Here is a 139872-nt window from a genome sequence, read left to right on the forward strand (position 1 = left end):
TCACTACCCCGAGATCAAGAGTCACATGCTCTTTGGATTGAGCCAGCCAGGCGCCCCTTCCCTATTGTTTTTGATTTAGTATCCAAACTCCTCTGCCAGGCCCACAGGTTCTTCAAGATGTGGCCTCTGTGTACCTCTTTCACTCATCATTTATCACCACTGTCCACCCCTGCACGTCCACAGACCAGCCAGCCAGAACCACTTGCAATTCCTGGCACTTGGCTCTCTCGTAGTCTTTGCAAATACAGCCCTTTCTGCCTGATATACATCCTGGGCCTAATTCCTGTTTTTTCTTCAAAATTCAGTTTAGGAGGTATTTCCTTCAGGAAGCCTTCGTTAATACCCCGTCTACCCTTCATGTGAGCTAGGTGCTTTTACTCTGTTTTCAGAGCGCCCTCTGCATCCTCCCATTCTAGCACATTCAGTAGTCATTGGAATTAAAGGTTTGTACTGCCCCTTTTGTGAGACTGCAGCTCCTGGAGGGCAGGGGCCATCAAAATTCCTATTTCTCTACCTCCAGGCCTTCCAGGGCCTGACATGGAGTAGAACTCAGGAGATGGCAGTTGAATGAAGAATGCATGCATGCGTGAATGAATGAATTGATGGTACAAACTTAAGGGGGGCAATGATGAGCAACACTTTTTGTATTTCCATCTTAATTGTACACCCAATTGTAAAATAAATAAAAAAATAGGAAGAACAATCTAGAAGTTTCCCCCATCCCTAACCCAATTCTCTCCTGCGATTGCACATGCCCATCATCTCCTCCTCTGGGTTGCCTTCCTCAATGTTCATACTGATCGGCTGAATCATTTTTAGTCACGAAGGAGTTTTTATTCCTTTAACCTTGCTTGTTTGGACTTATCCAGAGAGCTCCATGACCCTCGATATCTAGAGTTGAGTGTACAATTACTCATAGTATAACGAAGAGAGATGACCTCATGTCTTTTTTCTGACCTGAAGGTGTTAATTCTGAACGTATCTCTCTACCTCCACCCCAACTTGTTCCTCCTCCTGTTCCCTACCACAGGGAATGATACCACTATCTGACCACTTCTCTAAGTGGGAAACTCAGAATTCACTTCTCACTCTTCCTTAGCTCCTCCCTTCCAAATTGGTCACTCCATCTTGCCCAGTCTACCACGGAAGTATCTCAGGGATCTCTTCACTTACCTCTGACTTCACAGCTCCAACCTAAGTCCAGGCCACTGTGATCTCTCACCAGAATGATTGCATTGGCCACCAAATTGGTCTCCCTGCTTTTAGGCACCTCTCATCTCCATACATTCTTCATACTGCAGCCTGAAGATGCAAATGTGACCTTCCTTTAAAATCCTCTGGCTTCCCAGTGCCCTCAAGATAAAGCACAAACCCTAATGCAGTGTATTTTACAAGGTATGGACTATTTAGCCCTCTACTTTTCTGGCCTCATCTACCGTTCTCCCCTGGAGGGTAAACTCCAAAATACAGAATTACTTGTTTTACAACCAGTCGAAAGCCCTTTCCCCACTTCACTTGGTCTCTGGCTTGACTCAGATGTTGCATTGCCATCGGGCAAAATGTCCTTGTGTGCTCTCTGAGCTTTCACAGCCTCATTTCATCCTCTAGAGCTCCAGCCCCCACTAGGCAATGCAGCATAAGGGTTAAACCCCACAGGCAATGGTTGGTATCTGGTTACTAGGATTCGAATTCCACGTTGGCCATTTACTAGTTGTGCGACCTAGGGCAAATGAATAATCACGCCCGTAACGTCGGGATAATATTTCATCAGTGTGTTGTGAGAATTAAATGAGATGATGTAAGGTGCCTGATAATTAGAGTTGGCCATTACAACAGCACTTAAAACCGAAGCTCGACCTCCCACCCACTATATTCTCAAGGCCGGGTTTGTGTGTGGTTTCGTTTTAATGCATACGTTTGTTCCAGTATCACCTTGTAGTCTCTGTTTTACTTGACAAGATAGTTAGACCGGGAGGCGATCACGACTTTCTGTCCCCGAGCTCGGCGACACCCAACGCCCCCAGATGGCTTCAGCTGTCTGCAACCAAAGCTGAGCGAACTAGGGCATACCACTCTAAATCTTAGGGGAAGAAAGGCCTTTTCTAACCAAATGGTCTGTGTTTATAAGGCCTCCCCTCTTTCGCTTCCTAACCTTGAATTCTATCAGACACGATAAGAGTCAGAAATAGGACTGTAATTGGGACCGAGAAAGTAGGCTCAGCTTCCTCCCCCATGCTAATGGCGGCATTGGTACTTTCTCCTCTCGATTCCCTCTCAATAATGGTACCGTTCGCGGAGGGGAGAACAGAGAGGGGTTCTGAAGACTTCAGGTTTCAGAGGCTGGTACTCGTACAGGAACCACCCCTCGCGCCGTGGCGCGGTGGTACCGCCCACTGTCCTCTGATTGGCTGCCGAGGCCCCGCAGTCGGGCTCAGCCCGCCGCGCCGCCCTCAGTACAGCTCCGGCCGCCGCGCCGCTTGGCTCTCGTATCCCTTGTTCTCGGCGGGCTCTGGGGGCTCCGCGCTGCGGCCGTTAGTCATGTCGGGTAGGTGACTCCTTCAGCGAGCAGCGGCAGCGGCGAGAAGGGGCCTGGCGGGGTTGGGCCGTCTTCCCGCCCACCGGAGGGCCCCGAGGGAGAGCCTCCGGCCCTGAGGGAGGCTGGGGGGGGGGGGGCGGCCGCGGCAGCCGCCATGTTGGACTGAAGGGACGCACGCTCCCAACGCTCTCCGTCTGCAAATCTCGGCGGGAGTGCTTCGGGCCCCCTGTTTCTTGACCCTGTCCTTGGAACCTGAGGAGACGTGCCGCTCCCGGGGAGGGTGTGTGAGTTGGGGGGGGGGGCGGAGGCCGTCTACGCCATCACGGGGGCGGGGGGAGCCCGTGATTAGAGCATCCGCTGAGAGAATCGGTGCTTCTGGTTCTCCGCTCCGCCTCAGATCTTTCAGCGAGGCCTCGGGCCACTCGTCTCGCCGCCTCGTACCTCAGTTTCCCCATCTGTGAAGTGGAGCTGGGCCTTCCTGACTCACCCATTCATCAGGTGGGGGTCTTGACGCTCTGGGAGCCCTGTCAAAGGACGTTGCCTTGCACGAAACCCTACTTACCGTCATTCCCTCTACCGTCACCACCCGGATTCGAATGGGGGTGTTTGCATATAATTCAGCTTCCTCCTCAGCCTCCTCTCATTTTTCTCCCTTCTCCAGTTCATCTCCTGCAAGAGCCCTGAAAATGAGCCTTTTCTATTCTGGATAGACTTCTGTAGGTACATGTGGCATTTACCTTAAAGTATACAGGCCGAAGGAAAGGCAGTCTTACACCAAACATTTAAAGTGACCGACACCTCCACCCCCTCCCTTGTGTGGAAGAGGGGGAAAAAAAAGGCATCAATCTCTTTAGGACAGTCAGTTTAGGTCCTGCTAATAAACCCGAATATAAAGTCTGGAACACGAATGTTCTCTAGATTTAGCAGTCCTAGCTAACCACGCAAGGTCCTCTGTTGTGGGTCCCTCACAGGCTGCAAAGACCCAGCTGTCCACTTTCTAGAAAACATGAGAGATCACGTTTCATGTGAAAAAGCAGAACATTTCCTTGAAGCCATATGATGGGGATCAAAGTGATGGCTGGCACAGTCTTTCACATTTTTTAAGGGAGTTGGTACTTAAAAAACAAACACAACCCCCCCCCCCCCAGTGCATTCTTGCAGAAGGATGGAAATGTGTGACAAAAAGCAAGTAGCAGGCTGAGATGAGGCCAAAGTAACAAGACTGGCTGGACAGGAGAATAATAAACCTTCCTTAGATTAACCTTAATATTAAGTCTGAATATTGAGCTTTTGTGGAACGGGGCACCTACCTGACGGAAGAGGCTGTTAACTGCACAGGATTTCTCTCTTGCTTCTTTCAGTATTTAATCCTTGCTCCAAGGAAAAATAATTTCTTACTCCAAGTAGACATTGGTACATCTTTTACCAGGTGCATAATTTGGAATGAAGTCTGGTAAAGCTCCACAGAAGTATGTAGAAGTATGTCCTTAGGAGGTGTGTAACCCATCCATGGTTTAGATTCTCCTACCCTCATGGGGAGATTTACCGTTTCAATGGACATTAAAAACTATTGGCGTTGTCTTGAATTTTAACATCTTTATTGGTGTGAAACAATGGCTAGTCTTATAGGACTGCGTAGCTTTTATGGAAGATTAAATTTTAGAGGTTACCATCTGTAAAATCCAGGATTTTCAGTGTGTCATATTAGTGTGTGAGCTGGTTTATCCATTAGTACTGGTCTTCAAAGTACCAAGACACTAGATTAATTTGTCACTTTGTAAGTTAAGTTTTTTAAATATCAAGATTGGCTTAGACATGTGAAAAGAACTTTATATAAAAATTGTTTCTAAATTAAGTCCATTAAAGCGAGAATCTTTTAAGTTCTACTTAGTGTTGTTATATGCTGTTTATACATTTTGTAAAATGTGTATAAAAATATTTTTGATTTTGTATAAAAATAGTATGCTTTTGACTTGTTTTTTGGTGAATGTTTCAATTAATAAATTAACAGTAAACCCCCCTAAACAGCTGATTGCATTAAGTTTAGTTAAATCCTTTAAACATTCCAAACTCAACCACTCCAGATGCCTGATAAAGCAGACTTATAAACTTAATAAAATATAAGTGCTTACATAGTCAATAAATAAGTAAAAATTGTAAATATTTTAAATCAAACTCATTCGAATATTGTTTACAAATGTGAATTATCTGACACCTTCAAGTTAGAATCAAACGTATCAGTTATACATACAAAAATTAAAGTTAAGATACTTCTCATTTTGGCAATATTGCAGACCAAAATAAATTGAAAATCCTCTATCTACGAACACCAGAAATGCAAGAATTTACAAAAAAAGGGCAAGACCTAACTGCCAGAAATGAAGTAGAAGCCAGCATAGAGCTAGCTTGACAGTTGCCCTGAAGAGGCAGGTATAGGTCTCATCATTTAGAGACTTGGGGTTTTTGTTTGTTTTTTAAGATTTTATTTGAGAGAGGACAAGCAGGGGTTGGTGGGGCAGAGGGAGAAGTAGGCCCCCTGCTGAGCAGGGAGCCTGACTTGGAGCTCATTCCCAGGACTCTGGGATCAAGGCCCCCTGCTGAAGGCACACACTTAACTGAGCCACCCAGGTGCCCCGAGACTTGGGTTTTATTACCCAAGTACCCAAGGAGATGAAGCCTTGAGACTATTAGAGCCAGATAATGGGAACTGAGACCTTATATAAAACCTAGATGTTTGGGGCGCCTTGGTGGCTCAGCTGTTACGCGTCTGCCTTCGGCTCAGGTCATGATCCCAGGGTCCTGGGATCTAGTACTGCATGGGGCTCCCTGCTCTGCGGGAGGCCTGCTTCTCCCTCTCCCACTCCCCCTGCTTGTGTTCCCTCTCTCGCAGTGTCTGTCTCTGTCAAATAAATAAATAAAATCTTAAAAAAAAAAAAAAAGCAAAAAACCTAGATGTTTGAAAGATTGTCTTTAGTGAAAAAGTGAACTAGAAAAAAACCTTTGTATCAGCATAACAGATAACAAGGAAGCTTGGGCCCTGAGTGAGGTAGGTCTGTCCTGAGAATTTGTAACCTGGGAACTGCTTCATACAATTTGGGTGTACATTTAGGCTAATTATGGGGGTCCAGGAAAACTTAAGCCAAGAAATTAACATAAAAATTGGTTCTGGGCTGGTAATAACCTTGGGGCTCCTGGTAGAAACAAATGAACAACCTTTTCTGGAGGAAATTTCACAGCCTAGGTCACAGGAATCTTCTAGAAAAAATAGGCCTTGCAAAAGGTAGATTCACATTAAAAAATTGTAGAACTCGAGGAGACAGTTCACCAAAATGAGAGTTTGTGACAAATGGGGTTAGAACCCCTAATAGGTAATCTGAAAGCAAATAAGTTTGAAATTACTAAAAACCTAAAGGAAGGAATCAACCCTAAGACCAAGATGTTACGAAGAAAGGCCATATAGATTTAAAAAGAACCTAGTATGAGATAGAAACAGTGGTTAAGTTGAATTGCAGACCTAGCAGAAGAAGTAATTAGTGAAGTGGAAGACAGATACAATTACCCACAATTCAATTCAGGAGATGAAAAGCAAGATTTAGAAACAGATGGAGAAGTCCTGTCATACATCTAATATGTATATAATATGTCTCCTAAGAAAATGTGGGAGGAATCAGGATTATAGTTGAGATTTTTCCAAGATTGATGAATATTTTGGATCAAAAAACAGTAGTTTCAAACATGAGATACCATGTTCAATTCATCCTAGATACATTGATGTGAAACTGCAGATTATGAAATACCGATTACTTACCAGAGGAAAACAGGGAAATGGTAAGATTGGTAGACTTAAAAATTCTAAGAAGCTGGAAAATAATGAAATGATATCGAGTCTAAAGATTAAGAGTACCACTTTTAGGCCTTTGCCAAAAGAACTAAAAAATGTAAATCCAGAAAGGAGAGATAGGATGCAAAAAACAATAGAAGGAGCAAACACAGTAAATAAAAAGCAAATACTAACAGTATGGAACATTGAAGATTAAAGTGATTACATTTGGAAGTTAAAAAATGGAAGCAAAAAGAACAAAAATTGAATGTTTTACTACTAAAGCAATAGGGGAAAAGGGAGTAAAGAAAATCCAGTAGGAGGCAGAAAAGGGGTTAAAAGAAAAAAACCCTAGTAAGTAGAAAAATCTAATATAGGCGTATAGGAATAAGTGAAAAGTAAAAATACGAAAACGCCAATTGAAATAGTTTCACATTGGGAAAAGAAATTATCTCTGTGTTGTTCAGAAATTAGATACCTGAAACATAAGATTAAGAAATGTTGGACGTATATAGAGATAGAAAAAGATGAACCGGACAAACACCAACCGAAAGCAAGATTGATTGTTTAGTTGTTACCAGTCAAAATAAAGTTTGGACATTTTTAATCATAATGTAATGTTAAAAGAGGATTCATCATGAATATATAAATCTGTACTTTTATGTGCCTAACAAAATAGCCTCAGAATATAGAAACCAAAAAAATATAATTGACAAGTCTGGTCAAATGGAGTTTTTTTAAGCACACCTTTCTGTGTGATTAATAGATGGGGCAGACCAAATGTTGGAGTATGAATGGTATAACCAAGTTATCATCTAGACTTACAGAATTTACTCAACATTTAGGAAATGCACAGTTCTGGGGTGCCTGGGTGGCTCAGTCGTTAAGTGTCGGCCTTCGGCTCAGGTCATGATCCCAGGGTCCTGGGATCGAGCCCCGCATCAGGCTCCCTGCCCCCAGCGGGAAGCCTGCTATTCCCTCTCCCACTCCCCCTGCTTGTGTTCCCTCTCTCGCTGTGTCTCTGTCAAATAAATAAGTAAAATCTTAAAAAAAAAAAAATACACAGTTCTTTTCAAGCACATAAGGGGTGTTTATGCAAGTAAAATATTTACCAAGGGGAAAAGCAAAAAACAGCAAATCCTAATAAGTACCAGGAATAATAGAGAAAATACCTTTTCTGACTGCAATGGAATGTAATTAGAAAACAACAGAATCAAAACCCTATACACTTGGAAATGAAAGCATTTCTAAATCATGGATTCAGACAAGGCTCAAGTGTCAAGTACTCATAATGACCAGTAGTTTGAAATGCCATAAATAACATTTACAAACTGATTTTCTCTAATGAATATAAAACATTTGTACTTTCTCACTTAAATATATTTATACTAAGGGCCGTACTTATTGGTCAATATTATATCTTCTAGAGTTTTAATGTCAGCCAACTAAAGATTTATAATTTCAGAGAACCAAAGTGACTGGGTTAAGTTATGGACTCTCATATAGATTTGAGCCAGGGTCACATGACCTATATGCTGTGTACGTCTATAATTTTGCTTGAGCGAAAGGGAAATAAGCAGGTCTTAGACTCCACTCTCAGTGGAAGAACCCTCATCCATGCCTTGGGATATAATTGAAGCGAAATCTTCATTTATCCTCAGGATACTTTAAGTTTTACTCATACATTCCCCCCCCCCTTCATAATCCTTTTCAGTTTCTGATTTAGTTGAAGCTAATTTCCTTTCTCATTTGGTAGATGTATCTAATCTCTTTGTGGTCCAATTAGATTCTGTGTGCTTTTCATATTTTATTTGGTTATTAGCGATAGATCTATGGTCATTTTTTCATGGGTGTGGTAGTGATACACAATTTTTTCTTCATCTTAGCCTTATGTTCTTCACATTCATAGAAGTAGTTTGTCAGGATTTCATTCAATATTCTTAACGATTAAGGATTTAAAAAAATCTTGTTCAGTCTGATTGTAGATCTCTGCTGCAGAAAAGTGGCAAATCTGATGTTATCTACTTATACTGCCAATGGCGATGTTTTTATATTGTAGCTTTATGTGAATTGAATGCAAATGTCACTAATTTGATTTCTGGTGGGTTTTCAGAACTGTTTGACAGCAAATGATTTTGTTTCATGTTGGATGAGATTGGGCCTAATGGTCAGCTGTTTCAGATGGAGTTATTTTTTGCAGTTGAAAGAATATTTCGTATAATATTACTCTTATTCATCACTAATAAACTTTGACTCTGAGTAGAAACCCAAAGGATAGAGCCTCTTCAAAAGTTTTTGATATAACTGATGTTTTGAGGTGTTGAGAAAAGCTCAGAGTTTAAAAAAAAAATTTTTTTTAAAAAAGATTTTATTTATTTATTTGACAGAGAGAGACAAAGCGAGAGAAGGAACACAAGCAGGGGGAGTGGGAGAGGGAGAAGCAGGCTTCCTGCTGGGCAGGGAGCCCGATGCGGGGCTCCATCCCAGGACCCCCGAGATCATGACCTGAACCGAAGGCCGACGCTTAACGACTGAGCTACCCAGGCACCCCTAAAAAAGTTTTTTTGACGTTATTTAATTCATGCCTTCCTTGGTAGTTTTTATTGCCGAAAAGGAAGCTGGAAGTAGGTCTTGCTGAGTTGGTATGCCGATTGGCCAAGTCTCTGAAACCTTGGTAAAGTTGGAGATAAACAACTAACTTAGATGCTTTTACCAAAGTCTTCAGAGATCTGTTTGTTGCTGCTGATGGCCAGAGCGGTCCAGTACAGGGGAATGGTGTGTATGTTGGGCTGGTGAGGATTTGCAAGTCAGTGTAATCCTGGGGGTTTATCTTGTCAGAGTGTATGTCTCACCCCCCCCTTTTAGTCTTGATTAGTTTCAATAGATGCCTTTTTGTATGTAAAGATAACTTGAGTTTTTGTTAAAAAGATGGATTTTTCACTGCTTGTTTTATGGTTGTTCACTTGGTTCTTGTGACCATCAGGACACATTTGTAAAGTAGTTGTTTTTCAAAGACGTAGTTACTGTAAACAAATCCTTGCACAGAATTTTAACTAGTTTTTTTTTTCTGTAGGTAGTTTTTATTACACTTTCTTACTGCATTCCATCTTTAAAAGCTAAAGTCAGCCTTTGAGGGAAGCATAATTTTAAATAAGATTTAAAATTCTTTTTATGTGTTTTAGATTCTGGAACTTACGGTCAGTCTGGGGGTGAGCAGCAAAGGTAAAGTATACATACATTTTAATGATACCATGTAAGAGTAGAACTGAGGGAAAAAAAGATGAATTGAGTCAAGCGTTCCTTTTGAGATTTGGTATCTGGATTTCTTAGAGTTAAATGTTAGCTTGTCAAGGGGGAAAGGCCTGTGTACATACATACTGAAACATTTTTTCTTTTTTTTAAAAAGCCTGCTTGAATCAGTAAATACAGATGCCCCCTAGAGATTAAGACAAATCTCATAGGTATTTTAAAGGTTTTCTTTAAGAATTTTTTTAAATGAAACTATTAAAAGGATTTAGACAATTGAACTATATAACAGGTTCTTAGAGAAAGCATTTAAATTTTTGATTGTATGTAATATGCTATTTTTTTTCAGAGCGGATTTTCTTTAAGCACTATATTAGAAATGCTTAGCATTTTAAAAACACTCCTTATAATAAAAAGAAAAGTCTGTTTTTATGTGACTGAAGACATGCAGTAGGGTTCTCTTACTTGCCAGAAACACAGCCTTTAACTTACACTATAAACGTTTGCAGCTCAATGTGAGATATTCAGAATAGCATCTCAGGTATCTTCTGTCTTCAGGTTTTAAGCTTCATGAAAACAAAACTGGTTTGACTTTTCTATTCTCATAGGGTAGTGCTAACTTCATAATAGGCAACTAGCAAATGTTTATTCAGTGAAATATATAAAGTTAAAGTCTGTTAGCACTTGATAGCTCTAGAATAATAAAAATTTTTTTTTTTTTCCAAATATTTTTTTGGGGGCATATATTCAGAAAGTTTGTTTCTGACTTGTTAGAATTTACATGCTATAAAACTAAGGTTCAAATCTGAGGGAGGTACATTTATTCAGTCAACAAACTATATGCCAGGCTGTGCTGTGTTACGGGGATACAATATAATTATTAAAGGCAGATTTAGGGCAGATGGTAGGAAGAAATTAATCTGTCGAAACATAGCTAATTTGATTAAAGTGCTAACTTAAAAAATTATTTTTCATTTTTATTATGGGTCTTACTTCCATGTAGTCAGTCCCCACACCCAAGTATAATTCTCTTGAGATTTTCTAGTTCTACTCAAGTTTTATTTGTGTGAGATTGTCAAAGCTAAACTTTTGGTGCTTGTTTGGTATTTAAGAGGTCTGGGAGTGACTTCATTTATGTCTTAACAGTCTTTGGTCATCACCTTTCAATTTAGACTCTAAGAAACAGGCAAATTGGCAATTTCTCAGAAGAGAAGCTTGTATGGATTTGAAAGTTGAAGATAGGGTTTTTTTTAAGCTTTTAAATTCTAGCACATCTCTTTCAAGGAGTACATTTTTCTTTTACAGTTATTCTTCCTATGGAAATCAAGGCAGCCAAGGTTATGGACAAGCACCACAAGTAGGTTAAAATATAAATTGTGCTTTTTGTAAATATTTATTTTTATCTTAAGTAGGTGATAAAACTTGTATTTACCTAAATTTCAGAGCTATTCTGGCTATGGACAAACTACTGATTCCTCATATGGACAAAACTATGGCGGCTACTCCAGCTATGGACAAAGCCAATCAGGTTGGACTGGTTTGTTAATTTGCTGTTTTAGAAATAAAAAAATCAGAACATTTACTAAATGGTATATCCATCCAATCTTTAGGTTATTCACAATCTTACAGTGGTTATGAGAATCAAAAGCAGAGCTCATATGGCCAGCAGTCTTACAATAACCAGGGACCGCAAAACACGGAATCATCAGGAGGGTAAGGAATCAGTAAAAGCACAGAGATTGTGTTGGGTAATGGAAATAACACTTTGGGTATTAAATAGATTTCACCATCAAATCCTAGCTTTACACATTTTTTTTCAGAAAAGTTTTGAAGGGTGAATTTCATAGTTCTGTGTTAGGAAGAATGTGGAAATTGTCAGCATTGTCATTTGATTCTTATGATGTGTTATTTGTAATATTACTGTTTAGCTGTATGAATGCAAATGATTTATTTATTTTTAAAGATTTTATTTATTTGAGAGAGAGCAAGTGAGCAAGCATGAGTAGCAGGGAGGGGCAAAGGGAGAAGCAGACTCCCTGCTCAGCAGGGAGTCTGATGCAGGGCTCGATCCCAGGACCCTGGGATCATGACCTGAGCTGAAGGCAGATGCTTAAGCTACAGAGCCACCCAGGCACCCTGCAGCACATGATTTAAATGTTAAAAAAACATTTGGAGCTCTGCTTTATACCTGAGATTAAATAAGAACCTAGCTATGCAAGGAGACTTTTAGTGCTTGCTTTTATTTCCATTTTATTTTTTAGCCATTTTTTAATGTATTACCTTTTCAGGGACAAAAATATTAAAAAAGTGCCAAAACCTATCCACACATTTCAGATACTCAAAATATGTTTTATTTGTTAACATAGGTAGATGAATATTTACCAACAAGTTTACAGGTTTTATAGCTTTTTTGTTTTGTTTTTATAGTTTTTTTAAAGTTTCAGATGTGTGGAGCTTGTTCTTGTTACTAATTTTAATAATAGCAGCTTAATTTTTTTAAATTATGCTTTACATTTTGTGAAATGCTTTTGCATTCTCGAATTGATCCTTAGCCATTATGAGAGAGTGTCAGTAATTGTCCCCAGTTTGTAGAGGTAAAGAGAAAATAAGATTATGTAGCCTGTTAAGTTACATAGCTAAAAAATTACGCAAAAACTGAGATCACAAGTATTCTTTCTGCAGTGAAAAAAATTATTCTAAGTGAAATTCGGTTAAATAAAACCACTGGGGAAGGATTTGTGAGGTCACATTGTCAGTCTTATAGATATGAGAGTGTTTTGAAAAGTAGAAACTGGAGTACACATGTAGAGAATAATTTTCAGAAAGCATGTTATAGTAGAAGGAAGAACTCTTTAAGTCCTGTTGGTTAGTTTTAAAGTTAGGAGAATCCTTTTATAAGGATGAATTTTTGGAAGCGTGAGATATAAATGCAGACCAAAGAAAAGTGTTAGATTTGGTTTGACAACCATTTTATTTTTTTTATTTTAACTTTTTATTATTTTATTATTTTTAAATTTGTAAAAATTTATTTGAGACACAGAGCACATGTGCATGTGTGCAAGTGGGGGGGAGGGGCAGAGAGAGAGGGAGAGAATCTCAAGCTGACTCCCCGCTGAGTGTGGAGCCCAACGTGGGGCTCCATCCCATGACCGTGAGATGCTTAACTGACTGAGCCACCCAGCTGCCCCTAATTTTTTTTTGACAACAATTTTAAAGTGAAGCACTAGAGTTTTGACTCTTGATGTGATGTGCTTTGGGTAAGGAGTTGGAGGAACATACTGATCTTTATTATTTATTAGATTGCTTTGGTCATCTGATGGAGAATAAGGTGTGACTATTAAGTTATGAGACTTTTTGTTCCCTTTTTAAAACATTAGAACTCAAATCCAATTAAATATTCCTTTCAACATTCCCATCCTGAGAACAGGTAATTAATAGTCATATTGCTTAGAACATACTTAGAAATTTCTTTTTGAATTGCCAGAGATAATAAAGCAGTCTCACTTTTTGGTAGACTAGTTTCAGATAAAAAATGGCATCACAAAGCAAGTTCCTTCCTCTAAAAATCCGATTTACTATTTTTTTCTTTTTTTTGTAAGATCCTGTTTTTTAAGTAATCTCTAAACCCACAACTCTGAGATCAAAGGCGCATGCTCCACCTAAGCCAGCTAGGCGCCCCTTACTGTTTTCTGAAATTTATCTTTGAAGATATTTAGGGGAATGTACTATAGGTTCTAAAGATAATTATAAGAAAATAGTACCCTGGGGTGCCTGGGTGGCTCAGTTGGTTGGGCGTCTGTCTGCCTTTGGCTCAGGTCATGATCCCAGGGTCCTGGGATTGAGCCCTACATTGGGCTCCCCACTCAGCGGGAAGCCTTGTTCTCCCTCTACCACTCCCCCTGCTTGTGTTCCCTCTTTCACTGTGTCTCTCTCTGTCAAAAAAATAAAATCTTTAAAAAAAAAATAAGAAAGAAAATAGTACCCCAAATATTATGAGATAACATTGTTAAAATTAAGTAGTAGAGAGCCTTTTAATGTAACTGTTAAAAAGACTCAGCACTTGGGGCACTTGGGTGGCTTAGTCGGTTAAGCGTCTGCCTTCGGCTCAGGTCATGATCCCAGGGTCCTGGGATCGAACCCCGTATCAGGCTCCCTGCTTGTCAGGGAGTCTCCTTCTCCTCCCTCTCCCCCATCTCGTGTTCCCTCTCTCCCTCTTCTCTCAAATAAATAAATAAAATCTTTTTTTTTTTTTTTAAAGATTTTATTGATTTATTTGACAGAGACACAGCGAGAGAAGGAACACAAGCAGGGGAGGCGGGGGAGGGTGAAGCAGGCTTCCCGTGGAGCAGGGAGCCCAATGTGGGGCTCGATCCCAGGACCCTGGGATCATGACCTGAACCGAAGGCAGACGCTTAACGACTGAGCCACCCAGGTGCCCCAATAAATAAAATCTTTAAAAAGAAAGAAGACCCAGCACTGGTTGTGATATATTTGTTAAAGAATGAGACATATTAGTGTATTTTGTGGCACCTTTAATTTTTTTTTTAAGTTCAAGGGGATGGTAAAAGCCATAGTGACTTTTTGTTTCACTAATGTTTTCAAAGGTGTGTGTGGTTTTTCTCATAATGTGGCACCTCTTCAGTGATAGTGAATTGTTTGAAGGTCATTCCATTGCTGATAAGGAGATTTTGTAGATAAAATAACTAAATGATTTGCACCAGAAAGTGGTAGTAGGGCTGTCTGGATGGCTCAGTCAGTTAAGCATCCGACTCTAGATTTCGGCTCAGGTCATAATCTCAGGGTCATGGGATCGAGCCCTGTGTTGGGCTTGGGGCTCCGTGCTCACTGGGGGAAGTCTGCTTGAGATTCTCTTCCTCTGCCCCTCCCCTCTGCATTCTCTCTCTTTCTTTTACTCTCTCTCTAGCAAATAAATAAATCTTAAAAAAAAAAAAAAGTAAGTAGTATTAAATATGGTTGAGGTCTACCTGGTCAGGCCTCTCAGTCTCAGTCAATTTACTACAGTGAACATAATCCTTCTATAAAATTTCAAATTCTTGATTTCTGTTTAGCCAAGGTGGAAGAGCGCCTTCATATGACCAGTCAGACTATGGTCAACAAGAGTCGTATGACCAACAGTCAGGCTATGATCAACATCAAGGTTCATATGATGAGCAGTCAAATTATGGTCAGCAGCATGATTCCTATAATCAAAATCAACAGCCCTACCATTCACAAAGGGAGAATTACAGCCACCACACACAAGGTATGATATATTGACCTATTATTTTTATTTTTTCCCCTCATAGAATTATATTGAGTTTTAGATTAAAAGACCTGTGTAGGATTTCAACTGTTTGTAAACATTCAGAGTGACCTTGAATATACATGCTTCTCTCTCATGGCCATCAAAGCTAGTTTATTAGACTTCTGTTTCTGAACTTCTCAGACTCCCAAATGGTCATGTGACTTTTTGATGGCTGATGACATGAATTTCCTTTGTTGTGTCACTTAACTCTGATCATTTGACAATGCTGCTGCTGCCAGTTGTATTGATAGTGTTGGTATACTTGATTTAGGGAATTTATGATCCTATTTTAGCCTTTTCACTTCATCTAAGAAGGACTAGCCATTCTTTCACTTGTTCTCTTATAGCATTTGGAATATACTACTGATACTTAGGAATCGGTCTGTGCCATGGACATGAATACTTCAAGGGCACAAGTCTTGTTTTACTCATTTATACTCTCCATTGCCTAGTATAGGGCCTGGGTCATAGTAAGTGCTTAATAAATATTTGTTGAATAATTGAATGAATGAATAAGTGAATGAGTAAACGTGGAAGCCCATTCACTGAATATCTTCAGTGAATATAGTCACTAAATATGTCTCAGTTTGAAAATCCAGTTATTTCTTGTCCATGCTTGATTTACATTTAAGTATTTTTGAGGTAAAGAAATAACTTGTAAGATTAGGGTTATGCTTTTCATCTAATTACTAAGATTCTGTACCTAATATTGTACTGTAACTCAAACTATTCTTTATCACCATCACATCAAATGGTTATATCCATGTCACCATTTTGCTTTCTGACTATAGCAGAGTGGAATTTGACACAGATATAATTCTCAAACATATTTAATTCCAGATAGTTTTATGATAACTTGCATTTGAGTTCACATTGAGTGTACATGTGCCATTTTCCAAAGGACATAATGTGTGAGCCAAAGAGCCATTTAAGTTTATATTATGGGAAGCCTTTATCAGAAATGACAATGGTTATTTATTCACGTATATATTCTTTCCTTTTTTTTTTTTTTTTTTTTTTGTAGATGACCGTCGTGATGTGAGTAGGTATGGAGAAGATAATAGAGGATATGGCGGGTCACAGGGAGGAGGTAGAGGGCGTGGGGGATATGACAAGGATGGAAGAGGTCCTATGACAGGATCAAGGTAAGTATTTAGGTATAGGTGTCTACATTTCTTCTCTATCTCTTTTTTTAATTTTAAAAAAGTTTTTGTTGTTTTACTTAGCTGGTTTGATTCCAGCATCTGATTTAGGTAAGAGGCTTAAATAGATTATGTTGTAGGGAAGAAGGCAGAAATTCAAAATTTATTTTCAGTCTTAAGATGTCAGTAAATTACCTCAGAATAGGCTATGTTAGCAGTTAGTTTATGTGGTGTATATTAAACACCAGTGGAGAAAATTCCCCTATTATGGTTGTGATTAAACCACTTAACTATGTTTTTCCTGCCAGAGCTATAGAGTCTAAACTCCTTTAAAAGATGACTCTGAGAAATCCAAGTATATTATATGTAAAACATAAAAGGTAAGTTAATTTTAGATTGGAGTGCAGAGAGGCTATTCCTTAATCTTGAATCCCCTTGGGAAGGGAAAATATTAGGAGGCGATAGCAGAGTATATAAAGGTGGGGATGGCAAATGAGAAAGATTTTATGTAATTTAACTATTGGGTCTTCCTTCTTAAGTAAATAATTATTGAAATAATTAGTGCAACATCTCCTATCATTGCATATTTTGTTCAGACTAAGCTGTGGAAAAGATTACTTTTTAATTCAACCTTTCTTTTCCCCATTGCTAGTATTATCAGGTTTTGGTACTTAATTTTGGCATATGTTAAGAAAGCTGGTTATAAAATTACTTTTAAATATATCTGTAAATATAGCACTTTGGCCCTAAAAACAAGAATGAAAAAATAACTGACATTTGTTGTCCTCAGTTGAGGTTTGCAGGTTGCAAATTTATGTGTAAAATACACAGGCTTAAAAGATAATTTGTGTTCCTTGGGAATTGGAATTGTTAGTGGCCTGTTAACTTAATAACATACCAGTACCAGTTTACTCTTCTGCTCCTTAGGGGCTCTTTGTTCCCTGAGGTGACTTGAGAAACAAAACTAGTTACATACAGCGCTGTTATTTCTTCAACTGAGCCAGGAATTTGATCACCGACTTGTATTTCTCTGTGTTTAGTGTACAGTACTTCGATATTAGGGCAAAACTAAAGCCTAACCATATTTGATGAACTTTTATAAGACTGAACATTAAGTCTTTCGATTGGTAGCAAAGTCAGTTTACAATATATAAATATATTATTGTATGCTCTTCATTATCAAAGTGAGCAGCCTGCCATCATGTGGATATAAATGAACAATGTAAAGTGACATGGTGCTTACTTTCTACCTAATAGCCTCCTTCCCATCTCAAACAGAATCCCAAACAAGATAGCCAACAGGTATATTTAATTTTCCAGTTAATATGTTTTAGATAATTGGCTTCTTTGGAATACTGTATGTTTTATAGTATATCGTAGGTTTCATTTTCTTCATAAGGAAGTTATATCCTATACATTACTTATTAAACTGTGACAATGTGTGAGAATGATAGAATCCCACTTTTTAAGAGGAGGAGGGTAGGGAAATCTTTAAAAATGTGTTTTCATCTTTGAGAGATGACTCATCTTAGAGATTTGAAAGGACCTTGAGTGAATCTCCTAATAAAACAGGGGAGCTCCATACCTTAACCATCTTGAGAGTCCCATTTTTAATAACTTTTATAACCTCCTTGGCATCATATTTCAATATGATTTTTGGTCCAGATACTTGATCTGGACCAAAGTTTTTGATTTTCAAATGGTTTTATTTAGCCTTAGAACCTCTTCACACACTATGTTTTGCAGAAACCCACTATATATTAGGTCAAAATGATACTGATCTGGTTCAAGGTAGGATTGGGGGAGGGGGATCTTGCCCAATTGCTATCTGTACCCTGCTCTGCCTCCTCCCCCCAGCCAATAAATGGGATATGCACAAAAGGCCTTTTTTAGGAATCCATGTGGATGATGATGATTATATTGGTTTGGTAAATTTTTTATGTGAAAGGCCGTGTAGTAAATATTTTAGGCTTTTTGGGCCATATGGTTTCTTTTATAACTGCTCACCTCTGCCCTTGTAGCACCAAAGCAGCCATAGACAATATATAAATAAATATGGTTGTGTTCCAGTAAAACTTCATTTATGGGTGTGGAAATTTGAAGTTCATACAATTTTCACATGTCAATATCTTACTCAAGATGTGCTTTTTAGCTTATTTATAGGGGTAAAGTATTTTGAATTAGAGTTTTAATGCCCAGTTTCAGGATATTTTTTTCACACTTGGTTTTACATTTAAGTACCAAAAATATCCAGACATTTTTTGTTAGTCTTCATCAACACTCCCATTTGTGTTTCTAATCATCTTACTTAAAAAATTATATCAAGGTTGAAAATACGATCTTTTCAGGGCTGTTTGAAGAATATCTGGCATTGGTTAGGTTTTTATTTAAAGAAGAAGGGGCATAGTTTGTGGGTGAGGGTGGGATAAGTGGTAAAGGATGGGACATTCTTAAACTCAAGTCGTATGATTGCTTGGCTGGAGGAAGAATACAGACCAAAAGGAAGCTGCTAGCTTTCCAAATATGGAAGAAAAACGTGTGAAAATTATAGGGACTTTAGGAACCAATGTTTTTCTTTGAAAAAGCAGTTATAGCAAAAAAGATTGAATTTCTAATTGTCATCTAAAATTGATCACTGACCTCTTAGTGGACTGGAAGCTTAAGGCCGTAAGTTCTCTCAGTGTTTTTAACTTCAGCATTGTGATGAATGCATTGCAAAATTGCCAGAACTTTATAGATAACCATTTTTCATGATTAAGTCATCGAGTTATGTAGCTTTTTCCAGGCTTTAATATCTCAAACCTAAAAAAGTCATCTTGAATTTTGACTGTCTTAGAAGAGTTTTTGAGTAGCTCCATTTGAATTGTACATATGTTCTGGTGATAGTCTAGAATAGCACTGCCCAATAGAAATGTAATATGGGTCACAAATGTGAGCCACATATGTAATTTTAAATTTTGTAGTAGGCACGTTAAAAAAACGTAGACAGGTAAAATTAATAATATATTTTATTTAATCTAATATACCCCAAATATTTTATCATATAATCAGTATAAAATTACTGAATATTGTATATTGAGTTTTTCATACTAAGACTTTGAAATCCATTTTGCATTTTATATTTCGAGTACATCTTAGTTTAGACTGTCCACATGTGAAATGGTCAACAGCCACGTGTGGCTAATGAATACTATATTGGACATGTAGCTCTAGAATGACAGATTCTTGGCTTCTTGAAATGTGGGTAAATGTTGAATCCAGAGAGCCTTTTTACCACACATACAAGACATGGGAGGAAATAAGACATAAGTACAGCTACTGTTGAGAATGATATTTAAATCCATTGAGTCATTTACATTTGGAATTCATGTTAGTCTTCTTCACACCCAAAAAAATTGTATTTTGGATTTACTATGAAAATTCAAGCATAGCACAGTTTGTTTGTTTTTTAACTAATCTTTTCTAATTTTTAGCTAGTCCCTTTTTCTGTCTAGATAATGGATTTTCTGGAAACAAAGATTCCTATATTGTCCTTTTACTTTTTCTCAGTTTAAGTCCTTGAATAGATATATTTAGATTTTTCTTAAAATGAAAGATTTGGAGTAGAGATTCTGTCAAAGAACTTTTTCTTGACAAGCACCTGAAATTAAATGACCATCAAGTTAAATGACTGTCTTCTCCTCTACATATGTAATACTGTAACAATGAAAGAACCCTCAGTCTACCTTAGGGTAGGCTGTTCATTGTGGTTTTGAACTTGGGACAATTTCCATAGTTGAGTCAAGAATATATAGTTGGTTTTCTTATGCAGGGGACACTCAGCCATACATTTGAGGATGTTTAATCTCTAAATATCTCTACTACTTTACCTTCAGATGTCCTTACTTCAGGAATTCTTTATGTGTACACATTTGCTGCTTTTTCTGGGAGGAAGACAAATTGTTGTGGCAACATCTTGACCCAGATGTTCCTGTATCTTTATTGTCTTAATTGACTAGTGAAGCCTCAACTTGGTTTATGGAAAAGGGACTTGTAACCTGACTGTAGGTTTGAAAGATTCTTAACCACAGGCCCATCTTTTGTTAAATATTTAATAGTGAGTACTACTTGAGGTTTATTTAGTGTATTTAATATAATAAATTTACTTATAAGGGATTGTAATATAACTAGTTCATATGGAATTTCTTAATAAGTGAAGAGAAAAATAATTGAAACATTTGAACTTGAAAGAAAACTTCACGTAGGATTGTAGATCATCTAGACTGGTGCTTCCCAAACTTTACATATGAATTCCTTGGGGATCTTATTAAAATGCAGATTCTGATTCAGTAGGTATGGGGTGGGGCCTGCCATCCTGCTTTTCTGAGTTGCTCTCAGGCTCTGCCTGTGCTGCTATTCCCTGGACCACTCTTTGAGTAGCGGGAATGTAAACCCTTATTCTGTGAAGGAGGAAACTGAAGCCTAGGGAGAATTACTGACTTGTCCAAATTTTCAAGATTGATTAGTGATAGTAAAGAGTATACCCTGAGTCTCTGAGTTTGAAGACTAGTACTTTTTCAAATGCACTGTGATGTTTTCATATTTATGGCCATTGTGTTGAAATCTTCAGCTGCCGTATTTTTAAAGGAAATGCTCAATGAAGGTGATTTAAGTTAAAATGTCATTATATGGAGAAATAGGAAATAATAAACGTATTCAAATGTCATTTGTTTTATAGCACTTTTATTTTGCAGTGGTATATCCTTTTTTTATTGTTCAAAGTTATATTGCCGGCCAGAATAGAAAATACAAGAATTAGCTGTTATATGTAATTGCATATTTTCTCTCCACTGTGGCCAGATAAACAGTTTGGTACTTGGTTTAAGATGACACAGACACTACATCAAAAACTAATGATGTAATGTATGGTGATTAACATAACAATAAAAAATTAAAAAAAAAAGATGACAGCAAAATAAGTAAGAGGTATCTCTTAGAGCACTTACTTGTAAAAATTTCCTATTTAAAGAATCTACTTTATCCTGGGGACTTTAACCACCTGACAGGAATGCGGGCTTAATATTTTCACTGGTTCTTTCCTCTTTTTTTTTTTTGAGTTCTCATGATCATCTTTGAAGAAACCTGAGATATCTTGGTTTCTAGTAATAAGATTTTTAGCAGATGAATCTCAAGAACTCTGTTGGCTTTCCTTTCTTAAAAGAGTTAAGCAGTGATACACAGGTCAGTGAGAAGTGTAGGAAGGGCTTGGGTACTGTTCTGAAAAGAGGGGTCTTAGAGACTGAATAGGAGACTATATGTATATAAAGTGGACCTGAGCTTTATATTGTCGACATAGCCTTGAAATAGCCTTATTCTCCTTATAGTCTTCCTGGAAATTAAATAAAATTAATAACGAATTAAGATGCATGTGTCTATACCTAAGCTGGTTGCAAGGGGAGATTTTACATCAAGGTAGTAGAATAGACTTATAAAAGAAGACTGCTTTCTCATTTAGTTAGAGCGGTTTTTCTCAGGATGGCTCAGAAAAGCCATCTATCTAGAGGCTAGAGGGGGCAGTGTTATCATTACAGGAGAAGCTTTTAAGCATTGAAGAGAGCTTAGTGTATTGGATTAGTTTCTTGGATTATAGTAGAAGATGATTAATAGTAGTAGAATATTAGGTGTCACCGTCTGAAAACTGGGTGTTTTTATTTCCACGACAGCATGTGAATCTTGGAGGATTACTTAGTTCAGGCAAGAGAAACAAGCTTTTAATGTATGAATATTTAAACAGTTTCTTGATGAGAGAGATCTTAGATTTCTTACATAGATTTATGCACACAAAGACCATTGACTTATCTGTCAGTGGAAATTTGCCTAGTCATTTTCTTGTGGGCACCTGCGATATTGGAGTATGTTGCATTCTGTCTCTGATAACGGTCTACTGATTGGTGTACAGAGCATTTGGCAGCATGAATCTCAGTAGCTCTGATATGAAGAGATCTCGTATATTAAAGTGGGTATAGAGTAAGAGAGCAGTTTTAAGTTATGCTTTCTTTTAGTGTTCATTTTTTCAGATTTCTGAATGATTTGAGATTTTTTAAGACTACTTTCATTCAGGCTCACTTTTGTGTATATATGTACCTCGCTTTTTTTCTTCATCTCATAAAACCCACAATTTGATATCAAAATAGAACATACTACTGAAATTTTTATCTCCCATTCTGCTATCAGAATCTTAACCTAGGGGCGCCTGGGTGGCTCAGTCGTTAAGCGTCTGCCTTCAGCTCAGGTCATGGTCTCAGGGTCCTGGGATCGAGCCCCGCATCGGGCTCCCTGCTCTGCGGAAAGCCTGCTTCTCCCTCTCCCACTCCCCCTGCTTGTGTTCCCTCTCTCGCTGTGTCTCTCTCTGTCAAATAAATAAATAAAATCTTTAAAAAAAAAAAAAAAAAAAAAAAAAGAATCTTAACCTAGCTTTATATTGTTCTTCTAGTCTTTTTCCTCATATTTAAAAAAATACCCCCTTGGAAAGAATGTTTGCTCCAGTTTAGCATTCTTCATTCTGTGCCTCCAGCTTTTAAGTTATGATATGAATAGTATCCCTTTGGCTTGGGGTTGGGAAGATTTTAAAATAAGAGTATATGAGATACATTCTGTGATAAGCTTGAAAAGGCAACCTTGTGGAAATAGATCCTTGGGAAAACACTTAGGTGAAAACAACATTTTGGAGTCTATGAAATGGAATTTACTGGAAAGTTAGAGGTGCTACTGTTTCCCTAGGCGCTCTACTTGTGACAGTTAAGTGTAGATTGAGCCCAGGGCTCAGCACATTAGAGACTTAAGGAAGAAATCATTTCTTCAATTTTTCCTCTGCAGTGGTGGTGACCGCGGTGGCTTCAAAAATTTTGGTGGTAAGTGCTGAGTATCCCAAAATGTTTCAGTGGAAATGCTATATAAATCTAAAAGCCACCAATATCCCGCAGACGCAGTCTAAGCCCTTTCTTACCCTGTTGAGGCTGGTGTGTGTTGTGTGCTTTAAAAAAAAATTATATGTATATACATATATATCAAAGAAAACATTTTAAAAAGTCAAAGTTGATCTCAAACAGTCCAATGGGTTTCTACACAGTGAATTTGCATGAAAGAGTCTGTGGTGACCGATGAATGAGACTTTCACTGGATCTTGACAATACATTTTTTTAATAAAGGTAGCTGACATGGTGTTGTTAAATTATTAGGGTTTTCCAATCAGCCTTCACAACCAGAGCTTAACAAAAGTGATACTAGCATAATGCCAAAGTGGCGGGTACCGTCTGGGACAAATTTAAGGAAATAATTGACTTTCATCTTGATTTCTTAAACTTAATAAAACTTAATTTATATATTTACTTTGTAAATCTGTGATGGTTGACTTTCAAGGATTTTGGAAGTATTGACTTTCATGCCTTGGTTTTTATTACTATTTTTTTCATGATTTCTAATGAGTTGCCTTAAATAGCTTTTTTTCTTTTTCTTTTTCTTTTTTTTTCCCTTAGGTCACAGGGATTATGGACCCAGACCAGATGCTGGTAAGGTTTATGGTAGTTTGTGACTTTGCCATTAAGAGAGTATTAGTTTTCCAACTTTTCAAGGGAAAAGTGTGTCTGTTTGGAGGAGTTAGGGCAGGAGGAAGATTTAATTGGTAGTGTTTCTGGAATTAGGGAGCTTCACTTCTAAAAACATACCGGAAAGAAAAATTCAGGGAAATTGGAAAGTTTGCTGGGGAAAATTGCTATGTTTGTGGTTTCCTATGCTCTGCTTTTTCTTTTGTGAAAAAATACTTGATCTTGTATTGCTAATTAACATTACTTATTTAAATAACTACAAATCAGATTTGAGAGAGTTGGTATCATTGGGCATTTGAAGTAGAAAAACTATGTTTAAGAAAATTTTACATCGGATTGGTAGTCCCCTTAGTGGGCCTAAGAAACCTGAATTCATACATGGGGAGAATTGTCTTACTCTGGGCAGAGGTCACTAATTTCATGTGGCTTTTATTTTTAAATGAAATTCAGGGCTACCTGGAGCCTTTTGGAAGTTATAATTTAGATATTAAAAATCTATTTGAGCCAAAAAATTTTAATATATATTGAAATCAGAACTTCTGTTTTTATTAAGATGCCAAAGTATTCTATATGGATGGCAATTTCTGAATTATCCCTTGATGGACTGAATTTTTGTACATCTTTCTTACTTTGTTGTACTAATCCAAAAGTGTGCGTGTAAGGTAAGGTGTGTGTCAAGGTGCCCCTACCCTCTGGTATATACAAAGCTTATTGCAATGATTGGGAAACCAGCAGTTGTGCTTGGCTTGCTTGGAAGTCCAAAGTGTCAGATTTGGGGAATTTTCTACTGAGAGCCTTAAAAGTACTGATTAGCCATAAAAGTGTTAAAGCTCTCCAAAGAAAGGAATGCTAATTAATACTAACTGTCTTCATCTCTTCATGAGCTTCAGCCCTGTATCTGAATCTAAAGAGTAAGATATCTAAGATCTCCCTTAATTGGTCTGTATTTCACAGAGTGTGGACTTGATCCACTTTAACTGAAGTTTATTTGTAAGGATTGATCTACTACCAAATAACTATGGTGACCACTTTGCATGTTGATACAAGATTTTTTGTATATTGGTCCTTTTTCCTTTTGGTCATAGAAACAGTTGAATATTGGACAATAAATTACTGCTCTTGATTACTGAACAGGATGTAAAACCAAGGAATATGTAAAATTAACCATAATTTTTTTCCCCCTTAGATTCAGAATCTGATAATTCAGATAACAACACAATCTTTGTGCAAGGACTTGGGGAGGGTGTGTCTACAGATCAAGTGGGGGAGTTCTTTAAACAAATAGGAATTATCAAGGTGAGTAGAAAGTATGGCTTATGTTGAAAATCTCCTAATTATTAACATACTATAGTTAAGATACATAGATTACATAAGATTATATCTCTTAAAATTCCCTGATACACATGCCCAACTGTGTCTGTAGGCCTTTTGCTAAATTTGCTAAATACATGAAAATTTTATTCCTTACTTGTTTATCTTTCCACAGCCTTCTACAGCTTTAGCTTTCAGTCTTCGGCTCTAAAAATAGTCTCTGCCTAGCTCCTAAAATTGTGAGAACCAAATGAGATTGTGAGAACATTTTATAGATTCTGAAAGGCCATTATATGCAAACTGCGTTACATATTAGCCCAGTATCTGATGCTTTATTTCATAATTGTATTGTTTATTGTGTATTTAACTTGTATCCTGCACCATTTGTTTCATGCACGTATTTCTCCTCTCTTCAACTTAGAAAGCAGCAGTTAGAGTAGTGTTAGTAGATTGTAGCATTTACCTGAAATCAGTTTGCAGTTGTCCTTATTTTGGTGTCTGTGGAATTACTCATTTACCCATGACATGTAAAAAATTCATACAGTTCTGAAGAGTAAACATTCTTATTTGTCTTCCACTCCCATCCCAGCCAGCTGCAGTGTGTATACCTTAGTGGTAATCTGTTAATTTGCCTGGTGTACATTCTTCCTGACTTTTTTTTTATGTTTTACAAGGTATATATTTACATGAAGCATTATCTAAAAGAAATTATACATAGATAAAACAGTATACTATGTATCATTTTCGTAGCTTGGGTTCACTTAATATATCTTAAGAGAGTTTTCAGAACCTATAGGTAACTTAATTTTTATATTAGGTACATAATATTTGTAGTACGGATATGTGAATTCCTTTAAAAAATCTTTAATTGTGTGGTTTATGATCACTTTTTTTTTAAAAAGCTAATACCAACTTGTTTGTTCCTCAGACAAATAAGAAGACGGGAAAACCAATGATAAATCTGTATACAGACAAGGACACAGGGAAGCCAAAAGGAGAGGCAACAGTGTCATTTGATGACCCTCCTTCAGCTAAGGCAGCCATTGACTGGTTTGATGGTATATCTTATTCATACAGTTTCAATATGCAGTTTGGATAAATGTTTTCTAGCCTTGAAGTCAAAATATATTCTGGTAGACTGGTTATTTTCATGTTTACTTTTGTGGATATTTTATTAAAAATAAAGGGCAGAGTTTTTACATACATTTAGAAATGAAGTAGATGAGCTTTCTCGTTTGTCCTCAATATTTCCTTATTATTCTACCTTGTGCTTGAAGCCACCCTGATGGAGATTTCGAGGGTTGGCCTGCTTAACTCTCTTTGTAAATTTAGATTAATTTCCCTTCAAATACAAAGCTAATACATACTTGGAAGAAATATTAAGACGTTTCCCCCCCCAAAAACGAGAAAATACGGGAAAGTAGAAGAAAGCAGTAAAGCATCCGTAGTCCTCTACTCAGAAATAACCATTGATAATATTTTTTATTAAATTTAACTCCACTCTTTTAAAAGCATTTTAAAAAGTTTGTCATTATACTCCAAATGTAGTTTTGTCTCATGCTTTTTTCACTTAACATTTTAACAGTCATTTCCCCACGTTACTAGAAATTCATTGTTTTGTTCTCTAATAAAAACCAACACTTACTGCATGTTTACTGTGGTTTATAGGCTAGGCATAGTTCTAAAAGTTTTATATGCATTAATTCAGTTTGATCCTCATAGTAACCCTATGAGACAGCCTATTATTACTGTTTTTTAGATGTTGAAACTGAGGCACAGAGAAGCTGTATAATTTCCAGGATCATAGCATAACTGGTAGAGTCAGGATTCAAACTCAGGTAGTCTGGATCCACAGTCTCTGAAGGACTTAACCATGCTAGATTAGATTGACAGACACCTGAGGTCCCTTCTGGTTCTGAGATTATTGTACCTGTGTCTTTAAAACATAATTGCATTTCTTCAAAAATGAGATTGTGATACTCTGTCTTCACCTTCATATTCTTTTTTTAAATTTTTTTTTAAAATTTTTAAAAAATTTTATTATGTTATGTTAGTCACCATACAATACATTCATTGGTTTTTGATGTGGTGATCCACGACCCATTGTTTTTGTATAACACCAGTGCTCCATGCAGTATGTGCCCTCCTTAATACCCATCACCGGGCTAACTAATCCCCCCTCCCCCCTCCCCTCTAAAACCCTGTTTGTTTCTCAGAGTCCATAGTCTCATGGTTCATCTCTCCCTCCAATTCCCCCCCCCCATTTTTCCCTTCCTTCTCCTAATGCCCTCCATGCTATTTCTTATGTTCCACAAATAAGTGAAACCATATGATAATTGACTTTCTCTGCTTGATTTATTTCACTTAGCATAATCTCCTCCAGTCCCATCCATGTTGATGTAAAAGTTGGGTATTCATCCTTTCTGATGGCTGAGTAATATTCCATTGTATATATGGACCACATCTTCTTTATCCATTCATCTGTTGAAGGGCATCTCGGCTCTTTCCACAGTTTGGCTATTGCGGACGTTGCTGCTGTGAACATTGGGGTGCATATGGCCCTTCTTTTCACTACATCTGCGTCTTTGGGGTAAATACCCAGGAGTGCAATTGCTGGGTCATAGGGTAGCTCTATTTTTAAATTTTTGAGGAACCTCCACACTGTTTTCCAAAGTGGCTGTACCAACTTGCATTCCCACCAACAGTGTAAGAGGGTTCCCCTTTCTCCACAACCTCTCCAACATTTGTTGTTTCTTTCCCTGTCCATTTTTGCCATTCTTAACTTCACCTTCATATTCTTTACCTTTTTTGCATTATTCTGTCAGGCCTCATCATCTTGCTCTTGAAGGCTAGGTCCTTTCTTCCTCACTTGAGGAATTAAATTCACTTGTGAATTAAAAAACAATCTCTTTTGCTCATATGTTCAAAAATAATTGTGCTTTTTGCCCACAGGTCATATGAGCCTCTTAAACCTAACTCCATAGTTCAGGTCATTCTACAGCTTTGAAAATACTGATCCATGAGTGGCTTCCTAGGTCCTACTGTCTGATACTCTGTAAAGTTGCCAGCCATAATAATAAGTGCTTTGATTAGGGAGCTAAGGCTCCTGGAATTGTGACCATTTTATGAATCCTCTTGTTTAATATAAAGTAAAAAGATTAGTTACTGTCTCTAAGGCCCTGGGGCTGCAGAATAGAGGTGTGTGTGCATGTGTGTAAGTAATCACATATGCTTTCATTTTTCTGGCATGTATTATTTTTAAAGATACTACTTGCATATAGTAAAAGAGTTTCAAACTGTACCAGAAGTATAGAATAAAAAATGAGCTTTCTTTCTACCTTTGACCCCCAGTGATCTCTTTTCCCCTCCTGAGAGTTGAGCATAATAGGCAGTGTATATATAGCATGTATGTGCATGTAAAGGCACGTGTGCACACATGTGTGCACACCCACACATTCATTCCCTTTATAAAGCAGAAGTGGTGACACACTACACACATGGTTCTGCACTTGGCTCTTTTCATATTACAAATATTAGATGTGGGCGTTTTTTTGCTTGGTAAGAAGTAACTGCATCTCAGTGACAGATCTGCTCTATTCAATAGATTGTATCATGTTTTAGCACTGTTACCTTGACTTCTTAGGGAACACTGGTGTGTTTGAATTTGTGTGAGGATGTCCGTTACTGCTCTGAAACTGAAAATTTTCAGGACAGTTTTATATTTTTGTTGAGAGGTGGAGATGTGGAGTAGCATTTCTTCAAAACTTTTTTTTTTCTTCTTAGGAAAAGAATTCCATGGCAACATCATTAAAGTGTCCTTTGCTACCAGAAGACCTGAATTCATGAGAGGGGGTGGAAGTGGAGGTGGGCGACGAGGTAAGACACTTGTCGCTCACAGGCCTGGATATTGTACAAAGGGTTTGAATTTGAGTCCATGTTCTGTCTCTGTTGTGTGAACTACTACCTCTTTCTCCCCGTAGGTTTTTTTCCTTCTATCTTAAAGTGAGAGTGGGTACTGAAAGGAGATTGGGTAAATAAGGTGTCATAATAGCTAAGAAAGTAGTTGGAAGAAGGTTCTAGAAATCCCTTTGGAAAGCTTCGTGGCAGTTTGTTATTCACCTGGAGATCAGGAGGCAGTTGTTTAAATGATACCTAATTAGGTAATCTGACCAGTTTATAAGTTCTCTGATAGAGTTGCTGCCACCTTGTTCATTTCCATTGTGTTTAGTTCCTTAAATTTGAAATATGTCTTCTCTACCTTTATCACTGAGATTCTCAAACCAGGGAGGGTATTATAATAGAAAGTGGACTTTGAAGTTTTTTAGTGCATTGTTTGCACTGTAATATGTGCCTGGGATCTTTTCCCACATTTTTTGGATTTACTAACTAAAGCGTCAAATGAAAGAATCAGAGTTCTACCATAGGGGTTAATTTTGGGGGTGGCCACCAAGTTATTGATGGTTACTTGCTCTTAATTCTTTCATCTGGTGCTTTTCTTCTGCTGTGTTAATGTCGGGTGCTGATTTTTCTCTCCCACCTTTCTTAACCCCAGGCCGTGGAGGATATAGAGGTCGTGGAGGCTTTCAGGGGAGAGGTGGAGACCCCAAAAGTGGGGACTGGGTTTGCCCTAATCCGTAAGTATCCTTATTAACTCTGGCGGTAGTAGGAGTTGGGATTGGGGTTGGAGGATGCAAGAGGGGGTTCTGATTCAATTGGAAACTATTGAACATTTTTATTTTCCCCCTTTCTCAGGTCATGTGGAAATATGAACTTTGCTCGAAGGAATTCCTGCAACCAGTGTAATGAGCCCAGACCAGAGGACTCTCGTCCCTCAGGAGGAGGTGGGTTGCTTTTTAACAGCATCTGCATGGCATTTATCTTTTGACTAGCATTAAGGGTGGTTTACATTATCCTGTTGACCTCACTGGTTTGCATCTCTACCTTGCAGACTTCCGGGGAAGAGGCTATGGTGGAGAGAGGGGCTACAGAGGTCGTGGGGGCAGAGGAGGAGACCGAGGTGGCTACGGAGGAGACAGAAGTGGCGGTGGCGGCTACGGAGGAGACAGAAGTGGCGGTGGCGGCTACGGAGGAGACAGAAGTGGCGGCGGCGGCTACGGAGGAGATAGAAGTGGGGGTGGCTATGGTGGAGACAGAAGTGGGGGCGGCTATGGTGGGGACCGAGGAGGTGGTTACGGTGGGGACCGAGGAGGCGGTTATGGAGGAGACCGAGGCGGAGGCTACGGTGGAGACCGAGGAGGCGGTTATGGAGGAGACCGAGGAGGCGGCTATGGTGGAGACCGAGGAGGAGGCTATGGTGGAGACCGAGGAGGAGGCTACGGTGGAGACCGAGGCGGCTATGGAGGAGACCGCAGTGGGGGGGGCTATGGAGGAGACCGCGGTGGCGGCGGGGGCTACGGTGGAGACCGAGGTGGCGGCTATGGAGGTGACAGGAGTGGGGGCGGCTATGGAGGAGACCGAGGCGGCTATGGAGGCAAAATGGGAGGAAGGTGAGTATTAGAATGTACTTGTTAACCATTTTACCTCAACCGCTCCTAGGCTTTAGGATCTGAACCCTTTTTGTCACATTTTCTTAAGGTCCAGTTTTTTGGAACTTGAATTTTTCATTGGAAGCGCTCTCAGTGAGGATGGGGAAGGTTCATTTAGTTTCCCGTTTAGAAATTTCTAAAACTCACTGTGTTTCGGAAATTCTGTTTCACAAATCTTTATATTGGTGTGAGTGTGTGTATATGAATATGTGTTATTCTTCCTCATGGCTAAAGATAATTGAGAGATAATTTAAAATTGTACGTAAATCAGAGGTTCTTAATTTAAGTGAGGGGGAGCACACCTTTCATGGGGGTAGGGGTATGTTTTCTGAAATCTTATGTGTTGTGCCACCCTGTAGTTGTTTCTCTGGAGATTCTGGTAATACCTTTTCCAGATGAAAATCACTGATGGTACTGATAGGAGTGTGTTGTGCATGTGAATGGCGTAGAGGCAGAAAAAGTTGAACCACCAGTTATTACACTAAGCATCTGTATGCCAGAGGCAGTATAAGGTATGAGAATTAGTATAGCATGGAGTTCAGAGACAAGACTTCTCTGGGTTCAAATTCTGGCTCCACCATTTACTATGTGACCTTAGGCAAGTTACTTAATCCTATGGAGCATCAGTGTTCTCATCTATAAAATGGAGCCAATAATACCTCCTTCGAGGAGTCATATTAGATTACTACACTATGGCAGTTCCTGGCCCATGGTAAATGCTATGTAATTGTTAGCTCTTAGTAATTACTATCTTTTGAACCCTTCTTACTGTGTGGCAAATCCTGCGGAAGTATCTGTATTCTTTAGTTCTAGTCCTTCTCTCAACCCCATGAGGTAGATGTATTTCCCATTTTGTGGAGTAAGAAACACTGAGTAACTTTTCCAGGGTCACATAGTAAGTGGCAGACCCAGAATTCTTACATGACAATGTTCGCTTGCTTAATTCTGTTATGCCACTCTTCTGTTTAGAGAGCTGGAATAGGCACAGTCTCTGACCTCCTGAAATACCACAGTGGTTTGGAGTCCTTATTCTAGATGGGAAGTTTTTAAGAGTTAGTGATAGCAAAAAGCTTCTTCTAGGAACTTTCTGGGTCTTAAAGCTGTTAAATTAGGCCTTTATTAATAAGCACCTTCTAGGAGTAGAGAAATAAATTAGGTATGGTGTCATTCTTACAGAAATTGTCAAACAGACGCCAGTCACCAGCACCCTGAGGAAGTGTCTGATGCTCTCCCTTGGTAGAAAATTAGAATTTAGTCTGGCTCTTTATTTTTCATTCCTAGAAACGACTACAGAAATGATCAGCGCAACCGACCATACTGATGACTGTTTTGAATGTTCCTTTGTCTCTGACATGATCCATAGTGAAATTGCCAGAGTTTTGCCTGCTGCTTTCCTCGTGGCCTCTTCTTGGGTAGTGAAATTAAGTGACATTTGGATTTTTATTTGGGTGGGAGGGCTGGGACAGTTTTTCTTTTAGAAATGTCCATTGAAATTTTCCCGTTTAGTTTCCAACCTCCCTTGAGGCTAAGTGCGTTGTAAAATATTGCCAAAATGGAAAGTGTTTTGTATTACTGCAATAAAGGCTGCTTGTTTTGTGGACTTTTGTACATTAGTGCATTGTTCTGTCACACTCAGGATTCAGCTACAGCAGACTCTAACCCTAAAGAATTAAGTGCATTGTTTCATGAACTGATAATGTTACTTTCAACAATACTGAACTCCTACTCTGTTTAGAGTAGTAGTTTGCAAGAATGACTGCATGTCAGAATTACCTGAAGAGGTTGTCAAAATTACAGATTCCTAGGCCTCACCCCAGGTCTAATTGATCAGAACTTGTTAAGTGTGGGAAGCTAGGCCTAGGCATCTATATCAAGTTTACCAGGTGGTTTTGATAGTCAGTTTAATTGCAGTTTACAGTTGTGAACCATTTATTTAGGGCAGTGCTGTAGATGCTAGGAATGTGAGGTCTAAGGGCCAGGTAGGAAGAGGAAGGACAAGCCAGGGTCCAGATACAGTGTGCATGGTGTGTTACTTAAAGAACTACCTCTCCTACCCGTACCAAGGGTGAGACATTGCACGAGATGCTGGATATGTTGCCCATCAAGCAAACAGTATACAGTCTGACAAGTACTCCAATAAGAATAAGTACAAGTTGTTTTGAAGGCTGATTGAAAGGACACTTAATCCAGTCACGTGGGGTCAAGAAGGCTTGGTAAGTCTTGAGGGAAGAGTAGGAGTTGGCCAAGTACGAAGGCTGGGTGAGGAAATGGTGTTCCCAGCAGAAAATGAACGACATGAACAAATAAGTCAGGAATTAAGAGAAGAAAGAGTGAAGAACAAGCTCTGTGTTTGAGAATTGTATGTAGTGCATTGGATTAGAGGGAGGAGTTCAAGGAGGGGCCTGCAAAAGGTAAGACTGGAGAGGTAAGCAAGCTTGGTGAGAAGGTCCTTGCATTTCATTTTTACTCTGCCTCCGAATAGGGAGCTATTAAAAGATTTTAACCAGGGGAGTGGCCTGACCTGAGTGGCGTCAACTGAAACATGCTTATGGCTGCCTTGTGGAGACACTGGATTGGAAACAGAATGATAAGCCAGGTGAGAGAGATTCTGGTCTGAGCTCAGACAGTGACTGGATGAGGAGGAGAGAACTAAATTGATTTGAGAAATGAGGGAGGGACATTTGACAGGATTTGGCTGGATGTCAGAAATTGTGGGGAGAGAAGTCAGGTTTCTGGCCTGGTAATGGGTAGATGTGCTATTCATTTAAATAGGAGACGCTGGGAAAAGGAACAGGTTTGGGAGCAAGATGAGGGGAGTGATTTCAGTAGGCAGCTGGGTGTGTAAATCTGCAGCTTAGAAAACAGTGGCATTCAATATTTATGCACCCTGATTTTTTTTCTTTACTGACTTCTGTCTCCTTTGCTAATTTCTCTACTTGACCTTCACATGTTGGAAGTTTCTCAGGGCTTGTTCTGATCACCTTTGTCTTTCTGTTTACACCCATTTTTATCCTGGAAGAACTCATTCAGACTGTGGCTTTAAATACCATCTAATACAGTGATGACTACCAAATTTAAGTCTCTAGTCTTGACTTCTGCCCTTAACTCTGGATTATATTCACCTTCCTACTTGACCTAGTCTTTTTTTTTTTTTTTTTTAAAGATTTTTTTTATTTGAGTGTGAGAGAGAGCGCACTTGCACGCGCATAAGTTGGGGGGAGGGGCAGAGAGAGAAGCAGACTCCCCCTGAGCGGGGAGCTGGACATGGGGCTTGACCCCGGGACTCCAGGATCATGATCTGAGCCGAAGGCAGACACTTAACCAACTGATCCACCTAGGTGCCTCTCTACTTGACCTTTTCATTAGGATGCACTGAACAGAACATTTTTTTTTTCTTTTGGTCACTGCCAGGACTAATTAGAACTTTTGATCTCCCTTTCCAGATCAGTTTCTCTTTTCCTAGGCTTCCTCATCTCAGTAAATGTCTTCACTGTCCTCCCAGACCAGAAAGAAAACTTAAGAGTTTACACTTGATTTCTCTTTCATTCATCCTGTACCTGCAGGTCTTTTTAATTCAATCTCCAAAATATATCCCGAAACCATCTTTATATTCTTGGTTACAATCCTGGTACGAACTATAATTCTTTCTCTTCTGTACAGTTGCAAAGCCTATTAATAGGTCCCCCTACACAATCTTGTTCCTCTAAAATCTGTTTTTCCCATAGCAGCCAAATGATACTGTAAAGATGTGAATTGAATGACTGTGTCGTGCCTTAAAAGCCTTTCATTGACTTTTTTTTTTTTAATTTTTATTTTCAGTAGTCTCCATGCCCGATGTGGGACTTAAATTCACGACCCTGAGATTAAGAGTCACATGCTCTACCGACTGAACCAGCTAGGCACCCCATTGACTTTTATTACATGTAGGCTATGTTGGCTATAAATTCCTTACCCTGGCTTGCAAAGCCCTTATGATCTGGCCTCTGTCTCCCTCTCCAACCTTATTATGTAACATTTATCCATACTTACCTTGCTTTAACCACATTGGTCATATTCTTGATGGTACCAAATATGCTTCTGCTTCAGTATCTTTGCATATGCTTAGTCTAGGATTCTCCTTCCTCAAATATTCACATGGCTGACTCCTTTTCACTGCAATGTTGGGTCAGATTCCAGCCCCCGTCCCTGGCCTTCCTATTTTTTTTTTTTTTTTTAAGATTTTATTTATTTATTTGACAGAGACAGAGAGGAACACAAGCAGGGGGAGTGGGAGAGGATGAAGCAGGCTTCCCGTGGAGCAGGGAGCCCGATGTGGGGCTCGATCCCAGGACCCTGAGATCATGACCTGCGCTGAAGGCAGACGCTTAAGGACTGAGCCACCCAGGCGCCCCCATCCCTGGCCTTCCAATTTAAAACACTGCCTCTCTCTAAAAAAAACAAAACAAAAAACACTGTCTCTCTCCAGTGACTCTCATATTTCCTCTTATAATGTCATCACAGTATCTATCACTATTTGGAATGATCTTTTTGTGGTTGTCAATTTCTCTCTTCTCCATTAGAATATGAACTCCAGGAGAGTAGGGAACCTTGTCTCTCTTTCAGTGTTCTACCCTACTGCCTAGAACAGTGTTAGGCTCAGAGTAGGTACTCAATGAATATTGACTAAATAAATGAATCTGTTATAGATACAGATTTGAGATTAATGAGAGCTATTAATATATAAATGGTAAAGTGCTGAGTGGATACAATTACAGTAAGACTGTCTAGAGTACTGTTCACCATCCAAGCTGTATATTAGAATTAGTGAGGAAGTTTTTTAAAACACAAGGATGCTGGGTTCCACTCCAAGACAGTGAAATCTGTTAGGCCTGGGCATTTAAAAAACCAAAAGAGCCTCAGTTGATTTTAATGGTTTGGGGAGATAGTATGTAGAGAGAGAAGAGCCTAGGACAGGACCCTGAGAAATGCTAATATTTGAGATAATAGAAGAAGATCCTGAGATAGAGACTGGGAATGTCCAGTGAGGTATTGGTAGAACCCAAGGGAAGAGTGGATTTTAAGGAGGGAGAAGCTAGTGGTGTCAAGTGCTCAAGCCAGGCCAAGTCTGTTACAAAGGATAGAAAGCACTCCTATTTAGTGATATGGAGGTTGTAAATTATCTTACCACAGGGTTTCTCAACCTTGGTACTACTGACATTTGGATTGGATAATTCTTTGCTGTGGGGGGCTGCCCTGTGCATTGTAGGATGTTTAGCAGCATCCCTGACCTCTACCACAAGACACCAGTAGCAGCCCCCAGTTGTGACAATTAAAAATGTCTCCCAACATTGCCAAATGTCCTTTTGGGGGCACAATTGCCCCTTTTGAGAACCACTGCCTTAGCAAAAGCCTTTTTGTTAGAGAATTGAATTCTGAACTCAAAATGAAGTGGGATGGTGAATAATGGAAATTAGAGAAATGGAGACCAGTAATATGAGCAACTAAGAATCATGATTATGAAGGGTGGTTAGAGGGGGGGTGAGTTAAGAGGAGGAGGCATCTAGGCAGGGATGTGGGTTTGTGGGAGATTATTTTTTAAGATGGGTGAGTATTAAGCATGTTTATACACTCCTTGCAAGGAAATGGGGATAGTTAATATTCACATCCCTTGAAGGAATGGTGACCAGAACACTGGTGAAGGATTTGCCTTAGAAGAGGAGAATGCTGCTTGCGTTGTTACTGGAGGTAAGGATAGTTGCAGATGCTGGTAATAATGGTAACAGACGATTAACATCTATGGGGAGGTTACCATGTGCCAGGCACTGTTACAAGCAGTCTGTGTGTTAACTAATTCTCACAATAATGCTGTGAAAGGAGGTAAAGGAAACCTTTCAGAGAAGAGGTGAATGGTATAAATGATTTTGATTGCCACTTGGAAGGGGCTTTTCCTAGGGTACAGTGAGGAACAGAGGTACTGAGGCTGAGCAACTTGCTCAGGGTCACATCTCTAGTGCGTGGCAGAGTCAGGATTCTAATCCAAGGATCTGGCCTTAGAGCCTATGCTCTTTACTATGTAGAAGGATGCTTATAAAAGAGGTGGCAGGAAGTTGAGGTAATTCCATCTGATGTCTTTTTCCCTTCCAAGTATAGTAAAGTATAATGGTCTGCTGAGAGTTACGGAATATGATAGAAGGTTTGAAGAGACTGTAGTAAATGTGAGGCTAGCAGAGAAGGCTTGAAACAACCATTGTAGGAAATAGGAAAGTATGGAACCCATAAAATTGCCAGGCAACAATACGAGCTCAGTTAACATAGGGAACAAGTGTTCTGTGGGTACAGTCTGTATGGATATGTGATTTTTCTCCATCTTTAATCAGCAACCTGCTTATAGGAACAGAGGCAGTTTGATCCAGGGTTAGGGATTTTACTAGTCAGAAACTAGTAATCTGAAGAAAAATTTCAAATTTGTCTCATACCTAGTAGAGGTATGAGAAGAGTGAGGTTAATGGTTGATGGATGAAGTTCAGGCTGAGTAGGAAGAAAAAAAGGAAGTTAATGAAGAATGTAGGGACATCAAGAGCATAGTGTTATTGATGAGATTCAAAGAACTGGTAGTGGGGATCAAAAGAGCTGGATAGCTAGCTTTGGGTCCACAAGTAGATGTTCAGCATTTTGGAGATGAAGCAATTCCTGGGGATGACAGGGGCTAGGTGTGGCCATGGAAGTGGGTGGCTGAAGTGAATGGAAGGGAGAAGCCTCTGTAGTTGAGATCAAGAACCGAGGAGATGGGGTGTTGGATGGTTGTTACCATCATGGTGATAGGAACACTAAGGTTCAGGCGATGAATGAGAGAAAATAGAGAAGTGGACCAGAGGGTGGGATAATTAAGAGCCAAGACCCTCAGAGAAGCAGTGATTTTTATATGAAGGCACAGGGCAATGGTGACATTGAAAGGAATGGAGGAGGTTGAGCAACACCTAAGACTTTGGGAAGAGGCTAGTTCAAGGGAGAGCGCCAGATTTCAGTTATAGCACAGAGATGGATGAGAATGTTGGAAGAGGAGGAGGGTGTATATGCCTTTTGTTGTTGTTTCTGCTGCCATCGGAGGGTGTATTCAGGGGTTTCATTAGAAAGAGAGGAGAGAGAAGAGGGGGGGAACTTATATTTTGGATGGTGTCCAAAGAGCAATACCAACAGATCCTGTTGGCTGAGAGAAGTGGGCTTTCAGGCTTCAGAGAGAAACTGGCCACAGCTTGGATTAAGCATTTTTGTCAGAGTGTTGAATCTAGGTGGCTTTGGTACTGGGAATGCTCTAGTACATTGGTGGTGTACCACATGGTGGGTGCTCTCTGCAGAGCTTTTTTTTTTTTAATTTTTTATTGTTATGTTAATCACCATACATCACATCATTAGTTTTTGATGTAGTGTTCCATGATTCATTGTTTGTGCATAACACCCAGTGCTCCATGCAGAACGTGCCCTCCTCAATACCCATCACCAGGATAACCCATCCTCCCACCCCCCTCCCCTCTAGAACCCTCAGTTTGTTTTTCAGAGTCCATCGTCTCTCATGGTTCGTCTCCCCCTCCGATTCCCCCCCTTCATTCTTCCCCTCCTGCTATCTTCTTTTTTTTTCTTTCTTAACATATATTGCATTATTTGTTTCAGAGGTACAAATCTGTGATTCAACAGTCTTGCACAATTGACAGCGCTTACCAGAGCACGTACCCTCCCCAGTGTCTATCACCCAGCCACCCCATCCCTCCCACCCACCCCCACTCCAGCAACCCTCAGTTTGTTTGCTGAGATTAAGAATTCCTCATATCAGTGAGGTCATATGATACATGTCTGCAGAGCTTTATGTTCAGTGCTGTCTTAAATCTTCTGATATGAGGATTGATGAAACTAGGATTGAGGTGTTGAGCAGAGACTGGTATCTGGTCAAGTAATAAGACCATCCTCTAGAGAGCCAGAAATATGGAGGAGGAGGAGCAGGGGTTGGAGATCTGTGGGCAGGATTTTGTAGGAGTTGAGAGCCTGAATTATGTAGTTATTAAGCCCTTGTTTGTACCCACAGGCTGTTAAGGCCCAGGGAAATTTGGATTAGATTGTTCATTGGCCCAAAGGTGCAGAGTGGGCAAGAGAGAAAGATCATTTTTGCCATCTTTGGTCTTCGTGCCACACTCGTGGAGGCAGTGTTGCTTATACTCCAGAATAGTTTCACTGCTCTTTTGGTTTTTACTTACAACTCTATGAGGCAAAGCATGTATCTGGAAGTGGTGGGGTAGGTAGGAAGATACATCTGAGTGACACACACCATTTTGGATTCAGAAGAACTGGACTACTCTAGAACCTAGAGTGTGGGGAAATGGAAAGGAGAATCTATTTTACTTTGACCTTTTTCTGCTTAATGGGAAGAAGTTGACCTCACATTAGATCACTTCAATCAGATTGGGGGAATTAATAGGGGTGGCGGGACGTTTTTAACCTCTGGTGGTCACAGGCTCACATGACCACACTGAAGAGAGGAAAAGAGAGAAAAGCAGCTCACATTTGGGTGCTTACTATGTGATGCTAGGCACTCTATTAGGATTTATATTATTGTTTACTCCTCAGAAGAGCTCTCTGAAGTAGTGTACATTACTCTCATTTTATTATAGGTGAGGAAACAGGAAGATTAACTTGTCCAAAGTCAAAGTTCAAGAAAGTGATGGACCCTAGGATTTAGACTTCAGATTTTTCTGACTACACAAAGTCTGGGCTTTTTCTTTTTTTTTTCTTTTTTTTTAAGATTTTATTTATTTATTTGAGAGAATGAGATAGAGACAGAGAGAGCATGAGAGGGGGGAGCATCAGAGGGAGAAGCAGACTTCCTGCTGAGCAGGGAGCCCGATGTGGGACTTGATCCCAGGACTCCAGGATCATGACCTGAGCTGAAGGCAGTCGCTTAACCAACTGAGCCACCCAGGCGCCCTGGGCTTTTTCTTTTTAATGGAGGACGTAGATTGTTGGGATTGGTGTGGCTTGATTTAGGGAGGCAGGTTGGCCACTAGAGCAGCTCTGGCTCTTTCCCTTTGTGAAAAGGACATGTGGCTTGAGTGAATTAACACTCAACCAGGAGTGAGGAGACCTGAGTTTCCATGCAGCCTCTGACAAAGGGACCAGCAGTGATAGGTAGAGTGACACTCATTTATTCACGGAAGATAGGTATAGATTGTTTTCTCAGGGGAGCCTGAGAAGCAACGTCAGGGAGAGAGTGGGAACTTGGGCCGAAGAACTGACCTATTGGGAGGTTTTAGCAAGAATCTGGAGCTGCTTCCTGATCCTTGGCACCCAGGGCCCTGTGGCTGGTTCCTTGTGTTTCAGTTTAGAGAAACAGGGTGGGAAGGCAGAGGTGAGGTAGAAGGCAGAGCGTCTCTGGGCACTCAGCTTTTTCTGTTGGTCTGATGTGGCTCTGGACTTTGCAATAAACAAGGGGTTCAGCTGTGCAAGTTGAAAGTCTTGGATAGTTAACTCTTCTGGGTTCTCAGGCTCTTTCCGGAACCTTGTAGGCCCTTCCTCCTCATTAGTCTTAAGTGCCTCATATACAAAGAGAACCTTGTTCTTCAGCTTGTTTTGGATCCAGGGATCAGTTGAGGCCAAGAGAGTTAATGTTTCTTGTAGCTGCATTGAAACAAAGGTCCTATGGCTGGCTCACTTCAGGCTAAGGCTGGGAGCGGAGGGGGCGCCTCAGGGAGGGATGCTCTGGCCACAGGCCACTATGGCCCCAGGTAATGAAGTCAAGGGATAATGTCCGAGGCTCATTCCCCTTTCCTCCCTCCTGACAAAGAGGAAGTGGTGAGGATGGGTGGGAGAGGCTTAGAGGAGGGGTAGGGAAGTGGAGGAGGTGGGCAGGAATGCCTTACGCTTTTCTTCACAGCCTGGCTCTTTTCTGTGTCTAGCATGTCCAGGAGCAAGTGGAACACTTGTGGGTTGCGGATCCCCAGGACACCCTGGCAGAGGCAGAATGAGAGTGACTAAGTAGCCAGCCTAGGAAGATGCACATCTGTGCTCTTTTCCATTCTAGTCCCCCTCTGATAACCCTGTGGCCTGGAGAGAGGGGGCGTTATAGCTCCCCAGCTGAGGTATCCCTTTCTTTCCCTTTTGGGGCCACTGCATTGGGTTCCAGTGCATACTGTTCACCAGGAAGAGTCAAGACAATTCCTGCAAATTCTAAGCAACATCTCTTATACCCATCTCCTGTCCCTTATCCCACATACCTCCAATCCTGAAGAAGAGGTTACCCCTGAATTCCTGGTAGGGCCAGAATTCTAAAACAAGCCAGCACACCTCCCCAAACTTTATAGCCCTTTCTGCCGCTAAGTAATTGTGCTCAGTTGCCTACTCCCCCGGCCACCAAGACATCTGGCCAGAGAAGCAGAGCTGGCCTTACCAAAGAGATGACTGCTTCCTGGCGTGCAGTGGCATTTGAGTTCATCAGTTGCCTATGTAGAAGGGAATGAGTGTGTTATCCAATTAGAGGGTAGGGGAGAAAGGCTGGTGGTTTCTTCTTGCAGCCCAGAGTGAGTCAGGCTTAAGGTCAATGAGTGATGCTAATTTCATCAATTGCTCCCTCTTGTTACTTGGGTCAGGAAAGGGGCTAGGAAGGGAAAGGCAGGTACTGCAATTTGCCGGGAGGCACTGAATGACAATTAGGACTCACATCTGTCCAGAACTCTACCTTCTTTAGATGCCTTTCATGTCCTCATCTTAATTTGAGCTCTTATATTTTATAGCAACCCTGAGTGGTAGGTATTATCGGCCCCCTTTTACAGATAAAGAAAAATCCTAGGGGTCAAAGAGTGATTTGGCCAGGGGCATGGGCAAGTGAGAAGTAAGAACTGGGATCAGATTCTCAGCTCTTTCCGATCCCGTGCCCCTTTCCCACAGCCTAGGATTTGGCTCTGGCAGCTCCCAGCCTGAGCCACTCACGCCTCCACCAAGTTCATCATCGTAGGCTTCATCTTGAGCTCTTCCACAGTTTCAGCCACAGCCTGCCTCATAGCCTGAAGAAGAATTAAGGTGGGACAACAGAGAAAAAGAATACAGGAGTGTACCTTGAAGTGCTCACAAACCTTTACCGAATGTTGACCTTGTGCTACATATGGTCCTTGTCTTGAGGAACTCATGGTCTGGTAGGGGAAGCAGACAAGTGAGTAGGCAGTCACACTACTGTTTTAAGTGTTACAACTGAACTAACTATAGGGTGAACATAGGAGGGTCTCCTCAGTCCGAGTATCAGCAAGATTTGCTGGAAGAAGTGATGCCTCAGCTGAAGCCTGAAGGGTGGATGGCAGTTAACCAGTAGAGGGCTGGGGACGGGATGACTTTTTGGGCAGAGTGGAGGGCATGTACAAAAGCTTAGAGGCAGGAGAGAGCACACAGAGGTTGGGGAACAGAAAATATTTCAGTTTAGCTAGGTGACCACACTGAGACTCTTCAAAGTGGGGTGCTCTGAGGAATTACACTGGGATAACAGGTATAAATGAGGACAAGGTCATTTTAAGCATAGCTGGTGTGTGGCCCTGAGCAGGAGTGGGGAGAGATGAAGCTAGAGAGGGAAGCAGGCCTTGGGTGGTAAAGGGCAATGTAAGCCTTCCTGAGGGCATTGGGGAGCTACTGAAAAGTTTTATGCAGAGGTGAGACACAATCTGATTTACATTTTAGAAAAATGTCTTTAGAAGTTCTGTGGCTGGTTCTGTAACAAGCTACAAAAAGATGAAAGCAAAGGAGCACAGAGGGAAAGCAGGATTCATTCTGTTGGAGGTGATTTGGGAAAGGTTCCCATAGAAGGTGTTTGGACTGGCCTCGCAGGAGCAGTCACTGTGACAGGCAGGAGGGAGGAGTGAATAATAGCATGAGGCAAATTTTTCACCTTGCAGAGGGAGGGAGGGATGACTCGGCACTTTTCGCTGAGAGAACCGTCTGAGCAAAAGCAAGGTGGCTTGAAAACATGGGCCGTATTAGGGGAACAGGGAGTGCTTTAGTGCCTTAGAGTGACTATGATACTTTGTGGGGCAGTGTGGTGGGAGCCAAGCTGGGGGAGGTCTTCAGAGAAGAGAAAGGAGGGGGGTTTGGGCTGCCGGGCTTGGGAGCTTTGGTCTCACTTACAAGGAAAGGTTCATTATACGTCTTCCTCCAGAGCAGGTCAAATGTGAATCCCTCCAGCCCTTGTGCCTGGATCTTTTCCAGCCCAATGGTCTTGAGCATCTGGGTGGCTTCAAAGCGGTGCTGAGAGCAGAGGTGGGAAGGTATAAAGGATAGACTCTCTTCCTTATCCCTCACCCCTGTGCTAGTGCTGGAGAAGGAAGGGTCCTAGGCAGTCTGAGAGCTTACCTCCAGGACACTAGAATAGCACAGCTGGTCTAGGATGGCCCTGGTGACTGTGGCTGTGTGTACATGCATCATCTTGACCAGCATGCTGAGTGCCTGTGGGGGGGCAGGCAGGGTAGGGTGGGGTGTACAGGGCCAAGAGGCATCTGGACGGCCAGGTAGGCTTGAGGGCTGAGCCTAAAACTCATGGGGAACAGATGGGGTCCATCTCCTGCCTCTTCACCTTTTGAGTGAGAACCTAAGTTCATGTGTGCACATATGTGCACATTTATAAATGAACATTCATACAAATCAAATATATACAGAGACATGTACACTTACACATCTATGTGACCCCATACTCATGCATATACATATTCGTAGACACACAGGGCCCCGCAGTGCTCCCTGCTGAAGCTTCTTTTCTCTGGTTGAGTATGACGGGGTCCAGGCTATACCAAAGTCAGCACTGGCCTCTGGTCCCCCAGTGCTCCCCAGGGAGCCCAGCCTCCTGCCCTTCACACCTTCATCTGCTGGGTTTTGGACCCTTGGCTCAGGCACTGCAACAAGAACTCTTGGGCTATGTCGCTGCAGGGCCTCAGGAAACCCAAGCACAGGGCTGCCTCCAGAGCTGCTTCATTCGATGACTTATTTATCAGCATCTGCAGCACAGGTACCAACTTCTCTTCATCCCCGACTTGAGTCCTCTGAGGGAGACAAGAAGTGAAATGGGCAGGGGGACTATGTCTTCAGCCAGGCTTTGTTAAGAGGGCAATTCACTGCTACTTCCAGAGCATTGTCCCTCCTCCCCAGAATGAATCTCATGTCCTCAGATTATTTTACCCACTTCCCCTTATTTTTGCTCTCCTCTACTTGCTCCTAGGTCTTATCTCATTTCTCTACAACTTTATCTTGTGGATGGATGACTGTCACTCTCGAACACTTCTGCTATCTTAATTCCTGATATTTAAAAAAATATACATGTCATTGATCCTACTCCTGTTCTCCAATAATCTTGTCCTTGTCCTCCATTCTATGTCAGCCATTAATTTTCACAGAGAGGTTTTTATCATTATCCATTACTGTGACTTCTCCATGATCTCCATTTCATGGATCCCACTCTCTGACCATCACCTCCTATCTTTCCAGCTCCTATCTTGCCAATAATTATTGGACTCCACAAGGATTAACAGTCCACTGAGCACCTTTTCACTGCTCCTCATTTTCTTCCCTCTCTACCCAGCTTAAACTCCATGGTCCTACTATAGTCACTTGCTTGCCTCACTCAACTCCTTTACCTCCTCTTGCTTCATTGTAGTCAACTCTCGACTTACTCTGTGCCTGCGCTTCCTGGATAAAAGCACACAGTTATGGTGACTGATCTTGCTTTGAATGTGTGAACACAAACCTCGTGTAGACCCTTAGTGCTACCTAGTAACCATACTGTTTTTCCATGGGCAATTCTTTTTCCCGCCCTCCTGATTCACACCCTGTCCTCTGGAACCTCCAACACTTCTTCCTCCATTCTTAACTCTCAGCTGATGACCTTGCTTCCTACTTCACTGAGCAAATATAAGCAACTGGAAAAGAAGTTCCAGAGGCACCTACCACCATTTCTTTCCAATACCTGCACCCATATATTCTTCCCTGCTCTTATTAGTATAGACTCTGGCCATCTGTCTGAAGTTAGTCTTTCCACTTGTGTGTTAGACCTCATCTCTTCTCACCTAATCACAACTCTTTATTCTCTCTTCAAAGTTATCATTTTTCTAACTACTGGACCATAGAAACATGCTATTATTTTTCTTTTTTCTAAAATCCACCGCTGGTGCCAGCTACAGCCCTTGCCAGCAAAACTTGGAAAGTTGTCCATTCTTGCCATCTCTAATTTCTTTCCTCCTGTTCACTCTTAAACTCCTTCTGTCAGACCTACACCGCCATGACCCCACCAAAATTGTTCTTGTTAAGATAATCAAGGATTCCTACATTGTTAATCTGTGTATCAGTTCTCAGTCCTTATATTATTTGATGTGGGTGATTTGTTTCCTTTCCTTGATATATGTTCTTCACTTGATTTTCAGAATACCACACTCTTGGGTTGTCTTCCTACCTAATGGCCAGCTGTCATTATTTACTGGTTCTTCCTCTTCTCCCTGAGCTCTTAATATTGGGATGCCCTAAGATTTCCTACTTGGTCCTTAGTGATCTCATCTAATTGAATGACATTAAAGGCTGTCTATATGCCAACAACTCATAAATTCCTTTCTCTGGTTCAGACTTCTAAACTCAAAATTGTACATACAACTCTACCTGCTGTCTCCCTTGGAGGTCCAGTAACATCTCAAACATAACTTGTCCAAAACTGGACTTCTGATATTACCTCCAAACCTGTTCCACTTGCAACTTTCTCCATCTTAGTTAATAACAACTCCATCCTTTCAGCCACTAGGCCAAAAACCTTGGCTTCATCCTTGTTTCCTCACTGGCTTTTGTAGCTCACATTCTACCTGTCAAGAGTTTTACTAATCCCACTACGACCACCGTGATCCATGCCACCATTACATCTCACCAGGATTGCTTCAGTAGCCCCTAATTGGTCCACCTGCTTCCACCTGATGCCCCACCCCCACCTCCCATCTTTTCTCAGCACAGCAGAGTGAACCTTTTGAAATGTAAGTTAGATTATGTCACTGCTTTGTTCCTTACTTCAGGCAAAGTAAAAGTCCAAGTACTTGAAGTCGTCCAGAAAGCAATGACTTAGTATGATTTAGTCGATCTAGATCTAGTATAATTGAGTCTCCTGTTAACTACTTTGACCTACCTTCATTTTTACTACTTTCTCTATTTCCACTCCACTGCAGCCACACTGGCCTCCTTGCTGTCCCTGGACCAGGCCAAGCACCCTCCTGCCTTAGAGCCTTTGCACTGATTGGCCCTTCCCCCGGGAATGCCTTCTCTTAGATATCTACAAGGCTAACGCCTTCGCCTTCTTCGTGTCTTTGCTCAAATGACACCTTCTAAATGAAGCCTTCCCTCCCTTCTGTGTTTAAAACTGCAGCTTAGTCCCATCCCCACTTGGCATTTCTGATCATCCTCACCCTGCTACCTAATTTTTCCACTGCACTTGTCACCTCTAACATACTATATAATTAAGTTTACTGGTTATTATATGTCTCCCCAACTAGAAGGTAAGCTCCACAAGAGCAGGGGATCTTTGTCTCTTTGGTTCACTGATGTATCTTAAGGGCCTGGGACAGTGCCTGGCATGTGATAGCTGATTTAAAATATATACATTTGTTGAGTAAATGGATGAATGATGACTTCTATTTCACACGGAACAGTGATGGGCTCAAAGTAAGAGGACCCTAAAAGGAAAAAATTTGAGTAGTGCTGCAGACTCTCTTGATCCCTTTCCCCTCTTGAGAGAGGTTTTTTCTTTAGTAGGTTATTTTAAGGATGATAATGGTTACCATTTAAAAAGCGCAGGCATTGAACGAGGTGCTTTACATACATTATCTCATTTAATCTTCTCAACAATGCTATAATTACTATCCATTTTGTTTAATCTGTTCATGAATTTTTATTGAAAAATAGCATACAGTGTTGTATTAGTATAGTTAACGTACAGCGTTCTATTAGTTTCAATTTAGTGATTTAGCAGTTCTGTACATTACTCAGTGCTCATCCTGATGAGTGTGACTCTCCCCCATTTTGGAAATGAACAGACCATGGCTCTGAAAGCCAGCTTGTCAGGGGTTGTGTGACTCCTACGTGGCCCTGCCAGCGCTTCTATTCAGGGAAGCTGTTCCACAGGGAACTCCACGAGGACAGTGTCTTCTCCCATCAAGGCTAGGAGCTAGGGGCTAACCCCAGCCAGCACCACCAATTACCTTGTCCTACCTGCCCCAGTTACTGACTCTTCTCCCAATCACCTTGTCTTTGGGGACAGCAGCCCAGGAGTTCAGAGCCGCTCGTAGCCCTGTCAGAGAATCCATCCTTTGCCCCTCATTTTGCCCCTTCAGCTGTGTGATGAGAACCTGGATCACGTGCTTACTCAGGCAGCCTGGACAAGGGAGGTCCTCGGGTCAGGGCAGAGCCTCAGGGACTGTCCCTCTCTGCCAGGACCCATTTGACTCCACTGTGCCCTCAAGACAGAAGTTCTAAGTCCTGGATCCCCAGGTGCTGCCCGTCCTCCCAGGACACTGCTGCAGCTGGCTGAGCATGGCTGGGGTTCCAGGGACCCACCCACTCCCTCCCAATCTCTTCTCCTTTTCACCCCACTTTCCTCTCTCTGCCCACAGTACTAGGTTAGCTCCCAGCTCCTGCCAAATGCTAGGTAGAAGTGGGTGTCCTTACCCAAAGGGGACAGGGGCTGCACTGCTTCCTTTCTCACTTTCTCCCACTCGCCCCTCAGGGAGGGGACATACTCACCCAGCATGGCCAGGCTTCGACAGGCCTCATACTTCACTTTCTCTGGACCAGTTTGGGCCTGATTTAAGAGGCAGGTGGTGGAGATATGCCGTAAGGTGATGGAATGTCAGAGCGTTAAGAATCATCTCAGCTTAACTTTTCATTTACAAGTGAGGAAACCGAGGCCTAGAGAGTGACCTCCTATGCTCAAACACAGAGTACAACAGGCAGGATGGTGCAATGGAAGGAACACAACTCGGGAGTAAGACTTTTGTTCCGATCCCTATCTGGTATCTAGTAGCCATGGGACCTTGGGCAAGTCACTTGGCTCACTCTCAGAGCTTCCATTTTATCATTAGAAAAACACAGATACTACTGTCTATTCCCAGTTTGTAAGATTTAAATGAGAATATGGATAAGAACGCATGTTCCCCATTATAAATTGGCCTATAAGCATGGGGCATTGATTCAGTTAAGGTAGAGAATGAACTCAGTCCCAGTTCTTTTCTGCTTTTCAGTTGAGGGTCTTTTCTGTTTGACAGAGGGGAACTTCAGATTCCCCCAGCCCCACCAAGCTGCCCTTCAAGAAAGCCAAGGGCATGAGATGGGGCATGCCGCACACTGGCAGCTCTCTCCTCACTGCATCTGACCCAGCATCCTTGCACCTTGGCGAGCCTTGTCTGTGCCCCTGTGCCCATGCTCCACATACCTCAGACCCTGTTTCCTCCTCTCACGAGCTCCATGCAGCCCTAGACTCACCACCTGCTGTAGGGCCTCTATGACAAACTTGTCACTGACGCCCAGGCATCCCAGAGCCTGCAAGAACAGGGGTGGAAGAAAGGGAAGAGAGCTCAGATACCACCCCCACGAGTTACAGCCTCTGGACACAGCTGGAGTTTTGTCTTGGAATACACCCCCCACCCCCACCCCAAGCATCTTTCTACTCCCCAGCTCAGCCAACTCCTACCTGTGGCCATACTCCACCACCCTTGCCACCTCTCACCTGTGCTGCATAGAACTGCTCATGCTCTCTGGGAGATTCCAGGCTTTTGGTGAGTTCCTGCCCATCCAAGGGAGCCAGTGGAGAGGAAGAAAGGGATAAATATAGTTGTAGAACTTCAAACAGAGAGGAGCTCATCCAATCCCTTTTCCTTTCCTCCCTCCATTTTGTAGGCAGGGACTGAGGGCTGAAGGATAATGTGAGCCCAAGGTAAGGGCACCCACAGAAAGGGAGTCTCCCCATTCTCCCTCCCACCGTGGTCCCTGACCTTTAATCTTTGCCGCTTCAGGGCGTTCCCAGTAGAGTCTGAGGGCTTGGATACCGTCCGAGGTTTTATAGTCAACTTGCTCATAGGGAGATGGAATTTTTGGATGGGCGTGCCCTCTTTGAGTTGCCTGTGTGAGAAATTGCATAGGCAGCCTTGGTCCCCTTGTTCCCTCCCTCGTACTTCACAAACTTTCCTCTGCCCTTCTTAGCCCAGCTCAGAGATGGGACCAGAGGAAGACAGATGCACCTCCTCCTACCCCAGGCTTCTCTCTGGGATCTGTAAGCTGGATTTGTCCCACCCCCTACCCCACTCCTTCCTTCTCCTTCCTCTCTTTCCTAGAAGGTATGAAGGGTGTGGAGAATAGGGAGGGGCAAAGCACACCTAGGGTGATCTCTCATTTTCTGCAGCATTTTCTGGGCATCCCGTTCTTGTCGCTGATCATACAGAGCGTGCCAGTGTGTGTAGATCTCAGGCTTCTTGAAGTAGCAGTAAGGCACTGAATGTGGCTTGCTCGGGTGCTGCCTCCAGCACTCTGGGCTTGGGGGAAACTCTTCCTTTGGCATCTGGGGGGTGTGAATGGCACAGCAGTGGGAGGGGATATTCCTCAGCCAGGAAAAAGACCAGGATAAGAAGGGACTAGGTGAGAGGGACGCCCTTTAGTCTCTCATCTCAGCTAGAGTCAGAGACCTCCTACCCATTGTGTGACTTGGGCAAGTGACTTCACCCACCAAGATCTCAGTCGTCTTCTCATCTGCAGAATGGAGCTAATAATCCTTTTTTCTGTAGCCCTTGTTGCAAGAACAAATGAGATCAAGATTGTGAAGCCCTTGTTGATCTGTAAGCCAATCCGAGCACACCGTTTGGTTATTTGAGGATTTCAGAGCACTTTGAAAAGGCCATCTGGGCAAGGAGATGAAAAGGCAAGGGGTGGGACGCCTGGGTGGCTCAGTTGTTAAGCGTCTGCCTTCCACTCAGGTCATGATCCCAGGATCCTGGGATCGAGCCCCGCATCGGGCTCCTTGCTCGGCAAAGGAGCCTGCTTCTCCCTCTGCCTACTTCTCCCTCTGCCTGCCGCTCCCCCTGCTTGTGCTCTTTCACTCTCTCTCTGACAAATAAATAAATAAATCTTAAAAAAAAAAAAAGGCAAGGGGTGAGGGAGATGTGGAGTGAAAAGGGGAAAGACAGGCTATTGCCCCTTCAGGCATGCAGCAGATACTCACCGAGCACCTGCTAAGTGCCAAGCACTGTGCCAGGTGCTGGGGAGGCAGTTATCATCCCTGCCCCTCGTGGAACTTCACAGTTCAGTTGGAAAAGCAGGCTTTCCTTAAACGGTCGTGAAACTGCAGCTGTGATTGTAGTGGAGGGTGGTGGGTGGGTCAGGGGACTTTCTCCGCAGATTTGGCTAGAATTCACTCCTATCTCTGCCCCAGCCTTTGTCAGAGTCAGTTCTCTGAGCAACAAGAGGGGCTCCAGCCAGTGGATTTCAGTGTGGTGATGGAGAAGATCATAGTAAAGGTTGTCAGGTGACTGCCATGATTTCAGAAAGTGGAGCATTGACTCGTAATGAGTAGGGTTGTCAGATTTAGTGAAAACCAAGCAAATAAAAAAAACAGGACGCCCACGTAAATTTAGATTTTAGGTATTGGATACCATATTGGGGACATATTTATACAAAAAGTTACTTATCTGAAATTCAAATTTAATTGGGCATCCAGTATTCTATCCAGCAACTCTGAGGATCCCTGCATTAATGAGTAAAAATGACTCCTTATTAAGCACTGCCGGCATTAAGCCCGGGCCTTACAGATAGTAGCTCATAGCAACTCCCCAAATGGAGTGGGACAGGGGTTGGCTTGTGACCGAGGAAGCGCCTGAGGCCCCGGGGGCGGGGGGCAAGTGACTCGTCCAAGGTCACACAGAATTAGCGGCAGCCCCAAGGATGAGTGTAAGGGTTCTGTGACCTGGCCTTAAAGGAAAGGGACAGTCGGCTGCCCCTCGCATTTTAACAAAGCTTCCAGGGGCGGGGGCAAAAGTTAGGGGTCTTACCTGGTAGCAGGACAAGGGCAGGTGAACAGGAGCCGTGACTTTTCTGAGTTCTGTGGTACAAATGGTGGGCTAAGAATCATCCAGTCAGGTATTCATTTATTCAGCATTTAGTGAACGCTGCATGTTAGAATTCTTTGGGGGAATTTTTAACCTGCCTTGGCCCTACATCAGACTAATTGAATCTGATGCTCTGGGGATAGGGCCTAGGCCTTTCAGAAAGCTCCCCAGAGGATTCTAATATGCAGCTGATGGTGAAAACCAGTGGTCTCGTTCAGTGGTTCTCAGACTTGAGTGTGTTGTAGGATCACCTGGAGAGCTTCTTTTTTAAAAAATTTTTTATTGTTATGTTAATCACCATACATTCATCTGGAGAGCTTCTTAAAACCAATTTCTGGCACTCATCCTGAGTATAGATTCAGCAGATGTGGGGTGGGGGCTGGGGATTTGCCTTTCTAACAAGATACTGATGCTGTTTGTCTTGGGACCACACTCTGAGAACCACGGATCTAGCTGGTGAGACAGAATTGTTTACTAGTGATTAACCAAGGGAGACAAATGTGAAGAGACAGGCACAGGTGGCACAGATGAGGCCCCTAACCTGGCTGGGAGGATCAGGGAAGGTTTCCCAGAGGCTCAGGCTTTAATCCACGTCGGGGTTAGCCCGATAGATAAGGGGGAAGAGCGCTAGACACGGGGAATGACTTCTTTCAAAGACCGGGAGGTGGGGAGTTGGGTAGAGAGCAGGGTGCAGATGTGGGAGCGGAAGCTAGGGAGACAGATGTCCCATCTTTGCAGGTCGTGGAGACTTACCTTGAAGGCCGTGGGGAGCCACCAAGTGTCCGGTGGCCTGCCCTGACCCTTCCTGTGGATTTGCTGAACTCACCAGACCCCCGTCTTGGGAGAGGGAGCCAGGGAGCTTTTCTTTCCAGGCCCCACCCTTGACTTTGTTCCTGCCTATTCCAGCCTCACCTTTGGTCCTTTCTGGGTATTCTAGCCATGGGTACTTGAACATGGACCTGGAGATGTCAAAGAGATCAGCTGATTTTTCGTAGGCCATCCTCCTCTTCTCCTGGTGGGGCCAGAGGGAACCCAGGTGGGGCAATACAGGGCTGTTGGGAGCGTGGGGACACAGCTGGGGAGACCTGTCCTCTGTGGCACAAGAGGGACAGGTGAGGGGCTGGGGCTTCTGTGGGTAGAATCTTCCGAGTGTTGAGCAACCAGATCTCCTAGGTAAATGGAAGACTCCAGTTCCATTCTTGAGCCCCGCCCCCCCAGCCCCCACCCCTGGGGTCCCCTGGCCTGTGGCCTTGAGCTAGTCACTTGACCTCTGGGAGCGTCCGTTTCCTCATCTGAAAAGTGGGAAAGTCATGCCTGTCTGGGAGCTGGAGGGGCTGTGGTGAGGCATGCACGGGAAAGAAAGTCAAAGCATTTGGTGAACTGTCAAGCACACATCAGCCCATGGGAGGGGCAGGGATGGTTCTTAGGATTAGTCATCAGGAAAATGGCAGGAGGGGGAAAGCCCCGTTTGTACACACACCTCCCTCCTTGGCTGCAAGAGACTGAACTCTTCCCTATGTGGTGAGGAGCTGCCTCCCGTACCTCCTACTTTTACATATGCTGTTCCCTCTACCTGTCAGGCCTTTCCTACCTGCTAAACTGGCTCTCCAATCTTCCAAACTTCATTTAAACGCTGTCTCATCTCTGACATCTCTTTTCTCCCCCAAGCACCCTGCCTCACCTCCTTCAGTGGTGTCATCCCCCTGCCACTCCCACTCCCAGTGTGACCACAGCTTTTTGAACAGTTGCTTCCCTTTAGGTGTTTATCATATGTTTAATCTGCCTAAAGTTAAAGATTGTGGCTTGTGGCTCATTCATCTCTCTCCCCGCCAACCTCCCGTGCCTGGCATAGTGCCTGGCGCACATCAGCGAGCTTGCTGTGGCAAGAAAATCTGGACCATCGTCAGGCCATCAGACTCAACATCACCAGTAAACCAACATGTACCCTGATGTGCTGCACTGAGAAACCCAGTGTCACCCATGTGGTGTCCCTGCCAGAAATGTTTAACCCGAATCGAATTATGAGGAAACACCCAGGCAAATCCAAACTCAGGGAACATTCTACAAAGATTTGATATGAACTCCTAATAAAATACTTGAAGTCGCACACAAAAAGTTTGCTAAAGAACTCTAAAAAGACAGGACCGTTAAATTCAATATGTAGCTAATTGCTCAATGCTCACGAGGAAGGGGGGTTCCCGAGGAGGCAGTCAAACCAGGAGCCAGCTTGGTAACTGCATGGAGAATTTTAATGGGAAGCTGATTTCTCACATTTTGCCAGTCAGCCCTTCCCAGTGAGGGGGCTGAGAGAGGATCTGTGGCCGCAGGACTTTACCGAAGGAGCCCAGTCTTCCTCCCTTCTTCGCCTCCAGAGGCAAGCTGACTTCCTTTCTGATTGCAGAGCCGGGGCCAAGAAGCCGAGGGGCCTAAATGAATCTCAGAGCCGAGAGACTTTGTGTGCACAAGGCAGAGCCTCAGGAGCTCTTGGGAGCTTTAGGTGGAGGAGGCTTTTGTAGCTGCTGCTGGCTGGTGGAATTCGTGCCCTCCCAGGAGGGAGTGGGAGCAGGGGTTTGTGGGGAGTCTCCCAAGCTGGTTAGGACAAGAACAAGAAGCACTAGGGAAGTTTGCATGAGTTGAGGTTCAAGACGCCCTCCATCCTAACTCATCTCCAAAGAGTTGATGTGGTCCCGCACCCATTTCTTCTGGGGGTCGGCACACACCTGGCGGTGCTTCCGGGTGACAAAGCTGTGGGGGAAGAGCACAGGATGGGACCTGGTCAGCACCCGGACAGCCGGTTCTGGGGATGAGGTGGACTGAGCCACAAGGGGATGAACATGATGGTACTGGGGTGGGGCATTCTTGGAGCTCTGTAAGGTTGGATTTGTAGCTTTTAAGGAAAGGATATTTCCTCTTCTGTTGGGTCGTAGGGCTCCCAACCAAAAGCAGATCTGTGTGCATGTGAACCCCCACACAAACCCATGCAACCTGGAGAGCTAAGGGCATATGGACCCTGAGGAGTCTAGGATTGAGCTCGTCAACCACTAGCTTTCCTCAGTGCATCTCGGTTTCAGACTCTGTGCTGGGTGCTCAAGATGCAGAGAAGAAGAGGTGTCTTCTAGGAACTGAGTCACGGTTGACTAAGTGAGAGATAAGAAGTGGTTAAAAAAAACAACCAAAGGTGCGATTTGGCTTTAGATAATACAGTGCCTGGCACAGGGTGGATGCTCAACAGATGAATACATCTATGCGTGTGTGCATCAGTGACAGACATGACCTTGGGTCTTGATTTCACTACTCATTAGTGCATTCACCTTGGCAAATCACTTCGGGCCTCTGAATCTATTTGTTTACCTCTAAAATATAGATAGAAATAATTCCTACTTTGCACTGTTGTTGTGAGACTCAAATGAGATAGTATTGTGGAGGTGTGGAAAATACCACACACGTATTGTTATTGGGATGTTATGGGATTCTTCTTTGGGAGGGATCAGAGCCACATGACAAAGGTCCTGGCACTGGGTATCAGTGCTCAGCGAGGTCGAAGGCCCCGAGGTATAGCCGTTGTGAAAGCACTTCTACCAATGAACCCCGCCGGAACGTGGAGGCCTCTGGGAGGGAGAGGCCTTGTTTCCACAGGTGTTGATGGTAGGCGTTGGAGGTATGAAAGCCTGCAGGGCACGGCCTCAGTCCAGCTGCCTGCCTCGCCTGTTTGCTGGGAGACCGGCTCTATCTGGGGGAGACCGTGGGCCTAGTGAGCGGCGCTGCCCATTAACATGTTACTTTTGGGCCAGCCCTGTCTACTTGGACCTTTCTCCTTTCGGCTTCTTTAGGATGTTTTCCTGCACCTTTATGAGCCTAAAGGTTTTCAGACAAAGTGAGGACTTAGGTCGTCTGGTGAGAATGAGGGTTTCTCGGTTTGTTTTCAGGTTCTATCCTGGATAGTGTTTGTTCTCGAGGAAGCTGCCTCCCCTTTTCTGAAACTCAGAGCCACTTGACCATCTCTCTTCCATTCTAGTGTGCAGAGGAGAGAAAGGGAGCAGATGGAGTATTCTGGGCTCTCATGCCTCCTAGTGTTTGTTTGCTTATTTGGGGTGGTGAGGGAGCTTCAGACCAAGCCCCTGCCCTTGTTCAGCCACGAGTCAGACAGGAAATCCTGCAGACTTGCTATCCTCTCTCTTGGCCCCCTCAGCCAGTGGCCAGGAAATCAAAAGGGCCCTCTAGAGTGAGGGCTTCTCAGGCCTCCATTTCCTCCTGAAGAACGTGAGACTGAGGAACAACCCCTCCTGGCTAAGCTAAGCTTCTCTCCCTGCCCCCATTTTGGGGACCTCCTACTTGCCTGACTCCCCTCCTGCCTCTCTTCCTGCCTGTTCTCTTGGGAGCAACCACCTCCGCCTGCCCCTTGAGAGCAGGTGTTCTCAGAATTGCTGCCCTTTTCTGTGTTTTTCTCCCAAGTCTCTGGCCCTCGGTCTGGCACAGTGCGGGGGCTTAACGGGTGTTTATTGAATGAGTTAGTGAATGAACTGCATTCACTCATCAAGTTTGTCACTTCTGTGTATATAATAGTGCATTTGGAGAAGGAGGAGAAGTTAACACTTATCAGGCACCAACCGTGTGCCAGGATATATTCCGATTTCGTTTTTCATTTCCTTGTTTTCCCTTTGACCCAGTGAGGGAAGTACTTCTTTTTCACTCCACTTCGCAGAGGAAGAAACGGAGGCTCAGAGAGGTTAACTGCTGGGTCCAAGCTCCTGCCACTGCCAATTCTAACCAAGGCTGACTAGCTCTGGGGCCATTGTTCACCAAGACTCTGCTAAAGATTGCCACTCTCATCTCAGGAGACCCTTTCCTCCTATAAAAGAATGTCCTATCTCTAGCCCCAACGCTGTTTTCTAGCTACAAAGCCCTCTTCTCACGCTCCCTGCTGGACATTGCCACAGGGTTTTCGTGCTGGCACTTTGGTTCTTTCCTCTTTAAACAGCTCTTCCTTGAGACTTGGCGGGGGGGGGGGGGCATCCGCCCTTCTCCAGCCGTCTGGGTAGAAACCTCAGTCACTTAACCCCCCTCTCGTCCTTGCTCCTGACCTCACCTCACCTGCCGGGGCTTGCTGACTCCACCTGTGATGGTTTCCTACCCCATCGCTCCTTCCCGTCCCCTTCAGGTCCTGTTTAGCCTCAATACCGCTCACATGGATAACCGTAACAGCCTCTTAACTGGACCTGACCTTTCTAGGCTTTCCCTGTGCCAGCTCATCTCGCTCGCTCTAACGCTTTTGCGTCATTGTGCTGCCACTCGAGGCCCTCATTGCTCTTCTACCCGGGGATGCCGCAACAACCAAAGGAGAGTCCTGGCGGCGTTCGCTCTGCCTAGTGTGCCCAGTCCCGCAGGCTTCTCTCAAACACCTTTTGCAGCAAACTTCCCCTCACCCCCGAGGCTGGATGTGCTCCCTCTCTCCTTTTGTAATTTTTTTTTAATGCCGGGTTACTCCAGTCATTCTGCATTTGTCTTTTCCTTGTATCAGACTGAGTCCCATGAGGGCAGGGATTGTGGTTTATTCATCTCTACCTTCCCGTAACAGGGGCTCAGAAAGATTCTTTTCTTTTGAAAAATATTTGTTTTCAGAGATAAAATTAGTAGTGCTAAATATTACCACTATACTTTGAAGGACTCACCAGAACAAAAGGTAATTCTGAATACCTATAGCTTTGCAAGTGTCACAGGAATTTTTGGATTAAAAAAACTTCGAGGGATGCCTGGGTGGCTCAGTCGGTTACGTGTCTGCCTTCGGCTCAGGTCATGATCCCAGACTCCTGGGATCAAGCCCCGCATGGGGCTCCTTGCTCAGTGGGGAGCCTGCTTCTCTCTCTGCCTGCCGCTCCCGCTGCTTGTGCTCTCTCTCTCTCACAAATAAATAAAATCTTAAAAAAATAAACTTTGCTGTTATATAGGAAACTTCATGATTACCCCATTTTCATTCTTTAAGTCTCTATCATCTTAAATTTCTTTAATTGTACACTTTATTTTTTTTATTTTTTTAAAGATTTTGTTTATTTATTTGACAGAGAGAGACAGTGAGAGAGGGAACACAAGCAGGGGGAGTGGGAGAGGGAGAAGCAGGCTTCCTGCCGAGCAGGGAGCCCGATGTGGGGCTCGATCCCAGGACCCTGGGATCATGACCCGAGCCGAAGGCAGATGCTTAACAACTGAGCCACCCAGGTGCCCCTCATCTTAAATTTCTTAAGCAACCATCATTGTTGACCTTTCTGTAGTAGAAAGAGGAAGCTCCAAAGACAGGCTCTATCCCTCGCTTACTGTGCAACCTTGGGCAAGTCACCAAACCTCTCTGGGTCTCAGGTTCATTATCTGAAACATGGAGAGAATTATGCATACCTGTAAGGGTTGTTATGATGAAATTTAGGGGTAATCCATGTAACACATTTGATACACAGTAGGCACTTTCTAGGTAGTAGACTTAATTTTTTCAAATGTATTAGTTCGCATATTTAAAGGAGAATCTCATGTCATTATTTCTTCACCAATTGATAATTTTCTTTTAAATACACTTGACTGTAACTAGGGCTCTGGCCTCTGACTTCTCCTTAGATCCTCTGAGGTTGTAGGTAGATTCAATTGGGTGTGGGATAGGGGGAATGTGGGGTTCTTAATTGGAGAGAGATGACTGTGTCGATCTTTTCTCCATGCAGGAGCATTGTAGGTCACATTAAAGTAAAAGTCATACTCATAAAGATCAGAGACCTGACCCAGTTCGTCAGAGTGGGGAGAACCGCCCCAGGAGCCCCTTGTCTAATCTTCTACGTGATAGTGGGTGGGTGGGGGGTCTGAAGCTGCAGAGGGAGGAACTATGGCTAATTGAGCAGCTGGAAGATGGGTAAGAGTGGATAGGGTGCCCTCTTAGAGGGCTCCTGTGGGGGGCTGGCTCTGGGACAAGAGGTGTCCCTTCCTCACTCCCCCCTCCTCCCCACTAGAGGGTCCACAGGGCTGGGACTCACACGACTGCTGGTATGGAGCACTTGCTGCTGGTGTAGAAATACTCCTGGATGTGGGTGTAGGGCAGTCGGCGGGAGATGTAGGCAAAGCAGCAGGGTGTGGTGTCCGAGGCATCTGGGAGGAGAAAACAAGGAGACCCCTGTATTCATTGCCATTGCACATGGGGTATTGGGCTGGGTATGTTATCTTGGATAGACTCTTATCCTCCTTTAGCTGGAACTAAAGCTCGGAGAGGTAAAGTCACTTGGCCGTGGACACACAGTAGCAGAGTGGGGGATTCCAACAGAGGATTGAGAAGATCTCTGCAATCTTTCATCTAATCCTCGAGTCTTGCTTGTATCCTTCCCTCTACACCATAACCCTTTGCCTTTGGCTCTACGGATATGCTGGGCTTCCTCCTATCTCGTCTTGGGCCCCTTGCCCTTATTCTTGCCCTCCCGGAATCCTCAATAGATTCAGAACTTTGTTTCTTTGAGACCTACGGTGGGTTGGGGGAGGCTTCCAAAACTTGGACTTCATGGCTCAGCCTCAACCCTCAAGAGGGGCCTGAAAATGTGTATTGCACCCTGGGAGCCTCTGGCTGAGGCATGATAAGAAGGGCTCTGAACAGAGAAGGAGGACTTTTTGTTGCTCAGTTAATTCAGGATGACCCTGGGAAGTGTCAGTTGCCACTTCCCGGTAAAGTAGGAGTGTTAAAAGCCAGCTACAACTGGGTTTGAACACTAGTTTCCCCACTTCCTGTGTGACCTCAGGCAAGTTACTTAACTCTACTCTGTAAGTCAAGCTCAGCTTCTCTAAGAGTAGTGGCAAGTATTAAATGACATGGTACATGCAGAGCAGTCAGCATAATACTTGATCTATACTAGGCTTTTAAAAAATCCTCTCCCGGGGCACCTGGGTGGCTCAGTTGGTTAAGCGTCCCACTGTGGATTTCAGCTCAGGTCATGATCTCGGGGTGGTGGGATCGAGCCCTGCGTCAGGCTCCTTGCTCAGTGGGAGTCTGCTGGAGATTTTCTCTTTCCCTCTCTCTCCACCCCTCCCCCCCCACTCTCTCCCTCTCGCTCTCTCAAATAGATATATCTTAAAAAAAATTAAAATTAAAAAAATTAAGATCCTCTCCCAAGCCCCACTTTTTCCATCTATGAAATGGGGAGAATATGACTGTCCCAAGCTTAGAAGTTTCTTAGGAACCCTGCTGGTGATAGGCATAAGTTAGCTGTGTTTCAAAGTCAGTTCAAGGCTGCCTCTGCCTGCTAATAGCCCCAGCATCGGTCCGCCCTCAGCACCTGGACGGCTTGGGTGTAGATCTTGAGGACAGAAGACTTGAGCAGAGAGGGTCCCTGCCGTGTGGTGGCTCCAGGGACAGCTGGACATCTGGGTAAAGCACTATCTGGGAATATAAGTCACTGGGTTCCGACAGCATAAATGCTGCAGCCGGAAAGGAGGGCGAAGTCTGGGCCAGCGTGAGGGTCTGCCCCAGGCTGCGGTGCTCGGGACCTGACTTACATGGGGAGGCAGAGGCAGGAGCGCAGACGGCGACGGCGGCCAGCAGGACTGCAAAGGTAGCTGCGGAGACCTTCATGGTACCTGCGGGTGGAGGCTGCGGGAGAGCCACCTGCTGTCTGGGGATCCTCTGCAGGGATCCTCTGCTGCTGAGGCTGGCCCTTTATAGAGTCAGGCCAGTAGAAGGGGCGCCACCCCAAGGGGAGTTTCCAAAACAGCAGCCACGGACTGCTTGGTATCATAAGTGAAATTGCGCAAAATGGAAAAGAAAACTGAAATAGCCTCCGGAAATTTGAGTCTCTTTCTCTCTCTCCTCCTCGCTGCCTCTGGTCCAGAGTGAGCTCATCGGTTCCTTCTTTGCCCTCCAGAAGAGCTAATAGAAGCACTGGTGGTGGAAAACCTCCTCCTCTGATGGCATCTTCAGCTTCCTCTTCTGGGGCAGGGGTGCTCATCAGAGGTCAGGATGCTGCTTCCCCGGGGGCGGAGGAGGGCAGTTAGGATGGATTAGAAATAAACTCAGTGTTTATTTGGTTGCTTTCAATGTTCTTGCTCATGCATTACAGATCCGTATTTCCCCTCTCATCCATGGAAGGGAGGGTTCTCTGACATATAGCCCCCAAAGGAGGTGAGAACACCCACCCGATGGTGCCAGCCACTATTCTAAAGGTTTTACAAGCTCAACTCATTTACTATTATTATGCTCATTCCCGCCCCCCTCCCCCATTTTACAGATGAGGAAATTCAGTAAACGCTGGGATCCCATCTCCTTTCTCAAATCTTCTTGGATACAAAAGTTACAGAATTTGAAAGCTGCAGAGGACCCTAGGGATCATTTCTTCCATGTCCTTCAATTGCAGAGGAGGAAACTGAGGCCCAGAGAGCAGAAATGACTTGCTAAGAACACACAGCAAATGAACGATGGGATCAGAACCTGGGTGCCCTGGTTCTTGCTTCAGTGCCCTGTCCACTCAGTACTACCTATCATGAAAATGTTCATGGTCGGGGACATCCGTGAACTGAACCCATGTGGGGTCTTGATTAGAGATAAGTTCCTTACTCCATTCCAATGACTTGGGTTCAGTAAATCTTTATCCATTCCTTTTGTTGTTGTTGTTAAAGATTTATTTATTTATTTTTGAGAGAGAGCGAGCAAGAATGAGCTAGGGGGGAGGGGAGGAGAAGGGGCAGAGGGAGAAGCAGACTCCCCGCGGAGCAAGGAGCCCGACGTGGGGCTCCATCCCAGGACCCTGGGATCATGACCTGAGCCGAAGGCAGATGCTTAACCAACTGAGCCACCCAGGGGCCCTCTTCATCCATTCCAATTCAGATAATTCAGAATAGTGACAGTTTGGCCTGGCCTGGGCTGGACTGAGGTTGAAATCTGAATTATCTAAGAGAAAATTGTCTATGGACAGTGACAAGAGCAAACACATTTAAAAAGAAAAGTAACTTTAAAAAAATAGTCTTCTACCAAGAATATTTTCTTGCTAGCTCTTGTGACATATGTAACTTGGGGGCTGAGGGTGACTGAATGACCTAGAATGGGAAGACCTCTTGTTTCTCCTCACAGGGACTTTGAGGAAGGGTGGTTATTCTCATTTCACAGAAGAGGTCATTACGGTCCTCAGAGTCATGTGGCTGATCGGTGGGATTGAACCGAGGTGCTTCTGATGACCAGGCTCGAGCCTTTTCCACTGAGTCACATCAGTCAGGCAGTTAGCCATTACCGCGTCCTGTCTAGGTGCCGGCGGCTGTTCTAAGCCTGTCCTCGGAAGCCTCTCCTCCCCGCCTCATGACTCATTTACCCATTTACAATAGAAACGCAATTTTGAAAACCATGGCCATCTCATTTAAAGAAACACATGGAAGCACTTTTGAAACATTCATCTATCCACACAAAAATGGTCTACCTGTTTTAATTGTTCCCCTCACACAGTCCCCTTAGTTACCAAACATGTGGGAGGCCGTGTAGCCTGGTGGCCAAGAGCAGGGTCTTTGGTGTTTTTCCCATTTATTAGACAGCCTTTGGCCAGATACTTAATCTCTCTGGCTTCAGTTCCCTCATCTCTAAACCAGGGGTGATAATGGTCCTCCCCACAGCTGTTGAGACAGTTAAGTTCCTATGAATGTGTTCGTGTGCCTGACGCATGTTAAGTACTTAACGTTAGCTATTATTATCACGTTATTATAATGGCAGTCCCTTTAGGGATATTCTATACTTAGGCTTTTCAGCAGTCTAGATCAGACTCCCAATTAATATGGATTAGTGAGCTTTATCACAAAAAGTGTTTGTTTTTAAGCAGACAGGTCGGTTAAGGTATAAGTTAAGCAACTCGCTGAGGTCGCATAGCCCACAGTGGTAGAGCTCGACATTGAACCCAAGTCTGTCTGGGTTCATAGACTTTCTACCACACTGCATTGTTTCTAGAGAAATCCTGAAACTTCTGCTAAGGTTCAGTTTGTCCATGTGAGCTCTATTTCTGTTTCCTTTCTCTGATCTCAGTTTCCCTCTTTGAGGAAGAAAGCAAAGTATTTTCCTGGATACCAAATATGCTGAGTTGGGACACTAGCTGAGGTAAGAAGTGAGATGGACCAACATGATCCTCATCCTTAATCCTGGTGAACCTTTCTGCTGTAAGTGTGTGTGTGTGTGTGTGTGTGTGTGTGTGTGTGTGTAAGTGGTAGTGAGAATGAGGGGTAGGTAGGATGGTGGTGGTGCGAACAGGAGAAGGCAACGAGTATAGGCAATAGGCAATGGGGGTAGGGAGGATGGTGGTGTTGCTGAGTAGGAATAGGCAACGGGTATAGGCAATAGGAGTATATTTCGTCCCTTTTAGTGGTTCCAGTGGATTGTGGGAACCAGAGAGAGGGTAGACCCTAATTGTAATTCCATTTCTACCCCTCATTACCTTCTGTGCAAAATCCGGTCTGGACTCTGGAATCAGTATATTCTCTGTTTTTTTTTTTTAAAGATTTTATTTATTTATTTGAGCGAGAGAATGAGAAAGAGAGAGCATGAGAGGGGAGAGGGTCAGAGGGAGAAGCAGACTCCCCGCTGAGCAGGGAGCCCGATGTAGGGCTCGATCCTGGGACTCCAGGAACATGACCTGAGCTGAAGGCAGTCGCTTAACCAACTGAGCCACCCAGGCGCCCCATATTCTCTGGTTTTAAGGTACTGATTCCATGAGGAAATCAAAGTGCAGGTTCAATGAATGACAACTATCCTTATGATTCACCCAGCATTTTATGTCCCTGAAAATGAGGGATGCCTGTCTGTGTGACCCATGCACGGGTGGTTGAGAGAATCAAGGAGAGTAATGACTGTGGACGTGCTTAGGAGACTGTAAGGTGAGGTATGAACATCAAGCATCCCCCTCTGCCCTTCCCCCACCTCCCGCCAGTGCGTTTGGTCTACACCCACTCAGTCAATCCTTGTTTACCTGCAAACTATTCCTGTGAATTGCTGTGAGCCAGGCACTGTTGTAGGTGCTGCGGATGCCATGGTGAGCAAGTCAACCACCTGCCCCGTGGAGCATGCGCTTGTGTGCGTGCGTGCATGCGTGCGTGTGTGTGTGTGTGTGCATGTGGTGGGCGGAGAACTGGACAGTAACAAGTAAAAATATCCTTCTTTATTGTGAGTCACCTTTGCACTGGTCTTGTCTTAACTACCTGGACAAAGTAACACTGTCTTATGGTTTTTCTTTTCTAGTTGCTTTCTGTATTCTCCCCCTGCTTTCCACCAAAACCTTGGACACAATAGATGCTAAATTCATGCTGGTTTAATCTGAATAACTTTTTTAAAAAAGATTTTATTTATTTATTTGCCAGAGAGATACAGCAAGAACGGGAACACAAGCAGGGGGAGTGGGAGAGGGAGAAGCAGGCTTCCCGCTGAGCGGGGAGCCCGATGTGGGGCTCGATTCCAGGACCCTGAGATCATGACCTGAGCCGAAGGCAGACGCTTAACGACTGAGCCACCCAGGTGCCCCAATCTGAATAACTTCTTACAGCATCTTGAGTAAGTACATGGGCTCTTTAGAGTTGGACTTCTAGGTTCGCACGCAGCTCTATTACTTATCAGTGCCGACCTGAGCAGATTGCTCACCTTCTCTAGGCCTCAGTTTTGTCTGTGAAGTGAGAGATTGCTTCCAACCCGTTTTGGGCAATGGAGCCCTTTAAGAATCTGACGAGAGCTGTGAACGCTTTCCACAAACACTTGGAGGCCCACACAGACACATGTAATTTTGCGTGTACGAGGTTCACAGACCCAGCAGGCTCATTGACAGGCCTCTTGAGTCCACAGGGCTGGTTGTCATCAGCGCCCCCTCCTCCTGGATGTGAGTGCATTCCTCGCTAGAGCTAGATGCACACTCTTTCCAGCCTAGCTCAGGCCCTCCCTCGCCCTCCTGGCCCAGTCTCCCTTCTCCTCTTTCATTCCTTCCCTGAGCTCAGCTGGCTGCCTGCCCAGCCTCACACTGTGATGTTAGGAAACCGAAGGCAGGCAAAGAAGAGAAACCTCATTCCCTCTGAGTTCCAAAGCTTTGCTCAGACCCGGAGTTCCCCTCACGATCGTGTGGGGAGCAGCTGTTTTTTCTGGCTGCTTTAAAAAAAAATGTCCAAAGCAGGGAAAGTCCCTCCATTGTCTAGGAATCCCAGTCTGGGCCCCAAGAGAAGCCCGAGGCAAAGCTGTTCCTCCTGAGGAGCCTTGATTTTCTCCATCTGCAAATTGGAGAGCTGCTCTCTGGCTGCGTCCCTCCTCTGTCCTTGTTTACAAATATTTCTCCCAGGAGCCAGCTAGCTGGTCTCTCACCCCTGTGTCCACAGGGCCCTGCCTGGGGTAGGTGCTCTAGCAGTGCTGTTGGAGGGTCTGAAGGGGCAGCAACACGGAGGAATTGCCCAGCTGGAGGCAGGATTCGAACCCCTATCCAGGACTCTTTCTGCTGCACCTTGTCTTTCTTTTTGGTCTGGTTTGTTCTTTCTCTGCCATTCTATCCTGCACCTCTGCGTGCACCCCCCACATGCACCTCCTGTGCATTTCACCAGGTCAGGGGGACTAACTGTGACAACTGTTTTATAGTTTCAACCACATTCCGGCTGGAGGGCTGCAGCTCGGCCCCCCCCCACGCTTCTCACCTTCACCACACGGGACTGTCAGCGGGTGTACACCCGCTTGTTTTCTGCAGCCTGTGGTGTGTTTGTTGATATGCTCACCCCTCAGGTTACTGGAGGAGCCCGCCACAAGATGCCTCGGGGATGGGGCAGCCCTGGGAGTGGGGCCCGGGGAGAAGCATCCGTTCTTACAGATTTGCTGAGTGACAGCTGATCTCAGATGCACTCCTCCTGATGCTTTGGAGTCTGTTTTTTGTTTTTGTTTCCCCCAGCATGTTTGCCAGAAGCAGCCCTTTTCTTTGCGCCTACTAGCAGAACATAACCGCCCCCTCCTCTGAAACAAATAATACAATATATGTTAAGAAAAAAAAAAAAGAAGAAGAAGATAGCAGGAGGGGAAGAATGAAGGGGGGGAAATCGGAGGGGGAGAAGAACCATGAGAGACAATGGACTCTGAAAAACAAACTGAGGGTTCTAGAGGGGAGGGGGGTGGGAGGATGGGTTAGCCTGGTGATGGGTATTAAAGAGGGCACATTCTGCATGGAGCACTGGGTGTTATGCACAAACAATGAATCATGGAACACTACATCAAAAACTAATGATGTGATGTATGGTGATTAACATAACAATAAAAAATTAAAAAAAAAAAGGCAGTCAACTGCCCAACACCATTCCCTGCACAAACAGAGGCAGGGATAACAGTTCCTTCCCTTTCTTCATCCAGGGCTTCTCCACTCCATGTCTTCCTCCCCCGCCACTCCCGAGTGGGGTGTTCATCTCAGCTCAGTGTTAAGGAACATGGGGGCGGGTAAACCGATTTTAGGGGCAACAGGACACCTATCCTGTTGCCCGTGGGGGAGTTGACCGTGTTTTCCATTAGCTGTTAGGCACCGTGTTGGACACGTTAGGCATTATTTCACTTATTAGGAAGAAAACATGTAGAAAACGGTGATGACTCAGGCCTGCCCTAAGCTTTCCCACCCTCTGTGTCTTGGACTTCAGAGACTCGGCGTCCATGCTCTGTCCTTCACTGGATTTCTCTCTCGCTCCAAGCTTGGCTGTGGAGTGACATATGGTGCCCCCTTTTCCCTTCCTGGCTGTGCCCGCAGCCAGCGTGCAGACCTTTTTACAAAGAGTTTCACAGACAGGCTTACAAAGGAAGTGACACAAGTTTCAGAATCTCACAGGACTCTTGTGGTTGTGGTCTGGATTCTGCCCCTCTTTTGAGCTGGCCTTGGGAAGCCCCTTCTTGCCCTGCATCCATTCTCAGGGATGGGGGTCCCCAGTCTCTTACTTCTCCTCTATGCTGCTTCCCTAAACCCCTCCACCCCACCCCCCAGCACAGAGGCCTGCAGAACATTCAGGTTACAATAAGGGCCTCAGAACTTCCTGAGACATTGACATTTTTGAGGACATCCAGCCTGGGTGAGGAAGTCCCCTTGGGGAATTTCATCAAAATGGAATTTGGAAATTCTGCACCTTAGTCATTCCTCATAGAGGCAGCTTTCATGAGGCAGCGAAAACAGCAAGGGACTGGGAAGTATGACCTGAGTTTTAGTCCCAGCCCAGCCTGAAACCTAGTTGTGCGACTTTAGGGAATCACTTTCCCTTTGTGGGCCTCAGTTTCCTTATCTAGGAAATGGAGGTATGACAGTATTTCTGAAGGCTTTCTCAGTCAAAAGATGCAAGACTAAAGGAGGACATTTGGCGATAGGTGTCCTGTTGCCCCTAAAATCGGTTCACATCACTCCCCCTGCAGGCGAGGTTGAAGGGTCATCATGCCTCCTCTCCCATCCTTCCAAGGCCTGGGACTCAACACTTAGTTCATTAAGTCCTTCCCCAGGCAGTGCTGCATTTATTCACATGCTCACCTCTACCCTTTTACTCCTCCACGTTCTCATCTCCTTCCCTTCCTCCACCCATCCATCTCTTCATCCACTCATTCATCTCTGCATCTGTGCCATTTAAAAGTCATTGTTTGTTAAGTGCAGAAAACAACTTTAGCTCATGTAAGCAGGAAGGTAATATACTGGGGGTACGATTGAGTAGCTTGTAGAATGGATAGAGCGTTGGAGAACCTGACTTGGAAAAAGAGTAGTAAGAAACTAGAAAAGCTCTGGGTGTTTGGGCAGCAGGTACTACCGGACAATCTCATCAGGGTACTACTTCTGAAATAAACGTACTGCAGCCATTCTTCCTATCCACATCCCCATCTACTAAGGATTCATAGTCCTAGGGGAGAGAGGATGTCAAGGTGATATTTGGAAGGGGTAATGGATGCTGTGTAGAAAAATAAAAACATAAATAATCAAAGAAACAAATTCAACCAATACTCCATCCACCCATCCACCCATCCATCCACCCACCCATCTGTCCTTTCAGCCAACAGAGCAAGGTACCTTTGTGGAGCACCCGTCATATTCTCCAGGCTGTCCAGACACTTAGATATAGTGCAAATCCGCCCATCAGAAACTCCCCAAGAGTCCTTAAAAGGATGTATCTATGGAGCCGGAACAAAGATGAGGATCCAGGGAAAGGAATTCATGTATATCCATGTATTGCAGGGTCCCAGACAACATTGCTAGGGGACACAGTGACTCCTTCTGGATGTGGGCAGATAAGGGATGGTTTTTGCGGGTGCTTCATCTGCCAGGAGTTTGCTTATCATGGGGGCAGAATAGTCTGTGGCCAGATTAGACACCAGAAAGCCTGGGTCCGCCTCTAGTCTCCGCTCCTCCAGGGCAGTAGGCAAGTCCTACCCCCTTTTCCTTATCTCTGAAATGGGAGGAATGAATGTAAGAATCCCTGCCTTGCCTAACCCAGAGAACTGCTGTGGAAGTAAAATGAGTTAATGGATGTGAAGGCACTTTCTAAGTACAGAGGCAGAGTACTGTTTTCACCATGCTTGCTTCTATTTCCAGAGTGATTGATGATACCACCCGCGACTCATGTGTGACTCTCACTGCCATCATGCCCTCACTGTCCACCACCAAGCAGTAACCATGGAGAGGGTCCGTTGAGTTTTTCAGTTCCTTAGGCTGGTGGATGAATGTCCACCCCAGAGAAGTAGAAGACCAAGGTTCTGTGGGCTGGAAAGAGCAGCTGGGTGAGTGGGTATGTGTGGGAACAGGTCCTGGTTTCCTGTGGGTGGGAATGAAATGACAAGTGGAAGCCCAAACCATGTGGGTGGCCCAATTATTTTCAGCTCCCAATAGGAAGGAGCTGGGTTCAAGTCAGCACAGGAGACCACAGCTGCGGCCAGAGGGGGAAGCATGCATGGGCTGGGGGAATGGGCCCTGGACTGATGGGGTTCCAGGCCGTGACCTTGGGTGAGGCATGTCAACTCTCTGAGCATGTTTTCTCATCTGTGAAATGGGGGGCTTGTGTGCAGGGAGCAGCCTGTTGGTGGTGCGGGCTCATTTTTGTCACTTGCTGTCCTGGGACAAATATCTGGGTCAGGCGTGGGCTTGCCTGTCTGCTCCTCAGCTCATCTCTTCCAGCTAAAAGTCTTTTCCTCATATAAAAAGCACTCCTTGTGCTGCCCTTCATTGGCAGGGGATGACACATTGCTACAACCTTTATGGAGGAAGGGCAGTTTGGCAAGATCTATTAAACACCTAAAAGCAAATATTGTATTTAATAAGCTCTATCTAGCAATCCTACATCTAGGGATTTATCTTACACATATACTTGCATGTACGACATGGTAAGTACAAGATATTCATGGTTTGATAATAATGAAGATTAGAGACAATCTCATTGGCCATCAGTAGGGGACTTATTGATTAATTCTGGTACTTCCATATAATAGAATGTCAGGCAGCTGCTAAAAAGAGTGAAGCAACTCCCTACATGCAGGAATGGAATGATCCCTAAGATATACTAAGTAAAAGAAGCAAGGGACAGAATGGCTTATGTAGTATGCTACCCACATGTATAAAAAAAAAAATAGACTCAGCTATGCTTATAAATGCCTAGATGCTCTTTTGGAGGTTCATAAGAAACTACTAACAGTTACTTTCCTTTCTGGTTAAGAAGGATAATGGGAGGGAGACCGCGGGGGACAGTGGTAGGAGGCAGACTTCTTTTTCATTGCATATTTTTTGTATCTTTAGAATTTTATATCCTGTGCATTTCTGATCTATTTATAGAGAGTCATTTGGCAGGCGGTGCCCAGATGTTTGGGGGAAATTCCCATGGAGTTTCCAGTCCCAGTCTTAGAGCCTCTTTTATCATAAACCTCAGTCCAGTGAGAGTACCAGGCCTCTCCGTGCGGTTCTCTGAGGTGGGTTGACTCACCCAAGGGCTCCTCTCTGCACCTGCCTCACCCCAACCCCCACGACACCCTTCACCCCATCAGGGAAGTGGGTTTTAGAATCACATGTTGACACTGAGAATACAGCCTTCCGTGCCTTTCCCCAAAGAAGAGTGACATTTGATCCCCGGAAAAGGAGAGTAGTTCATTATCTCCTCTGACTGAGGGTGTCTCCTAGTGGAAACAGCAGGAGACTTGCTGTTGCTCAAGCTTTGGTTCGAATTCCAGCTTCTGCTTCTTGCACTGTGGAAGCTCAAGGAACTGCCATGATCTAGCTAGATGGTTCTCTCCTCTGTGAAATGGGCTGACCGCTACTGAACTGAGGGGACGGGGGAGAGGAGATGAGCTCATTGTATAGGATGCCTGGCACGTAGCAGGTGCTCAGGAAATGGTCAAAGTGAAGTGACCTCACTGTCACTGAGGTCCCTTCAACCAGCTGGGCCCCTTACCATGAAAGAGGGAAGAAACTGTAATGGTTAGAACCAGGCCCAGTTTGGCAAACACTGATGGCCCCTCTGGGGTTGGCCCCTTGCCTAGTAATGGTGGAAAAGGTACAGTGCCTGTCTGCCAGGGGTGCATGTCGATCAGACAGATGGTCTGGGAGAGTCTCAAGTTTGCAGCTTGGGAGAGAGAGAGCCTGTCCGCAGGTCTGAGGTCTGGAGACAGTGAGGTCTGCCCCAAGGTAACTGTTTACCCGATGGACTTGGCACTGGGGTTGGCAGTGGGGGCTCTCTCGTCAGGGAAGAGGCTGACTTGGGAAGAAGCAGAGGTCCTGGAGGATGGTGCCTCGGACCAGGAGGGACCCTGAGAGCAGCCTCCCCCGCTGTCAAGGGTCCACACGTCCTGGCTCCGCAGATGACCTCGCAGCATGGGAATTGTTTGTGCCTGCCACATAGGGATTGTTCTGAAGGTGGCTTCACCTCCCAGCTGTGGAAACATAGCTCTTTCTCCCAGGATGAGCAGCGGTGGGGAGCATGGGCCTTTAGAATAAGGCAGGCCCGGGGCTAAATTCTTACCTGGTTATTGATTCAGTCTTGGGAAGAAAATCAGGCTAGGGGAGATGAATTCCTTCTGTCAGGGAATGGCCAGTGGATTTTTAAGGCAGGGATTTTTATGGCTAATATCCTAGTTCAAGTTCTCACCTAAATTATTCTGTGCTACATTCATGCTACATCTTCTTCAGAACCCATCCTATGCCCAGATTTCCAGTGAACATCTGTTGATACCCCGTGGACTTACATCAGTGTTCTTTTGGGGGAATGAAGGAACCAGGGCCCTGACCCATGTGGGGTAAGGCAACATGTGAAGAAATGGAGGATCAGTGGAGGTGGACATTTGAGGAAGAGATACCAGGAGAGAACACTGGCCTTCAGTTCTCCTTGTGGATGTGGATAGGGTCTAACTCATAACTGCTTGCACCATCTGAGATGGGGAATGGAGCAAGTGTTTTTGATATTCTGGTGAGGCTCCCGATGACCCCATCACAGAGGCTGCCAAACGGGTGGCTTAAAAAACGTGGAGGACATGCTGAGACTTAGGTCGATGAGGACTGGATGGAGCTGAGGCAGCAAGGGAGGGACCACGGGCCCTGCCACCCCCAGAGAACAGACCATCAGTTCCCCCAGCTGTGGCACTGTGGCAGTCAGGAGGATTCAGGGGCAAGGTGAGATGAGCCACACCCCATTGCAACATCAACGGAAGCCAGCAGGACGAGGACCATGTCCCTCACCCCCAACCAGAGCCACAAGGCAGCTTCAGTGCCTCCTGCATCCTGAAGCCATCTTGGGAGGTACAAAACAGCCCTGACGAGGAGTCTGGACTTCACACTGGCCGTGACTATTTCCCTGAAGCGCCACTGCTCTATTCAGGGGAGATGATTTCCCTTAATTGTCATTGTTTAAGTGTTTCTTCCACCATGCCAGTGTGATCAGTTACTGAAAATAACGAGAACAACTTTTTTTTTTTTTAAGGGTATGTAAGTTGTAACATGTACATTTTTGACACCACCACATGACTGATACTGAAGAAGCGCCACCACCACCACATAAACACACACCACCCTCCCGCCAAGAAACCACCCTCTCGTCTCGCAGACTCTGGCTGATTTCTAGCCTCAGCACTGCAGACACTCAGACCCCCAGGATCTCTCTTCAAACCCTGTTCACACTTCCGAAAACAAGGGGGAATCTCTGACAGCTGTGACTCTCCCTTTGGTGTCCTGCAGCTGTCCTTTGATTGCTTCAAACCTCCTGAGGAGGCTTGATTTCTCTCCAGGGACCAGGCAGGAAATGCTCAGAAAGTAGGATGTGGAACTGTTTTCTTAGGGAAAAAGAAAAGTCAGAAGAAGTGGAAAACAGAGGCTGAGTCACAGTGAGGAAGGGCTGGAGCCCAGTCCATGGGCAGGGGTCCGACTGGCTGGATTGGCTCTTTGTTGTTCTGTAGAACTTGTCCTTCCCCACTTCTGTTAAATGGACGTAACTTCAGACAATCCTTCCCCCAAGGCTTGTGGGAAGTGTAAGTGGGATGACCTAAAGAATTTACCAGTGCCCAGCACATTGTCGGCTCAGTACAAAATAGCTCTTATTATTTTGATTATTCTCTCCTGCCCTCTGTACCTTTTCCCCCCTCTTGCATCCACTTTCTCCATCAGTGAGAAGGTGAATAATAGGGCTATTAAGGGTCTCTACTGTGAGGAAATGGAAACTTTCCCGTTGGAAGTGAGGGGCTGGCACATGGAAGCAGGGATCCTTATGAGTAACACATTTTGGGCAGCCAAATGTCAAAGCAGCATGACCTTTCTACCTCTCCTACCCCCTGCCCCTTGAAAACCAGCTCTGCCACTTACTAGCTGTCTGACCCCGGGCAAATGGCTTTACTCTTACGAGTGTGTTTCCTTATTGGTAATATGGGGATGGGTATGGTGGTACGACATAATGTGGTGGGGAGAATTAATTGGCATACTGTGTGTAACGGGCCCTGCGGAATGCTTGGCTCATGGCAAACGCACAATACATGTAGCCACTTCTGCTAAAATAATGAAGCTTGACTGGTCAGGCCAGCAACCTAGGAGTCAGGAGTCATTCTCGACTTTTCTTCCTCACACCTTTCTTAGGTCAGGATTCCCCAGAAATGGCCTTGAAATAAGGATATGAGGGCAAGTAGTTTATTGGGAGGTGATCCCAGGAAGTTCCGGTAGGAAAAGCTGCAGCCAAGGAAGACCCTGAAGCAGTTGCACGAGGTTGCAATAGAGGGCTTGCCCAGGAGTTATGTGGCCCTAGATGAAAACGGTGAGCTGGGCCAATTAGATTCCTCTGTTGGGGCCTTGGAAATCGGCAGAGGGACTGGGCAGTGGGGGCATGGGACCCTTAGACGCTGAGCTGGGGGTGTAGATTCTAGGAAGATAGCCCACAGGGCCCGAGGGGAGGGCTGGATCAGGCACTGACAGGTCCCATTTGGGGGTTTGGAGTCAGACACAGACTTGAATTCTGGCTTGTTCACTTGCCAGTGGTGTGAGCTGAAGCAAGTTAACTTAAACTCCCCGAGCTCCCCCTGGTTTTGTCCTATGTCTCATATGGCTATAATCCCTGGCCTGCAAAGTGGAAATTAGGGTTAAGGTGACACGTGTAGCCCGCCGGACACGTAAAGGATGGCCAGTGAGTGTTTTCTTTTTCATTTCCAACCGCCCCACCTCTTGCTCTTTGAAGCTGGACAGTGATAGGGTTACAGGGTCAGAAATGAGTTTGGGAACAGATGTTCCTCAGGAAGTGATAGGGAGAACTCTAGCTAGAAAAAGGGAAGCAGAGGTCCTTCTCTGACTCAGAACGTCCACTTTGGGGTTCCGAGGCAGGATTGGGAGGACAGCTCCCTGCCACTGTGAGATGTAAGCAGACAAGCTCAGAACTTGCACTCAGGAGGGCAGGGGATTTCTGGAGAGCAAAAGTCCCCTCTTCCCCCAGAGGCTGGCAGGGATTCTGTTCTGCAGTTAGGTAAGAAAGGAGGTGAGTAGGCATCCTACCAGTCCTGCGGCCAGCAGCCAGGAGGGAGGCAGCTAGAGGTCCCACTGTGGTTCAGCCTCAGGATGGGGTGTGGGATGTCTGTGGTCAGACCAGAGTCACAGGGAAGCCACAGTGGGAACCTCCTCAGCTGAGTACTGCCTCCCTCCTAGGTTTCCACTCCAGGGACACAGGTTAACAAACACTTAATGAGGATTATGCAAGGAAAACACTAACCTAGAGAAGATTCAAATCATTATAACAGACTCAATTAATGCAGAAGTACCCAGAATTGTAGCTGGAATCGAAATCTACAAACTCAGGTTTATAGGAAAGAAAACTTTACTCCTGTAACTTAATTTGATGTAACTTTGTATCCTGCCCTTTTGCTGGCCTGGTGGGAAACTTTAACCTCAGCCTTTCTGGGGTGTACCTGGGTGTTTGGAGAGTGCACAGGTTACTGCTGAGCCTTCCTACCTGGGGTTAGTATGGTCTGTGGGTCTGATGGCATGATGAAGGTTTGGGGTCACATTTGAGGACCCGGAGAACTTCCCCAGGGCTGCTGGTGTCTCCCTGCTTCCTGGCTGTGCTGCTGGGATGCCCATCCCTCCAGACCAAACCAGGACTCTCTTTGGCTGGGAAGAAATCCACAGTCCTTAATAACTCTGGTGAAGACATTAAAAAAGTTTACTTTGAATCCTCCTTTATCCTTTCTGCAAAGGGCTTAGGCTTTTAGAACACACAAGCCAAAGAGACTCATAGTTTTTTTTTTTTCCCAAAGATTTTATTTATTTGACAGAGAGAGACACAGCGAGAGAGGGAACACAAGCAGGGGGAGTGGGAGAGGGAGAAGCAGGCTCCCCACCCAGCAGGGAGCCTGATGCGGGGCTCGATTCCAAGACCCTGGGAGCACGACCTGCGGGGCCGTGTAACGAGGGGCAGACGCTTAACGACTGAGCCACCCAGGTGCCCCGAGACTCATAGTTTTAGTCACTGTCCTGTGTCATGTCTCCCTGAGATGGATGGATGAGCTGCATGGTATGGATGATCTGCCTGAATGAGAAAAGGGAAGAGGAGATAAAAATAGGAAAATACCTCAAAAATGTCCAGAGAATAAAACTTGGAAGCCCGTCTTCCCGCAGTACTCCCTTAGCCAGTGGAAATATCTATGAGCAATTTGTCCCGTATTCCCACGCATACATATTTGGTTCTCTGAGTTAGTATCTAAGGGTGTAATGCCCTCTACACCCAGGGGGATTTCTCTACCTCCTCCCCAATACCCACTTGACCATTTTAAAAATGCCATGCTAGGGAGCAGTAGAGGATAGCCTGACCGGTCTGGTTGCATCAGCCCCCTCTGCACAACCCTGGCTTTTTCCTGATAGACATGCAGTTCCCAAGGGAGCAGCATAAAATTACTATCTCTTGTGGTATATATATACAATGGAATATTATGCAGCCATCGAAAGGAATGAGATCTTGCCATTTGCAATGACGTGGATGGAACTGAAGGGTGTTATGCTGAGTGAAATAAGTCAATCGGAGAAAGACATGTATCATATGACCTCACTGATATGAGGAATTCTTAATCTCAGGAAACAAACTGAGGGTTGCTGGAGTGGGTGTTGGGGTGGGAGGGATGGGGTGGCTGGGTGACAGACACAGGGGAGGGTATGTGCTATGGTGAGTGCTGTGAATTGTGCAAGACTGTTGAATCACAGACCTATACCTCTGAAACAAATAATGCAATATATGTTAAGAAAAAAAAAAAAAAAAGATAGGAGGGGAAGAATGAAGGGGGGGAAATCGGAGGGGGAGACAAACCATGAGAGACGATGGACTCTGAAAAACAAACTGAGGGTTCTAGAGGGGAGGGGGGTGGGAGGATGGGTTAGCCTGGTGATGGGTATTAAAGAGGGCACGTTCTGCATGGAGCACTGGGTGTTATGCACAAACAATGAATCATGGAACACTACATCAAAAACTAATGATGTGATGTATGGTGATTAACATAACAATAAAAAATTAAAAAAAATCACTATCTCTGCTTTGCCACGCCCTCAGTCCTCCAAACCTCAAGGTCCTTATTAAAAAAAAAACAAAAAACTAGGGTGCCTGGGTGGCTCAGGCAGTTAAGCACCCGACTCTTGATCTCAGCTCAGGTCTTGATCTCAGGGTCGTGAGTTCAAGTCCTGCATTGGGCGTGGAGCCTACTTAAACAAACAAACAAAAAACTATTATGGTATAACTTATATAGAATAAAATGTACACATTTTGTAGCTTGATAAGTTTTTTTTTTTTAAAGATTTATTCATTTATTTTAGAGAGAGAGCACGAGCAGGAGGTGCAGAGGGAGAGAGAATCCCAAGCTGACTGCACACTGAGCACAGAGCCCAATGCAAGGCTCAATCTCATGACCCTGAGACCAGGACCTGAGCTGAAACCCGGAGTTGGATGCTCAGCTGACCGAGCCACCCAGTTGGCCCTAGCTTGATGAGTTTTTAACAAACATGTATATACTCATGTAGCCATCACTCAGATGCAGATAAAGAGCGTGTTCATCTCCTCAGAAGTTTCCTTCATGTTCTCTTGTAGTGAATATCCATCCCCCAAAGGTAACCACTGTTTGATGTCTATGACTGTTGTGACTCCCCTGAATTTCATATATAGTATGTACTCTTTTGGGTCTGACTCTTTCGCTCCAAATCGTGGTTATGAAATTCACTCATATTGTGTTTATTGGTGGTTTGCTCTTTTTCATTGCTGTGTAATATTCCACTATTTGGGATACACCACAATTACTAAAGCTGAATGCAAGCATCTCTGATTTCAAGTTTCCCTCCAATCTCCTTGCTGAAGAGAGAATTTCATGGCACATTGCTATCTGCTTGTTTGGCCTGAGCCCTGCCCTCTGTTCTTCTGCCTACTCCTCTGGGGGTAGAAGGGGCAGGGTTTCATTTCTCTACCTGGCTCTCCATTATATCTTCCTCCTTCTAAGGAGGCACTGGCCCTGCCTTCTTTCCTGGAACACTTTCGTGTAACGAGGGGCAGGTTACTGGGGAGGGGCTCCAGCAAAATGAGGTCTGCTGCTGAATTTGTGTGGGACTCCTGATTGGTCAGGGAGGCTGGAGAGAGAAAGAGAGCGAGAAAACCAGCCAAAGGAACAGGAGGAAATCTTGGGAGGGGCTCTGGGCTTTCACAGTACTGTGGTATTGGGATTGCACCAAGTTTAATCAGATCTCCAGGGGCTGTGGACCTAGAGCTGGAGTCTTGATTATGTCCAAGGATGCCCAAAGACAGGAGTCATTTTGATTCTTAGCTCAGTTCAAAGCAGGGCAAGCAGGATTCACTTGGAAAGGATTTGGAAAGGGCTGGCTGGACTAGCTGGGAAAGCAGACCCTACTGCTGGACTGGAGAATAGGACTTTACTTGGGAGGTCCCTGTCGCTAGGAGGCCCTAGCCAGAGGGTACCTGACAGGCTCCATGGCCCTCTGGGGGCATTAGGGAGCTTCTGAGGATCCTAGAACAGCAGACCACTATTTCTGGACCCTACTTACCAGTGGGACGTGCCCTACTGATACCTCCCAGGTGATACTGGGGAGGGAAGAGTTTGTCTGCAGAGGCTGGGATAAGAACTGGATTGTGGTGGGAATGGGTACCTCTCCTCTCCAAAACCTTCTGCTTCCAGGCCTCCTCGTTCAAGTGCCCAATTCAAGCCTGACCTCTCCAGGAAATCCCCCCCACAGTCCATAATTACTCTCATCTATTTTTCAAAACTTTCCTTCTCTCAGGATGGTGTGAATGAACAACAGAATAAATGTATTAGCTTCCTAAACTTGCTTGCATTTCAAAACATTTAGATAGAGGAGCCTTGACATTGTATGTAGAGTCGGGCACAAGGTCACGCATGCATCTTAAGGAAACATGCCTATACATGCATTGCATGTTGTGTAAATGAGGCTTGTGCTCCTCCCTGGGCAGAGATTTTAGTATTATAATGAGGTGAAGGTAACCATGGGTTGCTTCCGACATCTGTGTGTCAGTCTTCCTGACAAATTGTACAAACTCTGATATTCGAGCCTGGCCTGACAGGGTCAATGGCTTGGTCTTTGGTTTTCCTGAAAAGGTTTTTAGGGTGAGCAGCTGCACTCGACATCAAACCCAAACCACAAAAATTAGGAACTCACTCCACGCCTGTAGCCAACTCCAATTTCTAGCCTCCAAAACCTGCCTGCTTTTGTACACTCTCTTGTGCTCTCAACTGTATTTTAAACATTTTGTCTGGAGCTTATAGCTTTTATTTGTAGAATGATCAGTTTACTAGATGTGTTTGGTGTGCAGCCCTCTGGGCGGGAAGCAGAGCCTAAGGTGACAAGTTTATTAAGTTAAATTGTTCGTGGTGGGTTCTAGCAAATATATTGTACAAAGTTGCCATTTGCACTCCTTGCTGTTACCTTTACTCGGCTTTGTTCTTTGTAGAATTTATCGCTGCCTCATGTTGTGTATATTTGTGTCTCTCTCTTTCTCCCCACTAACATGTAAGCTCTATGACAGTAGGATCTTTATCTGTTCGCCTAGGTGGGGACCGAGAGCCTCAGCTCCCTGCAAAAGGGGAGAAATCAGGGAGGTGGGAAGGCATGGGCACCAGAAGGGGCCATCTCAGCAGCGGGGTTTATGTATTATGCATAAGCTCATCTTGCTTCTTGGACACAACCACATGGGTGAGCCCTTTAAGGAATCCGAGAGTCTAGTCATTGTCGTTCTTAACCACTGGGTGGCACTGCCCCCTAATTTTCCTAAGATCAAGTCAGACTAGACTTGCAGTGGCTGCAAACCCTCACCCTCCAGGACCCAGCTTAACATGCCATCTCCATGGTGGCACTTTCTGACCTGACCCCGACTCACAGCCTAAAGGGCTCATCACATTGAGCCCTTTAGGGCTGAGAGTAATTATGGATTGTGGGGGGATTTCCTGGAGAGGTCAGGCTTGAATTGGGCACTTGAACAAGGAGGCCCGGAAGCACGTTCTGAACACGCCTTCTGTCCAGCCAGCCCAAGGCCTTTGTGTGAATTTCATGCATAGACATTTAGTGAAGCCTACTAGGTGCAAAGGGTAAATTCAAAGTGGTGGGCCCTGCCTTCAAGGCAGCCTTTTTTTAAACTGAGTTTGTTCAAAGAGCTGCATTGGATATAACGGATTAACTCCTCTCCTTTGCACCTAGGATGCTGCTAGCTATGCATCCTTGGGAGAACGAAGCAAACAGTCCCTCAAATCGTCTGTGTTCTGTGCTTCAGATGAGAAGCCCCATGTTAGAGAGTCTGGAGGGGAAGGCTCCTTTTTGGGGAGAACGCAAGGGGGAGGGAGTGGGAAGTTCTGAGTGTGTGTTTAGGGTGAAAGCCGCTGTGCTCACAAACGACTTCTTGATCCTGCCATTCACAACATGGTTCCTTTCCCCCAGCTATTCCTCTGCTGTAAGGGGCCGTGTGGAAACTGAGAACCGCCCTCTTTCCTTTACCAGTGAGAACCTGCTGGGTGCAAGCATTCTTTCTCTGGCATGGGAGCCTTAAGTGCTGACCCGCTGTGAACTAGGCACAGGACTGGACACTTTGCATATATTCTCCTAATAACCGGCAGTTGTAGGTGTTTGTTTTGGTCTCTGATTTACAGCACAGGAAACTGAAGCTCAGAGAGGTTGAATATTTTGCACCTTCACACACAGACGCACTCTAAATTCCCACATTAAAAAAAAAAAAAAAATCCTCCCTTGAGCCCATTCCTACTTCTGGCTCCAACCCTAAATTCTGTTTCCCTTCCCAAAATAGCTGTTAGAAGAGTTACCTATGTAGAGTCCTGATCCCCACTTTTATAGCCCCATTCTCTCACCCCCTTTGATTGGGCTTCCGTCCGTACTTGTCCAGGTCACTGGACATTCATGGGTCAAATCCAATGGCCATTTCTCTATTCCTCTTTTACTCTTGGCTGCACTCATCACGTTTGACTCCACCCTCTTTCTTGAATTATTTTCTTCTCTTGGCCGGCAGGTCACCACACTGTCTTGGATTTCCTGCTATCTTACTGGCTACTCCTCCCTCCCATTTCTGTGTGGCTCGTGCTCTGTTCTATCTCTAAGAGTGCTCCAGAGCCCATTGCTCATCCCCTTCCTGCCTGACCCCATCTGGTCCCATGGCTTTACATCTCCAGCCTGACCTTTCTCTGGCATTCCAGATTCACAACCAACTCCCTGCCCAGGATGGCTACATAGATGCCTAACAAGTGGGGGACTTTCAAAATTGTCATGTCCCTATCCTGATTCCATTCCCTCACGTGCTTTCCCTCCTCAGGCTTCCCCATTTCTAGAACTTGTGCCAACATCCACCTAGTTGCTCAAGCCCAAATCTTTCTCAGTATTTCTTTTCAATTCTGTCCCCCAAACGGTTCCCTAATCTCCTTTTCATCTACCTTCACCACTTCCTCCCTGGCCCCAGCCACCCTCACCTGTGACCTGGATCACTGCGGGGTTGTCCGGACGGGTCTCCCTCGCCCCCAGGAATCCGTGTCTGCACAGCAGCCAGCTTTCTTTAAACAGGTGGATCAGATGATGCTACTTGGCTGCTTAACACCATCCCTAAGGGCTTCCCACCTCCCCTGACATAAATCCCACACCCCTTACTCTGGCTTACAAAGTACCCTTGTCCTGCTTGTGCCTTCCTGGTTCCTCATCCGCTCTCCCGGCCATATACTCCAGCCACACTGCTCCCGCACCCCAGCCTAGTTCCTGCCCAGCGTTTTGCACTGGTGGTGTCCCCTGCCCAGAAAGTTCTATTCCTCACGCGGCCATCATTGAGCTGTTGGGTTGCACGTCATCTCCTTGGTGAGGCCTTTCCTCACCACCCAGTCTGAAGTAGCTACCCTGGGCATGTCCTGAGATCTTGAGAACTGCTTGGGAGTCTTTTTAACACCCCCCTCCCCAAGTTCTACCATCTAGGGCAATCCAAAATTTCTGCAAGACTTCTGTGACTTTCCAAGGACTGACTTCACATTTCTCAATCTCTAATTCCCTGTTCTGGGGCACTGGCCCTGTCTCACATCCATGTGAACCTCAGCAGGGAGTGATCCCCCTCATCACTTCCCCCCCAAACCACTCACATCAAGTGTTCAGGGAGCTGCATAATTGATGGGACTCTTGAGGGCTTCAGGGAAGAGGAAGGTCCCAGCGTTCCCTGCACTGGCTCTAGCCACTGCCCTGCTGCTCTCCCCACCCCTCTCTGGCTCTCAAAGGCAACACAGAACCTCCTCTTGGTTCACCCCTTCCCCTGGTCTGGGCCCCAGTCTGTAGTCCTGTCCTGGGGGACTTTCCTGCCTTAACATTTTCTTAACAGAGGTTATTTCCTCCATGAAAGGGATTCCTTCTCTAGCTGCTAAGAGAATAACAACATTTTGCATTTTATTATAGTGCTTGTTCCAGACCTTGTAGTTGGGGATTGTCACAACAGCCCTGTAAGGGGTCAGCTCCATTTTGCAGACGAGGAAACTTGGCTCAAAGAGGTAAAGGCCATCCCTGGTAAACACCAGGCTCTGGAATGATACAGCGTCCCTCCCTGTGTCTGCCCGTTTCTTCCTCAAAATCTCCTTGGCAGCAATCACAGGATAGCCACACGGAGGTCAGGGTCTCGGGAGCCCAGATCACGGGAAAGGAGGCTCTCAGGCCTTGAGCTATTGCTCTCTTTGTGGGGTGGATCCAGTTTTCCCCTTACTCACACAGTCCTCAGCCTCATGGAGACCAGAAGTTTCTTCTGTTTAAAATATCACCCCCAGTTCTAATGCCAGATCTGCCCATGACTCGTAGGGTGGCCTTGGGCAAGTCACTGTTCCTTCTCTAAACGGTGGTTCCCTTATCTCACAATGAGAGAAAGCTCTTTTCTGTCCTACATTCTACAGTCTTAAAGAAAAGTCAGATGCCGGCGTAATAAGGCTCATTTACTGAGCACTCGCTCTGTGCTAAGCATTCTCCTACCCCTCTCCACATCTGGAGGTAGGTCCTGTTATTTGACCTATTTTATAAACGTCGAAACCGAGGCTTAGAAGGATTTAGTAGTTGCCCAAGGTATCCTAGTAAATGGCAGAGTTGGGATTTGAACCTAGATTTTGCCTTTCTGAATTTGGAGCATTTAAACCATTGCATCAGCCCTGTCCTGCTAATACTAGTTCTGGCTGCTGACGACTCTCCACTGGTCACTCACACACGTGCACGGACATATGTCCTCTCTTGGGGGGAAAAGGCATGTTCACCTGGCCTATCTTCGAAGGCCACCCTGGAGGCCACACAAGCATTTCTTACTGACCTGCCAAAGCTAGCCTCAGCACATCCATCATCTGGTTCAAATCCTCATGGTGCAGGAAATGACTGCACGGAGAGGGACACGTGGCCAGACCTCTTCCCTGCATGTAAGTTCTCTTTGTACTACACACAGTTGCTTCCTTGTGTTCGTGCCCTCCTGTCCTACCCACTGGTCTCCCCATGTTGCTGTGTGTGGTCTTCACCTGTCCTGAGGCGAAGGCCTTTCTCGGACCTAGCAGTGAAAGTGACCCACTATTCTAGGCCTTATTTTCCACCCCCCACTTCCCAATCAATCCCCCCTCCCCCCCCCCACGCCACCCCGTCCCACAAGGCTGACAGTCATGTGAGCTGGTTGGTTTATGTGGGTGAGGTTTTTGCTTTAGGATGATCAGGGCTGGCAGACCCCTGTGTGTCCCAGGGAGGGGGTCCTGTGTGTGTGTGAGTGTGTGTGTGTGCGAGAGAGAGAGAGAGAGAGAGAGAGAGAGAGAGGGTTTAAGGCCAGGCATATATCTACCTTGAAAAGACTAGGAATAGCCCTTTTTAAAAACAATTGGAAGCTCCAGAGGAAAGTATTTCCAGTGTTAAACCGTTGGGAGTTTCTGGCAAGCTTTATATGATGTGCTAGGATGGGACTTTGACTTTGTAGATAGACCTTCAATTAGGTTTTCAGACTGACCTCTCACCTCTGAACTCTGATGGACCCAGAGAGAGAGAGAGAGAGAGAGAGAGATAACAAACAACGTTTCCTGTCCAGCTTGTCAGGATCCTGGCCTTGGCCTTTGTTTCCTGTTTTCAGCCCCATCCCCATCCTGTCCTTTAGGCTTTTGAACTCTGGTTCCCTGATTTTGACCCTGGTGCTGGCTCAGGACTTTGAAACTTCCTGCTGCCTTGGGTGTACATGCTGAACTTGTTCTGGCTCCCGTGTCAGCCTGAGGCCTGCCACCCCTCCATGTCCACTCTGGCCTCTGCAGGCAAAGGTCCGGGCCTGACTGCATCGTATTTGTTAGTGACTCTGGCATCCCTGGGCTGTGAGCTACTAGAGGGAGGCGTTTGATCATATTCAGCCCTAACACCTCAGCTCTGACAGCAGGGAGGGTAGAGAGAAATCCCTGGATCAAGGAGCAGGAACTCCCAGTCCAGGAGGTTCTAATGCAAGCTCCCTGTGAAGGGACAGGGGCAGGAAGCATGTGCGTCAGAGCCTCAGACCCTTACCTGCCTCCAGCCCCTAGCTGGAGACTGATGAGTCACCGTACAAGTTAAAGTGCTTTGGGCACAAGTAATAGAAACTAAGATCCACTAACCCTGGCTAATGTAAAGGAAAGGGGTATGGACACCGAGACATCCACCAATGGATGAATGAGTAGACAAAATGTGGTACATACACACGATGAAACATTATTCGGCCTTAAGAAGGAATGAAGCCCTGACAGTGCTGCAACCTGGGTAAGCCCTGGAGACAAGACGCTGTGTGACACGTGCGAGTGGCTCAGCGTGGGAGCTGAGATCCCTGCTTCTCTCTGTTCTGGCCCCGCCTGGGGAAGGCCACACAGCTGCATATTAGAGGATCTAGCAAACCTCTGTGACAAGGACAAAAACTATTAACATTATTAATAGTTATCATTATTTTCCCACTCTGGCCTGCTAAAAAAAAAAAAAAAAAAGCTATGTTTTAAAAGAAAAGAAGAAGAAGAGATCTAGTCAAGGGATAAAGATGGACAGGAAAATCAAGAATTCTGTGGGGCTTTTAATGAGTCAGAGGCCAGAGATGTTCTGGCTGGTTGGAAGCCGAGCATAATTATCTGGGACGGCTGGTGTGTGGGTGTGAGGTGAGGCACTGAAAGAGCGAGAAGAAGGATGTGAAATATGTATTTCTGTGTATTAAGAATGCATGTATCCCTGTCCCCCTTAATTTTGGCATTTCCTCCAGAGATTGAGAACGTTTGAAATACTTTTATTTTTATTTTTATTTTTTAAGATTTTATTTATTTATTTGACAGAGACACAACGAGAGCAGGAACACAAGCAGGGGGAATGGGAGAGGGAGAAGCAGGCTTCCCGCTGAGCAGGGAGCCCGATGCGGGGCTCGATCCCAGGACCCTGGGATCATGACCTGAGCCGAAGGCAGACGCCTAACGACTGAGCCACCCAGGCGCCCCTGAAATACTTTTAATTAGCATCTCTGATTGCAACTGTCATTCAGACCACACGCCCCCCCTCCCCTGCATTTCACAGGGCTGCACCTTTCTTTCCCAAACCTGGACTCCCACCGAGGCCTGATGGTCATGGAGAGCTGTGATGTTGTGGCCTTCCTAAGGCCTAACGCTTTTGACCTGGGCCAAGTTCCTGGGAGGCAGCAAAGGTATATTGGGATCCTTGATGTACTCTTGGACCCATTTGTTTTGGGGGTTGGTGCAGACCTCTCGATTCTTTTTGGTGACAAAGCTGTGGAGGCAGAGTTAGATGGTCAGCGGTCACGGAGTGGGGTGGGGGGTCCAGTCCATGCTCCCCCATTTCTAGCTCACCTGCGGCTTGCCTCATACTCTTCATTGCCTCCCTGGGCCTCCCCCACCTGAGTTCCCTCAGAAGGCCTCCCTGTCTGGGTTCTAGACCTCGTCATCCCGGCTTCAGCCTGTTCCCCGCTCAGCCAAGATGGCTGCCATTTATTGGGCCACACAGCTCTAAGTGGCAAAATCAAGAATTCAACCCAGGCCTTCCCTGTGAGAGTCAAAGCCCGAGTCCTTAATCATGACTCCCCTCCTTCTCGCATGGAGACTTCCTGGTTCTGTGCATCTCGTTCCCGCCCCGGGTTCCCCTTCCGCCTCCACAGAAGTATCTGCAGGGAATGCTTACATGATTGCCGGCAGGTGACAGTTGAGGGCCTTTCTGTATCCCACCACCAGTTTCTTTGGCATTACTTTCTCATGGTGCTTCAGGCAGCAGGTGTGAGAACTGTTCAACGACTCAGGACTTTCTGAGGGAATCACATTGAAAGCTGAGCCAAGTAGGTGTAGAGGGAGCCCATGGTTGCCTACCTTCATCCCCCATCCCTTGCATTCCACACCTCTCATGGCAAAGCCATCTGTTAGCAGGGGCTGATGACAGCTTGACAGGTAACAGAGAAAGTGGAAAAAGTGGGTGAGGACACACACGTAGAACCTCCAGCCTCTGCACTGAGTTTCATCAAGTGCAAATGCCTCAGTTATTCACATTTGCTGGTGACCCAGGGCTTGGTTTGGCAAACACGTATTGGGTTCCTATTACATGCCAAGCTCTAAGGGGGCAAAAAACACGAGGAAGACACAGTCACCACTCTCGAGTATCTCCCAGTCTAGTCAGGGTGAAAAGGGAGAGTGAAAAATACTACAGTGGCATGTGCTCTGGGATAGAATAGAATTTGGCACAAGGTGCTCTGGAAACAGCTTTGGGTGGCTGGGGAAGTCCCATAGCATGCATGTGCACGCAAGTGCATGGCTTGATTCTTGAAGGCTGAGCAGGATTGAGACAAAGGGGTTGTAGGGCCTGGGAGAAAGGAAGGTATGAAGGCTTAAAGGTGGGGGAAGCTGTCTGTGTTGGGGGAGCATTGAGCAGCTGCAGATGGCTGTAATGCAATGCGAGAAGAAAGATGTAAGGAGATGAGATTGGGGCCCCTGGGTGGCTCAGGTTAAGCATCTGCCTTCAGCTCAGGTCATGATCTGGGGTTCCTGGGATCGAGCCCTGAGTCAGGCTCCCTGCTCAGTGGGGAGTCTGCTTCTCCTCTCCCTCTGCCCCTTCTCCCCACCACCGCACTCGTATGCTCTCTCAAATAAATAATAATCTTAAAAAAAGAAGAAAATTAAAAAAAATGTAAAAAAAAGAGTTGAAATTGGAGAGAGAGAGAGAGGGGGGAGGCCCAGCACACCTTCCTTGGAGGGGAGTGTGGACTCTATCCTAGAGGCATTAGAGGGGCTGGGGTCAGGGAGGAGGGTGAGATGAGCAATGAGCCAGAGAAGTTAGGGTGGGAAGAAAGTGTTTTAATTTAGGCTTTAGGTCAGACATCTTGAATAGGAATCTTGACTAAATGATTTGAATCATGAGCAAATTTTAAAAATCTCTCTAGGTCTCCTCATCTATGAAATGAGGGTAAAAAATGCTTATGTCCTAGGATCAGGGTGAGGGTTGGTGGAGAAAATGGTGGTTAAGCCCTTAATTCTGAGCCTGGCACATAGAAAGGCTCAGTCAGCGCTTGTTATCATTAAGAGCAGATGGTAGAAATGACCCTTCTTCTTGCCCGGAAATGCCACTTTCCCGCCTCTCTTCGATGCTGACAGGATGCTGGCCTCAGTTGGTTGTTTCCCTTGAGCTCCCCTGACTGCTCATCAGTTGGGGATATCACATAGGAGGGCAGGCAGAGACCTCCCCCAGCCCCCAAAACTGCAGAGTGCAAATCCCCTTGCAGCCTGATCCCTTGCTTCCAGCTGGTGGCCAAGACTGGAATATCTCGAGAGTACCATTTGGCCGATCCATGCTTTGCGTGGGCCATTTTCTCTTTTTGGAAGACTGAACCCACTGCAGCGCTCTGTTTGACCTTCCCTAAGGGCATTGTTGCCTCCTGCCACCCACCAGATGCAGCTCTGCTCATAGTGATGGCCATGACCCCGGTACTCCAAGCAAAGTTTACAAAGTTCAGGGGCATTTTGAGAGTGTACGGGCAGATTACATGGGGTGTGGGTGGCCCTTGCTCCCCTGAGAGTTTATACAGGCAGAGTCCGGCCAGACCAGATGCCCGGGGTAGCTTTAGAGAGAAAAGAAGGGCTGGGGCACCACACCCTGGGGTGGGTATGTGGTGTCTTTCATAAATGGTGGTTGAGTCAGGGGTAGAAAGTGGGTTAAACCAACCTTGTTCTCCATAGGTCCCGAGCATCCTGTGGCTCCAAAACCTTTCAACCCCTTTCCTCTTTTCTATGGACTTTTCCTTTTTCTATGTGGATTTTTTCTATGGACGTTATCCCCATTCCCCAGACCTGAGCTGGGGAATGGGGATAGAGACCATGAAATTCTCATATGCACACCTGGGCATCCCATTGGGCCTTCTTTCGGCTGCCATGATAGTCCCAGCAATCTGTGCCAGACACTGCAAGGAAGGGGTGTCTAGGTTTAGAGTCCCCAGTCCTGGGCTTAGCCGCCTCCCCAACGCTTTTCGTCCTGCTCTCCCAGAGCATCTGCAGCACCTGTCTTGCTCTCCTTTCATTGCTCATGTTTATTATCATCTCTTCTGTTACTTCCTTGGCTCCCCCTAAATGATCATTCCTGTTCTCCAACCTCGGGACCCCTGACGTGACCTTGACCCAGCTTCCTGAAACTGCCTGATGACCCCAGAAGGGGTCGGGACCCCAGCCCAGCTCTACTTGCAAAGGGGAGAGTTTGCGGACAGCAGGTGTGCCTGATGACAGACCTGAGAGGGCTCTTGGCATCACGTCACTGCCAGCTACCTTGTCCCCCCTTCTCATTCCTGCCCTACAGGGACAGGTGGACTCACTTGACCGGCCGTGCAAAGCAGGAGTGGTGAGGATAAGGATGAGGAGAAAGAGGGCAGCCCCGGAGACCTTCATCCTCTCAGGGGGGCCCTTCAGCTTCAGGGGAAAGCTGGTCGTCCACTCTGACTTCACGGCCCTCTGGACTCTGACCACTTCGGACCGGGTGGCGGAGGGAGGAGGGGCCTCCCTCAGTGTTTGCTGACAGGGGGGCGGGGCCTGGCGCAGGTGAATTAATAAGATTTAAGTTCAGGAGGAGAGGAGTGGAGAAAGGGAGTGAGTGGTTCGTGCGCGCTGGGTGTCGGCCACCTTGTATGCCCTGTTTTACTTAATCCTTGCAGGAGTGAAGCGGAGATTATGACTCTGTTTTATAAATGAAGGCCACCGAGGCTTGGCGAGGTTAAAGAAATTCTCCCAGGTCACAGAGGAAGGAGGCAGGCAGTTCTGAAAACGGATCCGTGTGATTTCACCACCTTAGGGGCCAGCCATCTCTATTTGGGGGGAGGTGGAGGGAAGGTGGAGCCACCCCAGTTCCCCCGGGTGAGCCATCACTGGGAAGGTGAACATAAGGCAGGATTAGAGAGTGCACAGACTGGGGCAAGGGGTAGGGTTTAGGCCTCTGAAAACGATGTCCCCCATCCCCCGTTTGACACATGACTGAGCTCAGAATTTTTCCTGTCACAGATTATGTTACTAATACATAGAGAAAAACAATGTGCTGATCTTGGGTCCTCATTTATTGCTGAGGTGTTTGGCTTGTTTGTTGATTTTTTTTTTTTTTTTTTTAAATATCTTTGGACCTTGGACTCTGAACCAGTTTTAGGTCTAGTTGGCCATCCCTCTTGCGTCCCCGCCGTATGGGTTCCTCCAACCTGCCGCTGTGGCCAATTATGGCCAGCAGAGGGCGCTCCAACCGCACACGCACCTGACAACCCGCTTCTGTGTCCCACAGTTCCAGGTTCCGGGTCCCCGGCCTTGACCAGGGCTAACCTGTCCCTCAGCATCTTCTCTCTTCAGACTGCCTCAGGACCCCATTCCTGGGGTTGAAGGCAGAGTTCAGAGAAGAGATGGAAGATACAGGGGGTTTTGCTGTGGATGGACTGTGAGCTCTAGAGGCAGAGGGGGGAGTGTTTCAGTAAATGAAGAGTAGAGGGAGGCAGGGGCGGATTGAGACCCTTATGGGGCTTGCTGTTTGGCATGACTGCTCATAAATAGGGAAAAGTTGTATAATGTATTTAGTCCTGCTGGGTTCAAGGCAGTTAGTGGTGGGGAAGCTGTCCTTTTTATGAAGGTAGGGAGGGTATGTCTGTGGGGTACCCCTTGGCTGCTATGTATGGAGGCAGGGCGGCCTGGAGAAGCCTGGCTGTGCCTTTAGCATACAAGCCTCCTCTTGGCCCTGGTCTTGGAAGGCCGCTGGCCAGGGAAGGATGGCCACAGCGCCTACACTGGGCATGCTCTTCCTCTGAGTATGCAGAGCTCCCCCTCGAACCCTGAAGATGGGTCTGAGAGCCTTTGGGGGCAGCTGGGTGTTATTCATGGAGCATAACCTCCTCCTGATTCCTGCCTCATTCCATCCATCCATCCATCCATCCATTTCCTGAGCACCTGCTATAGGCCAGGCTTTCTGTTAGGCCTTGTGGAGGGCACAAAAATGGCTCTAACAATAGAGTACAACCTGATGTATGTAAGTGGAGGGGAAGGGTTGGATAAAATATGTCCCCAAATCATTCTTGTCCCAGATGGCTGGGAACAAGGGCCTTGGGAGCAGCTCAGAACAAAGGATTTTGAAGTTTGGCTGCTATGAAGAAGGCTTTATGAAGATTTACCCGCAAAACCAGGTGATAACTCTTAGCTTTACACTTGTGTAGTTTATATAAGATAATACACACAGGCTACTTAGCAGACTGCTTGGAAGGTAGAAAGCGCTAAGACAATGGTATCTGTTACCATCATGATGAAGACTGTGTACCCCCATCACAGGCCCTGACCTGTTGTTTTGCACCCAGGGCCGACCACACCTCTGCAGAACAAAGACTGATGCCAAGGGTGCCACACGGGCTGGGCTCCAATGAGTAGATTCAGTAGAAATGAGTGAGGTCAGGGCGGGCATGAATTCAAGGTCTTTAATTCAAGGCAAGCAGCTCCTGAGAGGCGGCTGGGGCTGAGAGTTGGGGCTGAGAGGGGGGCCGTGGCCTCTTCTCTTTAAGATGGCCAGCTGTGCCCTTCTCCACTACTCTGGGTCACTCATTTCTCCCCAGGTCCTTGATGTAGTCCTGGACCCAGGCATCACTGGGGTTGGCACATATGGAATGGTCCTTTTTGGTGATGAAGCTGTGGAGCAAAAGGGAGAAGGGTTACCAACTGAGGCGTCCAGCAGCTGGGAAGTGAAAGCCGGTCAGCCCTCCTGAGCAAACTCCTCACCCGCCTAGGCTGTTTCTCCTTCCTCTGCTAGAGGCAGCTCAAGGCCAGTCTCCTCTCTGAGACATGCTCTCCAGCCCCTCAGGGTCCCCCTGGACCCATCTAGTCTCCGTGCTCCCCCTGCCCTTGGAAGTGCCCCTCTCCGCATCTCCTTCCCTGATGCCTCCCCATCCATGGGGTCCTCTTCCTCCTGCTCCCTGCAGGCTCAGCCAGGCCAGAAAGCCCCCAGGTTGCCCCTCTACTGCCTGTTGCTGCACCTGGGAGGTGCTCTGGGGAGTCCCCATTCCGGGTCCTCCCTCCCCCACCCCCGGCCTTGCAGGCTCCCTGCCCCCCAGTGGGGTGTGTGGGTGCCACTTACACAATGCCAGGCCTGGCGCACTGGCTGCTGGTCTCATAATAACCTGTGATCCGGTGACGTGGGATTGCCTGGGCAATGTAGCCGACGCAGCACTCGGCTGGGTGGTAAGGTCCTCCTGAGGAGAGAGGAGGGGGGAAGCTGAGCCTGGGCTCTTTGTTAGAGGCCAGACCTGCTGGCTGCTTCTGCACTCCAGAGCGTGGAAGAGGGAAGGAAGGAGGAGGTGGCCCCGCTGAATTCGGACATAGGATTGTGCAGATTCTCTCCTCTTTCCCTCCTCCTGCATCAGCAATCACCTTCCTTCCTGTTCTTCAACCTCCCCTAGAAAGACTGGCTGATGACCTTCAACTCTGGATTGAAGATTAGCAAAACCCAAGTCTTCTTAGTGAGTACACACCAGCCCTGTGGGGCAGGCTCGCACAGATGTTCCACATAAGAGGGATATTTGGAAGAAATCTCCATGAGGGACAGGGACACATGCCAGCTGGGCGCTCAGACCCAGCCCCTCCCAATCCGCCCATTCTGCCTGTGTCCCCATGGAACCCCTGTCCTGCAAAGAGGGAAGGAAGCTGACACCAAGGTCCAAGGACAGGGAGTCAGGACACCCAGATCCCAACCTCCCCTCGCCTTTCCTGGCTTTGTGCCCGTGGCAACTTTATTTCCCTGTTAGTTTCCTCATCTGTCAATGAGGTTGTTGGAGTGGATTGGCGGTTTTTACACTGAGCTTCCTGGGGGTCTTGGGGCTTCGGGGTCTCTTTCAGAGATACTGATGCATTAGGAGTAGAGTTTTGGGGATAGTATCCCTTTTGGCCCTTTTTGCTGTTTTACATATTAGGTTTCTGAGTAAGATTTTGCTTGAAGAAGGGTTCCACTGTCTAAAAAATGTTAAACATCACTGGATTAGGTGAACTGTCCAGTTATTTTCTGATTCTGCAATTCCATGGCTCTCATAGGAGGTATGGGAGGGGGACAGTGGAAATCACACGTTCAGTCAAGCTTGACTTATGGAGGTAGCAGGAAGGGCATTTCTGACCAAGGGCCCTGGAGAAACAAGAAGGCACCATGGTCATGGAGTGGAGGGATGGGGGTGTGCACATTATGTGACCAACCTGGATAGGACTGGGAGTGTCCGGGCAGTGGCCTCCGAGGTCACCAGGGCGGCTGCATGCGTGGGTGGGAAGGGAAAGGCCTGGTCTTTTACCCAGTTAGCATCCTCCCTCCCCAAAGAATGGGATAAGGGGTCCTCTGGTCCTTGCCCAGATTCTCATTAACATTAGACCGGCTTTATTTCAATAACCTCCTCTGTTTGCCTCCCAGTTTCTGAAAAGGAGACGAGGTAAAACTGAAGGGTGAGGCATAGTTTTGGATGTGTGTGAAGGCAGCTCATCCTAAGGAATAAGCTGGGAAAGGGTGGCGAGATGGGACCTGTACTGTCGTGGTTCCCCTCAGCACATACCTAAGCAAGGCTGCCCTCGCGGGGTGGGGCTGACTCTGGAAGCAGGTGGCCCCAATCTCAGGAGGCAAGCAGACAAATGGCTTTGAGGGTCCCCCCAAACTGCTCCTCTATCTCCCTGGGGATAATGTCCCCCAGATGGGGTGGGCCACTCTTACTTAATGGCAGAGAGAGATGAACTGAGGGAGTGGAGAGGCAGGCCTCACTCCATGGCCTTGGTGGGCAGGGGGACTGGTCCTGGAGGGCGAGGACGAAACCAGTTTCAGAAGACCCCAGACCTCCTTCGAGAGCCCCTCCTCCTTATATCCCCAGCAACCTTACTCCTGATTCTTTCCCCACAGGGGCCAGGTTGGAAGGAATACAAGGTGTTGCACTCACGTGGGGAGAATTTAGCCTTGTACCCCAGGGCGCAGGTGATGAGGAGGATGACGAAGAGGGGGATGGCTGCCGTGGAGACTTTCATCCTCCTGGTGGGGGAGAACTTTATCCTCCTGGTGGGGGGCTGCTGCAGGGGGAGAGCTGCCCTGGTAGGGACTTCGGAGGCTCCTGGGCTGAGGACGTGTTGAGAAATGATCATCAAGGCAAAATGTTTTTTTTAAAGTGAGGGAACTAAGATGACAAAGGGAAGTAGGGAGTAACGATGCCTCAGCACTTTCAGATCCTGAACGTTTGTTGAGGGCAGAGTAAGGGAAGCCTGGAGAGCCAAGATTTCAGGGAGGAAATTGCCTTCCATCCCTAATGGGAATAAATTTAACTCCTTGGATATAAGCCCCCCTTTGGTGTAGGCCACAGCACAGGGCCTGGGGGTACTGTTGCACACTTAGTGCAAGACCTCAAGGCTGGGACATGGCCTGTGCCCAGTTCCAGTCCTGGGCCTGGAACAAGGCCATGTGTGGAGGTTCAGGATCTGTTTGTCTGGAGATCAGAGGGGATTTGGGGTACCAGGATGAGGGCTGGAGCCCCGCAAGTCCGGTCTTACTAATCTGGGCTAGGAACTCCTCACTTAAACACTTAGGCAGAACCTCCAGCTCCCAGGCTTATCACCACCCTCTCACCGTACCCTGGGGTGAAGAAGTGCCACGATGCTCAGTAGATAATTTATTTAACAAACATTACATAATGGTTATATGCACTAGGCACTGTCCCAAATGTTTTAGGAATATTAGCCCATTTAATCTTTAAATCAGCAGTTGAGGAAACTGAGGCAGAGAGAGTATAAAAAACTCACCCAAGCTTTGACAGTTGATAAGTGGAATCAGTGTTCAAACCTGGGCAGTCTAGTTTCCAAGTCTGTGTTCTTAACTGCTATGCCCTGGGGAAACATGGGACACCAGCCAACCCCCCCCCCCCCCCCCGCCCCTTGCCCTGACTAAGCTGTCTCTGTAAGTGTCCTGGCTAGTGTGGCTTTTCTGCAAAGCCTTTAGTCTGAGCCCTTTCTGAGCTCAGGTGGATCCCTTTGGGGCCCTCTCTTGGTTTCTGACTTGTGTTACAGAGAAGCTTGATGGGTACCTAGAAAATGCCCTGTTCAGGGATGGCTAGTACGCTTCACTGATTCAGGGTGGACCAGAGTTCTGTGTTGCACACCATTCTGAGGCCATGTCCACACACCTCAGAGGGAGTGCTGTAACTAACATGTGGTTCCTGTTAGGGTACAGTTCACAGGCTATGTATTGCCATCTTTAGATTAGTCTAAACTGGCCATTTATGGAGGAGGAATTGGGACTCAGGAAGGGCCAGGGGCTTGCTCATATTTACAGGATGACTGGGATGCAGAACAGACTTGCCTTAGTCTAGTGGCCTTTACCATGCTCTTCTTGGGGGCCCTTGGCCCATTTTGCTTGCTGCTGTGGTTGGAAAGCTGTTCACATCTTCTTTCCTTGACTGGACTCATCAGGGCAGGGAGCTTCTGTTCTTTATCTTTGCCCATTCACACAGAGCCTGGCAGGGAGCAGGTGATTTATAAATGCATGTTTTAGAAGAAGCATGAATAAATAAATTGAGCAGGTCGAAGTACGTACATCTCACAGGAAACATGCTGGGGTGCCAAGACAGCCATTTATTAGACATATTCTGTGTTTGTTATCATCAATAACAATACTATTTAAACTCTTCAGATCAAATAACAATTGCCATTAGGAACCATCTAAGGAAATAAGTTGTTTTTGGGGTGAATATGAGTTGGAAGGAAACAGTGTTTACTTTGTTTTCCTGGAGATTTAGCCTCCCTGCCAAGTTGTTGTTAGGAGCCTTACAGGAAATCCCTTTATTTTCTAAGAAATTATTAAGTTCCTATCTATGTTAATCTGTATATGCTAATTGCTATAATAAACAACCCCTAAATCTCAGGGGATTAATTAAATGAAGGCTTATTTCTTGCTCTCGTCACAGTCCAATGTGTGTGAGCAGTAGGATGAGGGTGTGTGTGTTGGGGAAGGCTGTTCATGCACCTGTTCAGGGACTAAGCCTTCTTCTATCTGTGATTCCCCCAGTTTCAACACAAGGCCTCCAAGTTTGCTACAAATGGGAGAGGCAGAAGAGAGCTGGGAGATTTTCATGTACCAGTCCCGGAAATGATATAGATGACTTTCACTTAACACTCCATGGCCAGAATGAAGTCACCTGGCTCCAATTTAGTGACGAAAATATGGAAAATATAGATCATCTGTGTGCCTAGGAGAATGGAATGGGTTTATTGACTACATCACTTCTTTGCCACAATATCAAATGCCAGGTACTGGGCTATGCTTGGAGGGTGGGAATGAAGATGACCCTGACCTCAGAGGACTCATAGCTTCAAGAGGGACTCAAAAAAGTAAATGAAAATTGCAATACAGTGGGATGAATGGAATTTGGTAGCAACATGGAGACCTTAAATATTCTGTTGCCCACTGGTAAGTATGTAGTACCTATTTAAAAAATATTAAAAATGTTTTCCAAAGCAGCACATACACATTGATTTAAAAAAAAATCAAAGAATACAGAAGGAGTGTGTGGGACATACATTTTCTGAGTTCCTGCTTGTCTGAAGATGTCCTTACTCATCCCTCATACTTGATGGATATTTTTGCTGGGTATAGAATTCTACCTTGAGAGTAGGAGAATTTTTTTTGCGAGGGGGGACTTATATTTGTGTTTTTCCCCTGGTTTTTCCTCTCTCTAGATATTTTTTTAAAGTTAATGGTCTTTTTATTGGAAAAAAAGACTAGCATTTACAACTAGGAATGGACATAAATTGTAATTTCTTGAACAGCAATGTTGATGGTGTCCCACAGCCTCAGCCTACTCTGCTGGCTCCAAGTCATGGTTCATAAGGTTTTAAAAATGGAGTCCAAAGATAGTCCCTTCCTTTTTAAAACTTTGTGTGAATGGTGACAGCCACACCCGCTTTGCTCTAGTACAATGAGGACAAGTCTAACCCAGCACACGCAGCCTGCTACTAGGATGAGTGTCATCATCACCATGGGTCAGGGCACACGGAAGTATGAGAGGGCCGTTCTGCTAAGTGGGGCTATGTTTAGACTATTTATCCTTCATCCACTTTTCTGCACAGCATCCTGAGGTAAACCAATTTTAAATGTTTGTTTTCAGTAAACCAGCCATGACGATTTATACTAACAAATTGAACTAGAACCCATTTGAATACACTTTCAATTTGTTTTTTTCATTTATCATTTTTAACACAAATGCCTGATACTGCTCAATTGTCAAGCAGCATGCAAGAAAAACTGGCCAGCCCAAACAGTGGATTAATCAAGAGCAAATGGAACTGCAAGGAGTCCACGAAATGCTTCTTGATCATTAAGGTAGTACAAGTATTTATATTATAAAACTGATGGGAGCTTGATCTTTAAAGGACAGGACCACCAACTGATACATGCAGATTTTGTGTGTGTGCACCTAAGGGACCTTTGACATTCAGTTTTGCTGTAGAGAAACAGAATGAGTAAATGAACTTTTTTTTTTTTTTTTTTTTGCAAGAGGTAAGTAAAAAATTCAGTTGGATTCTTCTGGAGGGGGAAAAGGAATTGAAAGTAGGTCTTCATTTTACAATCATCATCTATATGAATTCTTCATAGTCAACTTGTCCATCTCCATCAATATCTGGTTCTCTGACCATTTCATCGACTTCATCTGTTCGTTTTTCTCCCAAGTTTGTCATGACATGAAGTAGTTCTGCCACACTGATGTAACCAGGGCCATCCTTGTCAAAGACTGGGAATGCCTCGCAAATTTCTTCTTCACTGTCTGTATCTTTCATTTTTCCAGCCATCCTAGTCAAAAATTCTGGTTAGTCAATGGTGCCGTTACCATCAGCATCCACCTCGTTGATCAGATCCTGCTGTTGGACTTCTGTTGGGTTCTGACCCAGTGACCTCACGACAGTTCCAAGTTCCTTTGTTGTGATGGTGCCATCACTGTGTTTGTCAAATAGGGAGAAAGCTTCCTTGAACTCAGCAATCAGCCATGCTGCGAGCTAAGGGAGGGGGAGCAGAGGGAGCCAGGGTGGTTGCCCTAGTGCAGGGGCTGTGGTGGTGGGGTGCCCCCCACACTGCCACAGCTAAGGCACAGCATGCGCTCAGCGCTGTGAGTAATGGCCCCCTGCCTGCGAGGCTCTCAGCACTACTGCCCCATTCTCTAGGGGATTTTAAGATTTCTGATTTATCCTTGTTTTTTTTTGCTTTTTGGCAGAAAAACATGATCCGAGGCTCATCTTATACTTTGCCCCAGCTCTAGGAATCAACCATTTCTCCAATGAGTCCTGGTTCCCATTAGTAAAGGATGGTTTTGAGAAATCTGGGTGCTTAGGGTGCTCACTGCTTATGGGAAGGGCATAGCTCTTAGGTCTGAGCTCTTAGTGGACAGAACTAGGAAATATATCGAAGCATATATGTGTGAATGTGTATATAAATTTATATCTATTTCTATTATATCAATCTCACACATTTATAGCAATTTCTATGTCATCAGTCTCACTATATGAAAAACCAAAAGTTTATACCAATACATTCAATTCCAAATCAACACCACAGGGTTTATTTTAACCTTCCTTGTCTATGTGTTTCCCTCTCTACTTTAGCAGTGAGAAATCTGGCTCCCATTAACCTCAATATGTTTACCTCTTTGCATTGTCCCCTGTATATACCAAATCTTCTGGCCATACTGACTGGATCACAGGTCACACTGGCCCGACCATATGGGTCATGCCCTCTGCCGCAGTCCTAGCTGAGTCCTCAGGTGAGCCCCCTGGTTCACACCAAGAGAATGAATACATGAAGGGGGAAAAAAAGAGAAAAGGGAATGAGCTATATATTTAAAATCTTCACTGTGGTTCTAAAAGTAGAAGAGTAAAAACATGGATGTTTCCATTTGCTGTTTTATGTCTTGGTGATTTCTGTTGCAGCTCTTTGAAGTTTTTGTTTTATTTTTTAAAGATTTATTCATTTGAGAAAGAGAGAGAGCAAGAGAGCAAGCTTGGGAGCATGGTGGGGAGGGGCAGAAGGAGAAGGAGAGAGAGAATCTCAAGCAGACTCCCTACCAAGCACAGAGCCCAAGGCAGGCTTGATCCCAGGATCCTGAGATCATGACCTGAGTGAAAATCAAGAGTTGGCTGTTTAGCCAAGTGAGCCACCCAGGTGCCCCCCCCCCGTTTTTAAGAACTTTTAAACACTATTTTTCTAGCTATTTTGCACAACTCCCAAGATTTTTACTTTAAAAAAATTTTTTTAAAAAGATAAAAAAATTTTTAAACTAATCTCTATACCCAATGTGAGGCTTGAACTCACAACCCCAAGATCAAGAGTTGCTCACTCTACCCACTGAGCCACTGAGCCAGTCAGTGCCCCTCAAGATTTTTGCTTTTAAAAATTGAAAATTGGTTGCCAGACTTATTTAGCCATGTTTAAACTTTCCTCAATTGCATATTTCTTTTATAATTAAACAACTCTGATAAGCTTCATCTTAAAAAAAAAATCAAATATCAACACAAGTCAAGAACTGGCTCATTTTATTGTTTGTTCTTAAGAAGACCATCAAGATTTATTTTTTCAATTCTTTGAAATTGTTTTTCGGTTACATGGAAACATGTGCTTTTTATAAAAGCTGCAAACAATGCTGAAATTACAGAGTCAAAAGTGAGAGTTCTTCAAATTTCCATTCTACCCTGTAGCATCAACATTACCTGGGAACTTGTTAGATATGCTGATTTTGGGGGGCTCCACTTAGTCCTACTGAATTAGAATTTCTGGAGATAAGATCCAGCACTCTGTTTTTAACAAGCCTTCCAGGTGTTTCTTTCTTTCTTTTTTTTTTTTTTTTTCACATGCATGGTCAGTGTTTTATTCTTTGAAGAATGGTTCTGAAACATTACACTAAGTCAGGCTGAAAGGTAAAGTTTAAAATAGTTTTATAAGGCTATAACATATGACTGTTTATTCCCCAAATTTTGACCATAGAGCTTATGATATACCTAGTTGGCAGTAGGACCAGGTTTTTCCAAATAGTCATCATTTTTCTCTTGTATGCATAGACTTCTTCTCTCTAGCTGTATTCTGCTTTTGTTGCATTATCTCAGAGTCCCTCTGCTTTCTCCAAGAGGTGGTCAAGCTATCCTCTTTTCTTTTTCCCCTGCTAATTTCCTGGGATTTCTTCATGTTTTTCTGGAGGGCACGTTCTCGCTAATTTCCTTACTCACGGGCCGTGCCCACCCGGGACCGAGCCTGGAAGAGTGCCCTCCAGGTGATTCTTATGCATACTAAAGTTTCAGATCTATAGTGCAGCTTCCTAACTGGTGTGCTTCAATATAGAGCTGACCCTTGAACAAAACGGGCTTGAACTGGTGCAGGTCTACCTACATGTGGATTTTTAAAAAATAAATACAGTAAATGCTGTAATGTATTTTCTATGCCTGATGATTTTTTTTTTCTTCTCTTTAAAGATTTTGTTTGTTTGTCAGAGAAAGAGAGAGAGAGTACAAGCAGGGGGAGCGGCAGGCAGAGGGAGAAGCAGACTCCCCACTGAGCAGGGAGCCCGATGCGGGACTCGATCCCAGGACCCTGGGATCATGACCTGAGCTGAAGGCAGACGCTTAACTGACTGAGCCACCCAGGTACCCCTGCCTGATGATTTTACAAAATATGTGTGTTTTATGTTTATGTTATCAGTGAGGCTTTGGCAATAGTCGGCTATCAGTAGTTAAGTTTTTAGAGAGTTATACTTGGATTTTTGACTGCGTGGAGGTCAATGCCCCAAACCCTACGTTGTTCAAAGGGTCAGCTTCAGCCTTTGGGTAGCCGGCATGGGGCCTGGGGAGGTATATGGCCCAGGCTGGTTGCCCCTCGTATAAACAACCTCATTATTTTAATCCAGTGTTGCATAATAACTTGGAGATTTAGAGATGAATTATACATATGATTCTTGTACACAGAGGTCATATTTTATTCTTATTTTCAATCTTCTCTATATCCTGCCTACCACAATGTATAACATAAAGTAGCCACTCAGTTGTTGTTTGAGTGACAATAAACACCTGTTTCAGGATTCCAGAGAAAGGGGGGTGGGTGCTCTGGATGGGATAGCGGGGGAAGGTTTTACAGGGACATTGAAGTTGAACCTTGCAGGCTGGGTTGAGTTTTGCTGGGAAGAGTTGAGAGGAGGACCATTTGTGGCTGAGGCACCAGAGAGAGCAAGGAAGCATAAAAGAACACGCGATTTTTGAGGAACTGTGAAAATAGAGTAATGTATTATGTAATTGACCTAGACATAACAAGCCATTGTCCGCTCCAAGACCTCAAAGACCTTCTATGAGTGACCAGATGCTTGGTCAGAAAGGAATGTCTCAGTGTCCATCCCCCTTTCTGTTCAGCTGCCATTGTCATGACCCAAAGCCTTGCTGAGGAGACACCTGGTCCTCTGCTGTCCCGGCGGTCCAGTGGTCTGTGCTCTCCATTTCATTCTATTGAGCTAACAACTTGGCCAGCCGGAGAAACCAATGAAATCACACACCTTCCCCTTGGGTCTAGCACGGTTTCAATCCAACAACTTTTTGAGATTTTCACCGAGGCTCTGAAACAAAATCTCTATGGAGAAGCCAAAAGTTGCTGTTTCCATCACTCAGTTCTCAGTGGGCTGGTGTTAACTCGAAGCTGCTGAATTTAACAGAATACAGTGAAGTGGATGAGAGCAACAGGAGAGATCATAAATGGGTCAAATTATAAGCCAGAAGCCTGAGCATCTGTATTTGCCTCTTTTACCTCCCCAAATCCCGTGGAAATGACTGGAAAAATATGAAAACAAAAATAAATTTGTAGTAGCAGAGGAAATCAGAAAAGATGACATCAGCTGACCGTAAGAAGAGAAATCTCTGTATAAAGGACATGGGTCAGCTTGATGGCAAAATAAGGAGGCTGCGAAACCTGTTTCCTCATATAGGTGAAGGAGAGATCATTGAAAAAATACTTTCTCAGCAGCATCCTAGGTAACACAAAGATCAAAGTCAGTGGTGTTGGGAGAAGAAGATGTGAACTTGCCAGTCCCCACTTCAGGGCAGGCGGGTGTGGGGTTTGCCCCAGGATAAAGCTACAAGCACAGTTCTCTATGTAAGAAGTCTGTCTGCGTGGGAGTCTTCCACAAGGGATGATGGACTGGAGAGGGAGCTGGGCAGTACCCAGGACAACTTCTGGTCAAAGGAAAGAAAGAAGTCCCACCACCTCCGCCCCCTAGAAATGAAGCTCTCCGACAACCTCAGTGAAAGCCGGACCAGTCCCACCCCTCCTTCCTTCTCACCTACCAGAGCCAGTGCCCCCATCCTCGGAATCTGCATTCACAACCAGGGAACTAGGGATTCCCACTTCCGCTGGGAAAAAAGAGAGGAATCCCTGAAGGAATGAAATTTACCAAGGCACAGTTCCACCTGCTAGCCTGCCTACATTTTTCACCCACACCTCCTAAAATGGTATCTCTAAGTGAGGTCCTTCCTAAGACCACCTTCATAAGAATTACCTGGAATGCTTGGCTAAACTGTGTACATCTGTGCCCTACCTTTTATTCCCTAGTCATCTTCTGTCTACCCCCTACTCCCAAATGATGAAGTGAAAGAAGCTTTTCTACACTGTAGGCAAACCTCCAAAGATTATTCTTCGTGGAGAGAATAAGATGAGACAAAGTGTGAATGTGTATTTAATCCCTTTACAGTTATAATAATTCCCAGCTTTAATCATTGTCTCAAGTGTCTTCTTCTAATAGTGTTTATTATTATGATGGATATTTGGTTATCAATCAGTTTTTTCCCTAAAACTCTTTATGGCAAATCACCCAAAAAGTAAGATAGGTTTTTTTTTTTAAAGACTTTGTTTATTTGAGAGAGAGAGAGAGTGAGCACAAGCTGGGGGAGAGGCAGAGGGAGAGGGAGAAGCAGACTCCCCACCGAGCAGGGACTCGATCCCAGGACCCTGGGATCATGACCTGAGCTGAAGGCAAACGCTTAACCAACTGAGCCACTCAGGTTCCCTGAATGTAAAATTGATATTCACTCCAACTTTATTTTTTTAAAAAGATTTATTTTTTTATTTGAGAGAGAGAGAGCACTCAGTGGGTTGAGGGGCAGAGGGAGAGAGAGAACCTCAAGCAGACTCCCCGCTTGCAGGGCTCGATTTCACCACCCATGTTCAGTCCACCTTTAAATGTTTTTCTTAATGTCGTGTAACTTTAGCCCCAATGCAGGGCTCAATCTCACCACCCATGTTCAGTCCAACTTTAAATGTTTTTCTTAATGTCCTTTAACTTTAAAGAGGGGAAGTTATGTCTGTTGAGAGAAAATATCCAAAATGTAGAAATAAGGCAGAAGGATGACTGCAGGCAGGTCCTCCAATGTCATTTGGAAGATTGTCCACAAAGCCTATCCCAGGGTTCCTATAGGGGAATGTCCTCTCCAGTGGTGGTCTACTTACTACTGATGGGGCCCCTGACTTTGTGAAACTATGTTAACTTGTAAATTTTTATCTAGCACAGATGTAAATGACTTTTGTCCAGTAGAAAAGATAATTACCAGGGGCACGTGGGTGGCTCACTTGGTTAAGTGTCGGACTCTTGATTTTGGCTCAGGTCATGATCTCAGGGTCATGATCTCAGGGTCGTCAGATTGAGTGCCGTGTCGGGCTCTGTACTGGGTGTGAAGTCTGCTTAAGATTCTCTCCCTCTCCCTCTGCCTCTACCCACCCTCTAAAAATGAAAAAAAAAAAAAGAAAGAAAAAGAAAATATCATCCCCAGTGTTACAATTTTATTTTCCTATAGGATATTAATGTTTTTCTCTGACTTAACATTTCAGAATGCCATCCCCAACTAACTGTATAAATCTCTGTTCCTCAGATGATCTTTGACTCAGTTTTCCCTCATTGAATGGGTTAAGTACATTTTGACACATATTCAATCTATGTTTGAATGAGTTTGAATGTTTTTAGCTTTTAAAAAATTCTATTATGACACATCATTTGGAAAAAAACCCACAGAATCCAAATTTCAGCAGTTCCTATAGTTTCTTTTTCCTCTTGAAATTCAAGGAAAGTTACATCGGATACTCTTTATTAATGCATTGCTTTTATAACCAGAACAGAAAGAACAGTAGTTGTTGCTTTTTGAAAAATAATTCAGGCCAAGAAAATCCCAGGAGGGAGTTGGGACAAACCAATTGGAGGTGGGGTGAGTGGCCCCTAGTATTCCTTCTTCTCAAGCAACATCTGCATTGTTAGGTTCTTCCTCAGGGACCTCATGCAATTCTGAACTTCCAAAACAAGGGGGTCAGCACAGACAAGCCTCTCCTTCTTGGTGAGGAAGCTGGGGAGCAAGGCGGAGAAAGATTACAAACTAAGGGGTGTTCAGAAAATGGGGATGGGGAGCCCCATCCTCCCCGGCCCTGGGATTCCCCCACTTGGACCAGCCTGTTCTTTTCCTTCTTTGCTGCAGGGAGTCAGGGCACCTCCTCTCTGAGACCCTGCCTCACTTAGCCTCTGAGACTGCCTAAGTGACTCATGTGTGTTTCCCCAAGCAGCCTTTCTTCTCTCTCCATCTGTCCCCGGTGTCCCTCTTCACTGGGAACATCTCTTACCTGATGCCCTGCAGGATCCTAATGAGGACGCAAGCCTCCCGGGACCTGGCAGGATCCAGAAGGTGGGACTTTTCCTAGACACCCCTCCCCAGATACGACACTTACATGACACCTGGCCGGGAGCACCCACTGCTTGTTTCAAAAAAATCTTTCATGTTTGCACATCGAATTTTTCGTTTGTAGTCTGGGCAGCAGTCAGAGGGACGGTGAAAGCCTGCTGCAAGGGGAACGAGCCATTTAAGGACTGGGTCTCTTTTTAAGGAAGACTAGATCCTTTCCCCCTTGCCTCCAAAGTCCCGGGGAAGGGTGAGAAGGCACAGGATTCCAGAGGGATGTTCTCCTCTGCCTGCACTTGCTTCACTCTCCTCGGGGCTGAGCTCTGTGTCTGAGGGCACCCAGGCAAGGCCACAACAGGGCCAAGACCAGTTCTGATAGAAGAAGGAGCGTCTCGTGCCAGCAGGAGGCATCAGTGAGCACCTCTGCCCCCAGGTGAGCCCAACTCGAGAGACGGTTGGGTGGAATAGAGGTGACCTCTAACGGCCCATCCCGATCTTCCTGGGGACATTCGCCACCTTCGGGACCCTCCCCACCTGTCGGCTACCCCCGCCCTGTAAATGAGGTGTTTTGAAGCCACTGAACAGATCTGTGCAGCTGCTACTTTTAAGCATATGCTATAATATAACATATACCTTTACCTTCCATGTGTATTAAGGGTTCATGCTGAAGTTTCGCCTCCATGGGTTCTGTTTGGGAGAAACAGACAAGGAGGGGAGAGAAATCACCGTGGCAGCCTTGTCTCGCTGTCTCCACCGGTCTCATGCCTCAGCCCCATCCCCTGGTAGGGAGGTGACGATGCTGGACCACTGGACACCAGTCTGGGTTCTAGGTCTGCCTCCAGGCCCCTTTTCTCGTCTCAGGGCCCTGGGATGTTTCAGGGAATTTTGAAACTGTCTGAGACGTGAAACCATCCGATTGACTTTGAAATACAAAAAGCAAACTGTAAATCCGATATGAATAAATCGGTCGAATGGGTACATAATGTGATACATGCCACAATACTTTCCATACATTTCTGGAATCCACAACGGCCCAGGAAACCGAAGAATGTTTCGATAACTGATTTGGTGGCACAAGGTCACCCAAAGTGAAGTGAGGCTATTCACAATCATTATTTACCCCAGTAGTATGATTATTTGTAGTTGCTGCCGAAATACTACCCTGTTTGATTGAAGTATACTTCTCAGACTCTTCCAGTGAGTTAAGTAACGTCCAAGTATGTGTTACCTTTTAAAAAATGTCATTTATTTTCTTGAAAATGTAAAATATACATAATAAACACAATTGTAAGCATGTTTAAAAAGCGTACGGTTCAGTAGGACGAAGCACATTCACCTGTTGTGCAACCATCACCACAATCCATCCACGGAACGTTTTCATCTTGCAAAACTGAAACTCTGTACCTGTTAAGCAATAACTCCCGTTTTCCCTTCCCCCAACCCCCAAGCCACCACCATTCTTCTTTCTGAATTCGACTACTTTAAGTGCCTCATCGGAGTGGAACCATGAAGAATTTGTCCTTTTGTTACTGGTTTACCTCACCTAACATAATGTCTTCAGTGTTCATCCGTTTTGTAGCACGTGTCAGAATTTCCTTCCTTTTTAAGGCTGAATAATATATCGTATGTATATGCCCCATTTAAAAGAACTCTATTCATTTGTTAATGGATGCTTGGGTTGCTCTCACCTTTTGGCTGTTATGAATAATGCTATGATTAGCATGGGTGTGCACATATCTCTTCATGTACCTGCTTTCCGTTCTTCTGAGTATATATCCAGAGAGGAACTGCTGGATCATATTGCATTACCTTTTTAAAAACTGAATACTTCTGCCTTCCAAAACACATCTAGCCCCAAAGTTTTGGATAAGGGATTGCGGACCTGCATTATGCTAATTAGGCAAAGGCAACTGAACTTTTAGATCATTTCTTATAGAGTTACACATAAATTCTATTTAAGAAGGCATGTGTTTATACTTGATACGCTTGCTCTGATGTGTGTGGGGCTTGCAAAATAAAATCTTAAGTGGCCTTGCCTTTCCATTGCAGCTTCCTAACCAGCTCCTACCCTCATTCCACCACTTAATAGCTATATGATCTTTTTTTTTTCTGAAACGGAATATTTAATATACTTTGTAAGAACAGAAGAAATGCAACAAGGATTAGAATTTTATAATATACATTAGATATTTCTGTAAAAGGTATTCCATTTTTCAAAGGCGTTTCCCCGATTTCCCTGTCTTTTCTATTTTCCTCAGAGCACTAAGCAGGAATTACTACTCTCAGAAGTAGGCTGCTCCGTTGTATCAGACAGTAATCACATTTTTAGGTTTCAAGTCCTCATCATCTCCCCAAACCCCTTTTCCTTTCACCGTACAGTCTCACCGCACTGTTTCACGGTAACATTGTACTCAGCTCAAATTCAAAGAGCCTGAACGAAAGCTAGAGGCCCAAGGAGTTTAGAGCGCTCGTTTAGTAGCAGTGTCTATTGGCACAAACCTTCTTTTTATTCATAACTACGATAATAGACGTGGAAGCTACTTTAATGAAACAGGAACTCAGGAATGAGATCATTAAATATAACTAAACACATTTTAAATATAAATACCATGTATTTCCTGATTAGTATCAGGTAAGTATCTAAGCTATCTATCCCAAATTCTGGTCTCAGAGAAAAAGGTCAGAGACAATTATAAGCAAGGTGCTTCATATTATCAGGTCCATTTTTAAAACAATGAGATCCTTTGGAACAATCACTTTAGTCTTTCTTTTTATCAGAGATTTCCGTTGGTCCTTTTGTTGGTAATCCATTTATGTCTGCGTCCTTACAATCTACCTTGCCTTTGTTTTTATTGTGGGATTCTCGAAGAGCTTTTCTAGGCTACCTACGACTAACAAAGGGGGAAATCAGAGGATACATGTATGGCTCCAGGAATTTTTTGTAGATCCAGAGCAGAATCGGAATGACGATGCAAGGAATGCACACCATCGGGAATGCACATCTGCTGGAGTTCCTGAACCGCAACCACGGGTCCGAGCGTCTAGCTATATGATCTTGAGCAAGTTGTCTAAGTTTTCTCATTTGTAAAATGAGAATAATAATATAATATGCAAAACTATACAAGTTGCTGATAGTCTACCCCACAAGGTTGTTAGGAGGATCTAATGTATTAAGTCCATAAGACAGAACAGTGCCTGCCTGCACGTAAGAAGTACTAGATATTTACTTGTTAAATAAATAGAATGGTTAGGTGGACTTGGGTGAGGCACTTTCCTGGCTTGTTACATTTCCTCTCCAAAATGATAGTTTTACACTAACATTGTAGAATTCTTACTATAGTTCTTTTGATTTAGCACGTTAACCGTCCTATGTCAGCTAAGAGAAGGCATCAAATAATTCTGGTCATGAAAAGGGAGAGAGTTATTTCCCCAAGGGGGACCAGTCATTTGTATACAATTTTCCCCAGGGACCAAGGCCTGCAGAGAGAGAGGCCTACAGCCTATTGCTGCTGCTTTTTAAACAAGTGCTGAATTCACATCCCTGTCTGAGACAGGGAACAACCTCAGCAGGACAAAGGTGTCCTTCTGCGTTTCCTCCCCAGCTCGCGAGTTACCGTGGACCTTGTCACCAGTGGGAAGGTTCACTGAACTCACCATGAAAGACCTGGACCCGGGATCCAAGGGCAGTAGCAAGAATGAGGAAGGGGAGGGCAGCCACGAGGAACTTCATCTTCCCTGTAGCAGGCAGAGCTGGTCTGAGGACTCCTGGCTTTCTGCTCTCTGACTCTGTGGGATCCCAGCTCTGCCCTTGTATTTATAAGAGAGGAGGATCAGGAAGTCACAGGGCAGAGGTTCAGAGTGCTGTTCTTTGGCTATACAATAGACAGCATGCTATTTCTGAAAAAGGGAACAAGGCTGGGAATGCAACAGGAAGTAGATGGTAAAGGAGACTTCATGCTTTCCCAACTGCCCAGTGGATACAGGCACGGAGAGCGACTATTTCATGAAGGACCCTTCCTCCAGGAGGTTAATTTCATCCTCTAGGTCAGAGTGTTTTCCTCAGGAGCTAAGCACCTTCAAGTGCAGGAATAGCCTGTAAACCAGTCATGTGATTCCTCACACGGACTCCTGATCCTTGACTCCTCGCTTTGTTTCACGCCCCACAGCCAATCCATTAATAAATACCGTAGGCTCCACTTGCAACAATGTATCCAGAGTCTAATTATTCCTCAGCATCTCTCTGCTGGGAGTTTTTTGAAGAGGCTCATGGATGTATCTCAGAATATTTTGCCAGGGGGAAGAGAGGGGAAGCATTTATTTTTGGCTTTTATACCTGCGGAACTTTTAAAATATGGCCACGGGTTTTGTGACACTCCTGTCACCTAGGGGTGGAGTCTATGTTCTCTGCCCTAGAAATGGAGAGGGGCTTGTGGCTGGTTCAATCAATAGCGTATGCCACGTGACCTCTGAGGCTAGGTTGTGAAAAGTCATGGACTTCAACCTTGGTCACTGGAACACTCACTCTTGGAGTCCTGAGCCACCAGATAAGAAGACTGACTAGCTTGAGGCTGCGATGCACTGAGGAAGCCCAAACCACAGGCAATGTTCTGGTCGATGGTCCCAAATGAGCATAGCCCTCAGGTCATCCCAGCCTAGGTGCCAGAAGTGGGTGTGAGGAAGCCTCCAGATCTGCACTGGTCAATCCAGCACCTACTAGCCGCATGTGGTTACTGGCACTTCCAATGGGGCTAGTCCACACTGGGGTGTTCTGAAAGTCTAAACCTCACACAAGATTTTAAAGATTTAATTACATGCCCGCTGCCACGTAAAATATCTGGATAATTTTTTACATTGGTTACATGTTGACATGAAAATACTTTGGATATATTGTGTTAAAGAAAATATATTATTACAGTTCATTTCATCTGTTGCTTTTTGCTTTCTTAACATGGCAACTAAAAATTTTTTTAAATTATGAATGTGACTTGCATGGTATCTCTATTGGACAGCAGGGTTCTAGATTTGAGTCCCTCCTTGCTATTTGTGTCTTCCCAGCTGAGATCTCAGGCATCACGGAGCAGAGACAATCCGTCCCTGCTCTGTCCGGTCTGAATTTCTGACCCGTAGAATTTGTGAGTAGAGCAAAATAGTTGTCGTTTTATACCATTAAACCTTGGGTGGTTTGTGACACAGCAACAGATGATGGGGACAACACTTCATTGGCCAAGGGTGGACCACAGAGATTTCCTCGCACTTCTTGTTTTCTCTTGCGTGTGTGTTATGTTCTTGCAGGACCTCCGCGCCTCAGGATCCGAGAAGCCCCCGGTCAGGAAGCTAGAGTTCTCAAAGGCAGGCTGAGGCACAACCCCGGCCTGGAGCTTACGTAAATCTAGGAAAAGTGAGGGCTGAGCAGCGGCTGAGGTAAGCCGTGGGACAAAAGGACGTGAAGTAGTACAGGGTACGGTCCACCCGTGCTTCCCTCCACTAGGTTTGTGGCTTTATTGTGTTGAATCTGTCACAAAGCCTCCTTCAAGGTGCTTGTATTTAGTAGTTCTTTCAGGTTCAGTGGAACCCACGCTGTGTACCCGTGCTAACGCATCTCCGCTGCTTCCGTCTTCCCCAGGATTCCTGCAAAGCCGAATCCAGTCTAATCCAGCAGAGCCCTATGTTGCAGGGATGGGAACCACAGAGAAATCACTAATCACTGGGAATCATGAAGAGAGGGGCACTACATCAATCCCTTGGTTCCTACGTATTCTAGGTGTTGGGGACATACCATCATCTATCAGCATTTGGGGTTCAGTGGATATACTGCATTCTGGAGAGTCTCAACCCTGAGTTTGTTGTCCCCTTAGCAAAATTATTAACACCCCACCGTTCTCCTGGTCTGGCTGCTTCTGCGTGATTACGTATCTGCTATTGCCAGTGGATCTCCTATGCCCACTGACTCACATTACTGGCTATAAAATGGATCCCTTGGCCCAAGGCAGTGTTGTATAAATACTATCTCATCAGGCATTCTGTAAATCTTTGGATGTTTGTGATGCAGGCAGGTTGGGTCTGAGGACCCAGAGGGGTTCCTGCAGGACCAGCAAGAGAGTCCTTGGCTTTGCACAAGAGAGAAATCAAATGCAAGCCAAGAGGAAGTGAGAGCAGAGTTTATTGAACACATAGAGAGAGCAGATGCAAAGTGTCTTGGAGACTCAGGAAAGATGAATGAGTTTCATTCATCTTGGTGTCTGGGGTTTTGATGGAGGTTAATGGTCTGGTATATGCATCCTCTCAGGCATTTGGGAACTGGTCAAAACAAGCAGGAGTGCTCAGGCTTTAGCTCATCATGCCCTGGAGGCTGGGGTCTTGGTGTCAAGGTGTCTGGAGTCTGGGAAAACGCACATGATGATCTCTCCCAGTAACTCCTTAGATGTTATCTATCGTGCTGGAAGCCTCCAACGAAATCATTAACTCCTTGACCTTTACAAGGAGGACATATATTATCTGAACTGTAAGGCATGTGTAAAGGGCAGGGGTGTAGGTCCTAGCAAAAATAGAATCAGGAAGAGGGACAAAAAAAGCAGTCCTTCATGGGGTCCCTTGTTTCCCTGTCTCAATTGTGCTTGCAAAGGCACCACTGGTAGAGAAAGAAAAGCCATATCCCGAGTGGGTGACGGTTCTGCTAAGGTCAGGTTGTTGTCTTGCAGGATGGCAGGGGTCCAAGATAACCAATCGACATGTTACCATATGACTATTTTTTCCTGGAGGGTCGGTGCCATATTGAACCTTGACTTCTAGATGTCAGCAGGATGGTAGCTGCTGGTCATGGGGGACTGACACTCACTGTTGGAGCTCCTCTTGCTCTGTCTCTTCTCCACGTGAGTAAAGTGTCTTTCCATCGGGTGCTGCGTAAATAGTGTTTCTCCTGGCAGCCCTGACACCTACAAACCACGCAGGAGGTTGACTTCCTGGAACTGCTGCTCCTGATGGTAGCCAGCAAGTATCACTTGCTGAACACATCCCAACTTCCAAAGCTCCAAGACTGGTACTACTTTTTAAGACCCAGGCAGGAGGGGACTGGGCCCTGGACCCTATGCTTTTGAGGACACCTCATTCACAGACACACACGAAAGAAATTTGTCAGAGGACACAAAGATACCTCTGTCTCTTGGGAGGTGGTGCCCAGGGCTGGCCCAACATGACCTGCAACTCTCCACATCCGTTCTTGTGACACACACACACTTCATGGCTCAAGGTAAAATGATGCTCCACCTCTCTTGTCCTACGTGCTTGAAATGGAACACGCCCGAGTCTAAAGGCTACAAAGCCTCGTGGGCGGTGTCACTTCGAGCAAGGACACAGACACTCCCTTGGACAGTGGGAAGATTTCAGCTGTAGAAGCTTAAGGTCAGAGGAAAGATAAACCAATTAGCTTTTCAAAATCTTTCCTTTCAGCAGGAACGCCACCATATTCTTGCATTCCTGCGTTGTTCCCACGTGGTGTCTAGGGTTCATTTTCTTGCATCTTTTTGTGTTCCATCTGACAGATAAACGGCCAGATGAGGGCTGTATGTGTAATAGTTTCACATGGTTGCAATATTAAGCAATTCATTTTAGTTTTAAATTTTTTGTTAGCTCATTTATAATTTTAAATATTGGCATACCTGATGTGAGACCCTCCTTATGGATTCTTGCCTTGGGCCCTGCAAATGTTAGGGGCTGTCCTGACCAGGACCCACAGGGACATGGTGGCTGGTGAGGTGACTGTGGGCTACCCACCTTGCCCACGTCCTTACTGTAATTATCTGCGACTGGAAAGAATCTGTGTATGTCTCTTCCTTCCTTGTGTATGATCTTAAACACCCTCACTGTTGTATATGGAAAACCTTTCTCTTCAAGTAATAAGGAGAACAATGGATCCTACCAACTCGTTTTGTTTCTACTGCTGTCTGTTTGTTTGTAAGTCTGAGCCCAGGCTCTCCTTAGAGAGATAAAAATTTAAACAATAATACCCCCTTAATGAATCTCATAGCTAAAGTCTATTCTATGTTGTAGAATTGCAGCTGCTCCATGGTCAGGGATGGTTTGATGTCCCTGAGATAGATATCTTCTGACCATTTCCTATGTGCCTTGGTGATATCAAGTCAAGTAAAGAGATTTCAGTTGGGGACCAAGCACTTCAACAAATTCTAGCTCAGAGATTAGGTCTTGGTTTAAATATTTGACTTATTCCTTCCTTTAGTAGATTATTTACAAAAATGGCTGTAATAATCCCTCCCATCCAATATGCATGCACTTGGAGAGTCCCTTTCCATACTGACTCTGGTCTTGGCTCTGTGACTCACTCTGATAAGTGGAATAATAGAAAATGTGATGCAGAGACTTGGAAAGTACTGGCACATTGAGACTTGTGTGTCATTTTTCTGCTGAGAGTCTTTATACTGTTGCATGTACTGGCCCATGCTAGCCTTTTGAAGGTTGAAAGACCACATGGAAAGGAAGATTCCCCAGATATCCCAGCTACCCCAGCTGAGAGGTCCTCCTAGACCATTGAACCCCAGCTAGGTTAGCTCAGGCCAGGAGAATTATCCATTTAACCCATAGTGTTGTGAGAAATAACAAATGCTTGCTTTTAAAAATTTTTTCATTTTTGGGGCACCTGGGTGGCTCAGTCGTTAAGCATCTGCCGTCGGCTCAGGTAGTGATCCCAGGGTCCTGGGATCGAGCCCCGCATCGGGCTCCCTGCTCAGCAGGAAGCCTGCTTCTCCCTCTCCCACTCCCCCTGCTTGTGTTCCCTCTCTCGCTGTGTCTCTCTCTGTCAAATAAATAAATAAAATCTTTAAAAATTTTTTTCATTTTTTATTAAGACTTTACTTTTTAAAAGTAGATTTAGATTCCTAGCAAAACTGAGGGGCATACAGAGATTTCCCATATACCTTCTGCCCCCCCACATGCATAGTCTCCTCCATTACCAACACCTGCCACCAGAATGGGATATTTGTTACAACTGATAGACCTACACCGACACGTCATCATCACCCACAGACCATAGCTTACGTTAGGGTTCACTTTTGGTACAGTACATCCTTCAGGTTTGGACAAATGTATAATCCTGTATCCATGGTTCACTCTTGGTATAGTACCTTCTATAGGTTTGGACAAATGTATAATCGTATGTATCCATTATTATGGTATCATACAGAGTATTTTCATTGCCCTAAAAATCCCCTGTGCTCTGCCTATTCACCCCCTCTGCCCCCAACCTCTGGCAACTACTGATCATTTTACTGTCTCTCTAGTATTGCCCTTTCCAGAATGTCATACAGTTGGAATCATGCAGTATGTAGCCTTTTCAAATTGGCTTCTTTCACTTAGTCATATGCATTTAAGTTTCTTCCTTTATTTTTTCGTGGCTTGATAGCTGTTTTTTTGTTTGTTTGTTTGTTTGTTTGTTTTTAGTGCTGAATATTTCACTGTCTCGACCTACCACAGCTTATTTATCAATTTACCTACTGAAGGACATCTTGGTTGCTTCCAAGTTTTGACAATTATGAATAAAGCTGCTATAAACATTTGTGTGCAAGTTTTCGGGTGGACAAAAGTTTTCAACTCCTTGGGTAAATACCAAGGAGAGCAATCGCTGGATCACACAGTAAGGGTACGTGTAGTTTTGTAACAAACTGCCAAACTGTCTTCTGGAGTGGCTGAACCATTTTGTATTCCCGCCGGCAAATGTATGAGAGTTTCTGTTGCTCTGCATCCTTGCTGTGCTTGATGTCAGTGTTCTGGATTTTGGTCCAGTCTCATAGGTGTGTGGTGGTGTCTCGTTGTTAATGCTTGTTTTTATCTACTAAATTTTAGGGTGATTTGTGATGGAGCAAAAACTAATTGATAATTTCTCTTAGGGCTGTAAAGACTGCCTCATCTTCTTTAGACATTTGCCGAAATCAAGAGTAACAGTCCCTCATTCAAAAGGAGGCTTGCTGTTGTCACTGAGGCTAAGATCACGTGACATAATAGTAACCGTGTGCAATTAATTTAGTGGCTTCTAGTACATTCGCAATACGTGTAGTTATTGCCTCTATCTAGTGCCAGCACATTTTCATCACCCCAGAAGGAGTCCTTGTACCCACGAAGTAGTCACCTTGATTCTCCCCTCCTCCGCCCCCTGGCAACCACTAATCTGCGTTCTGTTCGTGGATTTGCCTATTGTGAATGCTCCATGTAAATGGAATCATAGTGCATGTTGCCTTTTGTGTTTGGCTCCTTTCACTGAACATAACATTTTCAAGGTTCATCCATGTTGTAACAGGTATCAGTACTTCATTCCTTTTTTTTTTTTTTAAGATTTTATTTATTTATTTGACAGAGAGAAAGATAGCGAGAGCAGGAACACAAGCAGGGGGAGTGGGAGAGGGAGAAGCGGCTTCCTGCCGAGCAGGGAGCCCGATGTGGGGCTCGATCCCAGGACCCTGGGATCATGACCTGAGCCGAAGGCAGACGCTTAATGACTGAGCCACCCAGGTGCCCAGTACTTCATTCCTTTTTACGGCTGAATAATATCCCGTTGTATGGCTATACCACGTGGTGTTTATCTACTCAGTAGCTGATGGACGTCTGGGTTGTTTCCAATTTGTGGATATTACGAATACGCTGCTATGAGCACTCATGTACAAGTTTTTGTGTGAACATACGTTCATGTATCAGGATAATGCTGGCTTCATCAGATGAGTTAGAAAGTACTACTTTCTCTTTTATTTTTTGGAAGAGTTTGTTATATTCATCCTTCCTTAAATATTTGGTATGTTTCATCAGTGAAACTATCTGGCATAGAGCTTTGTTTTCTTTGTTGGGAGCTTTAGGTTTATTGCTTTTAATTATACTAGTACTTGTTAAGAAGGACTAGTGTAAGCATTAGTAAAGATGCTTTTATTCTAGTTGGGATAGAAATGGAGAGCACTGGGAAGGTCCCTGCCGTCCAGAGCTGTGGGGCCCTGGTGCCCCATGAGGATTTCAGAGGAAGAAGAGAGTGATCCTTTTGAATTAGGATGATGAGAAAAAGTCACAAAAGAGATAGCATTTGAAGGGGGTCTCAAAAATTGGACCAAGACTCTATACCATTTTAAAATGCAGAGAAAGGAGGAGGAACATTCTAGTTAGAGGTAACTGCAAATAGTGTTAATAACCAGATAGCATTTGAAGGGGGTCTCAAAAATTGGACCAAGACTCTATACCATTTTAAAATGCAGAGAAAGGAGGAGGAACATTCTAGTTAGAGGTAACTGCAAATAGTGTTAATAACCAGTAGTGCAAGACATGAGCCACTTATTGTTTTAACTGTTTTGCAGATATTTTATCATTCTATCCTCCCTACACCATGAAATGGGTATAGTTGTCACCCTCTCTTATAGACCAGGGTACAGACGCACAGAGCAGCGAAGTAATTTGTGCACACAGCTAGAAAGAGGCAAAGCTGGAATACAAATCCAGGTCTTCTGATGCTAGAGCTCACCCTTTAAGGCAAAGGCATGGAAATGACAACATTTGGGGCATGTTTTGGGCATGTCCATACTACACATGTAATGTATAAGTGAGCACAGACATTTACCATGGTAACCAATACTTTAAGACAATTCCTTAAAGTAAATCCATACTTTAAGACCAAGAGGTTTTTTTTTTTTTTTTTTAAATAAAAAGCAAAGTAGGGGTCACCTGGGTGGCTCAGTCGGTTAAGCATCTGCCTTCAGCAAAGGGTCCTGGGATGGTGCCCCACATTGTGCTCCCTGCTTAGCGGGGAGCCTGCTTCTCCCTCTGCCTCTGCCGTTCCCCCTGTTTGTGCTCTCTCACTCTCTCTCTCTCAAATAAATAAATAAATAATAAATAAATTTAAAAAATCTTAAAAAAAGCAAAGTAAGGGGCTTTACATATATTTATTTTTTCCAACACCTTTCTTTCTCCTGCAAACTATGCCCCCCTTCTCTGAGGGAACCTCCCTGCGCATGCAGCTATGAGGTTCTCAGGGCTCAGTCCACCCTTTGTCACAGGTGTGGACCCATCCTCGCAAGCCTGGCAGGCGGGTCCTTCCCCAGTAGTTCTCTGCTTGTAAGGAAGGGGAGAGGCAGCTCCGTCCTGCTGCATCTGCAGAAGAGCTGGGGAGTCCTTTGCTCTGGGGCCAGTTTTCCCTGAGCCACGCCCCTGGCATTTGCTCTTTTTAAGTACCTAAACCAAGAAACTATTTTTGTTTTCCCATAGGACATTTTAAGTGGGCTCTCTGTCACATGGGACTAAAAGTAAAGAAGCTTCCGTTCCCCACTCCTGGACTCTTTCTTGCTTTCTGTACAATGGACTCTGGACTCTTTCAGAATTCTGTACAATGAGTAAGAGTGGAAAGAAATCGATATTGGGGTTAAATTTAGGGCAGGACAATTCCCAGCGGCTGGTGGAGGGGAGAGGGATGGGGTAGGAGGTGGCCTTGGGCCTCTGCTCTTCGTGCATCCAGAGCTGAAAGGCCCTGGCTGCATCATGGTTATTTCGCTTTGAGCCCTAAGTTGAGGCCTGCTTCATGGGGGTGTGAGTTGTATGGTTGCAGAGCCCCACGCTCAGGGGGCCCTGTGCTTGGTTTTACATTCTTCTGTAATTGAATGGAAGTTCTTCATGTTTTTTTTTTTTAAGATATTACTATTTTTTAAGTTAAAAAAATTTTTTTTTTATTTTAAGTAGACTCCACACCTGCTATGGGGCTCGAACTCATGATCCTGAGATTAAGAGTCACATGCTCTACCAACCCAGCCAGTCAGGTGCCCACTTAATGGTTTTTGACCTGTTCCAGGTCATTGTGTAGTCGTGGATCCAGGCACCATAGGGGTTGGCCCACATGCACTGGCTCTTTTGGATGATGAAGCTGAGGAATAAGAGGCAGAGGATTTGGAATGAAACTTCCCTTCAGCTATCCTCCTTATGGAATCCTGGAAACTTCTAGATTAGGGCCAGTCTCCTTTCCGGGGGATTGTCTTCTTCCCCAGGACCCCCCCCCCCCTCCAAGACAGTGTCTTCCTCAGTGATTCCTGTGTCCCTTAGCCAACTCCCCTCTTCCATCTTCTCCCTCCTGGACTCAGGCCCTCTCTACCTGCAACATCACACCATTACTGTGCCCAGGAGCTCAATGCCCCATTCCCCCCTGCCCTCCCTTCCATCCTTCCTGGACGGCTTGGGTGATCCCAAATCCCAGAAACCACCAGCTGTTCCCCACCTCATGTCTGATTCCCGATTTCTGGTTTTGGCCTTTCAAAACCTGTTAAAGCCTTGGTTAGTCATTCACACGTTAGTATGAAAAGAGGCTCAGAGAGCTAATTTTAGGATGGCACCTGAGGAGAATACAATTGAGGACACTGAGCAACTAAGGACTGGGGCTGTGGAGATGCCCTAAAGAGGCCCAAATGGGGAAGCTGAGGGACACAGAGACAGATTCTACTGATTTCCTGATTTTCACCTTTACCAGTTTGGTAACTGCCCTCCTCTTTCCAAAAGATGTGAAAAAAAGACGGTAAATACCACTCATCTGGGCATGATGCCACCTTGATGCAGATTCAACAAAGAAGGTTTGTTGTAATTTTTAACCCTTGAACTCACATTGGAAGTATTAAAGTTGGGAGGGAGTGGGAGATTAGGGAAGAAGTTTTCAGAGAGGCTGTGGTAATGCCGAAAATTCTACTTCTCGTAGGGAAGGCTGGGGATGTTTTATCTCTACACCTAATGTTGGAAAGAGGGGCTTCAACCAGATGACTCAGCAATTTGGGGGCACAGTGGACAGCTGTCTGACTCTGGTCTAGAAAACCTAAAGGAAGAGAGATGGTCTAGCCAGATGCTTTGAGGGTGGCACAAAGGGAGAGTTGTTGCATTGGATGGCTTGTTTGGGGCAAAGAGTGTGCGTTTCCCATGGGCCAGGCGTAAGCCTTGAGCCAGAGAAAGGACCAGTGTGGGGTCTTCTCAGGTCCTGTCCAAGAGGACCACCTGGAAGGAAGAACAGCCCCCTACAAAGAGAAGGAATTAACATGTTATTTTTCAGGGCCGAGAAGGAAAAGGCATCCAGCCTAAACAAAGAAGCACTTGACTTGTGACCGGTCCCAGGGGTAGGTGGTGGGTAGTGGGCATTGCAAGAGAAAGAGTCAGCTTCAAATTCCTGCCAAGGCCAGAGCATCAGGGCTAGATGTCCAGGACAGACCAGGCAAGTAGGAACCTCCTAGTTCCCCCTACCTTTTATTTCTATCGAGATAAAAATCACATACCCTAGGGGCGCCTGGGTGGCTCAGTCGTTAAGCGTCTGCCTTCGGCTCAGGTCATGATCCCAGGGTCCTGGGATCGAGCCCCGCATCGGGCTCCCTGCTCAGTGGGAAGCCTGCTTCTCCCTCTCCCACTCCCCCTGCTTGTGTTCCCTCTCTCGCTGTGTCTCTCTCTGTCAAATAAATAAAATCTTTAAAAAAAAAAAATCACATACCCTAAAATTCACCCTTTTAAATCGGTGGTTTTTAATATATTCACAAGGTTGCGCAACCATCACCACTATCTATTTCTTGGACATTTTAATCACGTCTGTTGGGAGTAAAATCTTTTCCTCTACCAACTTATGTCTGGTGATAAGGAGCCTGCGAATTAATTGACAAAAGACAGATTAACAGGGGAAAAACTTACGTCACCTTTGGGAGTACTCTATAGAGAGAGAAGCTCCCCACACAGTTAGGGTAAAAGTTTACATACCAGCTTAAGGGGTAGGGAGAGGCTAGAGCTTCAAGGGATGGAAAGTTCTAGTGAGGGTTGTTTTTTTTAAGTGCTCCTGGAGGCGGGGTTTGGGGCAGCTGACTCCGAAAAAGCTCTGCTTTAGTAAGGGATGCTCAGATAAGATTTCTTTCTGCATCTGTTGTAGCTCAGAGGTTTTAACTTTGAAGTAATCTTTTTAAAAAAAAGATTTATTTAATTAATTCATTAAGAGTGCAAGTGTGGGGAGGGGCAGAGGGAGAGAGAGAATCCCAAGAAGATTCCGTGCTAAGTACAGAACCTGATGCTGGGGCCTGATCCCACGACCCCGGGATCAAGACCTGAGCCGAAATCAAGTCAGCCGCCCAACTGGCTGAGCCACCCAGGCGCCCCGGAAGTAATCTTCATTCCATTAGTGGCAGGTCACTGGTCCTTTCTCCCCCAAAAGAAACCCTGTGCTCATCAGCACTCACCTTCATTTCCCTTCCCCACGGCTCTCAGCAACCACTAATCTACTTTCTGTCTCTGTGGATTTGCCTCTTTGGGACTTCTGATATAAATGGGACCATACGAGGCCTCACCTTTTCTATCTTCCAGCGTCCCAACCCAGACAGGGTCAGAAATGCAAAGGCAGGGGAAATCCAAGGACTGGGTAGGGAAAGCCCTCCGTCCCTGACTGCAGGCTTTCTGCCTGCAAGGGGCCCAAGGGTGTCACGGAGGCGAGATCAAAGTGGAACTTTCACACGGGATTATAAATTTTATTCATTTATTTATATTGATACTGTGTTTTGTGACTTAAGTGACTGCAGAATGGTTGGTATTATTTGAGAGCCACTAGGAAAATCGTGGGGACTGCTGTGAGTTTTATCCAGGAGCGGAGGACAAACTAGCCCCCAGAATCCAAGACCGAGAAGAAGACTGTTGTGTAATTTGCTCCCCAAAGTTGTCCCCATCCAAGGGATCCGTGACACACAGGGGCTCTGATCTGTGTATATCACGGGACATCTGTCTCTTCCTGGGAGTGGTCAGCAGGTGCCTCCTCAAGGGCTGCTCCTGGGTATGCTCTGGACACAGATGCCCCTTCAGTGTCCCTGAGACCCTTGTCTGGGGCTTACTCGGGCCTCAGCACCACGTAAAGAGCCTCAAGCAGACCTGTTCGCTTCCCACCAACCTTTTTCTTACTGCCCCCTCCTATCCCCCCTGATATCTGCCTCAGCACTTTCTGTTTTTGGACCTCTGGAGGCTCAAAGAGGAACAGAGCAGCGTCCCTGACTCATCCAGCTCCATCCCTGCCTGGGAATTGGTTTTCTCTGAACTTATCACATGCCCTTCCAGTTAAAAGTAACAAACCTCGAGACACATAATTGGATTATTGCTTCTGCTTTTTGCAACGCTGTAGAGTAAAAGCCAAACCCCAGGGTCTAGAGAGGAGGGATGAAGTGGATTTTATGATCCGGGCCCTTTCCCTTGGCAGCCAGGCAGGACTCAGGGGGAGGAGGACCCTGTTACAGAACAGCCACCCCACCCGGAGCTGGGGAGAGTGTGGTGACCATCTGGACACACAGACAGGAGTCCCTGTGCCTGGTTTAACTTTAGTTGGGGTTGGATTTACAAAACGTCCCTGAGTCTCCTCCATATCGGCAGTGAGAGACAGATGACATCATTACAACACTTTGAGTCAGGTACCATCACATTTTATAGGGAAAAAGACTGCAGCTTTGGGAGATTAACTTGCTCCTGATCCAAAAAGGAAAAAAAAAAAAAAAAAGTAAGTGGCATAGTTAAAGCGACAAGCCAGGATGCCTGGCTCCTCAGCTTGTTATTTGAATTTCTCCATTGCCGTTACTAGCTGGGTGGCATGGGGCAAGTCACTTAACCTCTCTGAATCTCAGTTTCCATGCTTATACATGGGATAATAATTCCTGTTTTGGCAAATTGTTGAGGTGATCAAAGTAAAGTAGCTTGCACAGTGCCTTAATATGGTGCTTGCTCACTGGAGGCTTTCTTAATACCATCACTGGGTGCCTTCTCCTAAGGGCCTCACTACATGGTTTCCAGCAGGTAAAGAGCAGCCCAATGTCATGGCCTCTTCTCTTGCTTTTCCCCCAGTCCTTCTTGTGCTCATTCCTCTTCTCCTTGGCACAGACTCAGGGCACCATCCTTCACTCTCTATGTCTTGTCCAGCGTCATGTGACAGCACCAAACATTCCTGGCCAAGTCGGCTGCCCCCCTCACCAGCCTGCCCCTCTGCAGCCCTGGACCCCTCAGCTGGGAGGGATGTGAAGACTAGTACCCAAGGAGCTTGTTCCTTATACATTATTAGAGGCAGGCAGACAGGGGCTCTCCTGTCACCACTGCTTTGGAGATGTCAAAGCAACTTAGGTCAGAGCACTAACAAGAAAAGTAGATATTGAATTTTCTCCCTTTCTTCCTCCTTCCCTCCCTCCCTTCTTCTTTTCCTTCCTTGCCTCCTTAAACATCCGAAGTTAACCCGAGTTAATCCTGCCCCTGAATTCATGACCCCTCCCCAGCATCAGCTGAGTCCAGATCACTCTAGGATTTTATTGTTTTCCTCCTTTATCCTACAAGTCTGTGCCCACTCTCCTTCTCCCATGGGCTCTCACTCTGATGTATTCAATGTGTACATTTGTTTAGATGTGTATTCTTGAACACTCAATAATACTTTGTGTGTGTGATTTAAATGTACACAGATGAAGTGTGATGAATTGCAATCCTTCTGTCTCCTCTTATTTTTATTTTTTATTTTATTATTTTTTAAAGATTTTATTTATTTATTTGTCAGAGAGAGAGAGAGAGCACAAGCAGGGGGAGCGGCAGACAGAGGGAGAGGGAGAAGCAGGCTTCCCGCGGAGCACGGAGCCCGATGCGGGGCTCCATCCCAGGACCCTAGGATCATGACCTGAGCCGAAGGCAGGCACTTAACTGACTGAGCCACCCAGGCGTCCTGCCTCTGTCCCGTTTTAAACAACTCAGCAGCGACTAGATAGAAATCCAGTGCATTGATCTGGACTGCTGCCCACTTTCCTTCGGATGCATACACTTCTCTGTTCTCCTGGGTTGTTCCTAATTTCCTACCATCTCAAACCACATTTGATGACTCTCCGGGTGCAAGTGTGCTCTGGGACCTTTGGAAGAGTTTCTCAGGGATTTCGATGCAGAGATAGTCTTCTGGGACATCTAAATCCACTAAGTGCCAATATACTTTCCAAAGTTTTCTTTTGTTCACTTTGATATTTTGTTTCAAAATTTCTGTATAGAGAATTCTATAAAATTTCAATAAAAATATGGGCGAAATCAACTCCCCTTTCATACTTGGTATTAAGGAAAGATTATATCAAAAAAAGTCAAGGAAAATATATACCAAGCATTACTTTATCCGTGTAATTCAGGTTGATCCATTCCTAGAGGCCAACAGCATTAATGTAAGGTCCAAACAGAAATCCCATTTGTTCAGAAGATTGTCTCTGGTGATGCTGTATTGGGGATGATGAGGCAGTGCATTCATCATCACTGCCCGATATATCGAATCACTGACTCGTGTACGCTCAGCCATTCAGACGTTGAACAGGTAGGTTCTGTGAACCCGCCATGCTGTGGATATGGTACCCGGCAATGTGAGCCGGGGGGAGGGGGGTTGGTGGTGTTACCCAGTGCTATCTAACCTGGTGCATTATAAGAGCAGGGGGAGACAGACATCATACATATAACCACACAATCTTGCATGGCAAATTATTATATATGCTATAAAGGAAAATCAGGTCTTGCTGCAAGCAGGGCTGGCTTCGTGGGCATGCAGTCTGTGTAGTTACACAGAGCCCTGTGGTCAGAAGGGCCCTGTGCTTGATTCAAGGCTTTGTTGTTGTCTTCTTAATCACCGTTGGACAAGAAGTCCTGCGTTTTCATTTTCTGCTGGTCCCCGCAAAGTATGTTGCTGGTCCTGGCTGTGAGAGGGTATGAAAGGAGACTTTGATTAGTTGAGGATGTCAGTGAGGGTGCCCTGATGAGCCCTCTCAGGTGGTTTCTGGTCAGGTGGGTGAAGACCAGAGGGGAGGGAGATTTAGTGGAGAAGTAACGTTTGTGAAGACCCTCAGTCCAGAAAGAACTTGATGTGTTTGAGGAACTCAGAGAAGGGTCCTGTGGTCAGATCACAGAGAGCAAGGAGCAGAGAGGCATCAGAAAGCCTGATGTGGATGGCAGGTGCCAAAATGCATAGGCTCTTGGGGGCCGGGCAAAGATGTTCCTCCCCCCGTGTCTGTGAATCCTCATTCTTTTGTTCATATTTGGAAGGGTAGGTTGAGTGATCTGGCATGGGCTTGCATCTGCTCAGATATAGGTAGGTCTACAGTCCTAGTAAGGTTCTCTTCCAAATGGGAGGGCCAACTGAGTGCTGAGTGTACCCAGGTGGGTCATGTTAGCTGGCAGGTGGGGCCAGGATGGGAACCCTTCTCAAACTGCAGCGTATGGGGCTTTACTAGGTTATCAACCCCACTGGAAGCCCTCACTCTCCCTTCAGTACAATTTAGTATAATTCTTAGGGATAAACTCTGATCTGAGACTGAGGTGACCTTAAATGTTTCCCTCAGCTTTACCAAATCTTGGGTTTCTTTCTGCCTGTAATCCCTGGCCTCCCCTTCTTAGAGCATTTACTTTAGAAAACTTGAAATTGTAAAGTCTTTCTCTGCCCCTTTGAAATATATAAAAATCTCCCAGACTATTGCCAGTTTTACAACCCAGGAAGGACCTGGTAGGACCAAGTCTCAAGGACCTGGAAGCCATTCATTTGAAATGTGATCATCAAGGAAGACAGCACCCTTACATCCTGGTCTCTGTGGGACAGTGGGAGCCTAACTTTAACAGGTGCCAATTAGCAAACACAGGTGGCTCCATCACAGAAAAGCACCTCTACAAACTCAGGAATCACTTGATGTGCTGGGCACATCCTATAGATCCTTCGGTAATTTTCGTAGCTCACCCCAGCACTTAAGAATCCTCCTGCCTTGGGCGCCTGGGTGGCTCAGTTGGTTAAGCGACTGCCTTCGGCTCAGGTCGTGATCCTGGAGTCCCGGGATCGAGTCCCGCATCGGGCTCCCTGCTCAGCAGGGAGTCTGCTTCTCCCTCTGACCCTCCTCCCTCTCATGCTCTCTGTCTCTCATTCTCTCTCTCTCAGATGAATAAATAAAATCTTAAAAAAAAAAAAAAAAAAGAATCCTCCTGCCTTTTGTTGCAGTGGGGTTGAGCTCATTCTCTCTTCCCTATTGCAACAGTCTTGAGTAAAGTCTTGCTTGCTTGTTTAGCTTTGTCTAGGGCAAGTTTTTACTTTGACACTGCTGGGAATGGGTAGGACAAAGGCATCTGCCTCTAGCTGCTTGCGGATGCATCTTCAGAACTCCCACCCACATCCCACTCCAGCTCTCCCCACCTGCCACCCAGGGCCCAGAGCCTCCACTGCTGTCTCCTCCTGTGTGTGTCCTGGGTTCCGGCCTCCTCGGCTATGTTCGAGCTGTTCATAGCACTCTGTTCATTTTCCATCTTCCAGAAATTCCATGAAAACTCTAGACTATTGATCTTCCTGCCATGAGCTCTTTCTCTTTGGTTTCTTCAAAATTATTATTTCAGTGGGGTTTGGGCAGGAGGAATTCTAAAGTTAGGAGTTCTACCTGCCACCTTGAGCTAAATATGCCATTAATTTCCAACTTGGCTCGAAGTGTTCTTTCTCTTTGTAAAGAGCTCTTTGAGCCCAAATTCCTGCCCAGAGAATAGAGCCTATCAAAAAATATCAGAAAAAGCAAACAATTACCTACCTCTACAAGTAATGAAATAAACTCATAGCAAAAGAAAAGAACAATGGGGAATTCAGTTTGCACTGCTTTTCTCAAAAAATGCCAATGTATTAACTTCCATAAAGCAAAAAGTAGTCCAAACCCTCAATGCAATCCCAATTGGTCCCCATTTGATGAGTCATTGGTGAAGTACTAGGGCCACCTGCAGGTCATTTACCCACTTACTCATTTCTTCCTTCCTTAGTAGTTGTTAAGAGGGTGGGAAGACAGATTGTATAGCAATAGGCTTGTGGAGGAAAAACTTATAGCAACCCCCACCAACCTCCTCGTCCTATGGAAAAGCATTATTGGACCAGTCACCACTGGATGCACCATGGGGAGTGCTCCTGGAGGGATATTCTGCTGCTGAGTTGCTTCACCAATTTATAGGGAAGTTAGGAGGGGGCAGGGAAAATTGGCCTGCACAATGGGAGCTGTTTGGACTGGTCTTGCTGGGGAGAAAAGCATCTGGGGCTTAGATACCAGTTGTCCAGGGACATCTGCATGCTGGCATAGGTATCATCTTATCCTAGAAAGTAAAAGTTTTAAGTTTTGTGGGCCCCACGAAGCTTCTGTCACATCTGTCCAGCTCTGGACTTGTACAACCAAAGCAGCCACAAGCAATATGTAAATAGATGGGCATGGCTGTGTTCCAGTAAAACTTAATTTGCAAAAACAGGCAGCAGGCTGGATTTGACCGCTGACCCCTAACCTAGAATCCTGGTAGAATCCAGCTCATGTTTTAGAGTAAAGGTGAGGGTGGAGAGATGCTTTGTAGGCCATCAGCAAAGGGTTTGCCACTCCTAATTCACCCATCCAGTGCTACTTGCCCTCATGGAACTGACAGTCTTGTGAGGGAGAAAAGCATTAAAGAAATAATCATGTATAATAAGTATGTAATTAAAAAGTATAAGAGCTATGAAGGATGAGTTATAGGATTTCATGAAACAGTATGACTGGAGACCAAACTTACACTCCGGGTTAATCCAAGTCCACCCTAAGGAAGGACCAGTTAACTGAGACCTAAAGGATGGGATGGGCGGGAGTTGGCCAGCTAAGGGTGGGTGAAATGGAAAGCTTAGGGAGGGAGTAACACATGTAAAAGCCCTGAGGCAAAAATGAGGATAGAGCATTTGAGGTAACAAAAGAAAGTCAGTGTGGCTGGAGCACAGAGACAAGTGGGACAGGATGAGCCTCAGGAGAAACGCAGGGGCCCTAGTATGGGGACGTCTGGCAGGGAGGGTAAGGATTTTGGATTTTATTCCAGTTATCATGGGAAGCTCTTGGAGGGTTTTCAGGTGGCTCCAGTGGAGAATGGAGAGGGGTGGGTGAAGGATGGAAGTGGAGAGCCCAAGAGGAGCCGATTGTGGTCATCAGGGCGAGAGAGGAGGACAACTTCTGTTGGTGTGAGTTTGTTCACATCTGCAGCTGAAGTTCTGTGTAGGAAGCCATTTGAAGTTCCTTTGATTTTTATCTCTATCTATCTATCTACCTTTTTTAAAAAAGATTTTGTTTATTTACTTGACAGAGAAAGACACAGCGAGAGAGGGAACACAAGCAGGGGGAGTAGGAGAGGGAGAAGCAGACTCCCCGCCGAGCAGAGAGCCCAATGCGGGACTCGATCCCAGGACCCTGGGATCATGACCTGAGCCGAAGGCAGACGCTTAACGACTGAGCCACCCAGGCGCCCCTCTATGTTTACTTATAACCGTTCTGTGGCTTACCCACTAGGGTACGGTATTATTATCTTAAACACATTGAGATTACTAGGCCAGTTATTTGTGGTCTTCACCCAATCACCATCCCAGCAGTGGGGGGGTGCTTATTGGCCAAAAGAGACTTGAGACCTGCGTCTGCACACCTCAGGGGTGATTCCATTCCACCATGACTGGGTACGTGGAGCTCTATTTTCAGTCGAGATGACAACAGGAGGCTTGGAGTTCACTTCCTTTAAAATGGGTTGGTGGCTTCTAGGTTCTAATTATACCCTCAAAAGATTCTTCTGTGTTACTTGTGTAGACAGAAGCCAGCACCTCTACGGAGGGTGTAGCAAACATTCCTCATGGCTAGGCTGGATTTTGTCATTTCTTTCGTTCTTTAGGACATGTATTACCATCCTCTTTGGCGCTGAAGATGCTCCGATGCCTGTCCATCAGTCCTTTAGATCTTTCATAATTCTTTTTTGTGATCTGTGTGGATGGAATTTTGTACTGCCTGCTAAGGTTATCACTGACTTTCTTCAGCCACTTCTTTCTGTATAATTGAATTCTGAATTTTCATGATCTTCCTGACTAGGCACCGTTCTCAGATGCCTGCTTGGATTCTGTATACCTGCCAAACCCTCATCTGCTTCTGAGACACATCATGAGGTCATGTGGATGAGGGATTGGATTGCGGTGGTGGTGGAAGAGCCAACGTAGGTGGATTTGAGAGAGATTTTGGCAGAGTGAAGGGATTTGTTGATAGATTGGATGGAGGGGGGTGTAATGAGGGTGAGGGGTTTTAAGGACGACTTCCTGTTTTCAGCTTGAGTAGCTTGGAGAGTGGAGATTCTATTTCCTGAGGAGAGAAACTTGAGGAAGGAGTATATCCCATGGCAATTACAGTTCCACATTCCCAGGACACTCAGTATCCATCTCAGCTCTCCACAGGGACAAGCATCCCAAATAACTAAGAAGAATGGCAGCAAGAATGAAGTGCCATTGTGCTCTACTTTCCAGAACCTCTCTGTGAAGGTCATTAGTGGTTATCCCCCCACTGGGAAGAAGTGCTCTTCAAGATGGAGTTGTTCCAAAAATTCTCTCCTGGAGGCCTTCTCCTCTTTAGGCTTGTTTCTGAGCCTAAGTGACTCCATCCATCCATCCATCCATCCATTCATCCATCTATCCATCCATCCATCCATCCATCCATCCATCCATCTATCCATCCATCCATCCATCCATCCATCCATCTATCCATCCATCCATCCATCCATCCATCCAATAGTGCCTACTCTGTACCAGGTCCTCTCTAGGCACTGAGGGTAGAGCAGTGAATAAATATTAAAAAATCTCTGCCCTCATGAAGTTTACATTCTAATTACAAGGAGACAGATAAACATAAATAAGTAAATATATAGTATAACACAAGCTGGCAAGTACTTTGGAGGTAATGGCAACAAGTGGGGAAGGAGGTTAAGGAATTGTGTGTGTGTGTGTGTGTGTGTGTGTGTGTGTGTGTGTGTGTGTAGAAATGCTACATATTACAGGATGTTCAAGGAAGGCTTTCCTGATAAGGTGGCATTTGAGCATGACCTAAAGGAAGCTGACCAGAGATGGAGGAGGAAGATTCCAGCAAAGGAACAGGCACAAAACCCTGGGGCTGGATCCTGCCTGTTGTATTTGGGGAACCACACGGAAGGCATTGAAGTGGAGTGGAGGAAGCTAGGGAGAAAGTAGGAGAAGAGGTTAGGTGGTGTGGGGCTGGTGGGCAAATCATGCAGGATTTTGTAGGTATTGTAAGGTCTTTGGAAGGCAGCTATGCTCACTTGACTTTGACTCGGAGATAGGAAATCATTGGGGGGGCAGTTTGAGCAGGAGAATGGAATGATCTAACTTATGTTTGAAAGGATCATTGGCTGTTCTGTTGAGATTACAAGCATGGAGACTCTTATGAGGTTACTTTGGTCATCTTGGGGAGAGACGGTGGGTGGTGGAGTAACAGCAGAGGCGGCAGTGAGTGCTCAGGTTTTGGGTGTAGGAAGTACAAGATAGGTGATGGGGGGAAAGAAGGAATGGAATCACGGATGGCTACAGGATTTTGTTCAGAACAGTTGGAGGATGTTGCTACTGTTTACTGAGATGGAAAGACAAAGGAGGAGCAGATTTGGGGACATTCAGGAGTTCAGTTTGGACCAGCTAATTTTGAGAAGCTCTTAGACACCTAAGTGGAGGCGCCTGGGCTGGAGAAGTATAAATTTGGAACTTGTCAGCATATACAGGAATATGGAAGCTATGAGTCTGGCTGAGGTCACCTAGTGAGAGGGATGGATCAGGAAGGGTTAGGAGGACTGTGCCCTAAATGGACTTTATAGTAAAACAGGAGTAATGAGCTGGACACCACAGGGAAGTGAAGATGGTTAAAAAATGTTGTATATGTACAGCACTTTGCACAATTCTTGACACATAGTAGGTGCCTCCCTAAGCTCCTTCCCTCCCTCCTATAGGCAGACAGGTTCACTTTGCTGGGGGCCAGATGGCTGTGCTTACCTGTAGGACTATGAGTAACTTGGAGAGTGGAGATTCTACTTACCCCTGCACTCCTTCCCATCCTTCCCAGAGACCCCAGGCCCTCCCACCTCCTCAGTGATTCTTGTCGCTTTGGCTTTGGGATTTGGGCTCCCTCAAGACTTCAACCATATTTTAGTGTGAATGGAGTGTGGAGAACTGGTTTCCAGACGGGATTTGAGTGAGAGTAAGCCCAGGTGCATTATGGCTCTAAGGGCTGGAATTTGGAAGAGTGAGGAGCAGGAAAGTGAGGAAATGGGCCTCAATGGGGGAATGTGAGGACACCTAAGATAGATTGTTAGTTTCCTAACCTTGTCCCGGACAGTAGATGGCCCCCCACACCCCACCACTAAACTCACAGATGTGCAGAGATCTCTGACCTATGGTGTCAAACAGGATCCTTCTTCTGCAGGAGCTAGGACTGAGGCAGAAAGCTGTAGTGTGTCTTCTCCAAGACCTGAGTCTGGGGGCATGGGTTGAACAACATCAGCGTCCCTGAGGCCCTTCTCTGGTCTGTGTCCGGTGAAGCATGACCAGGCTGGCGTCAGCTTCAGCATTCCCCAGAGCAGAGCTGAGTACCTCCCACCTACCTCCCTTTGCTTCCTGGTACCCCACGGAGAACTGCCTTGTACCTGGCTCTGTCTTTAATTGGGGTGGTGGTGGGGGCAAGAGCAGATGTCCCAAGTCACTTCCACACCAGGCTTCAGGGATGAGGGCCAAGGGAGCAACTGAAGAGACTGCAGGCAGGATCTCAGAGTTTGGGGTGCGTGGCTTTGGGCACAGAGAACGAGTTGTTACTTACACTAGGTCTTGAGGGGTGGTCAGAGAAGTAAATGCTTAAATGGCAGAGGTGCAGGGAAGAGCTTCCAGGGAAGGGGGGGGCTGCAGCCCCCAGTATGGATGATGGGAATGATGAGATGTGTTAGGTGTGCACCTCAGCTGGCTACTTTCCATGCAAACGAACAGTTTGTCTGGATTTTCACGCTGTTCCCCTGATATAAGGCCCCGAAAGAGCGGTCGCTTGTGTTCGGTACTCCTGATTCTAACTCTGCCCCCATCATCCCACTATGTAAATTGGTTCATACGGAAGAGTCTAGAACAGCACCTGATACATAGTTAATACCGTAGAAGTGTCTATAAAAGAAAAGACATAACCAGCTGTCTGTGAGAGAACCAGTTCAAACCACCCAGTTTCCTTTCTGGGGCATGGCTTTATTTCAACAACTGGCTGCCTGCAAAGGGGAGACAGATGCTGTCTGGGGGCCACAGTGTCCTCAGGTCCCAGAGGGCAGTGTCAAAGCAAAGCTTCAGGAAAGAGCAGGATTCATCAGAGAATGGGAGCACAGAAAAGCAAGAAAGAGTTTCAATTTGGGCCAGGACAACTCCCAGGGACCTTCTGGGGCTGAGAGAGTTGGGGAGGGGAGGGGGCTCTGTGGCGTCTCCTCAAAGTCCCTCAGCCATACGGGCCCCAGTGCTCCCAGATCACTTAGACACGTGGTCTAGGTGTCTGATGTACTCCTGCACCCAGGCAACACTGGGGTTGGCGCAGATCTGTCGGCCCTGTCGGGTAAGGAAGCTGTGGAACAAGAAAGAGAAAGAGGGCAAATTGAGTCAGCAGGCAGAGAGGAGCCCAGCTCCTTCTCTACCCAGCTTGAGCTTCCCCACCTCTCTCTCTGCTGGACGTGGCCCCTTCACACAGAGAAGGACACTCCACTCTCTGTTGCTCCCCAAGGAGTCCGTGAAGACCCTACCACCAGCTCCCATTACCTCCCTGGAGGCCAAGCTCAGGCTGGGAAGTCCCCAGGGTGCTGCTCAGCTGGTTCTTCCTGTGCTCCCCCCACTTCCTAGCTAGTCCCACCCCTCTGCTTCCTTCTCCCAGGCCCTCCTGGTTCTCATATTTACACCCCCTTCCGCCCCGAGCATGGCCGAACTTACATGACCCCTGGGATGGGGCACTGGTCACTGGTCCTGTCATAACCTTTCACAAACCGGAGTGGGACCTTCCGTGAGATGTAGGTAAAACAGCACGGACCGGGGGTTAATTTATTAACTGGTTCTGCAAGGTAGGGGGCCATGTGATGATGAAAGCTTTTCCACAAAGAAGCGTAGACCTGTATCTCTATTGCCCAGAGCATCAGAGGAGGAGACCAGACCAGAGCACCTCGGAGGGAGTAAGGCCTGGCTTCTTGCAGCTCGTCCTCCTCTCCTTCTTAAATTATCCTTGTCTAGGGGCCCCTGGTTGGCTCGGCCAGTAGGGCATGTGACTCTTGATCTCAGGGTCGTGAGTTTGAGCCCCACGTTGGGTGTAGAGATGACTTAAAAAAAATTATCCTCCTCTAAAACCTCTCTTCCCTGCCCACGGCTGGCCCCTCCTGACTTCTCTCTGACCCTTCCCTAGGGCTGGGGTGTGACTCCCGGTTGAAGTGTTTCAAATTTCTGACAGTCTGCAGGATTTGGGAATAAGAAATCAGAATTCCTGGGAATTCTTAACTCATAAATTATTCCGTTTTCTTTTTAAGAATTGAGATGTAGTGTTCCATGATTCATCAAAAACTAATGATATAATGTATGGTGATTAACATAACATAATAAAATAACATTAAAAAAAAGAATTGAGGGGGCGCCTGGATGGCTCAGTCGTTAAGCATCTGCCTTCGGCTCAGGTCATGATCCCAGGGTCCTGGGATTGAGCCCCGCATCGGGCTCCCTGCTCCGTGGGGAGTCTGCTTCTCCCTCTCCCATTCCCCCTGCTTGTGTTCCCTTTCTCACTGTGTCTCTCTCTGTCAAATAAATAAATAAAATCTTTAAAAATAAACAAATAAAAATAAAAAATAAAAAAAGAATTGAGATGTAATTGACAATATAACATTGTATTTGTTTTAGGTGTACTGTATATTTTCCATAACACTTTATTTTCATGTTTCTAAATAATAATTCATGACCATATGCTAAACAATGAATTGCTTTTCTGTGATAGGGTTGTACTGAAAGTTTCAGAGGTTTTCTGTAAAAAACAAAAAAAAAAGGTAAGGTAATAAATGGTCTCTAAGTGTTATGACAAGATTATATACTCAATAACATGTGGAATGTTCTCTGGCAGATACAGTCGATAACAGAAAATATGGAAAAAAGGGAACATTGATACAAAATAAATGGTCAAGAAAAATTATTTAAAAAGTAGAAAAAAATACTACAGTTGTTTAATATTTAAAATATTTAAAATTTATCATTCAAAAATGAATTTTTAAAATACAGAAAGCATTAATTGCCCTATTTGTAGTCTTTATCTTTGTGTTGTAACAAATATTGCAAATGTAGAAACATTTTTTCCATTTTTGCATTGCTGTTGGCCAAATCGTTCAAACTGTGTCCAAGTGCATCTTCCAGTTGGGTGTTAGAATCTATAATCTTTCATACAAGCTTTTTTCCTTTTTTATCAATGGGAGTATCTTGTCTTCTTGTACTGACTAGTTTTTCCATTCAAGTCAATATTGCTTTTGTTAATTTAGATTTTATGTACGAATTAGCAAACGTTTCTGGTGTCACGTCCCAGTAGTCTACAACATTTACACATTTTCTCTTTGTATTTCTTCTGCAAAAGCATTTATAAAGAACTAGAGCCCTGTAACAATTATTCAAACACTGGGCAACATCCATGAACATTATTGTTCAAATAACAGAATATTCACATCTCCTAGCAGGAATCACAGTTGAAATGGCCCATTGAAGGACGTATTTTGCTTTTAAAACTTGTTCCTCGATACACCACTTACATGATTTATGCTAAGTGTACAAGGTAAACACTCAGCAGCAGACAGGGCCATGGACTCATACTTGTGACATGGCTACAGCTCCAAGCTGTCAGGTCCTGGTCACTTCCCCCCTGCGTGCTCCTGTCCCGGTTTCCGGAAATGCTGATCTTAACGTTACATCCCACGTGTCACGTGTTTCCTGCTTTTGCTCTACATGTCAGTGGATTCCTTTAAATCAGTAACACCTCCATATGGATTGTTAAGCTTTAATTCTTGCAAGAATTTTCCACATATTCCCAGTTTCTCAACTGAGTTTTCTTAGGACTTGGGATTTGGAAAAACATAGTTTCCTGACATGCTGAGAAGGAGTTGCCGCATGGACTTGCTAGGGGATGTCCAGGGTGGGCTACAGCAGGGCAGGACTGGCCCCCTCTATAGGAGAGGGTCCTCCTTCACGGGTCTCAAGAAAATGATAGAAGGGGGAGGTTTGCGATGTTATAAGGAGCAGAGCCTTGGCTACAAAGCATGAAAGCTACACTTGTCCTTGTCTCTGTTCCTGAAAGCTATGTGACTCCGGACAGGACACCCACCCTTTCCAAACCTGTCTCCTTAAAAAAAGGACATGGGGCAAGGACTGTGTATTGATTTATATACTGATGACTGTTGAAGTCAGGGCCTCCTTACCCCTGTGTAACAGACGGAGAACCTGAGGCTCAGGAGGCCTGAAAGAGACAAGGAAGGTCCACAAGCTGACCAGTGCAGAGCTTCTAGAATGAGGCTCGCTAGGAGTAGAGACAGTGTCTGCCTCTGTCCCTCACTGTAGCCCAGCGTGTTTACTGAAAGGGTGGCAGGAGTAGGCTTTTAATATATATTTGTTGAATGAATGAATGAATTCAACTTGAATCTATGTCTCCCTGACTGTAAAGCCAGTTATTTCTCCATTCTGGGTTGCTGTTCTCTGAAGAAGAAAAAAAAGAAGCTTCCATTGACTGAGTCTCTACCATAGGCCTGGTGTGTGGCTTAGTTCCTGACATGGCTGATCTCCATTCCTCACGCCAGCCTTTTGAGAAAGTATCCCTTCCCCCATCTGCAGATGAGAAGCCCCGCGATGATCACGGGAATCACCAGGAAGCATTAGGGAGGGAGCTCTATAGCTAGGTGCCGTCACAGTTCCTGGAAAACCGGCCATCATTCCTTGGACTAGCAGGGATGCCGGATCAGAGTGCTAGGATTGAGTGTATTTCTGTCTCTGATTTTGGTTGAAATACAGCTCCGGAGAATAGTTTCCTGGGAAATCTCCCTCCGGCCCCTGCCGCCGCCCCAGGGTCCCACTGTGCCACCTTCTCCTCTGGTTCCCGCCCCCTGCAGAGAGGAACCATGCCTGTTTAGGGCGGAAAGGGCAGTGAGCTGGGGGTCAGGACAGCTGGGGTCTAGCCCTGCCTTTCTCAGTCACCTGCTGTTGGAGTAGCCCGCATATATTTATTAGGAGCTTACTACATGCCAGGAGCAGCGGTATGCCATGGACATACTAGACAAACCTTAAACGGAGAGGGGCAAGGCTGCTATTGGGGTCTCAGGCTCAATGCCCCCACAAGCCAGGCAGACAGGCAGATAGGGTGCACGTGGTCCTGGCAGTGGGGGGCCCTAAGACCTGGGAGCGCACCCCCTGTCTAAAGGGACGGCCCCCACCACTTCAGTCTCAGTGAAAGCTTGTGGGAACTTGGGCTCCTGTCTGCTTGGTCTTCCATAGTTGCAAAAGAAACAAGAAATACAGATTTTTAAATGTTGGCAACCAATCAACATGTAAAACTCCATCTAAGCCACAAAGACAGTCTGAGCCTTTGCAGATTCCTTTGTCCCAGCCCATGCCTATGCGAGGGCTCCTGTATGTCTGCGAGAGGGCGCTAAGCAAGGAGCCCAGAGGGTGCTGGGTCAGCTTCTCTCTGCTAGGTACCCCAGGGCCAGGGAGGCTGCATTCAGAGGCAGGATTTTCTCTCCCCAAAGGAGGCAGAAATGAGTCCCAACCAGGAACGGGGAGAGACCCTTGGTAAAGATGCTGTCTGTTTTGCAGCCTATTCTGGACCACCCCCATCTCCCTGCAGCCCCCTGCTTCCAGCCACTGTACCATCTCTGTTCAGAAGAATAAGAGTAACAGGCCTCACCTTCATTGGCCTCAGTGTAGAGGACAGCAAGAATGAGGAGGAAGGCCAGGGTAGCCAGGATCACCTTCATCCTTCTGGCGGCTGACCAGCTGCAGGAACAGGATGGGGCTGAAGACTCCTGGGTTCCCTGACTCTTGAAACCTGGGCTCCGACCTTCCTTTATAAGAGGTTGCTGATGAGGAAGTCACGAGATAGAAAAATCCAAGATTGCATGGGAGTTTTGTTTCTTTGGAACTGTGACTGGTGACATATCTAAAATATGAGAACTGAGTCAGTTTATTCAAAGAGATGTAGAAGACAGAGAATGATCCCAGAATTCACATTTGGCTTGCATCTTGAGGGTGGTGGTAGGGGAAGGCCAGAGGCGAAGGGCTTTGGGGGAGAAATTGCCCTCCTTTTCTGTTCCTCCCCAGGGAGCCTGGTGAAGCCTCCTTGGGGGTGAGCCCATGTGGACCATGAGTCCAAAGGCCCAGGCAACTGTCTCAGGCTCAGGGATTCTAGGACCCACCAGGATGAGGATGTGGGGGCCCTGTGCTCTGTCTACCTCCAGCACCAGGCCTGGACTCAAGCCTGATGGGGACTGGGAGTGGGGTGCTGGATTTGGAGGGGATTCTGGGGTGGCTGGGCCTCACCAGCCAGGATTGGACTGAAACGCCTCACCTAGGGTGAGCTGGAGGCCCTGCCCTCTGCCCAGCACAGGGAGCTTGAGCGGATCCTCAGCAACCAAGGAAGGTGTACAAGGCTCTCTGCTCAGCCAGGGCTGCCTCCAGGACTGAGGCTGAGGGATGATTTCCTTCTGGCTCAAGCTGGGGGAGCTGGGGACAGGGCAATGTATCCCATAGAATACAATTGTATCTCGACACCCTTGAGTTTGTCCTGCAGGGGCCCTGCACAGGAACACCACAGTGGTCCGCCTGGGACTAGGAGATAGAGTGGCCAATCATCCTGGTTTGCCTGGGACGAGGGGTGGTCCTGGGATGTGGGACCTTCAGTGTTAACACAGGGATGATTTGGTCACCCCACTGAGAGGTCAGACAGATGTGGCTGTCCCCCACCTCTACTCCCACCAAAATCAGATTAAGCACCTGTGGGGTTTTTTTTCCAATTTTTTTTTATTGTGGTAAAATATATATAACATAACATTTGCCCTTGTAAACATTTTTAAGTGTGCAGTTCAGTGGTATTAGGTACATCCATATATTGTGCAATCATTACCACCATCCAAGCACAGAACTTTTTTTATCTTGCAAAACTGGAACTCTGCGCCCATCAAACAATAACTCCCCTCCCCTCCTCCCCGACCACTGGCTATTGGCGCTCTACTTTGTCTCTCTGAACTTGACTACTCTAGTATATATTACTGTATGATTCCTCATATATTAGTGGAATCATACAGTAGTTATTTTTGGTGACTGGCTTATTTCACCTAGCATGTCCTTAAGGATCATCCATTTTGTAGCATATGCCATAATTTCCTTCTAAGGCCAAATAATATTCCATTATATGGATATACCACATTTTGCTTATCCATTCATCTGTTGATGGACATTTGGGCTGCTTCTATGTTTTAGCTATTGTGAATAATGTTGCTGTGGATGGGGGTATACACATGTCTCTTTGAGACCCTGTTTTCAATTCTTTGGGGTATATACCCAAAAGTGGAGTTGCTGGATCATACAGTAAATCAATTTTTAATTTTTTGAGGAACCATCATACTGTTTTCCACAGCCTTTGTACCATTTTATATTCTCAACAACAATACACAAGACTTCCAATTTCTTTATATCTTTGCCAACATTTGTTATTTTCTGTTTTTTTTTTGGCTGTAGCCATACTAATGGATGTGGGGTGGTATCTCATTGTGGTTTTGATTTAAGCATCTGTATTTTTTTATCAGTTTTATATAAGGGGGTTCCAGGTAAGTTTGTTTGCAAAGAAAGTGTTTCCCTCCTAAAAAGAAAAATTTAAACCCCTGTTCTAATGGAAAGAATAGGAGCTTGTCCCCTTGGTTAGCACAACATCAGATGGGGGAGGGATGTTGGGGTTACACATGGGCAGGAGGATGGAAGAAGCTGATTCGTACAATTTCTTGGGTCTCTATGCCAATTCCTGGACTTCTGAAACTAAGTTACTGGTGACACTGAGTCATTTGCCTTTTGTGCTTTGGTAAGCAATGTGCACTCCTCTCCTGGACCTTCAGTCCTGCTTGACTGCTTCCCCTATTCAAAGGAGCAGGGCTAGGGGCGCCTGAGTGGCTCAGTCGTTAAGCATATGCGTTCGGCTCAGGTCATGATCCCAGGGTCCTGGGATTGAGACCCGCATCGGGCTCCCTGCTCGGCGGGAAGACTGCTTCTCCATCTCCCACCCCCTGCTTGTGTTCCCTCTCTCGCTGTGTCTCTCTCTGTCAAAATAAATAAATAAAATCTTAAAACAACAACAACAACAAAAAAAAAAACCCCAAAGGAGCAGGGCTGGGCTGGGGGAGGGGGACTTGGGAAGGATTAAGGCTCCAAGGTTTTTATCTTTTTGGTGAAGTTGTTTTTGTTTTACACACGGCAACGTACAACAATGGTGGGGCCCACGATAGACTGTATGTTAGTTTCCTGAATTTTACTGTTTTCTCAGCCATTCCCAGGGCACTTTTGCTGAATGCTGAAAATCAGAGCCTTTGTCTACAGCTCTTTTCAGCCAACCCTTCCTCAGATGTTCATTGCTACCAGAGAAGGAAGTGGGGTAGGTTCAGCTGGATTTGCCCTAGCTGCACCCATGCTGACTTGCAGTGCGCATTTCCTTTTTTAAGTGCCAACAAAGCGTTTCTTACCAAGAACTGCATAGGTATAGAATCTTGCCCAGTACAGAAGTAGCTGATTACTCTCAAGTTCATCCATCTTTCCCCTTCCTTTTGGGAAAGTTGGTTGCGTTTGCTGGTCTTTAATATTCTACAAACTCCCTGCCTCCCAAGAATCCACAAAGGTTATCAGTCTCTAACTGTATGTTGTCTCAGCTGCTAGAAAGGAATTCATGCACGCCAAGGAATGAAATGTCATGCAATCTAACTACCCATCTTGGGCTTCTCATCTATGGAAATTATGCCCTTTCTAGACTGTAATGGGCAGAGAAGGGACAAATAAAAACCAGAGACCAAGAGTTCTGCTTTATCTCTTCCACCTGCTCAGTTAACACTCTTTGTTCATTCATTAATTCATTTACTCATTCATGTATTCTGTAAATAATTACTGAATGCATACTATGAGCTAAGCACTGTCCAGGAACCAGAGATTTAGCCATGAACAATTTGTATAGGGTCTTCTGCAAATATAAGCAAGTAATAGGCCTTTGGCCCTTTTTTCTTAAAACAAAACAGGGGCGCCTGGGTGGCTCAGTGGATTGAGCATCCAACTCTTGGTTTTGGTTCAGGTCATGATCTCCGGGTCATGGGATCGAGCCCCGTGTCACGCTCTGTGCTCAGCATAGGGTCTGCTTGAGATTCTCTCCCTCTCCCTCCTCACACTCTCTCTCTCAAATAAATAAATAAATCTTTAAAAACAAAACAAAAGCTTTCATTGTGATTCATCATTTAAAAAGCAACAATATGAAGAAATTTAGAAAATAACTAAGCAAAACTAAGTAAGCAGAAATCCCCTGTGATTCCACAGTCATATTTTTTTAAAAAGATTTATTTATTTTGAGAGAGAGAGAGAGAGAGAGAGCGTGAGAGCGTGTGCGTGGGGTTGGGGGAAGGGCAGAGGGAGAGAGTCCCAAGGAGACTCCCCACTGAGTGCTGAGCTTGATGTGGGGCTTGATCCCACAACCCTGAGATCACAACCCCAGTGGAAATCAAGAGCCAGTTGCTTAAGTAACTGAGCCACCCAGGTGCCCCATCCCAGTCACATTTTTAGATGTCTCTTTGTCTTTTCCCTCTGCCTGCTTTCTCCCTAGCTGAGATCACACTGAACAAACCAATTTCATAACCCATGCTTTGACATATGGTGAACAGTTTCATTTCATTATAGAATTCTATGTGTAGCTTAAAATAATTTTTTTTAAAGATTTTATTTATTTGACACAGAGAGAGCGACAGCGAGAGAGGGAACACGAGCAGGGGGAGTGGGAGAGGGAGAAGCAGGCTTCCCACCGAGCAGGGGCCCGATGCGGGGTTCGATCCCAGGGTCCTGGGATCATGACCTGAGCTGAAGGCAGACACTTAACGACTGAGCCACCCAGGTGCCCCTAGCTTAAAATAATTTTTAACAAAAATGGTGCATGCTTTTTATAGAATCTTGAAGAAAATAAAAAAGTGGAAAAACTCCATTTACCACTATTAATATTTTAATGCGTAACTTTCCAGTCATTTTTCTATACACGATCATTATACATATTATATACATATACAATGAAAAAATGGGGTCATACTTAAATGCTCTTTTCTATAACTGGATTTTTATAATTATTTTTACTTATTACTGAGTAACATAAAATGTGGATTGAGAATAAAGAGACACACTACAACAAACATCGCTGGACCTGGCATCTGGTGGGCCCCTCTGCAATTCCATCCCCTGCCTCTCTTCCTCTGAGTGATTCTCTCCCAAATATTGTCTATACTGCACTCTGGCTCGTCTTATAGTTTCACCACGCATATTTGAATCTTCAACAACATATTTTTAGTTTTGTCTGTTTTTGAACCTTATATAAATAGAATCATTATATGCATGGCTTTTTTTCTCTCCACATTACGCTTCTGAGGTTCACCCACGCTCCTGGGTATAGCTGCCGTGCATTTACTTTCATTCCTGGGGACATTTCAGTGTATGGGTATACACCGTGTATCCATGTTTTCATTTGCTTCCTTTTATGTTTGCTAAAGCCAACATCGCTGCCGCGGGTCCTGGCGTTCCAGTGTGAGGGTATTTGTGGGAGGCATCCAGGAGCGGGGCTCTGGGTCTTTGGCTGTGCACGCCTTTACTGTACCCGATGGCAACAGTACTTTTCAAAATGCTAGGACCAGTTCACACTTGCAGCAGCCATGGGACGTGCCGGATGTTCCATAGTCTCGCCAATATTGATACTTCTCAAATTTAACATTTAATGGAATTTGGAGGGAAGGACACAGGAGGAAGGAAGGAACACTTTATTCGTTCCAAACTTAGAATCTAGAACTGGGTACCCTTCGTCAATACGTATTGCTGGTTTGATGAATTCCTTATAATGTTTGCCTAGACCCTGCTCACGGCAGCCACTGAAATCCTCTGAGTGACCGAAGGGGGAAGGGGGAGGGGGAGTAAGACCGAGCCACGTGACCTCTTGAAACATTTAGTAAATAACAGAATTCGAAATGGAAAAGGAATTTACAACCATAACATAGCGCACCTGAGTTGAAAATAAATGTCAGGGGCGCCTGGGTGGCTCAGTCGTTAAGCGTCTGCCTTCGGCTCAGGTCATGATCCCAGGGTCCTGGGATCGAGCCCCGCATCGGGCTCCCTGCTCGGCCGGAAGCCTGCTTCTCCCTCTCCCACTCCCCCTGCTTGTGTTCCCTCTCTCGCTGTGTCTCTCTGTCAAATAAATAAATAAAATCTTTAAAAAAAAAAAAAAAAAGAAAATAAATGTCAAACAGAGCCCTAGAGTATGTCTGGAAGCAGCTTCTGATGTTTCCTGGCTCAGGTCCCGGTGCCCCAATCTGTTCACATCTGTGGCGCTTTTCTGGCTGGTTCCAGACTCCTCTGCGATCGAATTCCAGTTGCGGATGGATTCCTGGACCCACACATTGCTGGGATCAGCACAGACCTTTCCAGTCTCTCAGACGGAGGAAGCCACGGTGAGAGGGAGAAGTATATTAAAAAGGAACAATTTCATAGCAGAATGCTTGTGGGATTCTCTCTCTGTTCTGGGGATCTCAGAGCCAATCTCCTTCAGAGCCACATATACCCCCCAGCCCTCAAGGTCCCTAGACCTTTTTTCATTGCTATGGAAGCTGAGTTCCCCTCCTCTCTCTTCTCTGCATGGAGGTAGCTCGTCCTTGATTCCCTGTGGGCCCTGGGTCAATGCAGAAACACCCCAGGGATCCATGTTCTGCACACCTGGCGGGGCCCACCTGTCTGTGTCTCTGTCCACTCCTCGTCCTGCAGGATCCCTCTCTCTCCCCAGGATGGCAGGAGGACTGGCCCAAACATAGCACCAGGCTGGGAGCATGAGTGGCTGGTCTCTAACAGGACATTTGTGAGGGGCCCAGGGAGAAATGTACAAGAGGCAGCAAGGGTTTATCAATAATCTTTCCAAAGTTTTATTTTCCTGACTTTTTTCTTTTGCTTGTTTTCTGTTTCATTGCTTACCATTCTTATTATTTTCTTCCTTCTACCTCCTTTGGGTTTAATCTGCTCAGTTTTTCCTAGTTTCTGGAGGTGGAGGCGTTATTCATTATTTCACACCTTTCTTCTTTTCGCACAGAAACATTTAAAGCTGTAAATCCTCTTCTCCGTCCTGCTTCATCTTCACAATGCCGATTTTTTATGTATGTTTTCATTACCATTTAGTTCAAAATGTTTTCTTATTTCCCTTGTGATTTCATCTTTGGCACATGAGCAGTTTAGAACTGCATTCTTTATTTCCAAATATTTGGGCATTTTCTATATTTCTTGTTGTTATAGATTTTTTTAAAAGATTTTATTTATTTATTTGAGAGAGAGAGAGAGCACAAGCGGGGGAAGCGGCAGGCAGAGGGAGAAGCAGGTTCCCCGCTGAGCAAGGAGCCCCACGTGGGACTGGATCCCAGCACCCTGGGATCATGACCTGAGCTGAAGGCACTTAACCAACTGAGCCACCCAGGTGCCCCTTGTTATAGATTTCTAATTAAATTCCACTATGCTCAGAGAATATACTCCCACTTCTGTAAACAAACTTCAGGCTTTTTTTTTTCTTAATTAGTTTCAGAGGTAGAATTTAGTGATTCATCAGTTGCAGCTAACACCCAGTGCTCATTACATCACGTGCTCTCCTTAATGTCCATCACCCAGTTACCCCATCCCCCCACCTCCCTCACCTCCAGCAACCCTCAGTTTGTTTCCTAGAGTTCAGCATCTCTTATGGTTTGCCTCCCTCTCAATTTTCATCTTATTTTATTTTTCCTTCCCTTCCCTTATGTTCATCTGTTTTGTTTCTTAAATTCCACGTATGAGTGAAATCATATGGTATTTGTCTTCCTCTGACTGAGTTCACTTAACATAATACCCTCTGGTTCCATCCACGTCATTGCAAATGGTAAGATTTCATTTTTTTTGATGGCTATATTCCGTTGTGTGTGTGTGTGTGTGTGTGTGTGTGTGTATGACATTTTCTTTATCCATTCATCTGTCAGTGGACA

The 139872-nt window shown here is 45.2% G+C and overlaps 7 protein-coding genes and 3 pseudogenes across 12 annotated transcripts; 1 reads left to right on the forward strand and 9 right to left on the reverse strand.

Moving 5' to 3' along the window:
* Window positions 1–2433: 2433 nt before the first annotated feature.
* On the forward strand, window positions 2434–32089 carry TAF15 (TATA-box binding protein associated factor 15). 3 transcript variants are annotated; one of them, XM_078063764.1, is made up of 17 exons: window positions 2434–2545; window positions 9539–9578; window positions 10908–10959; window positions 11046–11130; window positions 11213–11315; window positions 14672–14865; window positions 15932–16052; window positions 17307–17351; window positions 22905–22939; window positions 23564–23596; window positions 24819–24928; window positions 25872–26001; window positions 28727–28819; window positions 29496–29577; window positions 29696–29784; window positions 29892–30450; window positions 31771–32089. In XM_078063764.1, exons 1-17 carry the CDS (start codon window positions 2539–2541, stop codon window positions 31808–31810), a joined length of 1818 nt encoding a protein of 605 aa, XP_077919890.1. In that variant the 5' UTR covers window positions 2434–2538; the 3' UTR covers window positions 31811–32089. The 3 variants fall into 3 exon arrangements, with proteins under 3 accessions (XP_077919890.1, XP_077919892.1, XP_035950374.2); XM_078063766.1 differs by lacking the exon at window positions 17307–17351; XM_036094481.2 differs by lacking the exon at window positions 17307–17351 and having other exon boundaries at window positions 15932–15953.
* A 7554-nt stretch (window positions 32090–39643) lies between these two features.
* On the reverse strand, window positions 39644–53078 carry HEATR9 (HEAT repeat containing 9). Its single transcript, XM_036094469.2, has 15 exons — window positions 51513–53078; window positions 50544–50593; window positions 48879–49060; window positions 48498–48624; window positions 48233–48289; window positions 47989–48045; window positions 47251–47308; window positions 46752–46882; window positions 43344–43526; window positions 42844–42936; window positions 42619–42738; window positions 41440–41513; window positions 40901–40952; window positions 40374–40460; window positions 39644–40131 (listed from the first exon to the last, which is right to left on the reverse strand). Exons 1-15 carry the CDS (start codon window positions 51598–51600, stop codon window positions 39751–39753), a joined length of 1740 nt encoding a protein of 579 aa, XP_035950362.1. The 5' UTR covers window positions 51601–53078; the 3' UTR covers window positions 39644–39750.
* Window positions 53002–59259, reverse strand: CCL5 (C-C motif chemokine ligand 5). Its single transcript, XM_036094468.2, has 3 exons — window positions 59112–59259; window positions 57608–57719; window positions 53002–53345 (listed from the first exon to the last, which is right to left on the reverse strand). Exons 1-3 carry the CDS (start codon window positions 59185–59187, stop codon window positions 53258–53260), a joined length of 276 nt encoding a protein of 91 aa, XP_035950361.1. The 5' UTR covers window positions 59188–59259; the 3' UTR covers window positions 53002–53257.
* Window positions 59260–82812: 23553 nt separating this feature from the next.
* CCL16 (C-C motif chemokine ligand 16) lies at window positions 82813–86533 on the reverse strand. Its single transcript, XM_036094471.2, has 3 exons — window positions 86379–86533; window positions 83714–83834; window positions 82813–83305 (listed from the first exon to the last, which is right to left on the reverse strand). The coding sequence occupies exons 1-3, from the start codon at window positions 86449–86451 to the stop codon at window positions 83173–83175; spliced, it is 327 nt and encodes a 108-aa protein (XP_035950364.1). The 5' UTR covers window positions 86452–86533; the 3' UTR covers window positions 82813–83172.
* Window positions 86534–88482: 1949 nt separating this feature from the next.
* On the reverse strand, window positions 88483–91185 carry CCL14 (C-C motif chemokine ligand 14). Its single transcript, XM_036094470.2, has 3 exons — window positions 90978–91185; window positions 89150–89264; window positions 88483–88704 (listed from the first exon to the last, which is right to left on the reverse strand). Exons 1-3 carry the CDS (start codon window positions 91174–91176, stop codon window positions 88614–88616), a joined length of 405 nt encoding a protein of 134 aa, XP_035950363.2. The 5' UTR covers window positions 91177–91185; the 3' UTR covers window positions 88483–88613.
* Window positions 91186–94482: 3297 nt separating this feature from the next.
* Window positions 94483–95802, reverse strand: LOC118537110 (neo-calmodulin pseudogene; annotated as a pseudogene).
* An 800-nt stretch (window positions 95803–96602) lies between these two features.
* LOC118537097 (small EDRK-rich factor 1-like) lies at window positions 96603–99402 on the reverse strand (annotated as a pseudogene).
* Window positions 99403–101110: 1708 nt separating this feature from the next.
* CCL15 (C-C motif chemokine ligand 15) lies at window positions 101111–105613 on the reverse strand. 4 transcript variants are annotated; one of them, XM_078063781.1, is made up of 4 exons: window positions 105409–105613; window positions 102388–102441; window positions 101804–101912; window positions 101111–101427 (listed from the first exon to the last, which is right to left on the reverse strand). In XM_078063781.1, exons 1-4 carry the CDS (start codon window positions 105482–105484, stop codon window positions 101304–101306), a joined length of 363 nt encoding a protein of 120 aa, XP_077919907.1. In that variant the 5' UTR covers window positions 105485–105613; the 3' UTR covers window positions 101111–101303. The 4 variants fall into 4 exon arrangements, with proteins under 4 accessions (XP_077919907.1, XP_077919916.1, XP_077919906.1 ...); XM_078063790.1 differs by having other exon boundaries at window positions 102394–102441; window positions 105409–105612; XM_078063780.1 differs by having other exon boundaries at window positions 101804–101915; window positions 105409–105612.
* Window positions 103854–105402, reverse strand: LOC118528682 (UPF0729 protein C18orf32 homolog pseudogene; annotated as a pseudogene).
* Window positions 105614–127764: 22151 nt separating the features above from the next.
* Window positions 127765–132670, reverse strand: LOC118528690 (regakine-1-like). Its single transcript, XM_036081202.2, has 3 exons — window positions 132516–132670; window positions 128537–128657; window positions 127765–128177 (listed from the first exon to the last, which is right to left on the reverse strand). Exons 1-3 carry the CDS (start codon window positions 132583–132585, stop codon window positions 128084–128086), a joined length of 285 nt encoding a protein of 94 aa, XP_035937095.1. The 5' UTR covers window positions 132586–132670; the 3' UTR covers window positions 127765–128083.
* Between the last annotated feature and the right edge of the window lie 7202 nt (window positions 132671–139872).

Source organism: Halichoerus grypus, chromosome 2, assembly GCF_964656455.1.
Source record: "Halichoerus grypus chromosome 2, mHalGry1.hap1.1, whole genome shotgun sequence".
Taxonomy (NCBI): Eukaryota; Metazoa; Chordata; class Mammalia; order Carnivora; family Phocidae; genus Halichoerus; species Halichoerus grypus.

Bases quoted from the DNA above. Each gene is read 5' to 3' on its own strand.
- TAF15 (XM_078063764.1), top strand. The intron at 22,940-23,563 runs GTAAGTGCTGAG...TTTTTCCCTTAG, and splicing joins TGGCTTCAAAAATTTTGGTG to GTCACAGGGATTATGGACCC. The intron at 24,929-25,871 runs GTGAGTAGAAAG...TTTGTTCCTCAG, and splicing joins AACAAATAGGAATTATCAAG to ACAAATAAGAAGACGGGAAA.
- HEATR9 (XM_036094469.2), bottom strand. From the start codon at position 51,600: ATGGCCTACGAAAAATCAGCTGATCTCTTTGACATCTCCAGGTCCATG. The intron at 47,309-47,988 runs GTGAGTCTAGGG...CTCTTAAATCAG, and splicing joins TAGAGGCCCTACAGCAGGTG to GCCCAAACTGGTCCAGAGAA. The intron at 40,461-40,900 runs GTAAGGCCAGCT...TGCCTCTGCCAG, and splicing joins AGGAAGCAGTCATCTCTTTG to GGTGTCCTGGGGATCCGCAA.
- CCL5 (XM_036094468.2), bottom strand. From the start codon at position 59,187: ATGAAGGTCTCCGCAGCTACCTTTGCAGTCCTGCTGGCCGCCGTCGCC. The intron at 57,720-59,111 runs GTAAGTCAGGTC...TTCTCCTCCCAG, and splicing joins TCCTGCCTCTGCCTCCCCAT to ATGCCTCGGACACCACACCC. The intron at 53,346-57,607 runs GTGAGTCCCAGC...CTTCCCCCACAG, and splicing joins TGCTCCATACCAGCAGTCGT to CTTTGTCACCCGGAAGCACC.
- CCL16 (XM_036094471.2), bottom strand. From the start codon at position 86,451: ATGAAGGTCTCCGGGGCTGCCCTCTTTCTCCTCATCCTTATCCTCACC. The intron at 83,835-86,378 runs GTGAGTCCACCT...TGATTCCCTCAG, and splicing joins TGCTTTGCACGGCCGGTCAA to AAAGTCCTGAGTCGTTGAAC. The intron at 83,306-83,713 runs GTAAGCATTCCC...CTGCCTCCACAG, and splicing joins TGTCACCTGCCGGCAATCAT to CTTTGTCACCAAAAAGAATC.
- CCL14 (XM_036094470.2), bottom strand. From the start codon at position 91,176: ATGATCATTTCTCAACACGTCCTCAGCCCAGGAGCCTCCGAAGTCCCT. The intron at 89,265-90,977 runs GTGAGTGCAACA...CTCTCTCCTCAG, and splicing joins CAAGGCTAAATTCTCCCCAC to GAGGACCTTACCACCCAGCC. The intron at 88,705-89,149 runs GTAAGTGGCACC...TTTGCTCCACAG, and splicing joins TGCGCCAGGCCTGGCATTGT to CTTCATCACCAAAAAGGACC.
- CCL15 (XM_078063780.1), bottom strand. From the start codon at position 105,484: ATGAAGTTCCTCGTGGCTGCCCTCCCCTTCCTCATTCTTGCTACTGCC. The intron at 101,916-102,387 runs GTATATGTTATA...TTCCCCTTGCAG, and splicing joins AATACACATGGAAGGTAAAG to CAGGCTTTCACCGTCCCTCT. The intron at 101,428-101,803 runs GTAAGTGTCGTA...CTTGCTCCCCAG, and splicing joins TGCTCCCGGCCAGGTGTCAT to CTTCCTCACCAAGAAGGAGA.
- LOC118528690 (XM_036081202.2), bottom strand. From the start codon at position 132,585: ATGAAGGTGATCCTGGCTACCCTGGCCTTCCTCCTCATTCTTGCTGTC. The intron at 128,658-132,515 runs GTGAGGCCTGTT...CCTACCTTGCAG, and splicing joins CTACACTGAGGCCAATGAAG to AACCAGTTAATAAATTAACC. The intron at 128,178-128,536 runs GTAAGTTCGGCC...CTTGTTCCACAG, and splicing joins TGCCCCATCCCAGGGGTCAT to CTTCCTTACCCGACAGGGCC.